Below are 125,582 nucleotides of genomic sequence, written 5' to 3'. Positions count from 1 at the left end.
TTCCAAAGTACCTAGCTCAGGTGGTGGTGTTTAGCACCCCTCGATAGTACAAAATTAAAATATTTTTTTTAGTAACTTATTATTTCTAGTCGTTCTCTTTGATTACGTATATCCGGGTGTGTAATACAGTTTTATTTTATTTCCAGTTATTGTTTATTCAGAACACAAGTACACATTAACATTGTTTTCTCAATTATTTTGATAGTCACAAACCACATAAAGTTAGAGCCGCTTTCAGTGAACGCCTGGTTTAATTATGGTTCATTTCTAACTACCTATATGTCGTAAGATAAAATTTATTACCAATTTCGATAAGAATTCACAATTAAATTTAGGTTCTCCCTTAGAGTACTTCTAGCTTAATATACTTCGCTTCCAACATCAAAAGTTAAAGTTAATTTTATTTAAAATAAACTTTGTTAATATTGTAGTATATTCTTGGGTTTTCACCGTGTCTCCTTCTTCCTTCTTTACTCGACGTTTCGATTATCTAAGAGCAAACGTTGTTCAGAGTAATCTGTCAATCATTACGACCGGAGATACTGGCTCGAATATTAGATTTTGCTGATAGTGCCGGAAGCCATGACGTTTTTAATCGTAATCCATGGATTTCAATGGCCTCCTTTACCAATCGTGCGAAATATCCTTTATTCCGACCCAATATCTTGGTCTCGAAGTCAAATTTGTGCCCTAATCGGATTCCTTTTGACTTTCTTAGAGCAACGTTTACATTCACATACATACACTACATTTCATCATAAAACATATCTCTTGATAATGGCCTCTGCAACGAGCCCGAAACGTCGAGTAAAGAAGGAAGAAGGAGACACGGTGAAAACCCAAGAATATACTACGATAAAAAACAACCGTGAAAGCCTCAAACATTTGTTAATATTGTCAATTAAATTTAGGGTCCCACTTGGAGTACCTCTGGTTTAGTATTATTTCGCTTCTAACTTCAAAGGGTAAAGTTAATTTTATTTAAAACTAGCTGACCCGGCGAACTTTGTACCGCCTCAGAATCAAGAAATCTTGTGTTAACTTATTAGCTGAATTAAATTCAGTTTTTTATTAAGTTAAAATGAATACTTAAAATGAATTAAGTTCAATAAATGTGCAAAAATCAAATCAAAGTGAAAAGTATTTTAATTACATTGAAATGAATGTAATTCACGTGGCAGCAAGGCATTTGCTTTATTGAAACGAATCGAAATGATTCGCGTAGCATTGTTGCACTACATTCTGTTAAACTATTTGCTGGATGGGTTGCACTCGGGTCGAATCCCTTCATTGAAGCGCCTTGTGATATATGACATTTTTCGTTTTGTTGTTAGGTGCGAGAACGAACAACCGCCGACACGTGAACATGCTACGTACAATTGACCGTGAGAGAAACATTCATTTTCTAGATTCAGGCCACAAACACTCAAGGATTGGCCTTGTGATTTGTTGATCGTTATGGCGAATGCAAGACGAATCGGAAATTGAATTCGTTTAAACTCAAATGGCATATCGGATAGGATCATCAGAATTCTCGGAATGAGAACTTCCTCACCTTTGAACATTCCTTTGATTATCGTCGCGTGAATCACATTGACCATGAGTTTTCTCACCACCAAACTCGTTCCATTACATAGTTTTGGTTGGTTCAGATTTCGAAACATGATGACTACCGAGCCAACCTCCAGTTGAAAATTGTGCGGTGGCAAGCCAGGCAGATCCAATGAGTTTAAAAAATCAGTTGGATAGTTGGTTGCTTCGTCTAAGTTTGTTACACAGTCGATAGATTTGAAGGAATGCAGTGGACCAACGATTTGATTTTGAATTGTGAAGTTTAAATGATCCACATCTTTGTTTTTTGCCGCAAGAATTGCTCGTTCACTCAACCAATTGTGATTTTTGTGGATAGCAATGATGTTCGGGAACACTTTGTTGATAAAGTCGTCCTTCGTTGAGACTAAATTGCAAAAATTCAGCGGAAACGAAATCAATCCATTCGATTCATCGACAGGAACACGGCCGTTACCGATAGTCAGCAATTGCTTGGAGAAATCTTCGGCAGATGGATCGTTTAGCAATGCAACTCGTATGTTTGTTGTCAAGCTAAAGTTTCTTCATATAGCGCCACAGAGTCGATGATTTGAGACAAGCGTTTATTTCATCGGCAGCGGTCGATCTTGGAATGACTGGTAGTGTTTGGCGGAAATCGCCAGATAGTAGAATCATTGCGCCTCCAATACATCTTGAGTCATTGCGCAGATCTTTCATAGTTCGATTGAGTGCTTCCAATGCGCGTTTGTGCGCCATTGTGCATTCATCCCAGGTGATGATTTTACTTGCTACCAAAACTTTGGCCATTGCTGAGTGTTTCGCAATGTTGCATGTCAGTTTTTCAGTCGTTTGAAGGTTTAACGGAAATTTCAACGCTGAATGAGCCGTTCGGCATCCTTCTAGCAACGTGGCCACTATCCCAGAAGAAGCAACTGCTACAGCAATTTCCGATCTCGCACGAACAGTGGCCAAAATCAATGACATAAGGAATGTCTTCCCAGTTCCACCGGGTGCATCGAGGGAAAATAAGCCACCATTTCCATCATCAATTGCCTTCATTAACATATCGTACACTTCCTTCTGTTGAAGGTTCAACAGTGGTACATTCGTTCGAACTGATTGGTTCAATGCATCTCGATCATATTCACTTTCACGTTCCAATTCTCGATTGAAAGCGTCGTTCATTCCAAGAAGTGGCGTTGGCATTCTTAACTTGACTAACAAACTGCCGCACATGAGGTAAGACATGTCCTCGATCAAAAGCAAAGCCTGGTTATGTATCTCCTCATTCACCTCGAGATCGGGATTCCTTGAACTGACACGAATTCGATGTCTTCTGACATGTCATCCTTGTACTTGTTTCACAGTTCAGGTGAATTCGATGGGAAGCATGTGGAAATAATGATAGCAAATAATGTGCGTATCTGACTTGCAGATGCAGAAACAATTGCTACAGCGATTGTCATGTTCTAATGAGTATCGTTTTCAAGCAAATTGAGCTATTGACATTGTTGACACAACTGAATACGTGTATTAATTAAGGCGCTAAGTACCAAAAACATAAAAACTGACATTTTTATAGAAAAATGTTCTACATACCAACGCAAATAACTTCAACTATAGTCTAAGTGCCTCAAGCAAGTCAAAAAAATACAGCAAAATAATTAAACCTGTCGACGTTGTAAGTCCGTTGGCGTGTTTTATTTATAGTGGTGTAAGTAGCACTGCAGTGGTCAACGGTATTCAATATAAAATAGCTGACGATGGTGTGTTGACACTTTCGAGTTCTTAATACCTAAAATTATAGAAGCTGCCGTGATTGCTTCACACTGTAAAACTACATTTTTCAAAAGGTCTGCTTCATGAAATTTTACTGCAATGACTCGGTATTTTGTAACTACAGGCAATACTACTTTTTGGTACTTAGAGCCTTATTTAATACACGTATTCAACTGTTGACCATTATGCATCTTGCACATACTTATTATAACTAAACATTTAAACTTATACCTAACAGATTAAGCGTTGGACTATCACGCCGTGGGTCTCAGGTTTGAATCCTGGGTCTGGCAAATACACATATTGTTTTTCAATCTGTGTGTGAGTCAGGGTATGGACCAAATAGGTTGAGCAAGTGGCTGAAATCCATTTCTCGTAAAAAAAAAACAAAATCTGTTGATACAAACCTCTACTCTGTGGAGGCCCATATGATCCTATTAGGATCGGACATGGTCGAAAAAAAAATAGGTACATTTTTTATACAATTTAAGTGACACAAAATAAAAAAAAAACTAATATCATTCCTTCACCTATCACACTATTGCTTTCCCGTTTCATTCCTGTTTCATGTTCCCAGTCTCAAGAACACAAAACATGGGCTCATCATGAAACAGGAAACAAAACAAAACCCCGCTAAATAACCAAGTGATACGATCATAGGTATTCCGCTCCGCTAATAGACTTAGGAGGTCAAGAGTCGCCTTTTAGGCCTACAAAGCCTTATTTCCGACTTCCCATTTAAGACGGGAAGTCCATGGGTATGTCACTACCTACTTGGTGTGATAAATGGCGGATAAAAACAAATCCAGACATAAACTCTGCAGTACCTAAGTAATTTTCACAAAAAGATCCGACCGATACAAGCATAAAGTCGAAAGCACCAGTATGCACGGCACTAATTTTCCTTGGACTCATACAGTCAAAAATATCTTCTTAAGTCTGACTTTAGATGAACATCTAACATTTAGCTAACATCAAAAAGCTCCAAGCTCAAGTCACTAACGCCAGACTTGGCCCTATGATATTTATATAGAAAAATAAGCTCGCCCTCAAAAGCAAACTTCTCTATATTGCGACTATCTACTCATCCCATTATGACATAATATGCTGCCCCCGTCTGGGGGTATGCTATCTAATCCTAAAAAACATTAAAAAAGGTACAGACTATACAAAACAAATCTCTAGAACTATAACAGAATTATGTCCCATGGTTGTATTGTATACAATAAATACAATACCACACTTTCATGATGACTTAGTACGTAGATACCATTTTATTATCACGCCTTGGAACTTTCTAAAAAAATCTACAGGCCCATGACAGCAAACATCCCAAACCAGTCGATCAAAGATTCTAAACAATTACGAACCAGCGAATTTCGGGACCACTAGCAATATTGCTCTCAAGTCTTCTTATTCTATATCCCCCCCCCCCCCACAGTAGGAGACAAAAAAGAGAGGCTAGGTTATAGTACCCTATCCATCTGCACAGATATAAAAAATATATATTTTGCAGAGGACTCTTATCAGAATCGAACGAGAAACCACTGTATACCTGCCTACGTAGCCCATATTTTCTTTGTTTTTTACTTCAAACCCACGACGAAGGGCCAGCTCTTCGCTAATAAGTATACAAACCCAAGTAAAAAGGCCGTTAGCCTTGGTGCCTAATATTATACCTAGGTGTATACCTACTTTCCCGCAGGAAAGAAGGTAGAACCACAGAAAGTTACCATAGACAATTCAGTTGGTACTGTTGGTAGAAGCCAGTAGAAGTTTAGGAAACATACACATAAAAAAACTTCCATCGATCACGTCGCCTGCCATTTGCAATATTTTTAGTCAATCTACCTAGGGCAGTTTGAGCTACTATCAAGGTAAGTTTGGCATTTAAACATTGAAAACAATCGTGTTTTACTCTCCAGATTTTTTTTTTCAATGAATTGTCCTATTTTATGGACATCTATATATTAGTACATGTCCGTTATCAGAAGTTTTATTACGTAATTTATATTTTGAAGAGCCATATTATCGTGTATTTACGGATATGTTATCTGCTAAATCGGAGCTACATTATATGACAGCATTTGAGGATATCGCCATCACGAGAAACTTATATGTTGAAAGCAATTGTTACACCGAGAAGTTCTCTTCCTTGTAGGTGTCTCCGTACCTACATTCTGCGACATCAGCAGGTTTTTGTGGGGCAGTGACGACCGTCTGCCCTGGAAATGGCGGCTCAAGGCGGCGCCTGGGACGGAGGACCTCCTGGCGCAGAGATCGATTACGCGCCTCCACCCTCCGCCGGCGAACAAAAAGTGTCGCCCGTGCCGCCTCCTCCGGGCCGGTGGCCTCCCCCTATGACCTTCCCTCCTCCGCGGCCGTACCCCGCACTCTCTAACATCGGACCCCCAGCACCACACCCTCCCCTCGCATTCTCCAACATTCTACCCGGAGCCCCGATTCCACCCCCCGCTTTCTCCAACATTGGACCTGTAGTGCCGCATATTCCCCCCGGATTCTCTAACATTCGACCCGCTGCCCCCCATCCTCCGCTCGCATTCTCTAACATTCAACCCGCCGTACCTTATCTTCCTCGGTTTCAAACTGACTGCAATCTCAATCGGGCTCGTCAGGGTTCTGACTTTTCATCAGCACCACAGCATAACAGTTTCAACAGACAAAACCAAGGAAGAGAAAATCTAGATGACAAATATGGTTCCAATAAACCGAGGAGATATAATAGAGACGATAACCACGTACGCCGAAGATCTCGATCTAGAGAATTCAGAAGAACGCACGGTGACTCGACCCACACTCAAGGTCACAGAACGTCACGACGTTCGCGAAGCAGATCTACATCGAGGGAGAAAAAACTCAATCGTTTCAAAAGATCACACAGCTCATCGAGTGGTAAATCTTCTTCGTCGGGTAGCGACAAGCGCCGGAGATCTTCATCTTCTTCCAGCTGTAAATCTGGTCCGCGCAGAAGTCGTCGCTCGTCTGACAGAACGCCTCGCAAACCGCAAACAAGCAAAATGGACAATTACAAGAATTTCACTAGATCCGAAGAGTCATCCTCTGTAAAGAGTAACGACAGAAAAAATATAAATTCGAGAAATAAATCCCCGAATCGTTCACAATCCCGGGAACGTAATGCAAATCAATCGAGGCAGATATCGGGTCGACACCGTCCCAAAAGCAGGTCTCGTTCGAGAGAGAGACACGGCAGACGATACGATTCCAAAGATCTGAGCGGGAAATCTAATACTAGGAGTAATGATGACGGCGATAAAAAGACATCCGATAGAAGAAGTTCCTCTCCGGAAGCGAATCTGAGATTGAAAGACAGCAGAGCGAGCGGAAGAAAGAGATATCCGACAGACGACTCTGAAAGAGACAGCAATAAGAAAGATCAGCGATCGCGGCGAGATGAAACAAACTCGACCGCCGGTTCCAATAATAAAAAAACACAGGACACCAAGGCGCAAACTCCCGTGCCCGCCCCATTTAAGAATGATGGCAGTTTCCTGGAGATATTCAAAAAAATGCAAGAGACCCAAACGTCTCAGGAAAGCACTTCGTCGACTGCTCCTACTGAAATGCTCGAACCTAAAAAAGCAGCGTTGCCGTTTATCGGTAAACGTCGAGGCGGCAGAGTACTAAAGACTGGCATGGTTAAAAAAGCTAAAACTATTGAAGAACATCGAGTCGACGACGGACCGAAAGACGCTTGGTCGCTGTACTTGCAAGAAGTTAAGAAATACAGAGAGACGTCGTGTGAAGAAGAAGGAAAAACAAGACCTCTCGTGAAATAACTATACGTACTACATATTCCCAGTTAAAATTATTAAAGAACAATGCATAATATATTATTAAGGTGTACAATATAGTTAATTATACGTATAGAGTAGGGACAAAGGCTACCTCTATTAGATGGTAACTAACAACATATTATTTCATTTGTGTGGTCTTATCAATGTGTCAGTCACTCCATTAAGAATTCTTTCTTTTTTTCACAGCAAAATGTCTGTGGCCGTGAATACCGCCAAGGACTTCAAGACTGCGCCTTTTGATCCTCGCTTTCCAAACCAGAACCAAACACGGTTAGTGTTGGCATTATGTTTTTCATAATATCATTTCATTTATTTTACCCATTACTAGAACGATGATAATTATTATATAGTCGAACTTGGTTATTATGAGGAATTGAACCGACCGAATTTGCTCGTTATAAGCGTTACTCGTTATATCAGAGAATAGGTATTTTTAATTGAGCGGTCACATAACACAAAAAGTCGCAATTCAAACAAAAATACACACAATTACAATTTTTCCCCGAAAAAAGCATGGCATTCATAACTACAAAAGAACGCTGGTAGGTACCCACTGATTTCAGCTAGGATTTTTTACATGAAATTTCAACCATATGTGTGGATACTTTTTCAATATTGTTAGGTATTTATATTATTAATGAAGTAGGTACTTAAGACACTTAACTAGCGTGACAAACGTAATCCGATCCCGGCGGCATCGGTCTACAGTCGGATTTTATTGCTTAGGGTCGAAAATGTTTTTAAACGATCGACACATTAACAATTATAAGAAAATTTGTGCTCAGTATATCCGATAAGTAGCTCGTTATAAAAGTGAATAAATATATGGAGAAAATCATTAACTAAAGTCAACGAATGTTCCGTGATCGTAATAACCGAGTTCGACTGTATTTGAATCATATCCTGAAACATCGGTTTAACTGCATTTTCATTCAATCTGATTAACATACTTTGTGTATCCCTTCAGATGACTCAGTAGATTAACTTATCTCTACAGAATATGGATTTCCAGGTGTCATTACAAACATTGTCATAGTTATTAATTGTTCTACCTACATCAAAGGTTGAACAGACAGTAGAATCTAGCAAAGAGAATGAAGTGTCGAATCGGGTGGACCATTGATCGAGGGGCGCCGTTTCAGTCGATCAGTTTAATGAAAATATCCTGAATATAGTTATTAATTTAAAGTAAACAAAATTTCACATAATGTGCTGTTTTGAAGATTTTTTTCGGCTGTAGTGATTCGTTGATTTATGGAAACAAACCTTAAATGAAAGGACATCCATTATAATATAACCTAAATTACCAATTATTTTAGTGAGTTTTAACCCCATAATGGAGCGGTGCAAATGGCTGACAACTAACCTCGTAAAAAAGTATATTTATATAGCCTGTACTCTTCATATACATGGCAGATAAAATAGTAATTTACATACGTTTTATAAAGGCTAAAGAAAATATCCGTGTATGACTGTATGGTGTGAATATGTTGATAAGTCTAAAAACATCAATTCTCAGGGCAGCTATTTGTACGTTTGGCTTTCTGTGGTAAAACAGGAATGTTTTTAAATGTTAGTTTGTTGGGAATTTTAAAACATCCAAAAACTGAGAATGTATGTTTTATAGACATATCAACATATTCATGCCATACACGGAAATTATCTTTAGCATTTATTTGAACAGTAAATTTTTTTTGTTAATTTTACGATATTTATGTTGGCAGCTGGTTTGAACTATAAACTTGGAAACGACCCAAAGATGGCCTCATCTTAAAAAGTGAACGTTGATAATCAATCACATCAGAAAGAATGAGCATATTGTGCTCTGTTTCGTTCTCTGTACACTATTGTGGCATATTTAAGTTTTAAACGAGGTTTAAGAGATATATTAAACGAGTCATCTCTGAACTATTTTACATTTTTTTCTACTTGCTCCATGAGGCTTAAGACTCGGTTCAGACACGGCGGATGTAAACCGCGTGGAGTCAATTTGGACTGGTTTCTATATCCGCTAGTCAACTGCAAAAAATGGATCCTGCGCAGAATCCGAAAGCTAGTACAATCCAATCCGCCGTGTCTGAACCGAGCCTAAGTCATAATCTTTGTCACATAGATGTTTGTTTTTATCATCAATGTGTTATTATTTGCAGGTACTGCTACCAAAGCTTTCTGGACTTCCACCGTTGCCAGAAAGTGAAGGGAACGAGTTACGAGCCATGCCAGTATTTCCACCGCACTTTCAAATCAATGTGCCCCGATGACTGGACAGAGAAGTGGACTGAGCAAATCGAGGCAGGCACTTTCCCCGGAAAAATTTAAACATCCGTTGTAATTTGCAGCACTAGATAATGTCGCCTGGCTCACAGATGTAGCCGACGCAATTTATTATTATAATAGTTTAATAATATTATGTTACACTTAATTTATTTTCCAAAATAATTTAACTCTACGTGTAATTTTCTCTTGAAGCTGTTATAAATTATGATTAAATACACTTGAACTTTAGTCCTATTTGTATGAGTACAAATGCTAGTTTTTTTCTATGTAAAAGGAATTTTTATCTACTTACACCTGAACAGAAAATTTCATTCCTCGAAAACTATCCTTAAATATGATTTCTGTATGTCAAAATTTGCCGCTGTCTTGCTATTCGCCTAATTTCTGTATTAAAAAATAACAATATATTGTTTTTTTTTTTTTATTGTATATCGAATTTTTAGAATAATTTTTCAATTCCATAATAACACACTTCGATCTCACTATAATAAATATTTATTTAGAATACGACAAGCTTAACTTGGTGCTTGTTATTTAAATATTGCCAGGATTGTAGGATATTATTCTCCACTTCCTTGTGATAAAATACAGAATAACGTTGGCCATTCTTTCCATTGAAGTGGGATATTTTTAATTATATGGCAACATTGAAATATCAAATGATTTATCCCGTTGTCGACTTTAAATATGGTCCGAATAAGCCCCTTTTGTCATTTTTCTTTGTCGCAGTACGACTATTTATAATCTTCCTACCATCACTTTTCAAAATTTTGTATTATTAACATAGTAGGGGGAGAACGAATAAAGAAGCGTGAGAGAGGATTTTAGTACACTAAGCTGCCACACATCAAGATAAACTTTGTTATTATGCCGAGTGTGTAATTCCCAATTGCCCTCATTTTTTGATCGATTCCGCTGAATTAAATAAATTCTACAAATTTGTTTAGAGTTACCATTATCAACTCAAAGTCATTAATTATAGAAAAAATCATCAAATATACTATCTTACTGGATCTCCTTGATTGCTAGAGTGCAAGCAATAACAGACTACATTATTGAGATTTGATTGTTTCCATACAAAACAATACAACTGAAGGGATGCTCAATGAGATAAACCAATGTAAGTAGTCAACAATGGCAACCGTAACAACAATCACGTTAACCTTAATTCCTGTATATATTCATGGCAAAGTGGTTTCACTTCAATAATGCAGTAGTCTCTAATTTTTTTTAATAAGACAATAATGAAATTAACGTGATTGCAGCTTATCCACTCTTAGCTGGCGTTGCACATCTACACCCGTCTCGTCTGCAACGTATCGAATATGTCAATGTGACATCGTTATTCACAACACACGTTGCCAAATGGAACTCTGCACATTGGTGTAATGAGTCATTTTAGTTTGAAATAATATGGAGTCATCCCTTAACATGCAGCGCAAATATAATCTTGAAATGTTGCATTTCGTCATTCATTTTGGCTTTCCGTGTGATGTCATTATCTTCGCACGGCCTTGCCTATACTCACATAATAGTTGCATGTGCACTCAGTTTTGATTTATGACTATTATCTCAATCGGCAATGTGTTTTAAGTTGAATGAATGGTTAACAAATACTTCTTATAAAAATTCTCTTGGAAAACTTTTCAGGAATTGGCCATACAAGCCTGTTGTTTTACAATACGTTTTGAAAATGCTGAAATTGTTAATAATAAATGTTTTGGACAGGATGGTCAAACTCAACAATTCAGTGATTATCGTTATCAAAGCTGACCTAATCATTTTGTAGTTGGTGACTTCTGTTTGAAACATATGTACAAACATTGCTGTGCTAAATGAAATCTTTCGACCATGTCCGATACTGATAGGATCATATGGGCCTCCACAGAGATAGTTTGTATTGACAGATTTTGTTTTTACGAGAAATGGAGGTCAGCCACTTGCTCAACCGATTAGGTCCATACTCTGACTTATACACAAATTGAAAAAACTATTTGTACTTGTCAGACCCAGGATTCGAACCTGGGACCCACGACGCAATAGGTCAACGCTTAAGCTGCGCGGCCATCGTGGGTGTCAATGAAATCTACAGTATTATTTACAAAATACAATAGGCGCTCGGTAATCCGGCATTACAATAAGGCAATATTTTGACGCAAACTTTTTATATTTCGTCTGATGTGGCTTACAAGTCTCAAGAATATTTGATAACCGAATAAAAAAAAAATACAGGTATTTGGCTTAAATTTATAACCATTTAGTGCCAACACCACGCGTTTGGAGTAGATATAATTAACGTGTTATTTAAATGTGGTAATTAAAAGGTCAGCAGTGATTGTGTTAAACGTTTGCTGAGTGTCTCAAAACCTTACGATTTTTGTATTTCACTTAATATTGTTTACTCCTGGCAGTTATTACTGTACTAGTGCTTCATTCATGCAGCCACTAAATTTATAATATAGAAAATAAAATCAATTAGCTTAGCAACTGGGATAAATTATTTGAACAGGTCAGATTAAAATCAGTTTTGTAATAAATACTATAAAAAGTTTCTGCATAGACTCAGTGCAATGTCATAAGAGAACTTTGATAATTTGTGTAGTGTTTTATTCAGTTTATTAATACAGCTATTATTGTTAAAACACAGAAAATACAATATGCGACATTTTTAAAAATATAAGGGTAACACATAAAACTATGGTACATAACACAGATTTGTGAGGTATGCCATACATACTTGTCTTGTATTACCAGTCTTACGCTAGCTTTAGAATGAAACAAATCACATTAACTCATCAATTACACTGCTTCACTTCTTGGCGAACGATATCTTCATGGCGTGCGATGGAGTTATTTTGAAGCCTTGGAGGGCTTCTTTGGCCGCAGCTGATTGCACCTCGTTGGCAAACTCGACGAACGCAATATCATGTCTGTTTGGAACCAATCGCACTTCTTTGAAGCCAGGGAATCTATAAGAAAGTGAAATGTAGGGTTAGAATTTATTTATCGCTTTTAATATTATGTTGAAATTGAAATGTTTCACAGATTAATTAATTTATTGTAATCAAATCTAGTATAAATTAGCATTAGCGTATTAACAAATGCGTTACTTGGAACTTTTGAACAAAATTATGATTCATAGAGACAATAAGTAATCAAATTTTAAAAAGCTAGCTTGGTTATTGATAAACTTATGCTTATCATAATGGTTATTCAAGTGAAAATGAAGATTCTAACGGTTACATGTAAATTGTACGTACAACATTTTACCGTGGCACAGTTCGCCGTGAGTTTTCTCGTCGGAAAGAGATGACCGTATACCATACGGTTTCAAATTTTATTAGATCCAATATGAACAATAATTCAATTTTCATAGCTTATTTTTGGCAAAATTCATGAATTCAAGATTTAAAACCTAACCTAACCTATCAAATAATCCAGTATATCAGCTATTGTTTGCTGCTGGCTTTCTGTAAAGTGTAAACCGACATGAACCGTTTTTATTTAGACATGAAATTTATGTCAGTACATACTATACGACCCAAAGAGATTGGACAGTCTTTAATATACAGCCATATATTTCCGATACAACATTTCACGGTGAAGTGTGATACGGCGAACTGCATACGTACAAGTTTCCGGACATGGATTCAAACACCTCACTTGATCACCATTAACATCAATTATTAAATCTAATATTTTTTTAAAGACAATATAAATTATTACTTGACTCACTGATCCTTGCTCTGGATCAATGGTGTGAATTTACCAGACATGGAATAACAACCGACGACTCTAAAGATGATGCTCCGTTATTATACCACTGTGAGTTTATGTGCCGTTGAAATGCTGCCTTATATTGGAGAAACTTATACTTACTGGTTGAAAAGCATAGAGAGCATCATTTCTGAGGTTTCATCCGGGAGGTTTGTGAGGAACAAAATTTGGTTGGGCGGTTGCTCTGCAGGGGTTCCACCTAAATGAGGCAACAGAGGCGGTGCCGTTACTCCGATTGGTAAGTTATTCAATGAGGGAGCAATATTGTTCTGACGATTCTCTTTAGCCTTTTTCTTCTTGGCACCGCCGTCTTCCGGCACGCTTTTCGGTATCTTTTGGCGCTTCGGTCTTTCTTGGAAGGTGCCTTTCATTTTTGAGATGACATCGCTGTCTGATTTGCAATATTGTATATGCTGCAAAGTAAACAAACTGGTCAATGATATGTAGGTAGTTTTAAAAACTAAAATATTACAAACTTGACTATGATACGATTTCTATACTCTTGCGTCATCTCAGTGGCCATCTGAGAAACCCTCACGTCTCACGTAATATTGTTGCAGATTATTGAGTCAGAATTCGTTCGATTTATGGGTGCTTACTTCTCAAACCGCCACTTTTGGAGACAGTTCTTTTGAGATATATAGAATCGAGCAGAAAATATCAATATTTTTCAACAGTAAAATCCATGAACTATGTAAGTTTTATCAATATTGGTCCAGTAATTAGACAGACACTACAATTAACTGCTCATCTACGATGTTCAGCTTATGCTCCTGTCAATGTGCACGTTGGTATTACAGTACTCCATATCGTCAAAAAAATATTTGAAAAACGGTCTGTAATTCACTATTAATTTTTAATGTAGAAATCTCAATAAAGACAATTACATACAATTTACAACAGAACCAAGCGCAGCAATGGCAGTGGGCAGTTTTTTTCATACACAATCTTACTCCAGTATAATATACTAACACAACCACGTGTGCGCATCGCCTCACTTTTTGCAGTGAGCTTTGTGCTACAGGTTTTCCTTTTGTTTCTGGGTTACAGTGATTGTGTAATGTTCTAAATCTGAATTGGCAATGGATAAATTCTGGAGACCTCCATTGTTTCATTTGGTTCAAATTGAATCGTGATCACTATTGGTAATGAAATATATTTCGGTACAAGTCGGTTATGGGGAAGCCAGCGGCAAACACATTTTAAAAATAGCCGATATACTGGATTATATTTGTTAGGTTGGATTATGAAATTCATGACTTTTCCCAAAATCGTCTAAGACAATTAGTGAGGTTCCCGCCTGGCTTCCCCATAACCGCCTTGTACCCAAATTTATATTATTGTTTAACATTGCAGCAACTAGTGTGGTATAATAATATGTTCATTGTGATTTATTCATTTAGAAATGTAAATTACGGGTACCTAGCCTTTTCAAAGTTTTTCGATCATACAGAGTACTGTATCTTTTCCCACGTCGGTTCTTATACCTTAGGTACCTTGCACACATCATTGTGTGCAATTACTTGCTTTATAACTTTCAATGCTCAGTAATCTGAGGCAATCATATAGAAAAATATATTTTACTAACCATTGGCTTGTCGTAGAAAGGAAACCCTTGCATACTTCTCAATGCAATGGTGGCGCTGGCAATTTCTTTGAATATCACAAAAGCTTGGCCACGCATTTTAAAGGTTTTAAGAGCAACTATGTCTAATATTTGACCAAATTGTGAAAATATTGCATACAGGGACTTCTTCAATTCTTCCTTCTTGATTTTTTCATTGAGATTGTTTATGTAAATAGTGTGATTAGGTCGAATATCCATTTCTGAAAAAGATTAAGAATTCTGCTTACATTACACAAGTACAATAGAAACAAACCAATAATAATATAAAAAACTACACTTTACTTCAAGTTTTGAAAGTAGACAAACTCTCCATATAACCTCAATAGTAATAGCCAGTTATATTATGTAAAGGGTGACAAATAAATCGCCAATTGATTAGGATTAGACGATGGCATATCAAATACAATTATGTGTGATGGAACATGCGTGTGGGTCGAACCTTATTAATAATTGGAAGCATGTCCTTAAAAAATACGACATGGCACCCCTCGTACCCAATGACAATAATGTGATTGCTCGTACCGGTAAACGACAGAGTTGACGACACGTAAACGCCTAGTTCTACTTGGCCCACATTCTGATAATTTTAACAGAAATTTAAATCACGTATATCATGCAAATACTTACTTTGGTTATGTTTTAATTCTGTCAATTTATATTATAATAAGACAAAATGACAATAATCAAGAAAGATGCCAAAGCTTCAATTCCGCCAAACACCTAACGCATAGACAATAGGCATTTAGTATATTAGTCTATTGATATCAGTGTTGCCATATTTTGAAAGTGGAATTATAGTACAGAGCCTCCAAAATTATAGTATTTGGGGATAAAATATAGTACGCGTTGTCATCTGTTGAAAATGAAAATTTTCCCAATTTTTCATAGTCGGCTTGTTTTTTTTAGGAGATATATTTCGCCGCGGGCCGCAGATTTCAAATTTCCACTCGATTGCGAAATGGCAAATGCGAAATTATAGTACTTTTATATTAAATTATAGTACGATATTCAAAAGTATAGTATTTTGAGCGTACTATACCTATTTCATATCGTACATAGTACGCGGACCAAAATTATAGTACAAATACTATAATTACAGTACGGTTGGCAACACTGATTGACATTGTCTACACATTATCTATATTCGGGCCCATAGAGTAGAGCATGGTTTCCCAAACTATGGGTCGCGACCCACCAGTGGGTCGCGAGCGAATATTGAGTGGGCCCTCGCCACTGTATACATGAATTAAAAAAAATAGGAAGTGATAAATTTGATATTTCATTCGCTATTTATAATTCCTAAAAATTGAAATAAACTTAAGTTACGAAATTCTGGCTCTCAGTTGCTGATAATTACCCTTGCCTGTTCGATGAAGCTATGAGAGTCTTCTTCCTCTTTACTACCTCATATCTATGTGAGGTCGGATTTTTGGCTATGGTTAACATTGAAACTAAATACCGAAATAAATTGGATATATCAAACTCACTGCGATTAAAAGTAACTAAAGTTGAAGTTGATGCTAAAACTTTAATGAAGAAAAATAAGAAACAAATACATCTTTCACATTGAAATAACTTTGTAAAAAAAACCTTGCAGGTGTAGGTATTTAAGTAATATTTTTATTTTATTTAACTTGTGTTTCTTATTTCAACAGTCTTTCATTCATATTGGTAAAACTAATAATTTTTTTTTTATTTCAATTAGAACAAATGTGTCGCTGAGTTTCAAAACCCGCTATAACACCTTTTTGAAATAATTGAGATATATATATCAGTGGATTCGTTATTAAAATCTCTACATGAAAATTTTATTGTCTCTTTCAAAGTCCGCTACAATTGACTGTCATTTATGAAAGAAAATCAATGTGTCAATCAATTCACGCTATAACACTATGTGTTACATTCAAAATCCCCTATAACACAACTGACCAATAAGAAGCGAGAATCAGATGAAATGCAGCATGGCCGCCAGTACATTTATGTTGTAAGTTGCGGTAGGAGTGCTGTTTTGTTGATTTGTTATTCTTACGATTTATAGTCTTAAAATGTGTGACGAACTTATAAATATGGTTAAATCTCCAATTAATAAAGCTAGGAAGAGGTTGAGCCAACCAAAATCTTGGAAAGTCAACGAAATACGCCGTAAACGGTAAGTTAAATTAGACATAAATGTGTTAAAAATGCATGGGTCATCATCTGAATTTCCAGTGGCGTGTAACTCAATTATGAACTGGTTAAAACTGTTCTTTTCTGTAATATATTTTTATAATTTATAATAATAAGTTTATTTTTTGTATAAAACTCTATAAAAACCTTTTGATGGTTAAACGTTATCACCTTATCACTTATCACATATTCAGCAGTGGCAGTGTTATGTTATTTAGAATATTTTCAGTATGATTTTGTGAAAAAAACAGTTCGTTTGTCAAGCACGCCACTGTTTTAAAGAAAATATTTAGCTCTACAGTATTTATTATTCAAATGGTTGTTCTGATATAAAATTTGATACTTTTCATAACATGTGAGCACCAAACCCCATAAAACCGATTTATTGGTCAGGCACTAATGCGCGACGATAAACCATGTAAATTATTATATTTTGGAGCATTTTTCAATGGCGCCATTCACAAACCGCACTTGTATGTTATCAATGTGTAGGTACTGTGAAATGTTTTATAATTTATTACATATAATAACTTAGTAACGTCTTATAAGTATAACAAATACCTTTAGCATTCAAGTTCAAATGGTGATGCTCTGGCTCAGTGTGGTGACAGATTATTTGACTCACTTATTTACATGTATTACTCAAGTAAAATATCAAATAAATGAATGAAACATGTTTGCAGTCAAATTATGAGAGTACCGCGTCACTCATATTTTTTAAAACCAATGTACCTATATATTTTATTTTATATTATTTTTGTGAGAACGATAAAGTATGCTATACATACAGTGTTTTTATGTAAATTGCATTGTATTTTTAATTGAATTATTTTTACTGAACAATGAAAAATTGTAACATTTTTAATAATTTTTAATGATTCTCAGGTTCGAATCCTGGGTCTGACAAGTACACATATTGTTTTTCAATTTGTGTGTGAGTCAGGGTATGGACCTAATAGGTTGAGCAAGTGGCTGACATCCATTTCTCGTAAAAAACAAAATCTGTCAATATAAACCTCTACTCTGTCGACATGGTCGAAAAAAAAAAAATTTAATTACCTATGTCTTTATATTAAAATTTTCCTTAAATTTTTGTTTATGTAATATAGGAACAAAATGACAAACAATGTTTTTTTTTCATTTTAAACTGCTATTTTAGAATATGTACCTACTTATAATACTAATTTTAAATGAATAAAACGTTTATTAAATAAAAATATATAGGTAACTCTTTTTCATCGTACCACGCGCCACCAATGGAAGATTCCGACTTTAAGTTGTCAAAAGTTTCCCTAACAAAATACGCTATAACCTTCAATGGGTATTTCAAAAACCGCTATAACACTATGTTACTTACAAAATCCGCTATAACCAAACATTTAAGTCTTTTATTTCATCAGTGGACTAGAATACAATATAAATAGTGATGCAAAATATTTCCAAAAATGATCTATCATTGGGCAAAAAAAGAAAAACATCGATAATCCCTTTATCCATAAACTGAGAAGTTTTTATTGATTTTCTCAACAAAATGAAAAGGTGTTATAGGGGGTTTTGAAACTCAGCGACACAAATAAGACAGCATTAAGTTGTTCCATGACTCGCCACTAGGGAATCTGAGCATTACCAATATTTATGCCCTCTTTTCTCTAAGACAGCTAAGAGGTGGGTCCCAAGATTGGAAATTTTTGTTAGATGGGTCGGAGCCCAGTCAACTTTGGGAACCACTGGAGTAGAGAATTCCATAGTCCAATATCTCGGGCCGTTCGGAACACAAATTTTAAGTACTCAATAGTGGATCGTGTACTTTATAGCAAAATTGTCTACGACTCACTGAGGCGATTGTCATTGTCCATAGATATATTATTAGTCTATGGATTTATAAACGACAACTTCATTGCATTACTTCGATCATTCGATATTAAAATTTAGAATTCTGAATAAGCCCAAACGGAACATGGCGTATACAATATATTCCGCTGCCGATGTAGCTGATTATTTGACTAAAAAGCAAACATCTGACAGAGAATTAGCTGCAGATTGGGCGCAATTAGAAGAACTTTATAATAAAAAGTAAATTTGTCATTTATCTATGTTTACATATTCACCATATCGTACAGAAAATATGACAGGTCTTAGTTTATTGCAATTAATATTTTTTATATGTTTCAGACTATGGCACCAGCTGACGCTAAAGGTTGATACATTTGTGAAAAATCCTCAACTACAGCAAGGAGATAACTTGATTCAATTATACAGTAGCTTTATTGCTACATTTGAAAACAAGTAAGCCGCAACTTAACCTATTTTTGCCGATCATGATAATGCACATTCCTTTGATACGTTTAGTAGGATAACAGCGTTTGCTTGTCGTGGACTGACTATTTTATGTTATTGAGTATTAGATTCATACACATGCTTTAGTTCAAAGAATATATTCAATGGATCCCAGAAACAACTTAAATTCATTTTTATATTCAGTAAGATGTCCTTTTTGTGTGTCAAATTGTAAATATTTCTTGACAATTGCTATTCTGATATTATTGTCAAACAATAGTCATAGACAATCAAATTATTTGTGCAATGACAAACTACCATCATGAGATTAAACGCTTAATGTAGTTATTACTTTACCTTTTTAGAATAAACCCATTGGCGCTTGTGGAGATAGTTGCAATTATTATTAAACAATATTCAGATAAGAAGGAAGCGGTCACCTTCTTGGAAAAGATTGAAACAAAAGTCAAAAATAATGGCGAAGCTTTTGCACTGTGCAAGGTAATCATATTATATCTTTCATATTTGACTATACTATAATTGAGTAAGTATCCGCAATAGACGATCTAACCTAACCTAATCTTAGTGTATGATAATGATGCATTGGAATGTATTAAAATATCGATCTTTACGTTAACAATTATTGGATCGAAAAGCATCTGCGCTGACAGAAAAATGTATTTAATATAATTGTGAACATGGGATAAACTGTTTCCACAAAAAAAAAAAGGTAAATGATCATGCAGTTATCTGCGGCACTATAATCGTGTCTGCGTATGAAGTCATGAATCGAGGTTACAAAACCTGCACCTGGAATATTTAAAAACCCCAGAGCCCACAAGATGAGATGTGGTGGATTAGGGGGCAAATCCGGTTCCCATCAATTTGAATATTCGCAAATTGATTCTTCGTGGGTGGTTTGTATATGGAAATGTTAAAATCAATATGCTGCCTATCTTCTTTTTGAGATACCTTATACTACTTTAATACTAACATGGGCAGTGCGACAGCATCTGATTTTTGTGTGCTTTGTGCAATGCCTCTCACCAATTCCACCTAGCCATTAGTTTTTTATTCTTTACGATTAAACACTACTTAAATGAGCAACCAAAGCAAATGCATCAATATTCAGTACTGCTAACATACAGAATACAAAATTTTCTATATTAACACACTGCTTCATCTTTATTTGTTCAAACTCTTTGATAGTACATGACTTATAGTTTCAACTGTTTCCGTACTCTAATGTGTTGTTTTCCAATAGGTATTGCAAGGACAAATTTACTTAGAAGAACTGCAAGACTTGGAGAATACTAAAAAGATCATTGAAGAATTGGAGAACTCTTTAGAAGACGCTGATGGAGTGACATCGGTCCATGGCAGATACTACCAGCTTGCATCGCAGTATTATCGGTAAAGAATATATGATAATATCTGAAAGTAATATTGTCCATATGAAATTCTGTTGAGGCTATACCTCAGTTGAGGCATGGTCTAAAAAGATAAAGTAAATGGGTAACGTTTTTAGTCATCTTTACACGATTTAAGAATTAATACCCCCGTCGGCATCACGAAACAAATTGACGTATTGACACCTCGATGTTCGCTCTCAGACTGCCAGCGAGCTCAAAATTTCGTCGCGCCTATAGTGGAAAATTATTTACCGTTTCACTGAGTGTCGCCTTAATGTTACACAGTGGATTTTTTTGTTTTTGACTCAATTTTTTAAGGATAATGAATAGTCAATGCTAATACTTGTTATAGATAGGCTTTCTTCAGTTGTCTCCGTTAGCTGGCGAAGGATGGAGGTAGCCTGTTAAGATCCGACATAAATAGTGAACACTTAGCTTTGTCAGAAATGCATATTTGTTTTTATTGAACTAAGACTACAAATTGGAGATAGTGTTCATTAAAAATTAGGTAAATGTGCCGCAGAGGTGGCCATGAGATTTTACAACTTTCTTTTTAGACCAAACCAAACCTAACCTAACCTAATCTAAGCTACCCCAACCTAATATTACCTCATATCGTCAGTGTTTTGTAAAAAGGGCGAATTAACCAAAATGCTATTTTACAGGAGGAGGATTTTTAACATTTGACATTTATTTGTTTATTATTAGCTGTGGATGATTATAAATATCTAACAAGTTTATAATAAAGCTTAGAAAGAATATTGTCATTATAATATAATTTAATTTAACATTATAATTTGTAATTTTAATTAATTTTATTTTAGTCGATTATCGTTTTTTAACCCGGCCGGCGCCGATGTCACACACCTTGTACAAATCGGCCAAATTCGCAATGCGCATGTGTATAAATCGATGCCACCGCGTCCATATTTATCATACGGGACTGATTTTTTCACGTAAATTTGGCCTGATTTGTCCTTCTCCTGCCACCTATGACATATTTTAAAAGCATTGGTTCTAAATATAAAATAATCACCAAAGTTTCGAACCAATTCGTACGGCCAAGTTTTGCTGGTTGACAGAAATCAGTTTGAACTGCGCGCCGCGACTGCGCAGTATACGACAGACTTTCAACCGAGCGGGCCATTGCGCGGGATTGTATTTATCGCATACAAGTTGAATATTTACCGCAATCGTTGATAAATACTTTTTTTGCTGTCTGGTGTACTTATCACATTAAAACTGGCATGATTAACTATTGAACGTATGATTTTATTTTACCGCGATTTTTAAAATACTTTTTGTACTGTCTACCGTGTCCCATTTTAGTGAATGTGAAAATTAATACTGATATCAATAACTATTGTGTGTGAGTTTAATGGTTTCTGTGATTTGGCGTTCCCTAATACTGTAGTTAAACATTTTAAAAACATTTCATAGTTTTATAGTGCGTAAATATGGAGGAAGAAAATGTGCGTACTAATGAGGAATTGGACTCAGATTATGATATGTCGGAAGAGGAATTGGAACAGCATGAGACTGATCATGACGTCGACGATACGGACTCTGACGAGCCAATTGAATTTTTGCGGTCGTGGAGAACTGGCCCGTATATTCCAATAGTTCACGAATTCAATGATTGTCGATCTGGCGTGACATCGAACGACTTGAACGAATCCTCTCCCGAATGTCTTTTCTTTGAACATTTTTTGAATAAAAATATAATGTCGGAAATAGTGAACCAAACGAATACATTTTTTAACCATTCGTACAGTGCGGGAGACCTTGGACCGAAATCGCGATCACACAATTGGACAGACACGTCAGTGCCGGAGTTGTATACATTTTTTGCCGTATCAATGCTGATGACTCGAAATAAGCACACGTCGATAGAGGAACATTGGAGTACCGATCCTTACCTGCATGCAGACATTTTTGGGAAAATAATGGCTAGAAATCGATACCAACTTATTTTACAAATGCTTCATTTTTCTGATCCTAGTGTGACCGCCTCAAATGATAGACTAGCTAAAATTAGATTACTGTTAGAACACACAAGAACAATTTTTAGGGAAACGATGATACCGTATCAGAATCTTTGCATAGATGAGAGCATAATCGTGTTTAAGGGTAGATTAATTTTTAAACAATTCATTCCTTCCAAAAGACATCGATTTGGAATAAAAATGTTTGTGATGTGTGACGTAATGACAGGATATATTATTGACTTTATAATTTATTGTGGGGAAGGGACTGACATACAAGACAATGAAAATCTCGGTATTTCCGGTGCGGTAGTGACAACGCTAATGAAAGACTACATCGGGAAAGGTCACACCTTATGGTGTGATAACTGGTATTCGAGTCCGGCGCTTTTTAAATACCTTCACTCTCACAAAACGAATGCTTGCGGTACAGTGAGAAAAAATCGTAAAGATATGCCAGAGTTCAGCAAACTGAAAAAGGGAGATACCGAGTCTAAGTACAATAGTCCACTTTTGGCTCTGAAATGGCACGATAGGAGGGATGTTCACATGCTATCCACCCTCCACGATGCATCATTTGGACCAACGGGAAAAGTGAACTATAGAACTGGCGAAAACATCGAAAAACCGAAATGTGTTATAGATTATAACAAAAATATGGGTACGGTAGATAAGTCCGACATGATGCTTAGCAACTTGTCGTGTATGAGAAAGTCGATCAAGTGGTATAAAAAGGTCGCATTCCACATGATCGACTTATATTTATTAAATGCTTTTTATTTATATAAATTTATTAAATGTGACAAAAAAACATTGGGCGATTTTCAACTCTGTGTAATAAAACAATTAGTGAACAAATATTGTGTGAGAATTTCAAATGCACCCCTGCCCAAGCCGACAGCGTCAACTAGCGATAATCCCGTACGATTATTGCCCAAAAGTGCAACGGGACATTTGCCAGAATACATTTTACCGACACAAAATACCGATAAGCCTAGAAGGAGATGTTTCGTATGCGGGAATTCTAAAAAAAATCCGAAAAAAACAAAACTCTCTCGCTATATGTGCCCAACGTGTGATGTTGCGTTATGTCTGTCACCTTGCTTTAAAATATATCACACGTCAAAAGAATTTTAAAATAGGTTTATTATTGTATTTGTTTTTTTTTTAATATGTGAGTTCGTGTTAATTTATCAATAATATTCAATAAGTTAAGTGTTTGTGTAGTTTAAATATATTAAAAGGGTCCCCTTTATATTTGTTTACGACTCAACCCGAAGACATTAATATGTGATTTATCGATATGCACTTGAAAATTAGTAACACTTCAATTCGTGGGAACGTAATGCACAAGTGTCGAAATAGTACACACCGCGCAGAGCTCTAACTATTGGCTACAAAATGGCGTCTTACGGTGAGTTCTTTCAAATTTGGATAGCATTCGTTTGTTCGAGTGTTTCTGATATTATAACTGATTTATTACGGTTTTTTAGTGTGTCGAAATTATTTTAATGGTTTTGGGTTCTCGACTGGAGCTGTGACATATTTTTTATTGCTTTTTTTAGTATAGAACAAAGACGATAATGAAATTCATGCGTAGTTATGGTGCGTCATACGATTTTTGAGGCAGGTGCCGGGTTAAGTACTTTCCTATGGAGATACAAATTCGCCCTTTTTACAAAACACCGACGATATAATCTTAGTTTGTGATAATGGTGCATCAAAATGTATGAAAATTTCAAATTTTCAATTAACGATTATTAGATTGAAAAGCCGATGCGCCGACAGAAAAAGGGGCTCAATTTACCGAGAGTACACCGCAGAGAAACGTCAGATTTTTTTATTCAATACTTGAAAGCATCTAAGCGACACTTTTTGAGCATAGACAATCATTGAAAAATTGTTATTATATGGCTAAATCGCTATTATAAGCGTAGACAATAAGTACAAATATAAAAATCTTTTACAATGAATAAAATTCAAACATTTTCAATTACCTAATAAAATTCGCCGTTTTCAAAAATCAGTATAGCATATTAGAGTTCGCCAATGCATTTCATAAAATTTAAATAATTATAAAGTAACCTTTGACACAAAGACACTCGTGCTTAAACCTTCATATAAAAACGCTCTAAATAGGTAGGTAAGTATGCGAAAATAATGAACATTTTTCAAAATAACGTTATAGATAACAATATTTTTTATATAAAATTTTGCCGTAATTCCGACTCAAATTTAATCAATAAAATAAGAAATACGAATGAAAATGGCTTGAATGGCTTTTATTTACTCTTTGATTAGTGATTGTTTTTATAAGATAATAATATTTATCTATAGTCAGTATTCCGTATTTATTTTGTATTCATGTAATTAAATGTATAATAAATGAAACAGGCTCCAGTTTATGAGCCCCACGAAAACATTTAGTTTCCACAAACAAATGGCCCGGTCAAATAGCCTCGATAAAACGGCTCACGCTGATTGAAATTAAACGTCACTGGTTTTCATTAAAATGCCACTTTTCCTACTTAAAACTTACCTTTCGGCATAATATACCTATCATAAATATTCATGAAGCGTGTTATCTTTCATATTAAATATACCGAACTAACCTCATATTTTTTTTTAATCTTTTCTCGGTTATGCGTTAATACGGAATACTGACTATGGATATATATTACAATCACTAATCAAAGAGTAAATAAAAGCCATCCAAGCCATTTTCACTCCTATTTCTTATTAAATTTTATTGATCAAATTTGAGTCGGAATTTTCTGAAATTATAACAATGACGTTTAGTTAACACGGCTCAATTTTATATATGAAATATTGTTATCTATAACGTTATTTTGAAAAATGTTCCTTATTTTCGCATACCTACCTACCTATTTAGAACGTTTTTATACGAAGGTTTAAGGCTCGCACAAACCAACGCGAATATTCACCAAGTACCCCGTCAAAATATCCCGAAAAAAGCACCCGCCATCGGTACGGAAGGTCCGGTCAAAAGAGTCTCAAAAAAAGCCAATGCCGCTGTAATGCTCCCTACTTACCTGTTGTTAATGAACAAACGTAACATTTATTCACGCAGGGGATCAAAAGATACAATGAAAGCCATCAATTTGTCATATATTTGGCTATTTTTTGAGACTCTTTTGACCGGACCTTCCATATCGATGCGGGTGCTTTTTTCGGGTTATTTTGACGGGGTAAATGCGAATGGATGGCAGTGTCGGAGACAAATTGTATCAATGATAATATAAAATTATTGATATATTATTTGAATGCTCGATACCGAAATTGTAAGATAACTTAATTCCCTTCCGAAATCTGAACGTCGCGTGCTCTTTCCCGTAAGCCAATACGAGCTTGATTGGCGAATATTCGCTGTGAATAATTCGCTTTGGTGTGTGCACGAATGTCTTAGGTTACTTTAAAATTATTTAAATTTTATGAAATGCATTGGCGAACTCTATTATGCTATACTGATTTTTGAAAACGGCGAATTTTATTAATTTAAAATGTTTGAATTTTATACTTACATTGTAAATGATTTTTATATTTGTACTTATTGTCTACGCTTATAATAGCATTTTCCCCATATAATAGCGGTTTTTTCCATGATTGCTATGCTCAAAAAATGTCGCTTAGATGCTTTCAAGTATTGACCAAAGAAATCTGACGTTTATCCAGGGTGTACGGTCGTAATATAGAGCCGAAAAAGGTATTTATTATGATTGTCTACATGGAATAAACTGTTTTCGTAAAAAAAAAAATGTAAAAGCTCATGGCCATCTCTGCGGCACAATTACCAAAAATTAAATTAAACACTGCTTAAACTAAGCCATAATAGATGAATAATCAATAAATATTCGTCTATCTATAAAATATCTAAAATTATGCCATTAAATCATAGGTAATTTTATATATTTTATGGATAGAAGAATATTTATGGTTTAGGCAGGAGTAACATGAATTTTAAAAAACTAACTAATGTCATCTGTCTTTGAAAATCGATGTCTCCGCCGAATCTTAGGGGTACATTGGTATGACCGTGTTACAAACACCTGAGTTCGTGAGCAGACACAGCAGCCTTCGGTAATTGAGGTAAACACGAAGAGACATTTTACGTGGCTGAGACATGTGTTCCGGATGCTGCCAAAGAGTGCGACACTTCGTAGCCTTGTGGCACAGTCTCGAGGGTTCCGTCCCTCCTTCACCCTGCAGTGGTGCTACAAAAGCGATCTACGCGCTGCAGGTCTGGGATGGCGGGGGGCGCAAGAGTTGGCAATGGATCGAGGGAAGTGGCGCGAACTTGTGCTTGCCCTATGCTCCAATGCTGGGTTGTGACAAGGTGAAAGAAAAAGATGAGAACTAATGTCATCTGCATTTGTACTCAATAAGTATGACTGACAAAGTTTATTGTGCACTATTTATATCGAATCTTAACAGCCTACCTCCACCCTTCGTCACTGATAGGTATAGCATGTAACATATTTATGTTATCATTCCATGTCATGATAACTAAGCCGTTTAGTGGATACATGTTTACATCTAAAATTTAATTTATGTACCTACAATAATTTTTTTTAGATCATTGTTGAATGAATGAAAAATATACATAAAAACAATTTAAGTCTATTCCAAAATTTTATGCTAGAAACCGACAAGTTTAACGTGAGGCTCCGCTGCATAGCTGCTGTGTTGCCGCGGAGCCTCACGTTAAACTTGCCGGTCTCTACAATAAGATAACGATAAGCAGTTATCACTATATATCTTATCTACTGAATATATTATTTGAAATTTGGACCCGCAGTAATGTCAACTTATTTAGTGTACCAGAGACAGCTGTTGCATTACCTGTTTGGATTTCAATGCAATGTCGCTGCTTCAGATACTTACTCGAATAAGACTGAGAAAGCAAAAAATATAATTGGGTGTTAGGTTCCTGTGTTTTTTAATATAACGTGGATAAGTGGATTTATGAATGTTAATATTTGAATATATTACAGACTCCAAGGGGAGCATGCCCTATACTACCGAGCGGCGCTACGACAGCTGGGCTGTGCCGGAGAGGACTCTGCCCCTCCTGAACAACGGGCTCAACACGCCTTCTTTTTGGGGTTAGCTGCACTCTTGGCTGATGATATTTACAATCTCGGAGAATTGGTATTTAAAAATTTATATACCTATAATTTCTACTTATTAAATTGTTTTTCAGTTTTGATTTTTTTTAAATTCTGGATTAACTTTGTCTAACTTAACTGACAATGGCCGAGCGGTAACGTGTCGGATCCATGTCTCGGGTTCGAATTCCAGGTTTGGATAATTCACATGTTTTTCAATGTGTATTTAGACCCAGAGTATGGACCTAATAGGTTGAAAAAGTGGCTAGCACATTACTCGTAAAAACAAATATCTGTCTCATCACTCTGTGTAGGTCCATAGGGAGAGGGCGACAGTGACAAAAAGAGGGATGTTAACACTGTCAGTGATAACGGACAATATACAAGAATTTAACCATGCCTACTTTTTGCACACGGTAATAAATGGTATCTACACCATTTACATGTTCTGTGGCGTCTTTAAATAAATAATTGATGAAATCATCCCAGATCAAGAGTAATTGAATAATTATTTTTTTGTTACAGCTGTCTCACCCGATTGTTGAGAGTCTGGCTCGAACGGAAAACGCCTGGCTGGTAGAGGTGGTTCGGGCTGTAAACAGGGGCGATGTGGAAGCTTTCGAACGGCTACGTCCTAGTTGGTCGGCAGTTGCCGATCTCGTTGCTCATGAAGCCAGCCTCCGCAGAAAAATCTCATTGCTCTGCTTGATGGAGGTGCGTATCAAACTTGTTTCATTAATTTTGTGAATCTCAGAATATGCAGTAGAATTACTATAGTAGTGAAAGTTTAAAACATCCTCCAGACGTTCCGATTTGTTGGCCCAAAATCTATGTAATATATTTTAGTCTATGGTCAGCATGACCAAATCATCCACTGTTGCCTCCAGGCAGTGGAAGGGTAAACATACATTACAACCTACACACACTAACGGAAAATGACCTGACAGTGCTACAGATAATACGATTTGCCACATCTAGAATATGTCTGAATTGCTGTAATGAATCGTTGTAAACTCCTTTCATTGCCTCAGCCCCAGAGATGTGTGTATCTACCAGTGTTGCCAACCGTACTATAATTATAGTACAATACTATAATTTTGATTCTGCAAAAAATGTAAAATACTATAATAAATCGCCGAATATGCCAAAATACTATAATTTTAAAGGATTCGAGCCGAAAAATGTTCCTGTACTATATTTTTTACAGAAATATTATAATTTTTATGCCTTTGTACTATAATCAACATAGAAAAATGTGGCAACACTGGTATCTACCTACATTTTCCAACTACATAGCTCGTCTAAAATTTCATTTCATTCTATTAAAAGTAACCTCTTATGTAGTTGCTTTTTTTCCATCCATAGCTAGGCATGGGTTATTTACGAAAGTAGTTCACTTCTGAGGTAACAGCTGCAAGAAAAAGTTTATTGTTGTACCAGTCACCATGCACATAATAAACTAACTTGATCATTTTCAGATGGGTTTCGAGAAGCTCCCATGGGAACGCAAATTGACGTTTGCCGAGATCGCCTCTAAGACAAAACTCTCCGAAGAAGAAGTGGAATTGCTCGTAATGAAGGCCCTTGCGCAAAAACTTATCAAAGGAGCAATAGACCAGGTAAAAATAATTCATTACATGCTTATGTAATGTTATCAACCAAATTATTTGATGAATAGTCACAGTAAAACCCTTAAAATATTTGATATCTAAAATAACATGGCTAACGACCGATGGTGCTCATGTACAATTTTGTGAACAATCAATCTATCTATATATCTTGAAGAATGAGAAATAGCTTCTTTGTAAGGTACAATGTATTCATCATGGCTTACTGTTTTCTTTATGTGTAGGTTTCCCGAGAGGTACGCATCCAATGGGTGAGACCGCGCGCTCTGGAACGGGAGTCTGTCAAGGAATTAGCCGTGGCTATGGATGCGTGGGCAGAGAGCGTCCGGCAGACTGGTCTTCTCCTGCAGAACTGGGGCAAAGAGATCATCGCCATCGATGGCATGCCCAAACTCGGATGATACACTTGAACGTCCACAATATTATTAACATAATAATTAATTTCTTTACAGTCTCTTCTTCCACTGTCGACTGTTATAAGACAGGGAAATTGATATTGGAATTTTACCATTGTGTACAACTCTAATTGCGAATGTATTAATTTATTAAAATATAATACAATACACTTTCAAGCATTTCTACTATTAAAAGTAACTTGCGATTAATTTAAAACAATTAAAGTGCATAACATGGAAATGCATTTTGTGTTATGGTTCAATACCCTTGTTCAAACTCAAATGAAAATTAAACACATTAGCTTAGGATATTGATGGTAGGACTTAAATTTGCATATTCATTGTTTTCATACACAGAAACAATTGGAAGATATAGTATCTGATTTTTTATTCCAGTTAATATGAAATTGTGTTAATTTGTTGCTGTTTATTTCTAAATATATTGATATCATTATATTAGTGTGTGGAGTAATGGTTATTTTACTCTCAAATTTGCGTTTATTTTAATGGTAAGTATGAAAATAAAAAAACTTTTCTATAAAAAAATGTTTTTCTTTTTATCGACACGTACGCAGTAGAAAAATAGTTAGAACTTGTAGCTGGGATGTCATCTTGGAAGAAATGGTTTGACACTCGCAAGTAATGCCTCAAATACATTATAGTCACTATATGCAGTCACAGTAAGTTGCCGCTACGAGAAAAAAGTGTGTAACGTCATTTTTCTTGGTATTTAAAATGTTATCAGACCGATGCTCCCATCCCATAGCACACTTTTAACCTTCAATTAAATAAACATTGTCAGTTAGTAAAATCTGTCGAAATCGCCAGAACAATGAGGTCACCTCACGCATATCGCGGTACGTGATGTACCGCACTAGTCATTGAACATTTTTTCTATTTTCTGCAGGCCTACACATTTTCGACTCATGTCAAAATCGCGTGTTCTTTGTTTTTAGTGGTTTTTCTATTAAATTATTATTTATGTCTGATGTTTACGTCTATTATCTATGGTCTGCTGATTGGGTTCTGTTCAAAATATTATCTATGGATGCGATATCGCAAGTAATTTTAACATGTGCACACGTAGAAACTGTGAAAATTAATTGAAATAAAATTACTATAAATAGTTCAAAATATGTACTAAAAAAATTTGAGTTAGCACTTTCCATAATTGAATATTTATAGATAGTGATCTTTCGAAATATTCTGCAGAATGACGAAACCACAGACAAAATTTGTCTCCGTGCCAGCATGTTACATGATCATAATGTAATCGCAGCATAAGACTATTTTTAAGCCCATCCCCCACAACGAATAAATATTGGTATGGTATCGCAAGAAAGTATCAATACTATAGATCCACCAGTATAAGTTATTTGCTGAGTGAGGGCGCCACATGCTAATATTTGACATATTATTGTCACTCAATAGTTGATCAACTAATACTGTGATGAGTAGGGCCCGGATTTATATGCTAGTGCATGTTTTGTTAGGGTGTATGCACAGCTATGAGAGTTGCACAAAAATCTGTTTTGAAAGACACAGAATCCAAAAATAAAATTTTATTATGCATATAAATGCATATTTGAGACGTTAGAGCATATTTGAGACATTAGTGCATATTTCATAAATAAATGCATATTTTAGAGCTTTTGAATGTATAATTTTAGTTTTTTTAAATTATTTTATCGAAATATAACTAAGTTAGGAAGGATGATAGTTTAGATCAGGGGAGGGCAAACTGCGGCCTGCATGTGGCCCGCCGGGTATTTTTTTGCGGCCCGCCATCATTAATTCTACTTCTGATTACGAATAACTTTTTTATATTTTTTTAAAAAATATTGACAATAGATTAAAATTTGAAGAATTTGTTGTTTCGTTATGTATTATCTCAGTATGTCTTCCTTGCGTCTCGTCTCACACTATGTAACCACTATTTTCTATGTTGAACATCGTGACACATTTAAATACTTTTAACTCTGCGTTGCAAGGAAAAAAAATATATGCCCACGATATGGTGAAGAGTTTGAATGGATTTCAATTAAAACTCAAGTTGTTCCTTCGACAAATATCGAATAAGACCGTGGACCACGTTCCAACTTTGAAGTTGCTGAATATACCAGACTATATAAATTTGAAGAATATGGTAAAATTATTAAAGCTCTGAAAACAAAGATTTGGTGACTTCTGAAAAATTGAGACAAGTTTAGCAACAGTACGCGATCCATTTTCAATAGATATTGATAGTGTACTGACAGAGCTATAACTTGAGATTGTTGGTCTGCAGTGTGACACTGATTTAAGAGAATTGCATCGTCGTGAAGATATATCCAAATTTTACAATGCCCTTAATTCAGACAAATTCGAACAACTTAAAGATTATGCAAGGAAAATGTTCGTTGTTTTTGAATCAACCTATATATATGTGAACAAACATTTTCGATCATGAACCTCAATAAAAATTCTTTACGATCAAATATCTCCGATGCCCATTTACAAGCAGTTTTGAAAATATCAACCACAAAATTAACACCTGAATTTGAAAAAATGTACAACACTTTCATTCTTCTCATTAATTTTTTTGTAATGCTTATTTTTCGTGTTAATAAATAGTGTATATCTAAAAATGGTATTTTACTTGCGGCCCGCCGCTCATTTTGAATTCTTGAATTTGGCCCTCCATCCAAAAAGTTTGCCCGCCCCTGGTTTAGATGCACTTGCATTTTTAATGCCATCTCCGAGCTGTGGATTTATCAGTGGAAAAAGTGAAGTCAACTCGGGCACTATTATTTAAAGTTTTCCTAAGTCGACGTTGAGAGGTAATTTTCCGCATATAAACAAAATACTGACAGATACCTATGCGGAAAAATTTAATGCCAGAACATAATATTGAAAAAAATAATGTATTTTTTTTCGGGCAAAAACAGAAAATAATATTTAGGAATAGTTAAGTGTCGTTTTTGTTTTTTAAGTTATGTTTGGTAAACATTGCATTTATTATTCAATTATTTGTAGGTACTTGTGAAAAAACTATCTTGAAAATTGTAATTGATTAACTTTATATTCTTTGTTTGTGTTTTTTGTTCTGATATCGTATTATGTTGAAAAAATATTAACTAGTTATTCGATTTTTTGTCATTAATATTGGGTAAAGTGGGTATTTACAATTTTTTTCCACAAAAAATGTCAATTTTTAACTGCATATTTCTTCAGTTTTAGTGCATATTTTATTGATTTTAAGTGCATACGTGCATGCATATAACCATATTTTTTGTTGCATACAAATCCGGGCCCTAGTGATGAGCTTAGTTCTAAATTCGAACACCTGACAATTTATGATGGTATCTATATCTATAGTAGAGGTGGAAAAACTGGTCGATTTTGAAGACTAAGTATACTTACTACCAGCATTGGCGGCTTAATCCGGAAAAACCTAGCAGGTCAATTTTGAATATATTATTTTAATTTGCCTTTTCGTTGTATACTGAAAAGACGTATTGCAAATTGACTTTTTATACATTATAGAATAAGTGCTAGAAATTGTTATAGGTCGGTACCTACTAACCCTTCAAAAAATGTCCGTTTTTCATAACGCCAACCCATCGTTAACCGAAATTGCACACAACGCGTTATAATTTTTTGTAAATCAGGTCCACTTTTCTTTCTTTGCTTTTTGAAAAATCATCAATCACACGATTATAAAAATTGTCTATTTTTCCCACATATTTTTTTTCAATACTGAGCATTGCAAGAGCGGTCAGTCTATCCTGGCCCTATTGCGTAGAAAGGTTTTTATTCTTTTGAGAGTGGAAAAACATCTTTCACTTTCAACTGTTGTCATTGGTATGACGCAAATAAATTGGAGAACTTTGATCGACTCGGAAAATGTTTCGTTGAAATTATTGCTGAGTAAAAAATGTAGAAGAGAAACTGCACTAATAGCGCCATGCAAATCATCTCGTTGATAAAACACCAATAATTCATTTTTTAACTTGATTATGTTTATTTCTTCTAACAGTTTTACCAAATTTACTTGACGTGTGGGAAAATTATTTTTAAAATCAGTGTAATTTTCTTTATTGAACAAATCGGATATAATGAGATGATCGTTGGATGCAAATCGTGCTTCCATTTCCATTATAATTGTATCACAGACTTCAATTGCTACTGCGTGCGTACTAACTGCTTCACAAAAATGTTATAAATCACCAAAAACTTCTTATATATTATTAAAATAACCAAAGGCATTCGTCAAAACCTGTCAACGAATCCGAACCGCATACACAGTTGCGTCTTGAGACCAATTATCTAGTCAGTGTTATCATTCTGTTTCATTTAATTAGGTGAAAAAATCTTTTGTCTCACACTCGGGCATTGCCGATATTACAGTAATTCACGCACCGTTACAAGCTTCGATCTCGTATTTTGTGTTATATCGATCTCTGTCTTATGTATGAGAAACGAGAGAGAAAATTTTATAAAAATATTCAATTTGGGTCAATTTTCAGACTGCCGGCGAACACAATATTTTTGTTCGGGGAATTATCGCCCAAACAAAAAAAGCCCAATAGACTGGGTTGACACAATATCGCGCGCCCTATAATTTCAAATCCACCGATTATTATTAATATTATTATATATGACATTGCACATATTATTAATATTATTATGTCGATTGTAATGCCGGGTCCACACCGAAAACAAGTCGCGCGACAACTCGTTAAATTTTACGATAAGCATGATAATTATCGTAAAATTTCTTAAGCAATTATGATAATTATCGTAAAATTTAACGAGTTGTCGCGCGACTTGTTGCCGGTGTGGCCGCACTTTTAGGTATTTATTTTGGCAGGTCAATGACCGAATGACCTATAGAGGGAGCCGCCAGTGACTACCAGTATTAAAAAATACTTAGTATCGAAACTTGTTCCAAAATACTTACTAGTATTTGAAATATCGGCTATAATAGAATCGTTAAAAATACATCCGCTTTTCGAAATGTATCATTTTCGAGACAGGTACCGCTGGAACTATGGCACTAGTCATTCCTGTTTCAGTAGAAAATACTGAAGCATTAATAGCACTGGTTTCATTTATCTGTAAAGCATTTTCATTTACAGGTGGAGCTATATTTTGCCTGGCAAATTCAATATGAATAGTTGGGTGCTTGCGCTGTAAAAGTTTCTTCAAATTTGACATTGACTTGTATGAATTTTTTATTTTACAAACATTACAGATGGCATAATATGTAACTATTTCTTTGGAACGATTCCACACGAAACTTAACCTTTTAGTAGCTATTTTTACACAAATTGTTTATTAAGTATAATATAATTATTATCCATTTATACAATCACGCATACAATTTGAATTCAGTTTATGTTTATAAGTTCCAATTATAACACTAAAAAATCGAGAAACTCGACGTGACAAAACCAGATAAACGCGTAGTCAGTTAGCGTTATCAGAACTCCGCTATTCCGGCTTGCGACTGACGTCAACTCGATGTAAATGTCATATTCAACTTAAACTAATTCCGTAGTATTATACTAAACATACGCGAGTCGCGAAGTCCGAGGCGATGATTTCATACATAGCAAGACTAGGAACTAGCTAGCGTACGGCGAGATCTCATACCATGCGTCGAACCCCTGGACTCAATAAAGTCTCATACTCAACTGAAACCAAAACTAAGGCGAACTCAAATAGTATACTATAAAACGAACATGTGACCATTTCTGTCCTTCACTATACCAACTTTACAACAGAGGAGAAAGGGAGAACAATGACAGTTGAGTATAATATCACGGCTAGACATACGTGTATCATGATATCTCGCTCGCGCGCATTTAATATCAATAGCGTTGAAGGTCAACCAGCATTACCGAATGGCGAGTCACGGCGATGATATTATTATCATTGAATGCGTTCGAATTCGAACATCTTATACGTTTCAAGTTTCTTGGGCCACAAATACTTAGTATGGGTAGTTTCATCCGAAACTTAAGTACACAAACTGGTGACAGTATTTCCAACTCACCTCTAATCTATAGTACATACCGCATCAATAGTTTTTTGATATCCCTACTCGGGGTTGGGGTTAGTTGTTGGATCATGAAAATAGGTTGATGGTTAAAAATTATAACATTTATTTTTCCAATAAACTTTTACAAAGATAAGTTTTTTTAACACATTTATAGGTAATATGTAACTATAATAATTTGATAAGATAAGAGAATAATACATTCTAACTATTATCGTATGTACAGAATAATTCAAATAATATTAAAATAATCAAGAGTCAAAAGCAAAATAATGCCAAAAAGTGAATTTTAGAAATGTTTTTAAATCTATGTTTTATGAAAATCTTCATGTCTTCAAATAGGACCAAGGATTAAATGAGTAGGGTACAAGTGACATAATTTTAATTACCGTATTACCCATTTATGCGTGAAACAGGATTGAAACATGTATGCAACAAGGCCGGCCCAGTCAAAATATATTTTAGTACCCCTTAGGGGGATTGTATATGATTATTCATTATGAGAAGGGAAGGGGGTGAAAGCTTTTTCTGTTGTGTGGGTCCAAATTTTATTAAAAAAAATTTGATCGGAAGTTGATCATTAACTGTGAAATAATGTAATGGAAAATTGGTAAGTACTCCAAACTTTGACACACCCCTACACGTCAGTGGTCAGGGGCGGTTACCTGGCTCGCATCACCCGCAGTCCAGCCCTGCATGTACATATCTAACTGGTCAGTATGAAAAGTTGTAAGAATTTTATTCCTAGCATTGGATTATACTCCATGGACTCCTGTGATTAATGCTGTCATTATTTTCATAGATAAGTATATTATAATTTGAATGTGTTGGCCTGATTTTAATAACTGAAACATCAATATTATTTCTTGGAATAGTACTACTGATGTTTGTAAACAATAGTTCATTTACAGAATTTAACTTTGAAGTCATTTCACTTAACTTCATCACCGGATGCACTTATATTCATTCAATATTCAGCACCTAAATTATTAAAGTACGTAATGTACATATCATTTATTAGAAAAAACCCGACTGAATGTTTAATTTTTCAAACCCGCGCAGTAGAAATCCTTTCTAAACTAATAAGTACTCTTTCAATATATATTTACGTACTGCACTCTAATGATCATATTAAATTTAAAAAAACCTATATTACTCCAGCGTTACCAATTTTGGTGGATCTAGAACTTCTAAATATCACATCCCTCCAGGCAATCAATTTGTATGCTCCCTCTAAAAAAAAAACCATTCATAATCTGGCTGGAATTGTTACATACTAGATGTACTTAGTAAATTAAATGCATGAAACATGGAGAAAAAAATGAGTTTACGATTCATTCCAAAGAGAAATAATATGATAAAAAAAATCTCTAGAATACAAACTGTTTTTATATTATGATTTTTTTTTTTGATATGGTTTAGTTATAAAAAACATCTGATACAATGTTAATTTTGGAAAGATTGATAAAATTTTTAATTTAATAGGGCAATTGGACAGTGTCGTGTATTGACGTAAAGAAGGAAACGATGTTGAATTAATAAAGCTATTATTTAATAAATAAAAATATATATTCTTGTCAGATACCATGATATTCTTGAATTAAGTTGTATTGCCTCATTGCGTTCATTCTGAAGAAAGGCAAAGCTCTCATCCTAATTTATTTTGCCAATTGACCAATTGCCAACACAGTAATGGTCCAATAATTATTTAGATTTGTTTTTGTTAGGGTGCATAGGAGAAATGATTGACAAATTTACTATGCAGTCGAAAACCTAACATGTAAGTCCAAATTTGAAATATTTTAGAAAGCAAGAACAAAATAGCACTGATCCGTTTTTGTATTTTTCCTTGTGTTAGCATTTCTGTGATATGCTATAAAGTGTCAATATATGGCTAAGTTTATACTTGAGCATATTGCACTGTGAGTGTAAAACCAAGGCATCTGCAAATTTTTCAATTGTCAATTCAATTTTCAACTGCAAAAGTCGTAAACGTGATAATTAATGTAAAAGTGAAGTAACCGAAAGAACATGCAATATAATGTAAATATAAACCAAATATTATGGTTTTTTTTAGAAACTCTATTTCTCCTAACAAAACGAAGACTTCAAACCCTTATTTATCCAAAATATGTCTTTTGCAGATGCCTTGGTTTTACACCCACGGTGATAATTATTATGTACAAACAAATCTCAACCATGCCTACAAAAAAATGCAATACCTTCCAATGATTGTTCAGGTGTAAACTCAACTTTAACAATCATTGTTGAATTTAGAAAAAATTCAACCATGACAAGACGATTATGTAAAAAAAAAAAATAATTACCTTAGCAATTAGTAATAGTTTAAAATGAAATTACAGTGTATTAAATTCTACAAGTTTTAGAAATCAATTCATTATAATTACGTACTTATTGTAAAATGGAATTCTAAAAAATGATCATAATTTAATATAAATTCTGTGTGCTAAAAGAAAAGGGAGATAAGTCAGATAAAAAGAAAAATGAGTTGAATATGCCAATTTAGAGCTTCCTCACACAACCACAGTTCAGCCACTAGTGGACGCGTTCAACTGCGGTATAATTCTGGGTTTTAATGAACGTTACGCACACTAGGTGCTCGAGTCAACGTGTTCGGTCCACAAGCTATGGCAGACGCCAGTACTCGCTGCTAGTGGTCGACACTACTGGACGAGTGCTTCCCGCACACTAGACAGAAGCGTTGGCAGCTCTCAGTCTACCTGCGAGAGAATGTACTCAGCTAGTAGCCGCCATCGGTGGTTCGACCCAGTCGTTTGTGGCCGCCACTGGTGGCTATGTGTACGGTGGGGCTTAACCATGATGGAATGGAGAAAAAGGATGAGTCAGATTAGTAAATTTCACACAGAAACATAAAAGTCCACATACAAACCCACCCAACATCAAAAGTAAAGTAAAAAAAACAATAGAGTAAAACCCCATTGTCATTAGGTGTGTTTTATAGATGAAAAGAATCAATAATCAATGATATTAACTGTACTTACATGACAATCGCTTAGTTCCTTGGAATAAAAATACTTTATTTAAAAATAGCTCATCTCATTCAGGAAAAAAAAAAGTTTAAATTTCTATAAACCCAAATCAATACGTACACATTATTATCCTATGATTTAAACATTACATTAATAGATGACAGTCTACAGACACATAGTGAAAACAGTTGTAACAGGTTGGTGTGCATTTTGGGACAGAAAATCAGTGGTGGAGTCTAAATTCTACAGGGTCTATTACACATAATACATTTGAGTAGACAGTGAACACACCCTGCTGATAGCTTTGTTCAAAACACCGAGTCTGTGTCTATGTCATTTTGTGAAATGTGAACTGATCCGAATTGCTGTTGTCTATGGAGTATTCCTAGGCATTGAAGTAAGCACTGCATGCTAGCCGCTGATGTTGCCTGCAATTATTAATTCACATTTATTTCTTTATTTAAGACTTAATATACACAAAATTTAAGAATACAAGATTCCATACAAAAACACATATAGTAAGTTATTTTTAATACAGACCAATAATATTATACTATTTATAGATGTCGTTCATTTCTCGCGTTGCAATTTCAATACTTACAGATAGAAATATAAATGAATTTGCACTATTTGTGACAATTACATCATTACAGTGTGACTTTTATATCAAGTTTACTACACCACGGTAATTTCTAGAACTAAAACCCTCCCCCCGCATTTACTTTCCCCGCGCCAATAATTCGATAATAAGTGTGTTCGATATTGTGTCGAGTTTTCTTAAACATTAAAATGCCTAAACCTTTGCGGAAGCAGATGAAGAGCACTATTTCGAATGTAGAAGTATTGTAAGGAGAAACAGAAAAAAAAACTTTTAATTCCTTTCAATATTGCCATAGATAATGTGTCTACTATGGCAAGTCAACGTGCAAAGAGCATGTGACGTAAAAGATTGTTTAGTATCGGGTCTTTGGCACTAGTAACTATTGGTTGACTTCTTACCTTCAATAGCAATAAATCTGGATCAGTGTGTGAAAAAGTTCCCGTAGATGATTCTATTGCCCTAGCTAACGCTGCATCACTGAAATAAGAAAAACAAATAATATATGTATGTGGGAAAATATAAATATTATCAAATGGAATTAAGATGTCTATTTCAAAAAACCAATAAGTCCTAACCAGTGGCGGCTGGCCTTAGAGGTCAAATAGTCAATGACCTCCCAAAAATAAATATCTTACAATCTATATACATTATACAATGTCAATTATCTCCTATATATTATTATCTTACGCCTTTTCCCGTTTTGGCGAGCGATTGTAACGTGACGCACACTAATGTATATGCACATGTATCTAACCACCATAAACACACACGTATCTCAACTCTCGCAGTCATTCGCTGCTCGGTCAGTTTCATGAATGCCGAGATTCATATTTTTTAATAATATTTCTTTCTCTCTCATTTGTCATATGTGAGACAGAAAGAAAGCACAAAACACGCCTTTTTTTTCATATTGTTTTATCGCTTGCATACACAAAATTTTGGTCATTGCTGAAAACGAGATGGCTATACTATTTTCAATATGTAAAATGAAACAGAATGATATAAAACATCTAAACAAATATTTCAAGAGTTTTGTTCTGTGGTACAAGGTCTCATTTAAGCGGTAAACCTTTTTATTCTTATTTGTTATCGCTTATTATTTCAAACTGACCATTGTTGTCTGAAAGTTTCATATGTTATTAATTGTAGTTCAGTTTAAATCCAACCTTTGAGTAAAACCCATCGACTGCATTTTCTGTATTTAAACCATTGTATACAAGTTACCGATTAAAATGTAATCTGCTACCTATATTAATCATAAAGTTACCTTCTAATAAGATCAGTGGAAATATAAAAAGTGTTTATATATAAATTATCCCGCCATTCCATAACACTAGGTATTATAATGGAGTTTTTATTAAATATGTTTGATTGTTTTAATCGTATGTACTTAAATAGTATTAAGTACAACAGTTATTAGGTGTATAAATGTACACACAACGTTTGGTTTTTGACCTAATTTACAAAAAATTATAACGTGTTGGGTGCAATTTCGGTTAACGATGAGTTGACAACGTGAAAAATGGAAACTTTTTTAAGGGTAAGTAACCTACCTATAACAATTTCTAGCACTTCTTCTATAATGTATAAAAAGCTAATTTGCAATACGTCTTTTAAGTATACAACGAAAAGGCAAATTAAAATAATATATTCAAAATTGACCTACTCCGTTTTCAGGCTTAAAGCCGCTAATGGTCCTAACTAAAAGTATGTAGTTACATAATATTCTATCGTGTAATTTCACACAATATATAACCCCTGTATAGTAAGCAGTGAATATTATTGCGCGACGATTGCGAGTATTGACGTGTAATGTAAGAGCTAATAATACAATTCCACGCTCCACTGCAACCGCTTGATGTTGAAAGCCTCCTTCTATAAAGATAGAGCCTAACTGTATGAAATTAGTTTCAAATGACTTTGCATTGCAGGTTCATTTGCAGAGACCTTCACACTACTGCCATGACATTTATTTGACAATTTGCAGGGCTTATAAAAAGACAATCTATCACGATAAGTAGATAAGCAGCCAATGATACTACACTTCGGCAATATTATTCAGTTGAATAATCACGTAAACTTGGTGAAAAACCTTCTATAACTGCACTCGAATAAGTGATCACAATGAATGGTAACTGAGCGATCTTAATATTTGTAGAGTTCATACTTCATGTAATAAATAATTTCAAAAATCATAACAGAAATAAAGTATAACGACTCCTTTTATTTATAGTCCAAATTTTATGATAAGAACCAACCATTTAAGAGCCGCATGCAGAATCTAAGAAATCGTTCCTAAGGATAAGTCGCCGAAAAGGATGACTTAACTATAGACAATCCTGAGTATAGAGTTAAGGAATCCTTGACCATAGACTACTTTTGTTATGAACACGCTCCCTTCCGTATTACGCATGAGTGCAGGACCGTAACAAAAATATCGATATTTTGAAGTATCAATACTTTATGAAAGATACATCGATATTTTGCTATTGATAATTTCTTTCGATAACGATGGATATATAATAAAATTATAAATAATTCTTCGCAAAAAACCATAATTTAACAACGATATTTACAAACATGTCCCCCGAAAGGCGGGGGGCTAACAGGGCTCTAGCCCGGGGGTAAATCAGATAAGTTAGATAAACACACATCACAAATTTTCTCTATTTATTTCAACGATTTTAACAATAGTAGTACGATGCCTTTTTTTATTATTGTATGTCGCGATACTTGACAACTCCGCAATTCAAATAGATATAAATTCTAATGGTTTTAAATTTTGTACTATTCCATTTGAATCGTTTTTTGCGACACAGGTATCGCCTTTCGGCATCTTCGGGCACTATGCACACTCACCAATAGTAAATACAATTGACACACCGACCCGCGTCGTATAAAAACCCATTCACTGCGTCCAACGCAACAGGTGCGTAGCCCATCAGGTGGACATTAGATATAATTAGCATGTTATTTAAATGTGATAATTAAATATTAATTAAATGGTCCGCAGTGAATGGGGACTGCGGACCTTTTAATATAGAGATATATTAAAAAATACACAAAATCACTAAAAATACAGTGAATATCCTTCATTTTACCTCGAACACTGTTTGAATGCTGTATTTCGAAAACGTTGCTTGACACATTTTAAAAAACAGTGACATAAGTTGCAAAAATCTTCATATTACCTAAATACACAAATGTTAGTAGTTTTTTTTAAAGACAACGGTTAACATTTGCTATAAAATAATATATTTTACATCTACCTACCTATTTATTTTTATACCTATAGGATTGTTTTTACTATTTTGACTAAAACACAATAGTGACTTGTAACGTTTTCAAAATACAGTATTCATTTTGAAAACGCTAATATTGAGTGTCACATTGCTTTTAACCTTAAGTAAACTTAAAAATCCTGGCCTGGGGAGTGGGGGCCCGGTTCAGGTTGTGTGGGCCATCCTATCCTTAAAGGACGATACTTTCTTTCGATACGATACCCATTCCATGTATCGATACTTTTTCAATGGATAGACAGGCCTATTCTTTTTTTTTGCTCCCCCTCTCAACTTATGTTCGCCGGATACCGCGCAAGAAACAAGAGTGTTACCATGTTAAAAAAATATCTTGCGGTGCCTGTAGAATCACGTATAATGACTTACAACGGAAACATAAGAGTATTATAATTAAATATTAATATGTATTTATAGTTATTGCATTTATAAAGTGCAGTTGTCATATTCAATTCAATTATAAAATAATAATTACCTAAACTATAGGAAAGAGAATTTTTCAATATGGTATTATTTTCAATAGAAAAAACGACCGAAGCTTTAAGACGAGGTGAACCATAGACAACATGATCTTAGCTAAGGACGATGTTTGTGCATAGTGTTTTGACCTGAGGAAATCTTAGTTAAGACAAATGTTTCTGCATCAGGCTCTAAGCTTGTAACACAAAAACGTTGTATACATATGACAAATATTGAATTGTGGCTATATTGGTATTTAGAAACACATGCCTCAATTGTACAATATTTTGTCATGAAAGCAAATCTTCTTTCGATTATGTCCGATCCTAATAGGATCATATGGGCCTCCACAGAGTAGAGGTTTGTATGGACAGATTTTGTTTTTTTACGAGAAATGGATGTCAGCCACTTGCTCAACCTATTAGGTCCATACCCTGACACAAACAAATTGAAAAACAATATGTGTACTTGCCAGACCCAGGATTCGAACCTGGGTCCCACGGCGTTATAGTCCAACGCTTAAGCCGCGCGGCCACCGTGGGCGTTGGGAAAGCAAATCAGTTATGTATAAAATACACAAAACTTCAAACAAATAGATTGAATACAATTAAAAAACCATATTGTTTTTACCTCAATTCAGTCTTTTGAAGTTGTTCACGTACAGATGTCATGGCGACTTGTACAGCGAGATGCTCTCTAATTGGCAGAGGTGGATACTGCACGCCTATTGCCTATTGTAAAAAAAAATATTCGTAAAAACTTTTTGGGGTGTGTAAGGGATCTATCCCTGAACAAGTGCTATGCTTTGTAGGGAAGATATTTGTATCATTATGATGCCCTATCTTTTCCCATCATGGAAATCAATAATGATATACAATAAAGACTTATTTTAAACATATTGAGAATGGTTATACATAGCACTTTTCAAATTATTCTTTCGTCAACTGATTCTACATTTGAATGGCTCGGGAGTAAATAATGTTAAGTGACAAAATATGCTTGATCTGAGATACAAGTTACTGATTTTTCAATAAAGTTTGGTATCATATTATTTTAACAACCAAATTGGATGAAATAATGATATAAAACACCATCCATCTCTCTATTTACATCAAAAGAAAAATATGACACATTTTTTGGACCTCTATCTCTGTTCGAACACTTGAGAGGTGAGTTAATGTTACTGTCCGACAACAAGATCTAGGCAATAACCGGAAGTCGCTAGTGCGGTTAAAAGTGGGAGGAGCTCGTTAGTTCACAATTTTAACACGTGGACAATTCGTCGCTAGCCGGAAGGCGCTTCAATCGGAGTGCGGTTAAAAATGGGAGGAGCTTATTAGTTCACAGTTTTAACATGTAGCCAACAAGATCCTGTTGGACAGTACCTTAACATTGAACAGTAAAACATAAATTCGTAAAACTTCCTATTAGAGTTTGCAATTGACTCATAATTTTAGAGAAATTTAAATATTTTGTAATCTATATTTGCTATGATAATATTATATTTTATGATTGTTAAATATAAATTATTATCTCAACATCCTATATTATGTTTGATTATATAATATGATTTAAACCTTTGTATGTGACTCAGCGATGGCTCTCAGACCGTCCACCCATTCCTGTCTGGCCCGTGCGTCAGCCGCCCGAAGCTTGAGCATGTCACCGGAAGCGCAGTTTATTGTAAATGTCCGCGAATCTTCATCACTTGGGCATACTACAGCAGCTGCCAAATGAGCCTATCAAGGAAGAAAAAATTAATGTGAACCGGCATACCCTACTGAGTATGGTACAAGAAGCTACGGATTTCGAGTGAGAAAAAATATGGGATAAACTTAAACGTGTGTTAAAGAATAAGATAACTTTTTCAGTCATACTTATTTGTTTTCATTGAACAAAGAATATAATTTGCAGATGGTGCTGGTTAGTCTTTAAAATTCAAGTAAACCCTGCCTAACCAAACCATAATAGTTAAGATAAGCTATTGGCGATCCGACAAAAATAGTGCACAATTTTTCAGTCATACTTATCTGTATTTGTTGAATTAAGAATATACCTATATTACAGATGGTGTTGGCTAATTTTTTTAAAATTCATTAAGCCCCGCCCCGCCTTACCAAACCATAATCGATAACAAATATTCTTCTATCCATATAACATTTAAAAGTATGTATGGTTTAATGGCATAATTTTAGATATTACATAATATATAAACAAACATTTTTTGACTGTCACGTACTATGGTTTGGATTAGGCAGCGTTTAATTGAATTTTAAAAACTAACAAACACTATCTACACATTGTAGTCTTACTGGCGTATGCATATAACAGCTAACTGCATTCAAGCTATTTAATGCAAATTTGCATGCATAAACCTAAACAGACTCGGTTGAATAGTGACGTCACATCTCTGACGTAATACGCGTCATGCCGAGACTAATGTTACCAATTTTTAAATTTTGATTCCCCGATAATTAATTTAAAATATTGAAATTGTGAATTGGTGTAAAAATGTCCAAAAGGTACCATATAAATTTAATAATTATAAATGAATAATTATCATGTACTTTTAATAATTTATTAGTTATGACATCATAATTATTTTATACTTCTAACAATATAAATATTTATTTAGGAATCGAGTGGCCACACTTTTGTCTCGCAGCTAACTTCATTTATGTTATGAGATGACGTGTTATTGACTGCGAGAATTCCGTCCTCCTAATGAACTGAAATGAAATGGATGACATCCTAATGAAATGAAAACGGATCTAATTATTATCATTTATAATTTATACCAGGGCGGGGCAAACTTTTTGGATGGAGGGCCAAATTCAAGAATTAAAAATGAGCGGCGGGCCGCAAGTAAAATACCATTTTTAGATATACACTATTTATTATCACGAAAAATAAACATTACAAAAAATTAATGAGAAGAATGAAACTGATGTACCTTTTTTAACATTTTTTTAAATTCAGATGTTAATTTTGTAGTTGATATTCTCAAAGCTGCTTCTAAATGGGCATCGGAGATATTTGATCGTAAAGAATTTTTATTGAGGTTCATGATCGAAAATGTTTGTTCACATATATAGGTTGATCCAAAAATAACGAACATTTTTCTTTCATAATCTTTAAGTTGGTCGAAATTGTCTGAATTAAGGGCATTGTAAAATTTGGAGATTTCTTCACGACGATGCAATTCTCTTAAATCAGTGTCACACTGCAGATCAATAATCTCAAGTTGTAGCTCTGTCGGCACACTATCAATATCTATTGAAATCGATGTTCAACGTAGAAAATAGTGGTTACATAGTGTGAGACGAGATGCAAGGAAGACGTACTGAGATAATACATTTACGAAACAAGAAATTCTTCAAATTTTAATCTATTGTCAATATTTTTTAAAAAATATATAGAAAAAAGTTATTCGTAATCAGAAGTACAATTAATGATGGCGGGCCGCAAAAAAATACTCGGCGGGCCACATGCGGCCCGCGGGCCCCAGTTTGCCCCCCCCTGATTTATACCAATCAACCTATGACAGTCTTACCAGTGTGTTTGAGATTTTAATCTTGTTTATTTCAGTTCAGGTGATATTTTGAAACAATACAGACTGCTTCCAATTGCATATATAATATCTTAAATAAAGCAGTAACTAGTAGGCTAATATTATTATTTAGTACCTATTTTATCGTAATGTTACGTAAATCCATCTTATCCATGGAAAATACTGCATTTTTTATGACGTCTGTAGTGAGTAATCGAACCACAGGAGCATTGTATCTAGACTATGGATTAAAATTCATGATGTGTTTTTTAAACGGCACAATTACTGTTTTAAGTTCGCAAATGCTCTACCGAATCTACAAAATTGATGGCTTCTCAATTATAATTGTATGTATTACATATAAATAGTATAATGACAATTATAACCAACAAAAAAACTTGTAATGAACTCATTTTTGCCGACTCTTTACGTATGTATATAAGTATGCTCCTGTCATGTGTCAGACTTACGTATATTATCTACACACACATTTTCACAATAATCTATAAAACCTACGAAGGTTTCAAGTCTCCTACTAAACGCTTGTTGTGATGAACTCATTTTAGATGTATATTAAAGTGACACTGACAGCTCGCACAAATCGCCGCCATTTTAAGTTTGGTGCGCATTCCTGTACGCATCTTCGTGACGTATGCATTTTTTATAGTTTTCTTATTTGGCCGATAAACCGCTTACTGCGTTGAATGCGGTTCAAAAGTGTATGAATACGGCTGTTAGTTCAATGAAAACAAATACGTTTGACTGACAAAGTTTAATGTACACTATTTTTCTGATGTTAAAAAAAAAAAAAAAAAAATTCTGATGTTAACAGCCTACTGAGATACCCGGGGTTTCAGCGGCTAACTCAGGTGTACATCGAACCCCGGATTCACAAAAAAGAAGAAGATGAGATATAAACGATTGGAGTGTAAATAAAACACGGTCTTTCGTGCTCGTAACGTGGTCTTCTTATATTTTACATTTTCTTTAAACGTTTACATATTTTGTTTTAACAATAAGTTTCGCAGGTCCGTCCATGTTGGAAAAAGGACGCTCACTAATTTTTTTTTTCTTTTTCAAACTTCGCGTACCCACGCCATTCCACAAAAAGGACTCTCGTGATTGGCCAAATTTTATCGCGTGATGTTTTTTGATTTCACGAATCACGAGGACCACCCTGGCGCAGGCGCGTCGAAATTTGGACGTTGCCGACAAGCGCGGCAAAATTTATTATTTTTGAATCCTTATATTTAGTCTTAAAATTATCTCTTTCATCCATCATCATTTTTACTTTTTAAATTAAATTAAATTTATCTTAATTACACCTCCGCCCAATATGCGATTTTCACACACCGGACGAAGGCCTTTACTTATGAATAAAAAATACTTACGTGGTTGAGCAAGGAATCAGATTAGATGTTTTATGAAGCCGTTTCTAGAGGTCAGGGTTACGTTTCGACTTATAGCTACTAAATGATTATTTTACACCGGGAGAAGCCCGCCTGTAACAGGGGTGTATCACTACCTCCACTCTTCGCCACTGGCCTGTATCATAATGATATGCATTAAAGTTTGTCATTAAACGTAACACGCCATCAATATTTGAGGGCAGTCGACATGCTTTGTTTTACTTTGGATATATGGCGTGACTGTCGTAAAGTAACTTGCTTAAAAACCTTGGTCCATGGTGATGGTTTTCACATTTCCATCTTATTAATCTGTGCTGTGGAGACAATCATAGAAACAAATGCTAGGGTACTACCAAACGAGTAGGGGCAGCGTATCAGCTTATGTTTTTTAATGTGTGTTTGGACCCAAAGTATAGAGTCAATAGGTTGAGCAAGTGACTAATATGATCTTACGATAGAACATGCTGATGTAATGTCATGCAAGTAGATTGAGCTATAACATATGGATTAATATGAACTTTTTGTGTACACTTGACAGCATTGTTTGTGGAACTCTGAACTCTAAGTTACCTCTCCCCGTGGAGCTTGGCCAGAAATAACGGTGTCACCAGGCCCTTCACACAGATAATAGCTAAGAATGCCTGCTTCAGCATCCACCGTGAACCACCTATGCTGCCAACCTTTCACGACATTGGTGTATTTGTAAAGTTGGCCTGACAGCTGTCCATTGATTCCGATGCACGATTTAAGGTTCGCATGGCCCGATAACTCCATCATATCCAACTGTTATCTGAAACATTTAGTTTACATCTGTATAATTAATAATAGACAAAAAAACTATATGGTTGATACAGTTTGTTAGGTATCTGAGTTCAAATCAATATAATTATAAAAAGGTACATAATATAACAATATTATTATTATAAAAAATATTTGACATTTACCTTTCAATCACACATAAACAATTTTGATCATAGATAAGTATTTTGATGATCTTGTTGACGTTTCGTGGAGAGTAGTGTACCCAGTATTAAAAATGAAATTTAATATTTTCCAATTTTGTCATATTATATAAGTCTTATACTTATGTCATTTTGTATCATTCTTAATTTTATTATCAGATATTTTTATAGTATCTATACAAGCCAAAAATAGCTTATTTTCTTTTCGAAAATATTACCATATTTTTCTCATTGAGTGTAGCAACACTGAACGTCAGAAGAAAATTTCGTTTCATTTATTGACATTTCTAGTCCCGATAAAAATAATGGTCTTTGAATTTAGAAATACAAGTTAAAGTGGTCGGGTGGTTTCTGAAAAATCAGGTTAGCGATACGAGTATTCCCTCTATATTATCTGATACCGATTGTAGTCCTAATTTTTTTGTAGACAAAATAATATAGGCATATTTTATTTTGGTAAATGTATCCCTTTTCTTCATCTATTAATATAACAAAGCATTCTGCTTGTTTGTGTTCCTTAGATTTTTGTGCTAGTGTGAATATTATGTGCAATTTATTTTATCCGCAGGATGCCAAAAATACCTTTCAAATCAAAGAAGAAGGACGATGAAGAGATTGTGTCCTTCGAGTCCTTCTGCAATGACAAGTCATCTAAAAGTGCACAAAAGCAAGATTCTCTCACACTCAATGATAACATCAATTACCAGCTACACTACGAAAAGAGAAATCAGTCCGGAGAATCCTCTACGGGACAAGTATCGAAGGGCAGCGATGGAAACGAATCTCAACTGATCGAGACGTCCCTTTCGGGGACGAGCACGAAACACAATGTACAATCCAAAGGAAAATCGCTCAACGAACCGAACAGCCACGGCAAGTTTTATCCTCGCAGCGAAAAATATGCATTTTTAAACCGAATGAAACGGCCGGCTCCGAAGAGACCGGAATCGTCCGATAGCAGCTCAGACAAAGGATTGAAGTATGAAAGATTCTCCGAGAGCCGCTTCTGGTGGTCTAATATGTGTAGCAAACTACCAGGAGTGGGATCTGGAATTCTTGTGCTGATCGTAGTGTGTGTTTTATGCGTGGTCGTTTGGTGGGGTGTATGGGGAATGGTAGGGGGGGCGTGGGGCGAAGAGCATTACCGAAGACTATGGGAGCGTGCTCATCCTCACCACAATCAAAATCATCACACTCATTACTCTCCGAGTGTCATCGTTCACCAACAATTGGAGCGACTCGATCCTATTATTCCTTTTGAGCCCAAATACCACGACCACAATAATCTGAGCACCAAGAATAAAAACGCTTCCGATAATGTTAAATTGAAGAATAAAGTAGATGCGGGCGAACAGAAAAATTCTGGAGTTCTAGAGCCTGTGTCAGAAATGCCGAATGCAGCCTCTCCCGATCAGTGTGCGAATATTAAAGATGAATTCCGTTTCGATTGCTTTCCTGAATCAGGGGCTTCAAAGGAAAATTGTACTCAACGTGGTTGCTGTTGGGTGCCCATGCGGGTGCAGGATAAAGCAAAGTTATTGATGAATCATTATCAGAGAGGTTACGATGCGGATTCTTCCATCAGGCATCCATACTGTTTCTATCCACCGCAGTACGGAAATTATCGATATACAAAAATAACGGAGACAAGGCATGGAATGGTTGCTCATCTCGAGAAACAGTTTCAAAGCTCGTATCCGGACGATGTCAATGAGATTGTAATAAATGTGAAATATCTCTCGGATGATATGTTGGAAATAAAGGTATATGTCATGTCATTGTTTTCTGTCGTGTCAATGATCTTTGCTATTTGTACTTACTGTAGAAGGTACCATTTACATACGTAATATTTTAAGAATTGGTTCACATATCATGCCATAAGAAGCCAACTCTACTTTTTGTCAAAAGCATAGGTAACCAAACGTCGTTGGCGAGTATAGACAATGCTCAAAGTCATTCATTTTAAACTATTAAATTAACAAGTACAAAATGCAGTGAGTCCAGAATATGTGACTGTTAGCTTGTGTGAGTATGAGGCCTCAGTGCCAGCGTTCGGCGCAGCGTTGAGCGTTGTGCGCAACTCAAACGTATAACCTTATAAATGTAAAACCAAAAAAAAAGATTGTCTACGAACATTTTCACACACGGTTATACGTTTGAGTTGCGCAAAACGCTCAACGCTGCGCCGAACGCTGCCACTCAGGACGTACACTAAGGCAGCAGTGAGAGTTCAGAATCCGCCTAAAACTATAAATATTTTTTTTATCAAAATGCATTGTCATTGTCTGTATATGGTCTGTACTAGGGATTCCAATCCTGGGATCCCGAACTATTTTCGATACCTATGAATCCCGGGATTGGTAAACATAATCCCGAAACTTTCGGGATTGATTTTTTTATCAATTGTTATGGAAAATAAAATAAAAACGAAAATATAATAGAAAAAACTCTTTTAATAACAAATAACTACATTAGAATTAAACTGAGTTTTTATGAAGTTTGATTTAATACCCATGTGTAAGTTGCCAATTCATTTTATTTTTTCACATAAATTAATAAAAATGAGAAAGATTGGAAACAAACAATGCTTCGTACTTTCAACGAAGCAATTCCACCATGATCTCATACGTTTTACGGCAGTTTCATATTTGGCTAACTAATTAAATTTATGAAGCAGAAGGCCATGCACCATGATTTGCTTTACAACTTTAAATCTCACTATCCCATTTATTAAGTCTTTACTATCAGAAATAGCAATCTCATATAATATATTATGTAAACACTAAACACAATATTGATTTTACAAAATTTTATAAATGAAAATAGTTTAACATAAATTAAAAATTCCACATAATATCGTCGGTCCATATTAAAAAAGTTGGATATGCAAAATGCTATTTTTCAGTACGAGCAATCAAAGATGTTTCATCAAATATCCTTTGTGACTATTGCTTGCCATAATGAATAAATATACGGGTTATAGAAACTTTTCTAAACGTTTATAAAAACATCCGTCTGCCCGGTGAACATAGCAGCAACTGTCAGATCCGACGCATCTTGCTCACCCACGCCCAGCCAACAATGTCAGTTGGTAAGAACCGACATTTTTATTCGGACACTCTCGGTAGATCCGTCATTTTTAACTTGAATATCTCGAAATTTTTCAAACAAACAAAAACACCTGTGATTGTGGTAGAAATGTTTAAAGTGTTTAAATAACTTTTACGTAATAATCCGAAAATGACAAAATTTCAGATCCGACTTTTTTAATAGGATGCAGGTAACATCTGTAAAGTGAATTTGAGAAGTATAATAAATAAATCAAGAAACATTTAGTTAAGTGGCTAGACGTTTCAGCCATTTACATCTAAGCTGTCTTCTTTTTATAGAAAGTAAACCATTGTGCACTACCAGAAAATGCTATTCTGGAGATTACTTCGGGCATATTATTCAGAATAATGTTTTAATTACTTAAATCTTTAATTATTTTCAACACAATGTTTTTTTTTATTTTAATTGAAATTGTATTTTATTTGTTATCTTTTCATAAATTAATAAAACTGTTCTACTTTCACATTATTATTTATATTACAAGATTATTTACTCCATTAAACCAATGTATTTCCAAGATTGAACGTACACAATATTAACAATAATTAATGTCTTAAATAGTATAAATTGTACTAAATTTTATTTTTGACCGATTTTATCAATGTTATTTGTATATATACATAAATTTAATATTAACTATGGGACAAATGCCAATCACGGGACCAGTCCCGGGATCCCGGGATTGTCAAATTGTAATCCCGAAATCCCAGGATCAAAATTTTGGCTCGGGATTGGATTCCCTAGTCTGTACCTACACATTATAATTTGAGGTGAAATATTGCTATTGTGTGGCCGCTGTCGCATTAAAGTACATTTCCCTTTTAGATATCTGATGCTGACAAGCAGCGGTATGAACCACTTTACCCAGAAATTCCCACAATCGCCGGCTCCACAGATAACTTACAATATAGGGTCGTATTGGAAACGTCAAAGTTGGGATTTAAAATCATCAGAGTTTCAGATGGTACACCTATGTGAGTTATCGCATTTCTATTACTTAGTATTTGTTTTATATTTCATTCCATTATCTTGCAATGCTATTTGTCATTTCCTCTATTTACTGTCTTTTTATCTTTTACTAGAGGTCATTAAATTTACTGACCAGTGTAACTTTGCTTATCATGTATTTACTCATATTATTATTTTGTTGACACACATAAAACATGATTATAATTAATTGTTGACTATTCTAATCTTTCCTTATTTTTCTGGATTTATTGCCTTCATATATTTCATAATAATTCATTGTTTTGAAATTAACACTGCAATATAAATTTCGATTAGATAGAATTGAACGTTATTTATTGCCATGATGAAATATTAAATTATTACCATAATTTAGGTTTTTTTTATAAATTATGTTTTTGTTCTACAGCTTGGACAGCCAAGACCTTGGAGGGTTTATTTATTCTGACAAGTTTCTGCAAATCAGCTTTTTACTTCCGTCCGACAATATTTATGGCTTGGGAGAGCATCAAGGGAGACTATTGGTGCCGTCAGACTGGCAAAGATACACCTTATTCAACTATGACACGGCGCCTGTAGAAAATGTACGTCGGGTAGAAATTAATTGACAATACTTACATCTTCTAAAACGCATTTATGTTACAAATTAATAATGAAAATATCTCTCCTGACCACCTTTTCTTGGTAATTATTGTAGTTGAACAGCCTATTATTCAGAAAAGGTAGAAGATTTGTAGTTCCCTAAATGTCCACTATATTATATCACCCAGTATTATATTATAGTCAATGTAGCGAAGATATTTTTTCAGTACTTAGAAATGAAGAAGTATAGCTTCATAGCGAGTTACTGAAGCTTACAAGACAGACATTTATTAAATATGTATCCATTTAGTGCAGTGATGAGCAACCTTGCTTTTCATGGGAGCCAAATTGGCAAAAACTTTCGGGTCCAAAATTATCGTACAGATACTATCAGTATAAAATGGTTGGCAACAGTAGTATGGGGTTCCCCAAAATACACCCTGAGACTATTGCCCGCCATACAAAAGACAATGTTGAATCTGTGCAATTGGAGATAATGTAACCATAGTTGGAATAACAAACAAACCTTCTCTAATCACAGCACATGTTTTACCTAGTTATAGCAAGTACACACCGCAGTTGATTCCATTTTGAAAATAGTTATTTTTCTAATAATTTTGTTTAAAGGGCCGCAGAAAATCAACCCGAGGGTTGTTCATCGCTGAATTAATATAATTTATTTTATTTTGTAATTTCAGAAAAACTTATATGGCAGCCATCCATTCTACATGGTTATGGAAAAATCTGGCTTAAGCCACGGTGTCTTGTTGTTGAATTCCAATGCAATGGGTAAGAATAGGAAAATTTAAAAATTTTCAATAATAGAAAAAAATATTGTTGAAAGGATTTTTTATTTATTATCATTACAACACTCTTTCAGATGTCATTTTGCAGCCTGCACCTGCGATGACATTCCGGACAATAGGGGGAATTTTCCATTTCTTAGTTATGCTCGGCCCGGAACCCTCCCTGGTCATTTCTCAATATACGTCTCTGATTGGTCGACCTTTCATGCCTCCTTATTGGTCACTGGGATTTCATCTGTGCAAGTAAGCTCATTTATATTTTGCTTTATGAATTTATTTGTTTAAAGAAAGAAATATAATGCTTAATGTAGTTTTACAGGGTAAACACCAAAGTGTAAAGCAATACAACAGTGTTTCACAAACTGACAATATGTTAGTACCCCTTTATAGACATGGGTTGACTTCATTCACCGGCATTCTTTATTTACTGAATGGATTGGATATACGCTTGTAACAAAAACAAGAGAAAAGAAAACTCTTGAAATTGCTTTTCCCTCTACCACCCGCTACGTCTCCATTTCTGTTATGCTGAGTGTCCCTGGGGCAACATCCCAAGACTTTGTTTGGCAGAATGTGCGTGATTCCTATTCTAATTAAATTATTACGGTCAATCTTTGATGAGAAGTTTCTTGCTCGCCGTAATATTATGTAAACTTTTTGAAAGTTAAAATTTTTTGTAAATACCGAGTCGCAATGGCCTACCGGTCCAACTGAAAACTCTGAGTCTGACCGATTTGTACCTCAGGATATACAATACGGAAAGAAGAGTAACGTTAATATACATATATCGTTGAAATATAATATATTCTTATGTAATTTTACAGGTATGACTATGGTAGTCTGAACAAAACGCGTGAAGTTTGGCAAAGAAATAGAAATGCAGGAATTCCATTCGTAAGTGCACAATTTCGTATAAAATATGTACAGTTAAATACGTGTATTAATTAAGGCTCTAAGTACCAAAAAGTAGTATTGCCTGTAGTTACAAAATACCGAGTCATTGCAGTAAAATTTCATGAAGCAGACCTTTTGAAAAATGTGGTTTTACAGTGTGAAGCAAACACGGCAGCTTCTATAATTTTAGGTATTAACCTGATAGCTGCCCGTAACGTAACGTTTACGTCATGCACTGCGGCGATTCAGGTGCCCATACCGTACGAGTTTTGTTTTAGATTTTACCTACTAAACTTGAATGAAAAGAAAGATTTTCGATGTTTTTAGATAGAAATTGACAAAGGACTAAGTGTTGTGACTATTTTTTATTTGTATTTCGGATTCGATTTGCGTATACAAAGTGTTTTATTTACGAGTTTAGTTTTACAAATTTTATTATTCAAAATGGATGAGATCGACGAAGTTGGTGAAATCGATAACCTTATCGAAACAGTTGAATGTGAAGACGATGGAAGTGATGATTCGGATGTCGAACTTGAGGAAACTTTGGAAGTCGATGAAAGTGAAATTATCACACCGGAATCTACTGAAAGACCGACATTTGATTGGAAATCGGATATGTTTGAGCCACGCGCATTTTTCTTCAATGCTAACGTTTCGGGATGCAAAGCTGATAATTTGACTTCGGATGCACTCGAAATGGACTATTTCAAATGTTTCATCGATATTTCTTTTGTTGAAATGTTAGTCCGAGAGACCAACAGACAATTTGTATTTGCCACAAAAAATAACACAGTTTTGAGTGATCGTCTACGGCGATGGGTAGACTGCACAATTGATAATATGTACACATTTTTGGGGCTGTGTATGCTAATGTCAAGGAATTCACGGAATAAAATATCTGAACACTGGTCTATCCACAAATTGTTATTTTCACCATGTTATTCCGAAACCATGTCCAGGAATCGTTTCGAACTGATGCATCGAATGTTGCATTTTTGTGACAATGAAACGCAGGTTCCCGGAGATCGACTATATAAAATTAGACAGGTCCTGAAGGAACTGAAAATTTCTTTCAAGCAGTACATGTGTCCATATCAGAACATATGTATTGATGAGAGTCTTCTCCTTTTCAAAGGCAGACTTTTATTCCGCCAATTCATCAGGACGAAGGCTAGTCGTTTCGGAATAAAAATTTTTGTAATGGCTGATTGCAAAACTGGTTTTGTCTTAGATGTAATCATTTATACCGGAAAACAAACTGAAATTGAGAAAAATAATTACATCGGTAAATCGGGCAACGTGGTGGTAACGATGCTTGGACCATACTTGGAACTAGGGCATACATTGTACATTGACAACTGGTACAGCAGCCCAACGTTATTCAAGTATCTTTATGATCACCGGACGAATGCCTGTGGAACCGTAAGGAGAAACAGAATTGGGATGCCCAAATTTACTAAGAAATTGAAAAAAGGGGAAACCGATACATTCCATACTGACGAAATTATGGCTTTGGCGTGGAAGGATAAAAAGGATGTTACAATGTTGTCCACAATTCACAACAATACTTTCAAACCTACTGGAAAAGTAGACTATAAGACTAAAATTCCGATTTCCAAGCCGGAATGCATTGTTGATTACAATAAAAACATGGGTGCTGTGGATCGTGGTGATATGATAATTTCTTCTGTAAATTCGACAAGAAAAACTGTCAAATGGTAAAAAAAACTTTTTTTCCATTTGATAGATTTATCTCTGCTGAATGCCCATGTATTGTTCCAACAAAAAACTGGAAAAAAACAACCGCTGGGTGAATTTCAATTGAAAGTCATCGGACAACTGATCGAAAAACATAAGTTAGAACCAAAAACTCTTTTGAAGCGAAAAGCACCCTTACCCTCTAGGCTAACAGAAAGACATTTTTTGGGTAAAATACCACCTACTAACAATAAAATTAATGCGGCAAGAAGATGTTACGTATGTGCCAATACAAAAAATCAGAAAAGACGGAAAGAAACTAGGTATTTGTGCAAGCAGTGCGACATTGCTCTGTGTTTTGAACCGTGCTTCGAAATTTTCCATACACAAGAAAGTTTTTAGTGATTTTAATGTGTTTAGTTTACTTCTTAGTGCTATAAGTATTTATGGTGACATTTTACAAAAATACTATAAAATTTATTTTTCAAAATACTTATATTAAAAAAAAAAAAAAAATTCAACTAATTCTTGTAAGTGCAGTGTTGTGACAACCCTACCATACCTGAAAATTTTCAGACATTTTCACGAAATTGTGTATGAAAAACTTTTTCGCCGAACTTCAATTGAGGTCTCATATATGTAAGTGCATTATATTAAACTTTTCACTATTCTTTTAATTTTTTTATAATATAATTAATTCCTGGGCCCTGGGGAGTATACCTAGTACTTTCAGCTGGGCTGTTAAAAGGTTAAGAACTCGCAAGTGTCAACACACCATCGTCAGCCATTTTATATTGAATGCCGTTGACTACTGCAGTGCTACTTACACCATTATAAATAAAACACGCCAACGGACTTAACAACGTCGACAGGTTTAATTATTTTGCTGTATTTTTTTGACTTGCTTGAGGCACTTAGACTATAGTTGAAGTTATTGGCGTTGGTATGTAGAACATTTTTCTATAAAAATGTCAGTTTTTATTTTTTTGGTACTTAGCGCCTTAATTAATACACGTATTCAGTTGTAAATAATATAATTATGTGTTAATATTGTCATAAACAACAATACAGTCGAACTTAGTTATTACGATCACGGAAATCGCGATATCTCGGATGTAATGAGGAAACATTTGTTGACATTTTAGTTTATGATTTTCTCCATACGTTTATTCAATTTTATAACGAGCTACTTCTCGGGTATACCGAGCAAAACTGTTAATGTGTCGATCCTTTAAAAACAATATTTTCGACCCTAAGCAATAAAATCTGACCGGGCAGTTAACTAGACTGATGCCGCCGGGATCGGATTACGCTTATGACACTAGTTAAGTGTCTAAGTATGTACCTAATTGGTGTGAAATTCCATGTAAAAAATCCAAGCTTTGTGAAGTCAGTAGGTACCTACTAGTGCCGGCGGCGCAGTACTTCATTACAATAAACAACTTCTTTTGAACTTTTTGAATGCCATGCTTGTTTCGGGTATTTTTACGATGGTTTTCAGATTTGTTATGTTCTATGCTTAAATAGAACGTGGCGCGAAAAATGTTATATAACGACATAACGAGTAATGCTTATAACGAGCAAATTCAGTCGGTCCCATCTTCTTCGTAATGACCAAGTTCAACTGTATTTAATAGATGTAGCAGTATTTTTAGTCCTTAAGCACGCGGGCTTACTTTTTGTCGCGCCTTTTCTATATACGGTCAAGTAATTTCCCCTACCTTGTTCGCCCACCGAAGTGACAATGTAAAGCATCATTTTACTAGAAGAAACTATCGCAATAATCTGAAGATACGATAGTATAATAAAATTATGTGCAGTCTAATGCGATTGGGAAGACACGATTTTTATATCACCTCACAAATACTCAGTCGCTGGAACATAGGTTAGAGCGTTTGTCTCTTGAACAGCTGTTGACACAGGTTTGAGTATCACCGCTGGGTCGATGGTGTTTTGACTGTGGTAAAAATGGTAATTTTTCAAACACTAAAATCATTTTACTTACCATAATAGACAGTTAGTAGAACAGTATGTCACCAAAAATATTATAATAGAATAAATCGTCTCTGTTCTGGCAGAACACACTAACTGGAGAATACTAGTTTTGAGTAATTTGACTTTGAAGTTGTTAAAATGTTTGAGATGGTCTATCATGTGAGTTTATTAAGTAATCGTAAAAAGGACTTTAAAATAAAGACTGTTTATTTATTAAGAAGGTTTCCAAACGGTAAAGTTTGAAATATGGAACATTTTGGTATAACTAACTCAATATGTAATTTTTCGAATTAGTGTCTTCTGCCAGAACAGTGACGAAATGTTAATCGATGTATTTTTACAGGACGTGCAATGGAATGATTTGGACTACATGAACAATTCAAACATCTTCACTTATGATAAAAATTTGTACAGGGATCTTCCGAAATTTGTGAAAGAAATCCATGACTCTGGAATGCATTATATCCCGTTGATTGGTAAGTCATCAATCTATTGTACTTTTACTCTTAGGAATACACCCCTATCGTAAATTGTGCAAATGGTATTTGACTTGTCAATAGTATTTTCATTTGACGGTTTATAAGAAGCAAATAAAAATGCAAATTGCTTAAATGGGTACACCTTCAACACAGCTTTACTACGATTGATTTAAAATAACAATGCAAGATTTATTAAATGAGTGAAGTATCTTTTTTTAAACGTTAAACCATATTGATACAATAATGTATTTAAACAAAGATCAAATTAATAAGTTCATTGAATACATTGTACACGTAGTTGTGATTGAAATTAAAAGTGGTTAATAAAATTATAAGTCCATCTTTAGAATACAGTTTCAACTGTCTTTATGAGTTTCTATTCATTACGCAAGACTCTTATTATGTTCCTCTTCTGTCTATTCAGTCCAATTTAAATTATTGTATTATTAGCAGTATTATAATTTTTTTAATTAGAAACAAGTGTTTTTTCAATATAACACTATGAAAATACCATATTAGCATGAGATTCAATAGTTTTGGGTCCGAATGGTAAAATTGACGATGTAAGTACAGTTAACAATAGCAACCAATAATCACATTGGTCCTGCCTAATTCTTGCTCACATCTGTGCATGTTCTGGGTTATATTGTTCCACTATAGAATAGGTTGTGAGTCCCAATGAGTAGTGTAGCAGTCAAAGTGAAACAATCATAGAAACACCCACTTTGACAAAATCAAATAGATGTATTCTGATCTCACCAGGATCAAACCTGGAGCCCCCGTATTACGAGGGCTGCTTCATGTTTTAAGACATTCATGTCTCAGTAATCTGAGTAGAAGAAGATACTACATATTATTATGTAGTCACAAAAGACAAATATGTAGTGCCTATTCACCCTCGGTATTTACAGGGATGTCACATTCTAATATTGTTTCAGATCCTGGCGTAAGTGCATCAGAGGTATCGGGTACTTATCCACCTTTTGATAAAGGCTTAGAAATGAATGTATTTATCCAAAACAGTTCTGGGCAGCCATTTGTTGGAAAGGTGAGAATAAAAATATTACTACTACTACTCTTTTTCTTATAATGTGAATTATATGTATTCAGTTTTGAATAAAAAAATCAACAATTTACTAATGAGGAGAGCCGGATATATTCTGGAATTAGAACTACTTGTCAGTGTGGACGGTTGTGGGTAAATGACTAGTTATCAAAGCTCGTTTTTTCCCACCTGTATCGTGAACCTTGTGGGTCCAATCCTAATATTTACTGTCAGGGGAATTTTTTGTCCACACAATGGTAAAATTTTTGTTTCAGTATTTATAAGTGAAAAGCAAAGTAAAAGTTGTCATTCTAATGCAGGTAACCTCAGGTAAAGTGATTATAATTACATAATATGTATTTATATATGTTTTAATTGTCATAGGTCTGGAACAAAGCATCAACGGTATGGCCTGACTTCACTCATCCAAACACCACAGCTTATTGGGAAAATATGTTAACTACACTTCATAAGAGTATTCCATTTGATGGTCTATGGATTGTGAGTGACTCCTTGACTCATGAATTTGTAATAACACCTGCATGAATAATAGCAACGATAGATTCAGTCATCGCCTCATTGACTAACATCCTTGAGGCTGTTTTATAGCAAAATCCTGCAATGTCACGCTTGCATAGTGCGTTATCTTTATCGTCACAATAAATTGACGTTTCATATTTAAAGCTTAAAATACAATATAGAATCTTTATTATAATTTTGTATTATTTTGAAGACAAGTGTTATATTGTTCTTATGTCTTATGTTATGCTTGCTGGAATATACCTACATTTTTTAAATCATTCTTTGAAGATTTGATCATAATGGAATTCAGATACATAATCAAAAATTTGGATAATCGAGGTTTGACCGTGCAGTAAAACCCTGTTAATACGAACATGGTTAATTCTGAATTTGCCATGGATCGAAAATTCATAAAATCTATTTATACTTATTCAGTATGATTTTGAAATATATTTTTTATTTCATAATTTGAATTTGTTTTCGATTTTCTGTTCTGTTGATTTCGAATTAACGGAGCTTCAGTGTACTTTATAATGATGAGTAGATTGTCTTTGACTATTGCAGATTGCATTATCGTCACATGATTTGCATATTTTTATTGCAGTCTCTTTAACCAAACTCTTTATTCTTGCTATTATGTATAGATTTTTATCTTTTGGATGTGACTTTGTACAGGGCACCTACATTAATATATTATTATCCAATTACAATGTGATGATTGAATATTTCAGGACATGAATGAACCGTCTAACTTTCTCTCGGGGCCCCTAAATGGACAGTGTAGTTCGGAATCACTCCCCTATTTACCTGGCATCGGTGGAAGTTCAGGATTAAGATCGGGGACATTATGTATGGATGCCAAGCAGTATGCAGGAGAGCATTACAATCTGCATAATTTGTACTCATTGACGGAAGCCATCACAACAAATTAGTAAGGAATAAGCTTTATTATTCATTATTAAAGTTTAAACAATAATGGTATCGAACATATATAATTTAGAAAAACACTTTCTGAGAGAATATATTATAACCAATAGAAAAAATCTTTTTTGAAAAAAGTAAGCCACCCCGGCCGGGAATCGATCCCTGCATCTCCACGGGTTTACGCCCCATCCGTCACATTTAACCAATATGCTACGGCATGACATACTAATTGCGACAAATTTTAACTATTGGTAATTTTTTTCTCTCAGAAAGTGTTTTTCTAAATTATATATGTTCAATAATCAGAATGGTATATTCTTAAATCTGTGATTTTGTGTGAATTGTTTGTTGAATAAAAGAAATAGTTAATTATAAATTATTAGCAAGTTCAAGTAGTTACATCTAAAAAATATTGGAGAAATTCCACGACGTCGGTTAATAATCGAAGTAATAGTAAATAGTTACCTACTTTGATTTAAGCAAATTTTAATTGATTGAACTGTACTGGAATCTTCATACAGATCGTAGAACTCATTGCATCTTCTTCTTCTTCAATTGTTTCTGTTTCTGATTGGCCTATCGATACGATGAAGAGGTTTTCTGTTCTTGACATGACTAAAAATGTTCACGGTTCGTTCATTTCGCAGAGTTAAAGTCTAGTCTAGGCATTGTTTAAAATCAAATTAGCAAATTTATAATATTACATTTGTTTTTTTTAGTGCCCTCACTGAACTTCTTGGTACGAGACCATTTATAATATCACGTTCCAGTTTCCCGGGTCTTGGCAAATATGCTGGTCATTGGAGTGGCGACATCTTCAGTGAATGGTACGACATGAAGATGTCAATACCACGTAAGCACTGCTTTTTTTAAATTAGTATAATATGTACTTTGAATATATTATTTCCTGTTCTTTAAATGAAAAATATTTTAATGTTTATATTTTTATGTTGTTTATAGAAATGCTGAGTTTTAGTTTGTATGGTGTTCCAATGATGGGCTCAGATATTTGTGGATTTAACGGCAACACGACTGTCGAACTGTGTCGCCGTTGGATGGAGCTGGGAGCATTTTATCCATTTTCGAGAAATCATAATTCAGACAAATCAACCGTTAGTATTTTGCATTTATAATTTCTGATACATTGTGTATGTATATTTATTATTACATTACAAGTTGTCTATGTTTCAACTGGTGATTCTATCAGTATTCTATCGAGGACAATGCCACAGTTATAATCCATAATGAATATCTACATTATTGTGATGTTTTATCTTAATTATGCTCATGAGAAACCAGTGTCGCAAAGATAATAAGTCAGGGCAAATGGTAAAACTGGTTTCAGTACAAATCCATTCAAGATCTGGGAATTCTGTTTTTATTTTGATCCAGATGAAGGCAGGTGAGATATCAATTTAGTTGCCAAATTATTTAGTTTATCTTTCAAGCGAACTGATATCTTAAATGAATTTTGAATTCAGCCACTCTCCTTCTGTGATCGTCATCCATTGGGTAATAATAATTAAACTGTTCTGTTAAATTTGTCAAATGACGACTGATTACATTATGCAGATATTACATCAAACATCTCATCTGTGAATAGTATCAACCATATTACAGTAAAACCTTGTTAATAAGAACACGGATAATTCAAAATTCCCCGTAATTCGAAATTTTCAATAAAAAATGTCCCTTGAACATTATTTTCATAATATAAAACTATACCTTTAATTCGAATTTCATAATTTGAAATGATTTTAGAGTTCTGGCATACAAAAATATTCAATAAATCGTAATAAAGTACACTATTTCATGAGCCAGTCATTGAAAATTGTGACAGATTTTTCTTAAAACATCATAAATTACTTATTTTAAGAAGATAATATAAATAACCCTGACATTTTATGACCCACTAACACACACGGAATCGGAAATTTCGTAGGCACATCTATGATCGTAAATGAAATTAATGAAAATCAAAAAAAAAAATTTAAAATTTTAAAATTTTCTCCCATACATTTCATATTTCGTAATTCGAATTTTTTATCGATTTTCGGTCCAGTGGAATTCGTATTAATGAGGTTTTACTGTATAGTGAATCATTTTTGACAAAGATTGTAAGTCATTGTCTGCGTTACCAGTTACTGCTGGACCATAGACCAGCATTTGAGTAGCACTACACCAGTATAGTATTTATAACAATCATTCTCCTCTCGTCGTCAATGCTGAAGGGCATGGTTCTCAGTATACTTTATAGATAACTTTGACCTTTATGAGAATCTCAATTATTTCGACAATTTGAAAATTGCCCATATAAATATTATTTTTTATTCTGTTTTACAGGAGCAAGATCCGGTAATACTAGGGCCGATGGTAGTCGATGCGAGCTTGAAGGCTTTGACTATTCGGTACACATTGCTGCCATACTTGTATACTTTATTTTGGAGAGCGCATACCAATGGGGAAACTGTTGCAAGACCAGTATTTTTTGAGTAAGAAAATAAATCATATTATTAAATTTGCATTACGTTAAATAGATATATCACGTAGGAAACAATTTATAATATGGGAAAGAAATTTAGGCATCGTCTAAAACTTAACATCAGTTATTGTATAACTGACATTGTTCGTAAATATGATAAGTAAGCAACACATGAATAATGGTTTGGAAACCAAAACTGTACATTTCTACAATATTTGAGTTATTTATTGACAGGTCTTTCGAGTTGTAAACCAGCGCCATCTTAAGATACAAAGCCTGAGCATATCTTTTTGTACAAGCATATCTCTCAAACGAGCGGTTCCATTCTGGAGCTACATACAATCCCATGTGGGTCTTGGTTTCTATCCAAGTCTGTCCGAAGTCGCTTCCTTCCAGTTTTGGACCCCCAAGGTCTTTAAAGTCAACTTGACACTATTTGTTTATCTTACACATACTAAAAATGCATGCAAATTATTCATTACATAGGTCTTTTTTTATTTGGTGTTTGCATAGATAATCGGAAGTTGATAGTATTTACGTGTCCAAAACGAGTGAACATGTAATTATTTTATTTACTAGATTTCTGTTTACAATACGTACTGATTTAACGGTTGTCACTTTTGTTATTATTTCGCTAGAGCTACCTGTTAGGTTTGGTTTTACCAAAATGATCTACTTACAGTGATTTTAAACATTTTTTGAATAATTTTTAGATTTCCCCGTGACAATTTAACGTATTCCTTGGACCAGCAATTCCTGTGGGGGGCTCATCTGATGATAGCTCCGATACTGGATCCGGGGGCATCGTCTGTGAAGACGTACCTGCCCAAAGCACTGTGGTACAAGTACAGCTCGCTCAGTCTGCTGGGCTGGTCAGGGTGGGGCACCCTTAACGAAGGGGAGACGGTGCTGGTGCGGGGTGGGGCCATCCTGCCATTGCAGTCGCCTGACGCCAAACCCGGAGAAGTCATCAACACAATGCAGGCTAGGAGTAAGCCCCTGCAGCTGATGGTCGCTCTGGATTCCGTGAAGAGCGCCAAAGGCTCCCTCTTCTGGGATGATGGCCAAAGTTTAAGTAAGTATTATCCAACGGCGTTGGAGAAAGCCCAATTGCTGGCCATAGACGTACAGTTTGAGTAACAGGTTGAACATGCCAGTTTATTCGTAATGGCGGCTATACAGTTATCTTTGGCAAATAATCTGCTGCGACGTATACGGACAGTTTTCGACCTGCCAGATGTTTGCCAGGTTCAAACTGCCAGTGACCCCGAACTCCCGTGTTTTTGTAAAACTGTTGGGTGACACTAGATGTCGGAGACGTTAAGTAGAATATACAGCGCAATACAGCTGCGGCTGGTGTTGCTTGTTATAAAATACAAATTAATTTATTATTAATAATGTAATAATATGTACGCGGAGATCGCAAATATTATATTTTATTTATTTTTACGAGGGTAAAACAAAATTATAATTATTTATGTAAGCATAATATTATTTTATACAATCTAATATATAAAAATCAATATTTGTTTGTTTGTTCGTATTTTATGCGCTGCCATACCGTTCATCCGATTGCGATAAAACTTTGTCAACTTATTGCTTGCATTTGCGCGAAGATTATAGGCTATATCTTATATATAAAAATGAATGTCTGTCTGTCTGTTTGTTTCTCTGTCCCGTATAAGTTCCTATACCATTCATCCGATTGCGATGAAACTTTGGTGAGTTGTTGTGTGCACACCTGCGAAGATTTTTGAATTAGAAAAATCATCATTTTCTTCTTCTTCTTCATTATATCTTGTTTTATTCGTATGGTTCCTATACTATTCATCTGATTGCGACGAAACTTTCGTCAGTTTTTGTGCGCATACTCCCAAAGGTTTCTGAATTAGAAAAACCATCTTCTTCTTCTTCATTATATCTTCTTTTATTCGTATGGTTTCTATACCATTCATCCTATTGCAATGAAACCTTCGTCAGTTGTTGTGGTAACACCCGCAAAGGTTTCTGAATTAGTACAACCATCTTCTTCTTCATTCTATCTTCTTTTATTTGTATGGTTCATATACCATTCATCCGATTGCAATGAAACTTTCGTCAGTTGTTATGCCCACACCCGCGAAGGTTTCTGAATTAGTACAACCATTTTCTTCTTCTTCTTCTATTCGTATGCGTTCCTATACCATTCGTCCGATTGCAATGAAATTTTGATCAAGTTTTGTGCTCACGCCCGCAAAGGTTTCGGAATTGATACAACCATTTTCTTCTTATTTTTCTTCTATTCTATCTTCTTCTATTCGTATGCGTTCTTATACCATACATCCGATTGCGATGAAATTTTGACCAGTCATAAACTGGCGTTTTTGTTTCTAGAGTCATTCGTTTCGTGCGCCGATCTAAGTGTGTAAAAAATTCTACACAAAACGCCATTACAGGAACATTTGGCCACCGTTTAAGTAGTATACAATGACCTCATTGTAATCCTGTGCAAACTGAAAATCTGTTTGGACGCAATCGCTTTGCGCTCATGAACGGAGTATTGTTCATAATACTGCTACATGTTCTACTTCGCGAAGTGAGTGATACACGTATGGAAAAAATGAAAAGTTGAGCGATGTCTTCAAAAATGCAGGCAGTGCGTAGCACTTGCATGGTACTAGAGGAGCCGTCGCTGTTCCTATACCATTCATCCGATTGCAATGAAATTTTGATCAAGTGTTGTGCTCACGTCCGCAAAAGTTTCGGAATTGATACAACCATTTTCTTCTTCTTTTTCTTCCATTCGTATGCGTTCTTATACCATACATCCGATTGGGATGAAATTTTGACCAGTTGTTGTGCGCACGCCCGCGAAGGTTTCTGAATTAGTACAACCATCTTCTTTTTCTTTTCGTATGCGTTCCTATACCATTCATCCGATTGCGATGAAACTTTTGTCAGTTGTCGTGCGCACACCTGCGAAGGTTTCTAAATTAGTATTATATAAAATACTAGTAAAAAGTTTTTTGTTTGTTTGTTCCATCCAATTTTGAATTTTCTGCTACATATTAATACTATTAAGAGGGGACATGCTCATCGTAGGTCAAAATGGAGCTTTTGTTCTATTTTCAAAGCATGATCCTGGACATACCTTTAATGTTGTAGATAATCTATTTATATAGTTTTGAAGCCTTATTATCCTTTATATTTATTTTAAACATTTGATGACTGCATAAAGTATTTTTATTACATAAAATAGTATTCTTTTAAACCTCTCGCTCTAATGTTTTAGAATATAGTCATATTTCAGTACATAAATGTGCAGTGGTGTTAAGATTTCTTGCATTTATTAATTTTTAAACACATTTATAAAACCATCAGTATAATTTATATCGAAAATATTATAGTAAAATATTTACGATAAAAAATCATATTGATAATCTCTGTGATCCCAAATTTGACAAAAATTAGGCATTTATTTTATTATTCAAAAAATGGGCAAGATTAATACATTTGAAGATAATTCTAAAGATACTGATTATAAGCTATGTCTTTGACCATTCAAGTGTGATAAACATCCTACGAATAATGATTGCTTTATAATAATTATTGACCTAAGAATAAGGTAGTGTTTTTTTGAAATACGCCATTTCTTTTGGCATTCCCCAGTGGTTAAACTACAACATACGGCCGTAGCCATAAATTGACAAACTATAATTGAAGTAGGGAGTAAAATGATGTTAACGTGCGTGTTTGAACATGTACCTAACCGAATTTTTTTTTTTTAAACGGATGTTTATCACACTTGAATGGTCAAAGACATAGCTTATAATTAGTATCTTTAGCATTATCTTCAAATGTGTTAATCTTGCCCATTTTTTGAATAATAAAATGCCTAATTCTTGTCAAATTTGGGATCACAGAGATTATCAATATAATTTTTTATTGTAAATATTTCACTATAATAATGTCAATATAAATTATACTGATGGTTTTATAAATGCGTTTAAAAATTAATAAACGCAAAAAATCTTAACACCACTGCACATTTATGTACTGAAATATGACTATATTCTAAAACATTAGAGCGAGAGGTTTAAAAGAATACTATTTTATGTAATAAAAATACTTTATGCAGTCATCAAATGTTTAAAATAAATATAACGGATAATAAGGCTTCAAAATTATATAAATAGATTATCTCCAACGTTTAAGGTATGTCCAGGATCATGCTTTGAAAATAGAAAAAAAGCTCAATTTTGACCCACGCTGAGCACGTCCGCCCTTAATAACGTTTGCATATGATTTTAATTTAGTGTTCTTTTGTTTGACCTTTACTCCTATTAGAATTACTTTCATATTGCCATATTGTATTACACAGATATTTTAATATTAAAAAGATAATTACTTATTACTATTTTTTAAATATCTAAGATAAATGTATCCACGAAGCGATCCTGTACGAAGCCGGGTACTTCAGCTTATATAATATAAATGTTAAAATTTTAGAGAGCATTATAAATATTAAGTTATTGTGAAAATATAGACTAATAACTGAGTATTCAAATTTTATTTATTGTATGTAGTGAATATTACAAATAATTTAAGACGTTCACAACATAAATTAGTATATCTAATTGTGAATGACAATGTTGGTAAATCTAAATAAAATTTATGTATATTTTTTAATAATATCATAATAATTAATTATTATACTGATGATTGATGTAAATATAATTTTGTGGCATGTTTAAATTTATTGTATATAAAATCAATATATAAATATTACCGTATTCTAAAAATATGACCAAATAGATAAATACTGACTCATATGTCCATTAAATGGAATAATTTCTTCAAAAGAAAAGATTATAGATCATATTTTATATTTACACGAATGTGTATAATATTGTTTCGGTGAATCGATAAAATACACAATCCACTAGCGAAATCATGATTTATTTTACCAACATTGGTGTGTATTTTATGTCAATTTGTTTCTAATAAAAACAATTATAATCATAAAAATTCAAAGTAAAATTATTCGTGTATCAATATCGTTCAAGTATACCCTACTTAAAACTAATTTAAACACTACCCCTGTGTATTATCTCCGCGAACTTAACCTCCATAGTTTTTGACACTTGCTCTGCCACAGACAATAACTGTACGTATATGGGCACATCTGTTGACAGTTCGACAGATTTAAACGGGGTAGTTTGAGCTGATCTGTGGTGTGCCCACTAACGTAAAGTTATTGAACAGTTATTGTCTGTGCCATGTTCAACCTGCTACTCAAACTGTACGTATATGGCCACCTTATCCTATGATGATGGATCCGTGAAAGTGAATCTGAAAAAGGACTTGTGGAATAATGGTTAAATTAGCCACAAGCTAAATCAATAAATGTCTGAGAATTAGTTACATTTTTGTGTTTTAAAAAAAATTTCCCATGGTACACCAAAATAGGCGGTAGAAAAAGTGAATGAAAGTATCGGCCACGGTCAAGCTCGAACCACCAACCTTTCGATTCAGGCAGTGACATCCCTAGATAAAATGCCGCCCTATTTTTTAACCATCCTTTCATGACTCCAATATCTTACTTTTAATCATTAATACACTATTTTAATAGTCTCAACTAGAGGTGAGTTGGAAATACTGTCACAAGTTTGTGTACTTAAGTTTCGGATGAAACTACCCATACTAAGTATTTGTTGCCCAATAAACTTGTTTCAAGAAACTTGAAACGTATTAGATGTTCGAATTCGAACGCATTCGATAATATCTGCGCCGTGACTCGCTATTCCGTTTTGCTGGTTGACTTTGAACGCTATTGATATTAAATGTGCGCGAGCGAGATATCATGATACACGTATGTCTAGCCGTGATATTATACTCAACTGTCATTGTTCTCCCTTTCTCCTCTGTTGTAAAGTTGGTATAGTGAAGGACAGAAATGTTCACGTGTTCGTTTTATAGGATACTTTTGAGTTCGCCTTAGGGTTTTAGTTTTAAGAGTTTTTGGTTTCAGTTGAGTATGAAACTTTATCAAGTCCAGGAGTTCGACGCATGGTCTGAGATCTAGCTAGTTCGTAGTCTTGCTACGTATGAAATCATCCCCTCGGCGTCGCGACTCGCGTATGTTTAGTATGCGACTGGTTTTAGTTTTAGTTTCAGTTGAGTTGACGTCAGTCGCAAGCCGGAATAACGGAGTTCTGATAACGCTAACTGACTACGCGTTTATCTGATTTTGTCACGTCGAGTTTCTCGATTTTTAGTGTTATAATTGGAACTTATAAACATAAACTGAATTCAAATTGTATGCGTGATTGTATAAATGGATAATAATTATATTATACTTAATAAACAATTATTGTAAAAATGGCTACTAAAAAGTTAAGTTTCGTGTGGCATCGTTCCAAAGAAATAGTTACAAATTATGCCATCTGTAATGTTTGTAAAATAAAAAATTCATACAAGTCAATGTCAAATTTGAAGAAACTTTTACAGCGCAAGCACCCAACTATTCATATATTGAATTTGCCAGGCAAAATATAGCTCCACCTGTAAATGAAAATGCTTTACAGATAAATGAAACCAGTGCTTTTAATGCTTCAGTATTTTCTACTGAAACAAGAGTGACTGGTGCCATAGTTCCAGCTGTACCTGTCTCGAAAATGGGACTTTTCGAAAAGCGGATGTATTTTTAACGATTCTATTATAGCCGATATTTCAAATACTAGTAAGTATTTTGGAACAAGTTTCGATACTAAGTATTTTTTAATACTGGTAGTAAGTATACTTAGTCTTCAAAATCGACCAGTTTTCCCACCTCTAGTCTCAACACTCAACCACTAAAATAAAAAAAAATTTCCTGGCCCTTTTTGTTCCGCAGTCAGTAACTATATCATCCAAATCTAATGTAAATGCAATCTTTGCTTCAAAAGACAATATTGCGAGTTCACGGTTCACGGACAAAATACACCTGATAACTTCCAAAACTTACAAGTGACGGTAAAAATATTTAGATAAATTTTAAATTAGGTATCTAAGTATGTACCTACCTATAATTCAAATGTAATTCATAAATCTGCATGTCATTTTTGGTCACCGAGGACGTGACGTCAAGGTAAATGGAAGTAAACTAGACATCGTGAACCCAACAAAAAAAATACAGTCCTGTTAAACCTTCTATGTTAATTTATACATTTTGTTTCCACCCAGTGAGCTGTTTTTTTTAATGTAAAGATATTTCCGTTATTATTAAGTTTAGGTAGCTATTTCTATATATATCTAATGATTCTCCTTAATTTGCCGCCCTTCGAGTAACTACCGCCCCCAAGCGACGCTCAATCTGCCTACCCCCACGGGACGTCACTGGATTCAGGCTAGCGTGCTCACGTTATGGTTCATGGAAATATAAATTTATTTATCAATTTTTATACATTGGAAGTTTTCAATATTCTCATTTTAATTAAGATACTATTTGCTTATGAGCTGAGATTATAGAAATATGCTTTTATCAAAATCAAGATTACCATGTGTGACTTACTGTTAGTGTACGGCCTGAGTGGACAGGGTTCGGCGGGGTATGAGCGGCGTGCGCAACTCAATTGTATACGTAAATGTACAACCTAAAAAAGACATTGTCTACGAACATTTCACAGACGGTTATACGTTTGAGTTGAGCACGCCGCTCACGCTCCACCGAACGCTGTCCACTTAGGCCGTACACTAAAGAAGGTTCATTTCTACCACAAATGTCGTACATACACTGATTTGTTTTGTTTTTTTTTCCAGATACATTCGAAGAGAGCAAATACACGCTGGTGTATTTCACCGCATATATTGACATGTTAAAAAGTGAAGTGGTGTGGTGGGGATACGGTGTGCCGTCTATTAATAAAATACTCATATTAGGCCAAATAAACTCCGTCAGCAATGTATTTTTGAACAAAAAATCTGTTCATTTCACCTACGACAGTTCGACACACCTTTTAACTATCGATAAACTAAACCTATCTCTAAACGATGCTTTCACCTTGCTGTGGAAGTAAGTGATTAACGATATTAAGTGACTGATAAGAGACAATTTATATCAGTGTCAAAGATTTGATGCAATTCGGGAGGTTTGTTACTATATTAAGTCAAAATCGATTGAAAAGATATTATATTTTGTACAACTGAAATGTCCGAAAGCTATTCACTTATGACATTATAACAATCAATAATTTGATATACAGTGTTGATTCTCGATTTACTAGGGTAACCGAGTTGCAGATTATCTGTGATGAGAAAGAGAAAAAATCTTACAATCACCACATACATATAAAGTAAATTATGTAATATAGCGGGAAAAATACTTTTTATGTATATAAATTTTGTGTATTGTAGCTATACAGTGAAACCCCAATTCTATGGTTTTCAAGGGACCCTAAAAAAATGATAAATGCGGGATATATAATTTTTTTATTAGACCTTTTTATTGCACATATGTACATTATTACATTATATATTACATATACATTGCACATTCATTTTTTAAAAAAGTCCTTAATACTAAGCTTCTTTGTAGTTTGGCACTTCAGTTTTAATAAAGACCCCTCAAAGTCGCATAGTTTGCCAACAACTGATTCGTCTATATCTTTGGAATAGAAAAATGATTTTAATTTTTCGACGGACAATAACGCTTCTGTGAATGTCAGAACAGGTTCATTATTGCGTTCTTCACTGCTGTCATTAGTTGCATCACATAATGATTTGATTGTTCTACGATACTCTTGATACTCAATTCTACGAAAGCGAAATGAAAAATATTCAACAATAACGGTCAATCGGGATAATATTTGTGACGGGACCATAATATTTAGACGATAGATCGAGGAAAACGATAAATCGGGAAACGGTTAATGTGCGATTATTTAACATTGTTCTTATGGGTGTTTGGCGGGACTTTCAAAAATGAACGATCCATGCGGGAAAACGATTTATGCGAGAACGGTAGATCGGGGTTCCACTGTATTCAGAAGTGCTAAGTGATCCACTATTATTATCATATTTTAACAAAAATAATGATTCATTTTGTGTAGGCACAATAATACACAAACACATGCTGTGAAATTGAGTAATACCCCTTACACGTGCATGAATTTACTGCTGACATTACGTATTATCGCGGCCATAACAAGAAAATGCACGTGTAAACATGTATTATCATGCAAGTTGCAAGATTGCATGCATGAATCAAAAAAGTTCGGAAGCTCCTGAATTTTCACGCGCCAGTGGGGTTTTGTTTGATATATGTGCCTGCGCAGTAGAACGATAGTGGCGAACCTGCCGGTAAAAAACGAACTGAGGTTAACCGATTTTCACAACCTGTCAAATAGTACTATAAAATGACAACATCGCGTCTCGCTTACTCTTGAAGAATGAGATTGGCGAGACAATCAGCACTTTTACGTGTAAACAGGTATTATCGCGATAGTTTAAAATACACACTATTGCTGCAAATAAATCCATGCACGGGTACAAGCGTTATAAGAGTATTATGACAATTGCATAGTTTTGAATAATTCCATTAAAGTTTTGGATTACTCAGGGAATAGATTTGGTGTCTGAAACATTCTTTGATGCGTAAGTATATTGAAAAACATATTTTTTATAAAATTGTGGCTGTTTTCATTTGAAGAGGAATTTTTACAGTTTGTTTTATATCATTAAATATTTTTGGCGCTACAATTGGTAGAAAGATGTAGAAATGTACATGTATTGGACTCGACAAAATAAATGTAAGCCCAGTCGCACATTGAAAATCGTCTCGACTGGAAACTGAGCGTAACATGCAACTTTCTTATGTGCGTATAGGCAAGGTCGTGCGAGGACAGTGACGTCACACGCCAAGCCAAAATGAATGACAAAGTGCGACATTTCAAGATTATACCTGTGCTGCATGTCGGGTCAAAATAGTTGCATGTGTCTCCAGCTGTTTTTTTCAAACTAAAATATTGCATTCCACCAATGTCAGAGCTCCATTTGGTAATGTGTGTTTTGTGAATAACGATTATGTCATATCTACATATTCGACACGTTGCAGACAAGACGAGTTTAGATGTGCGAGCTTTTTAAATCACTTAAAAATACCGTTATGAATGACAATATGTAGCCACATTTTTATCAATATATTTGGCAAAGGAGCTTCATAGACCCAATAGATTTATTTTATCTACTCCGAGAAGTCGAGAGTCAACTGAAGGGAGAAGAGAAAATTGATTATCCTTACGTGTTATCGGTATTTTTACAATTATTAGATTAAAAAAAATGTCCAAGCTTATCATCTAAAATGACGTGTTTGGGAGCAATTCTTCATATATTATAATATATGTACGCTGGGTCATCTCTCCCACGGTAAGATAATATTACTACATTGTCTTGCATCTCATTTTTTGATTTGACTTCTAATTAAGTATTAAAATTCATGCGAAATCTCAAAAACAATTTGGCCATTGAACTGATGACAATATGTCATCGTAAGTGTTAAATAAAATTCTGTTATAAGCAAACCAGGACCACTCGCAGTCAATCAGGAATTAATGGATATCCGTAATTTCAAATTGATAGTCATGTATTCTAAGGGTTAAAGCCCATTGCTTAAATGGCATAATATGTATTATGTTGTTGTTTTTTCTCTATTCATTAGTTTTTAGATGTATTTACCTTTATTATTGATATATTATGTAATGCTGAAGTTTTTTTTGGTTTCATGCTTGCTTATGGATTAACGATGATATTAGTGTGTATGTATGAATAGTTATTAAAGAAAACTGATTATTTTATAGAAAAATGCCATATAATTACTATTAATGCTAATCAGATATACCCAATTTGATGTGGTTTTGGTGAAATGTAAATGAAAAATTTATTTAGCAGTTCTTTGAAAATCCCATTTGTTAATGTCTATAATTTTCTATAAGGGAAAATTGTGCAATATTTTCATGTAATCATTTAAAGAAGGGAGGTTTCTACGTATGGTTTTTACTCAGTTTGAAATAAATATTTGAGATTTCATAATTACACCGTCTTGATGTTACCATGGATTATATTGTGGGGGTGTTACTGCCAAAAGTTGGTAAGTCTCCAAATCATGTTATGGAGTAATTGCAATTTGAAGTTTGACACGCCCTCTAAAATCAGGCATAATGCTAATTTCTTTGTGCTTTATGTGCATGTTCTATAAATATATTGGATTACCTTAATTTTTTTTTCTGGCATTCATATTTATAATATAGACGCATAATCCGTTGTTAACTCTAAATACCTAAATTATCGACTTACTAACTTTTGGCAGGAACCCGATATGGACTTATTTTATTTATCTATGTTATATTGTAAGATTCAATTAAAAAAATACACTAAAAATTCGTATATTACCCGTTCGAAACTAAGCATTTCTTCAGTAGATAGTTATTGCATTTCAATCGTAAAATCATAGGCTATTTTAGAAATTCACGAAGTTACCAGTAGCCGCACGTCGAGCACTAAATATAATGAATGATTGTCGTAAAATTTGAGCATCAGCACCCAAGATCTAAAGACTTTTGTGATCTCATTAAATGTATAGGTAACGAAAAAATAATTTATGTATGAGTGTATTCATGTCACCTCGGTTAATTTTTGTTCTATTGTTTGAGTTAATTAATAAATTAATGTTATCAATGAAATAAGTTACTGTGATTTACTATGGTCTTTCGAGTTATATCGAATATGTAATATAATTAAGTTAATGAAATAAAGAAAACATTGAAAAATAGTTTGTAGTGTTTTTATTTTCATTGTTATCACAATCGTTATTAGTATTTGTGATGCAAAATATACTTAATATAATAAATTGTGTACACATATACCTACATAAATAGAAAAAAACAATTGAAAGGCAAGCATACTTTGGTACATTTTGTATCTTATTCTAAAAACGTTTTAAGTGTAACAGAATAATAGTAAAATTATTCATGACTAATTTTTGTTCGGCGGTTGGATTCATTATAGATAAGATACAATTTAAACATGATTTCAACCGATCCGACCCCGGCGGGGACATCGAGTCAACATTTGGGTAGTACAAATTTAAATTTGAAAGATACGGTACAAAGGAAAAAAAATATTAATTAGTAATAACCGGGATATTATTTTTACTCAAAATAAGAGTAATGAAAGAGTATTATTAGCACATGACAAGATAGTCGACAGTTTTATACCTAAATTACATGAGCTGTCTCGACGACTTTCGACAGTCATGAATCTTTTCATAAAGTCATAAAACCATTTATATTTTATCCTGATCCAACTTCATTGGCATGAAGATGAGAGCTTTCGAGTCTGACTGTCAGTTTAATGTTTGCTTTTATAATCATTAGTAGTCTTGATGTTATTCATTAGTTTGTTTTTTTCGACTGTCTGATCCTATTAAATTCATAAATTCATATGGGCCTCCACAGAGTGGAGATTTGAATTAACAGATTTTGTTTTTACGGGAAATGGATGTCAGCCACTTGCTCAACCTATTAGGTACATACTCTGACTCATACACAAATTGAAAAACAATATGTGTAGGTACTTGTCGGATCCAGGATTCGAACTTGGGACCGACGACGATTAAGCCGCAGGGGACATTTAGGAGACAATAATAACATGCTAATAATACAACCCCACGGTGGCCGCGCGGCATAAGCGTTGGACTATAAAACCGTGGGTCCCAGGTTCGAATCCTGGGTCTGGCAAGTACACATATTGTTTTTCAATTTGTGTGTGTCAGGGTATGGACCTAATAGGTTGAGCAAGTGGCTGACATCCATTTCTCGTAAAAAAAAACAAAATCTGTCAATACAAACCTCTACTCTGTGGATGTCCATATGATCGTATCAGGATCGGACGTGGTCGGAAAAATATTACAATCAGTAACTGTCACTTGAAATATAAAAACATGAAGGAAAACTGTTTAGTATAGTCACCAAGCTGACCAACAGACATTTTTTGGTTTGACAAGCGTCGTGATGACGAATTGGTATTTGAATTGTTGAGTGTAATTGTAATTTAAGATTGACAATTACTCATGACGATTGGCGTGGAATCAGCTCATATAATTAATGTATTAGTGGTTGAAATCGACCATTACAATTTTTACTTGTAAAACTTAACAAAAAAAAAAACTGGATGAAGAAAATAATTGAAATACATACTGGAATATATCAATCTTCGATTACTTCTTAAATAATAATTTTTTTGACAAATAAAAGTATACATTCACTAAGTAGAAACGATTTGTTCAGTTCTCAAATATTACGGTCAAATTTGAGTGAATGAAACAATAGGTATTGAATGTGTAGCGCCCCATTCTCAGTGTCTCTAATTGCTTTATCAGAAACCATTACACATGATTTCTATCGGAAATATAGAATTATAATAATATGTAAAACATAAATAGTTCTATTTCCATACTCATCCAATTTTTTTTTAAGGCAAATTATGAGGCAGTTAATTATTGGGTTTGTAAGGTTTTGCGTCTATTCTAAACTATCCTAAACGACAATTTTTCAAAATACGTTTTTTTACATCAATCGACTCTCTATGCTATGACATTTCCAAAAATTCTGTATAAACCTAAATGCATTGGATTACATTGAATTTAAGAAACAAAATTATTTTTATGCCACTTAAAGCCGCGTTGACACGGCCCAAGTAAACTTGGACCGAGTGCCATCCAAGCGCACTCGTATGGGACATCTTCATACTAATTATTCCTATCCAAGCTAACTTGGATCAGTAGGACACGGTCCGAGTAGCATGAAGCTGTCGCTTGGATGGCACTCGGTCTAAGTGTAATTGGATCGTACTTGGACCGTGTCAACGCACTTTTAAGTATCCTAAGTGACACTATTTGCCGATGTATTGAATTTTTCATAAATTTGAAGTTGGAAAAAATTCTACAAAATTAATTGTAATTTGAAACACAAAAAATGTTTTTTTAATATTTCGATATTATTGAACTAAAATCGAATTAAGTATAGTTTCATAATTTCTAAATTTCGCTTTTCTGCACATTTTACGGTTTGGCGTTTAGGATAGTTTAGAATTGAATAGACGGATAGACATATTGTAGATTTGGAAAAATGTCAACAGATTTTTGGTACTGTAATTTATTATAGATAAACTACAGTAAATTATTACTTTATATTAAAGGCATGCTTGATTTCAAGTCGTGCGTTGTACATGATTTAATTATTTCAATACAAGTCTAATTAATATTAAAGTTTGATTCAGACTATTATGCTCTGAATGCCAAGATTCACTAATACCACCTGCTTAATTTGTAAGCCTTCTAAAGCTTTAAAATATGACATAATATTACTTATGTCACTTCCAACATTTTACAATATAACCAACTGTGCTTTTTTATTTTCACTAAAAAAAGTACTTATTCAAAATATGATGCATAAGTTAAGATCACGATTATAAAAAAGATTTTAAAGGTTTCCAAATTAGGCTCATGGCAAAATTATGCTTAATAGGTGGTTGAAATCTTTGCAGTATACAATAAATAAGAATAAATCGAATTACTAAGAAAGATTATGCAGTCCGAGACTATGGCTGCTTTACCTACAGAATTGCATAAGATAATCTTTCTCAGATTCATTTGAAATTAAACTTCCACCGAGCACCCTCAGTCGATAGTATCATTTAGATTAGATATGTCAGACATATTTTATAATATACAAATTAAATATTTTTGTACTCGTACTAATTTATTAATTGGCGTTCACCGCTGACCAAATAAATACGTAAATAAAAATATTGACGCCGAAGGTCAGTTTTCTTCAGATAAAATTTTAAAGCTTAACAATAAGTAATAGGAAAAAAAATCTTTTTGACTGGGGATCATATACGCACTATGTTAAAACTTACCGAATAAGAACGCTAAAATGATTTGTACAAAAAGGTTTGTATAATTTCTTTGGTTAAAACGATTTCTAAAGGGAATCTACATTGTATTATTACATACAATTAGTATTTAGCGATATCGTGCGACATCATAGAGTTAGTATTAGGTGGGATTTATACTATCTTTGGTTTTCATCTTTGCCAGCAGAGGAACCTCGAATTGCAGACCGACTGTACGAGCCGAGTGCCCGCAATTTCTGGTCCAGTCCGCTTCATGATGATTGTCATCCGGCGATTGTACCAAAATGGTCATATCATACAATACTTCGCACTTCGAAGCGCGTAATTGGCTATCTTATAAAATATGCAATATAAGAAATCTAAATATTGAAAACGTGAATAATATATTATTAAATCTTTTAAACTTATACATAGAGTACATAACATCTCGAGGCGGGAAATGCGAACAAACACTATGGCACGTGATTACAAAAAGTACAAATTGCTTTTTATCACTAACAGAACTTCGTCGTCTCTATGATGAACTGACTTATTCTATATTTGAAACGTCAGAGATATGTTTAAAAATTTTATAAACATCGTAAGTATTTTTTTTTAATTGAATATGTAATTTTTATTAAAGGATTTCAGAATATAGTGTATTATCATTTTCAAAATTACAGGCACATCTCTATTAACAAAAAAATTCATGAGAACATGTGTAGTTATTTGTGTTTCGTTTTATATCACAAAGATTACGTTCGGGTAATTTTTTTTCCAAACGCAAAGCAACATGTGCGAATTCGGTGCAACAACTTTCTGTTAGCAAAGGTTTGAAACCCAGCGATCACATAAGAGATCTATCCAGTCAATAAATGCATTCTACATTAAAAATATTTGAATGAGCGGGAATTTTAGAATTACATGTTAATTTATTGGCATTATTGTTTCAATCTCATTTAAATCTTTTTACTACCATACAATTAGGTACCTATTTTTAAAGTTGTTTAAAGTCCAATAATTTTTTTTTTATAAATTATGTAGAGAGAGTCAGTTCACCCCCGAGGTGACAATTTGGAGAAGTAACGTTTGCACTTGTTTCTTACACTACGGATGAATTAAAATAAATAGTTATCGTTACAACTAATCGACGTTCAGACGATTTCTATAATGGCAATTGACAAATGATTGCTGGAAATGAATGGCACCACAGGACCGCCGGTCGACCCGTCGAGTCGGCATCGGGAAACATTTAGCTGGTGAGCTCTTCCAGGAGTTCCTCGGTGGAGCGCTGCTCCGTGCGGAATTTGTCCATGAAGTGCGGCGGGACAGTCCAGTCCAGCAGCATCTGCACGTTTTTCTTGAGTCTCTCTGCAGGACTGTGTGAGTCGTCCCGGCATGGGGTGTTTCCCGAAGACTCCAACGACTCGATCAGAATGTCGTCTATGAGCCTCTTGTTGAATCCTGAAATTTCCACACTATTATAAAGGCCACCGTGATGCATATCGTGTCACCCCTTCACCTTATTTACAATTTTAATGATGGTATATTACCAAGGAACATTCATACTGTCCGTTCGCTTGTGCAATTCGGATGAAAGTATTTCAACGCAAACTGCATACTGCGACTAATATTTATATTTAATTAATCTACCGACACCTCGCAATACTACATGTATGAAGAGATTAGTAATAATAATTTATCCATCCTCACCGCCAATATTATAGATAAGAACGGACAGTATCAATTTACACATGTAGTCTCTTTTGACCGCATGCAGATAAACATGAATAACGGTCCACCAGGCCATCTCCCGTTTTGACGAGATATTAAAACTGCCACCGGATACTTCCCAAACGTCTTCTCGAGTGACACGATGACGACGAACCGCGGAGGGTTGCCCGGACTCCAACAAAGCGAGCTCACAAAACAAAAGGCACACTCAACACGGACGGAGGGGAGAGCTATACCAACCTAGTTCCTCGAGTCTTTTGTTACTGGAGATCTTTTTGAGCAGGACGGCCAACAGGAGGCGCATCTTGGTGAGCGCCATAGGCGGGTCAACAGGACGGTGGGCGGCAGCCACCCGGCGGGACAGCCTCTCTTCGGCCGACAGCTCCGCCTCGTCTCCCCCCGGGGCGATGCCACCCCCGCACTCGGCCGCGTGTTGCTCCAGCTCGGTCTTGACTCGGAAGGAGGCGCCGCAGGCCCCATGCAGGTAAACGCGCCCCTCCCCGTGCACCCCCTGCATGTGCTTCTTGAGATGCGGCAACTGGGCGAAGGCGGATGAGCACATGTGGCATACGAAGGGCTTTTCACCTGTGTGGCGTCGTGTGTGTAACTTGAGGGCGGTGGAGTGGGCGAAGGCCAACCAGCACACGCGGCATCTGTAGGGGCGAGCGCCTGAGTGGGTGCGCTGGTGCACTGTCAGCTGGGAGCGCTGGGCGAAGCGGCTTCCGCACTCGGCACAGCCGTGCGGGCGTGCCGCTTCGTGAGTGCGCAGATGCTCCTGCAGGTGTCCCTTCAACGATTTCTGGCACACGGGACAGCGGAAAGGTTTCTCGCCATTATGAAAGCACGCCAGGTGCTTCTTGATGGCGTCTGGCCGAATAAAGCTCTTCCCGCAGAGGTAGCAGGTGTGGTCACGCACGTCAAAGTGCCCCTTGACGTGCAGGCGCAGTTTCGCTGCGCAGGTGAAAGTGGCAGGGCAGCGCTCGCATGCAAAGCCACGCTCCCCAGAGTGCGTGCGCGAGTGCTGACGCACCTGGCCGAGGCGAGCGAACCGCATGGGGCAGAGACGGCACGCGTACGGCTTGTGGCCCGTATGTACGCGCATGTGCAGGCGCAGCCGTTCCTTGATGAGGAAGGCCTTACCGCAGTGGTCGCACACGTACACGCACGGGTTGTCGATCACATTTGAGTGATACGAGGTGACGTGATTCTTGAGGTTGCCAGCCTGCCGGAAGGCTTTGGCGCAGTGCGGGCAGGGGTGGGGTTTAAGACCTGCATGGATCAGCCCATGTTTCCTCAGGTCGTTCTTCCCGAGGAAGGCTTTACCACAGGTCTCGCACTTGTGGGGTCTCGGCTTGAGGGACGAACCTCCAGTAGCCTCTTCTGGGTGGCTCCCTCCATTCTCCTCTTTGATCGCCAGTGGGATCACAGATCCCAGAGTGCCTTTATCCTTGCGAATAGATTCCCTCTTTGCCCCTTTTGTTTCGAGGCTGTCTGAACTTTTTATTTTTTTCAGTTTCGCAGGCGGCGATTTCTTAATAGTCTTACTATTTAAAGAAACCTTACCCTTTAGAGAATGGTTCACCGGTTTTTTTCTGGAAATTTTATCTTTGGCTTTGTAACTATTTCTGGGGCCAGCTTCATATTTGGCTTTAGCTTCCCGCTGAGGTCTCAGTTTGTCCCTCATGTTTGTCATGTTGCACGGTGCAGAAACTACAGGCAGTCTGCGAGCGTGCCGTTGACCGATGCGAGAATGACATTCGTGAGAGTCTACATCTACCGATTGCCGGATTCGACGCAATAACAAGTGTAACAATAAAAAATGAACTGGGTAATTGGCAAATTTTTGACTAGATGCGTTAGATAAATAATACAATTAGATTAGCTACATGGTAAGACAGTCCACCCCCGATTACGGCATGAGAGTAAAATAATTGTTCAAAGTGCTTTAACAATGAATGTATACAAGAGCGTGTCCTTAAACCACCACCGAAATGTGTAAATTGAATAATAATTAAAGAATGTCAGAGAGTAAAATTGTTAGTAAGGTAAGGAGTCCAGTGTGCGAAACGAGTCACCGTGGAAGGCTAGCATTACTCAATTTTCCATCTTGAAAGATTTGTCTCCGACAAAGCGGCGAATTTCTGAAACATACATGCGTTTTATTGAACCCACAACCATATTGACATCAGTATATTACATATTCTGTGATATTTTGTACAACTTATAAAAAAAAACATCATAGTAAGTTATCAAAGCTACACAGGGTTTATTGACATCTGTGTTGAAGGAATAAAAATAAAGGAATAATAAATGATTATCGATATTTTGGTAGACATATTGTAACCTTACGGAGAATTTTTGTGTAACGACATACCATATCTGGATAATATATCAAATCTGAGTGCATTTAGATTAATATGATTGCGCAAATTGAGTAACGCCACTATGAACAATGCATCTGACAGCAATCGAAGGTTGCGGGCCAGTGTTGCCAAGTCAAAATTTAAAATTTCATTAGATTTTGGCAAAAAATTCAGTAGATTACATAAAATATCAGTAGATTTTGAAAAATGTGTTTATTAGATATGATTTAAAACTAATAAGAATAACAATAACTAATAATATTAATTTATTGTAAACAATGATGATATTAATGGGTAAAATGGCGCTCTTGGGTAGAGTTACAATGCTTTTTATGTCAATTTAAAAGTGTATAACATCAAAAAAGGTCATGCGTAAATCATTTCAAGTTTATTATTAAAAGAATCATCAGTTAATTTACAATTATGGAGAAACACAAATATCAGTAGATTTCTTGAATTTCGAAAAAAAATCAAAAATTCAGTATATTGGCAAAAAATATCAGTTGATCTACTGAAATTTCAGTAGACATGGCAACACTGTTGCGGGCGTTGCGGCCATATTCAGATCAGTGTTGCCATATTTTGAAAGTGGAATTATAGTACAGTGCCTCCAAAATTATAGTATTTCGGCAAAAAATATAGTACGCGTTGGCGACCAATAATTTTCTGCATTTTCAAAAAATTAAACGTGGGGTATTTACCGTCTCGTTTTTTTAGACAAATTTTCCGCCGGAGGGTTATTAACGTCTTGTTTTTTTTAGACAAAATATCCATGAAGGGTAATTAACATCATCTCGTTTTTTTAGACAAATTTCATTGCATCTAATGCGGTCCACACACCAAAGCGAATATTCGCCAATCAAGCTCGTATTGGCTTACGGGAAAGAGCACGCTTGCGCGACCGCCTTGCGTCTTGAGTGCGAATTTGCAGCGAATAATCGTTGTGATTTTCGGGAACGCTGTCGACAGCGAATTATTTGCGACGTACAGATTTCCGAAGGGAATTTAATTATTCTCTTACAAAATTCAATATGGAGCGCTGTGATTGTTTGACGTTTCAGTATCGAGCATTAAAATATATCAATAATTTTATATTATTCGAATTTGACTTTGAAGTCCATGAGATAGGGTTTGCTCTTTCTTCTTCGCGTGAGGTTATATTCTACTAATTTATTTTCCTTTTTCTTGTCGTTGGTCATTCCTCCGTTTTTATTTACTAATCATACCCGCGCGTCAATTTTTTATGTATGGAGTTTGGGATCCCTTTGTCTTCTTCATTAAGGATTTGACTTTCTTATTGTTTACATGTTACGTCTGACAGTTCATTCTAACTATCAAAAAAATTATCTTGGACGAACGTTAAGTGATAGTTAAGTGAACGTTAAGTGATCAGTGATTATGGCGCAACATCTGAATGACCGTGAGGAGGATATTCTAAAAGCAATGGACACCAAACGGCGAAGCAGAACTGCTACAGGAGGAAAAGTTCAACGTACGAGCGTCGATTAAGATGCTGATGTTTGAGGTATCTTCGTTACGTACCTTATTTCAGCAGGGGGACCGGCAAGGAGTGACACAACGCCCAAAAAATAATTCTTGGCGGCCCCTACGGTCGTAGAGTTAGGTCTAAATGACAAGTTGCGTCGGTGCGACCACTCGTCATCAGCTAACCATCTGACGGAGAGGACCATCGCGGCCCTCCAGAATGCGATGTTTTCCCAACGGGACAGCTTCTGAAAGGGTATGCAAGGGTAAGTGGATTGGGCAACCAATCCTCAAAACATCATAACAGCGATGAGCCTGTACCAAAAAATCGAAGAGGGTTTTAGGGACAACGCATAATAAAATTTGCGAGAACATGACTCAGATCCTTACCGGAAGGATACCTTCACTCGGGAGGCACTATCAAGGATTCCTCCGAGCCGAGAGTCCCGGAAGGCCCTCGAACTCATATTATGGCCGGGGTACTCCCAAGGGGCGACATCCTGTGGGAAGGGAGTTCTCCATCGGAGGTACGGGCTCCACCAGGGATCCATACTCTAAGCAAAGGTGACCGCATCTGGACGACCAACAACATTGGGGGCCGCCTAAGAGACTTTCAGGGAGTCTGGATGGCGTAACCCCAACATTGGTAAAAATAATAGCCGTAGCCCGCATGCCTTTTGTGCGGATACCACCATTGGTAAGTCCTTCTTTACTTTTACGGAAAGAATTTCGAACGCAACAATCAGCAGAGGTCACTCTCGAGATATAGGACTTAAAGAACTCAGGGGTTCTGGAAGAAGCGGGTCAAACCCCCAGTTTTTCTCTCAACCCTGTTTCTGATCAAGAAAGAAGACGGGCCTTATGCCCTGTTTTCAACCGAAAGCGTTTGAATGCTTTCCTACAGCCAAAGCCATTCAAACTAATTCACCATTACGAGGTTCCAGCCGTCTTACAAACAGAAGACTGGCTAGTAATAATAGATCTAAGCCAGGCGTACCTCCAGGTACCAATGGTTTCTCAACATCGTCGATTCGTTCGACTAGCCTACCAAGGGGAGCTCCTACAATTCACGTGTCTCTCGTTCGTGCTGCCAACCGCTCCGATTATGTTGGCATCCCTGACCAATTGGGTCGCCGAACACCTACGAAAGAATGGCTGAGAATATTCACTTACCTAGACGACTTCTTAGTAGCCAACCAATCCGAGAAACAGTCTCGGTTCAGGTGGAATACAGGATAACCTTCCTACAGTCTTTAGGGTGGTTAATAAATATTAAAAGATCCTGTCTGAACCCAAGCCAACAATGAGGGTCCCTGGACATCACGTAGGACACACACAACAAGCGGAGGTTTCTGTCGCCGGAGAAGTGTGTAGCACTCCGTCACCATCTGCTAATGCAGGTACAAAAAGGCAGTTAGTCCCTCAGGCAGGCACATGTTCAATCCCTTCTGGGGCGACTTAACTTCGCATCCTACTTCCACGAGGAAGGTTACATTGCCAACGGCTACAAAGCTCCAGTCATCAATATTGTCGAGGTCCCATTCTCACCAATAGATGACAATCCCACCACAGCAGTGGCGCACCCAGGGGGGGGCAAGGGGCCCTGGCACCCCCCAAAAATGAAAATTATCAGAATGATTTTAAATATTGAAATTGAAAGCCAATAAACTATACCTTTGGGCTTAGATAAATAAAAACACAGCAAAAAATGATTTGTAATAATTCTCCAGCACCCTTTTTAGAAAAATTTCTTAGATTTTAATTTCTAACACAAAAATTTCGAAACACTAATGTCAGGTTTTTTTGGAAACCCAATCCCTAATGGAACTGTCGAAAAATTCTCGGTGTCCACCCGAATTCCGGAGTGGTGTAGGTCTGGGGAGGGCTGACAGGGCTCTAGTCTGGGAGCCCGGGCTGTGGGGGGCCCAGCGTGTCGGGTTGACCAGATAAATGAGATAAACACACATCATAAATTAGCTTTAATAGTAAAAAAAAGTCGCCTGCGGCGCTATTATACTTCATATTCATGAACATTTTCAATTATTTATATAATCGTGCAATATATTTTTTGATTATTATGTTCACAAAGCCCACTTGAATGTTATCAATTAAGTATCATTGTTATAATTTATTGAACAAAAGTTATTTTAATAATAATAATAATAAGTAAGTACTAAATTTAATTGAAATACAGCTCTAGGTACTGAGAGTACCTAAATATTTTACTAAAAGTTTTTCGGTTACCTAGAATTTTACCTAGGTTTACAAAATATTTCTACGAGCTCTTCCCAGCTTGTGCGGTTTATATTTCTATTAGAATAATCAGAAGATTCCATGTCCCATAATAGCCTTCCTTTTTTCCACTTCATTAATAAATAATTTTGTATCGAAGTATTCACGCTCCATTTTGAAAAAAATAATGTCTATTTTAAAACTAGCCGACAAATCTCTTGCGCGCGCGTTGGCGATCGCGATGTTCGACAATGTTACTGGGCGCAATAATTGGCAGCCTAGTACCTCGACTCGGGCACAACACGCGCGACGTCGAGAGTCTGGCGTATGCCCGGCGAGAGTCGTCACGCGCGAGCGCTTGTGGACAGCAGCATTGGGTTACATATACCTGGAAAACGCGCGATTTGTCACTCGCGCCTAAAAACGCGCCATGTGGACAGGCCCTTAATGCAGAAAATTCCGTTTCGCAAAAATATTATGATGTTACGAAATGGTAGCAGTTCCTACTTGCACTGCTTTTCTTGACAAAGTATTATATGATTATTCTTCAGTTCGATTCAACGAAAATTTAACAAAGGTTTTTGTTTCCATATAGCCATTTTTATTAGTCAGGAAGTACACTACATATGATTATAAAATAAAATTCTACGTGTGAATTATCATCAATCGCACACACCACGTCATAATCACATCAAATTGTATCACACAGACACACAGGTATATTATAAAATGTTAATAACTTGTGGTGTGTGTTTATCTCACTTAACTGGTCGATCCGCAACACCGAGCCCCCAGGCTGGAGATCTGTCAGCCCCCTTCTTGTGGGGGCCATGCACAATTTAGTACTTATAGAAATGAGGTATAATAAAATTAGTCTCCATATCGTCATACAGGTTTGCAAACAACCAAACTTTTATAAGACTGTTTTTTATGTAGTTTATAACTAGCTGCCATTTTATAAATTATGCACTTGCAAACTGCAAACATGTGGCTACATTATTGTGTTAAACTTTTCACGTCTCCCTTTGCAACAGTCCGCGCCACCCAGTTTGGAAATCACTGTTAAGTAATTAACGTCACCTTTTTTTAGACATGGGGATTATTTTTTTGCTTCTCACGGATTATTTTGGCGTTGTTTTTCTTCTATTGGCAACTTTTTTCCGATTTCTTAAAATTATGGTATTTTGGGCGTACTATACCTTTTTTATACCGTACATAGTACGCAGACGAAATTTATAGTACAAATACTATAATTATAGTACGGTTGGCAACACTGATTCCGATTCGCTTGTTCAAGTAAAATATTAACCCATGGTTTGATGAAAGACAACATTATTTTAATTGACTAGTTAAAATCAGAAATATAATAATATTAACCAGAATTTTCCCATTTAACATTTGGAATTATAATTTGTTTAGGTATATAAAAATTCTTTCGATAACTGCAAACAATATTTTTTTCATTTGAGAGAGATAGGCAACAGGAATACTTGAACTTTAGACGTAAATAGGTACCTACCTACCTACACAGTGGCGTACAGTCCTATAAAGTTATCTAAAGAACGGTCAAAAATGGAACTACGAACTACCATATGCCATATTGGAAACGTCATTCGAATGTCAGATTCTGTCCAGTTGTGAGTCTTGATTGAGTAGTTTTCGACTATGGCTCCCCCATCCATTCTTTAGATAAGTTTTGTATGTCTGTATCTACCTCATCAGTCATCACAATAGCATGCAAAGCATTCAGGCTCAATCGGACAAGGGGCCCTAAATTTCAGTCCGACAGTTATTAATTATTTTTCTAATTTATAATATTAGGCAAGCAAGTAGATTATAATACGATGAGGTTCCTCCCGATGAATTTGAAAACGACGTTCACGTAATTTGTTTAAGGAAATAAAAATAGGGTTGGTTAATGCTTCCCTTTCAAAATCTCAATAAAATCATTTTATAGGTATTTCAACTGAATATACACGCTTTATTGTACTGTGAAGACACAATTCTTTGGGTAGGTATATTATGATGCGATCGACCAAAATCCATCGGGTGATCGACGCGTTGGACATGCCTGTTCTGGAGACTTCTTTCTATATTTCGAAATATAAGTAGGTGCCAACAATTTAGTGTACCTATACGCTATAGAATAATATAGATAGAAGTCAGTTGCATTGGTCCAGTAGTTTTTGAGTTATAACAAGAAACGCATACTGACAGCCAGTCATTCTGGCTTGAGAACAGTGGCGTCCCGTGGGGGTAAGCAGGCAATGCGTTGCTTAGGGGCGGTGAATTAAGGGATGAATACTATCAATTTTTTTTGAAGCAATGGGAATTTTCCATTAAGCGGACGATGCGGTCATTTCGTTAGAGAGTATCGACATCTTAGTTTAAAGAAATCACTAAGATGCATCCAAACTTCGTCAGTGCCACATACCTCCACGTGCCTAAAACATCGCAGCTTGAGAGTAGGAGTCGTAGAAATGTTCCAATCCTCAGTAGGTAGATGATATGTAGGTACCTACCTGCTTAATTTTTTTCCTAGATTTTTGTTGCATTTCTCAGTTGAAGATAGTAAAATATGTAGGTACCTAGCAATTTTGCATACAATTTGAGTCTAAAAATGAAAAGGGTTAGCATTCCATGTCTGCATGAGGGCAATACTTTCTCTAGGGATGTCACTGCTTGAGAATACACGCAGAAGAAGAAGAATGGTAAATTAATAAATTCTGGAAGGTCGCCACGCTCTCTGGAGTTTGTTGAACGTAATTTAATGAAAAGCGCCACGGGAGAGAAAGGCACAGAGAATAATTATGAACAAAAATAAATGAATTTAATCATTATATAATATTATATAGGTATAATACGAAAAACAAAGCCAAAACAATATGGACAAACAAAACTACGTGAAGAGATTTTCACGTACGCAATAAGACGCCGCATTTTTTTAATTAACTGGCCTTTGTGGTGAGCTGGTCGGACGGCCCGATGGGCCTAACAGTTGATTGGATTTACATGAGCATCTCTTCCCTCCCGAAGCACATTCCCAAATAATGTGATTTGCATGTTAGTTTTCCGCCACGTTCCAAAAACTTCTGTACTACTGTTCTGTACTTATTATTTGAATACCGTTGAGTAGAAGGGTGCTATGTGCCAAAAAATCAAGAGTGTGGGAAATTAAGAAAAACATTTATTTGTTAAAAACATTTACTTATTATTTTTTTTCTGTAAACTTACAATGCAGCTCCGACATTTCGCTTCATAATATGTTACAATACTTAAAAAAGCAATATAATAATAATATATATGAAAAATGAAATTAAAAATGGTGTAGGTACAATACGGGGCACTGCCATTTGTTGATCGGTCATAAAATGTTTTCTATACTTCTGGAGCCATAGCCCTTTTGCAAATTAGCGCATGATAGTGCTTGGCACCCATTCCACGTAAAATATGTTTTTTTGTATTTTTGGTACTTTGCACCTTTCTACTCAACGATATTCATTTGTAGAAATCACCAATATTTTGCACTGTCTATAAAATAACACGTTTACTAGATATGTAGGTACTGCATATACCGAGTCTCGCAGTCAACACCAATTGGGTTTGTTTTTTTCCAATTGGTGATTCTAATCGGATGTAATTGGAATCAAATAAGACCTGCGTCAACGCACGTCTACTGGAATGCCGTGTGTCTGCGACCTAAGGTTGCTATTTTGTCTATTATAGGGTACGCAGACAATGCGAAAATTTCGTGTGTGTACAATTGCCATACAAAACAATCGCTTTCGTCAGAACGTCATGCATAGCTGCTAAGAATGCAAGCCAGTAATTTGATTAGCAACATACCTACATCATTTGAAAAAAAAGTGGCTGTTTTTAGCCTCTCCTATTGCATCCATATTTCAATTTTATGTAATTGATTTTTTATCAGCGAACCACGGTGTGATGAAAAAAGATTGCACTGGTATTTTTGCGTAGGTATACCTACAGTCTGTGAATGGAAATGGTGCAACAATAAACTCTTTTTTCTATTGTTTGTGTTTTAACAATGGCGAAAGTTAGATGGGATAATGAGTGCACACAAACACAAACGGTGTCCACACGAGCGACGGTAGATATTCCATTAATAATAATTCATACTAAACCATAAAAATAATGCAGAGTTTAAATCGTTCTTTTTAATCTTCTTGAATAGCTAGCGGAGCTGAATATTGAAAGCCAGACAGCAACATATTTTGATGAATGATAATCTGTTAGCTGATAATAAAATAGCGGAAAATGTGACAAGTAAATAAATACATGGTACGTGGCAGTGGCGCACCCAGGATTTAATATTAGGGGGGGGGGCAAGGAGGAGAATGTAAATTAGTCCCATAGGCTCTTTTTCTTCTTCACAGCTTAATTTCTCGTTTATCTGTCTTTTGTCTATTGCACTCGGTGTACCTATACCATGGTCCCTACATCCTGAAACGGGCCCTCAGGCTAGGATATTTGGCGGGCCCCCTACCTACCGCTAACTGCTACTGAAACACTACATTAAGGGGGGACATGCTCGTCGAAGGTCAAAATAGAGTTTTTATTGTATTTTCAAACCATGATCCTGGACACTCCTTAAACGTTGTAGATAATCTATTTATATAATTTTGAAGCCTTATTATCCTTTATAGTTATTTTAAACATTTGATGACTGCATAAAGTATTTTTGTTACATAAAAAAGTATTCTTTTAAACCTCTCGCTCTAATGTTTTAGAATATAGTCATATTTCGGTACATAACTGTGCAGTGGTGTTAAGATTTTTTACATTTATTAATTTTTAAACGCATTTATAAAACCATTAGCATAATTTATTACGAGATAATTTTTGTAAAATATTCACGATAAAAAATTATATTGATAATCTCTGTGATCTCAAATTTGACAAGAATTAGGCATTTTATTATTCAAAAAATCGGCAAGATTAACACATTTGAAGATGATTCTAAAGATATTTATTATAAGCTATGTCTTTGACCATTTAAGTGTGATAAACATCTTATAAATAATGATTGCTTTATAATAATTATTGACCTAAGAATCAGGTAGTGTTTTTTTGAAATACGCCATTTCTTTTGTCATTCCCCAGTGGTTAAGCTACAACATACGGCCGTAGCCATAAATTGACAAACTATAATTGAAGTAGGGAGTAAAATGATATTAACGCGCGTGTTTGAACATGTACCGTTTAAAAAAAAATAAAAAAAAATTCGGTTGGATACATGTTCAAACACGCGCGTTAACATAATTTTATTCCCTACTTTAATTATAGTTTGTCAATTTATGGCTACGGCCGTATGTTGTAGCTTAACCACTGGGGAATGACAAAAGAAATGGCGTATTTTAAAAAAACACTACCTTATTCTTAGGTCAATAATTATTATAAAGCAATCATTATTCATAAAATGTTTATCACACTTGAATGGTCAAAGACATAGCTTATAATGAGTATCTTTAGAATCATCTTCAAATGTGTTAATCTTGCCGATTTTTTGAATAATAAAATGCCTAATTCTTGTCAAATTTGGGATCACAGAGATTATCAATATAATTTTTTATCGTGAATATTTTACAAAAATTATCTCGAAATAAATTATGCTAATGGTTTTATTAATGCGTTTAAAAATTAATAAATGTAAAAAATCTTAACACCACTGCACAGTTATGTACCGAAATATGACTATATTCTAAAACATTAGAGCGAGAGGTTTAAAAGAATACTATTTTATGTAACAAAAATACTTTATGCAGTCATCAAATGTTTAAAATAACTATAAAGGATAATAAGGCTTCAAAACTATATAAATAGATTATCTACAACGTTTAAGGAGTGTCCAGTATCATGGTTTGAAAATACAATAAAAACTCAATTTTGACCTTCGACGAGCATGTCCCCATTGTGTTTTAGATCAAATTAAGGGTACTTATACAGTGAATTATTGGCGATTTTTAATACATCTACTTTAATAATGGAGCTGTCGAGTATCGATACGTAATAATCAAAAAATATATTGCACAATTATATTAGTACTTAATTGAAAATGTTCATGCCCATGAAGTGTAATAGCGCCGCAGGCGACTTTTTTACTATTAAAGCTAATTTATGATATGTGTTTATCTCACTTATCTGGTCAACCCGAAACGTCGGGCCCCCCACAGCCCGAGCCCCAGGCTAGAGCCCTGTCAGCCCTCCCCAGCCATGACCTACACCACTCCGGAATTCGGGTGGACTTTGACAGTTCCCTTAGGTATTGGGTTTCTAAAAAAACCTGACATAAGTGTTTCGAAATTTTTGTGTTAGAAATTAAAATCTAAGAAATTTTTCTAAAAAAGGTGCTGGAGAATTATTACAAATCATTTTTTTGCCGTGTTTTTATTTGTCTAAGCTCAAAGGTATAGTTTATTGGATTTCAATGTCAATGTTTAAAATCATTCTGATAATTTTCATGTTTAGGGGTGCCAGGGCTCCTTGCCCCCTCTCCCCCCTGGCTGCGCCACTGGTGTACACCACTCCGGAATTCTGGTGAACACCGAGAATTTTTTGATATTTCCATTAGATATTGAGTTTCAAAAAAACCCGACATTGGTTTTTCGAAATGTTTGTGTTGAAAGACGGTGCTGGAGAATTTCAAATCATTTTTTTCCGTGTTGTTATTTGTCTAATCTATTGGCTTTCAATTTCAATGTTTTGGGGGGGGGGCAAGGCCCCGTGCCCCCCCCCCTGGGTGCGCCACTGGTACGTGGTATAGGTTGAAATGGAACCAGAATTCAGAGAACCTCTTAATCGTCTTGGAACCGAACCCGGAACTGAAACTTAAAACAAATTAGGAGTTACATTGTAATAATATGATTCTGATTACAATAATTCTATTATTATTCATACCTATAAGAAGAACTACAATACAACTAATTACAATGCATATTTATTTATTAGCACGAATGAACATTCTTCTTCGGCCATATCCACCCCTTAGGCTTAGATGAAGCATATATACACCACGAGGCGCCTCCAAGAATCCCTGTCGCTCGCCAGTCTTCTTGCTTCGTTCCAGGTTAAGCCAGCATCCCGTAGCTCCGCAGTATACACTATATAGATAATATTTAGCGGCTTTCCAGGACACCGGAATCCGATTGGCTTGTAGAACAGCAAGCCAGGGTGATATTCTCTTCTGGCATCCGCAGCACGTGGCCGAGCCAGGTCCAACGTCGCCTCTCCACTCTCAGTGTGATGAGAGGCTGCTTGGTGCGTTCACACCGCACACCCAGTATCCGTCGCAAACATCAGTCTGTTTTCGAAGCTCAGTACCTATACGGTTGCTCTGAGCCTTCGTAAGGTGTCATGATTCGCTACCGCAAAGCAGCACCGCCAGAATGCAAGTTTCGAATAGGGGGGGTTTGGTTTTGACCGAGTACAATCGTGAGTCCCAGACACTCCGCATCGAGTTGAATGTTGCTCCAACCATTTCCATTCGGATAGCGCGCTCTCTCTACAAAATGCCATCTACCGTAATGTGTACCTACCCCCAGATATTTGAAGCTGTCGACGCTCTTGATGTTTTGCCCCTCGCTAATCAGAGGATAGGTATATACATTACAAGATACAATTATTAGTCCAAGGCGGTGAAAACATAATTGTTTTATCGGATTTGTCACAATATTTTTCACTCACTACCCTATCAAAAATAGTTGTTATTGATTACGGAATAACTCTTGCTAACGTACTCTATTGTCTGTGGGTCTATTCTATACACAAGACGGTTATCAGCGGCTATCGACGGTATTTTATTGAATTTAAGTATTGAGGTATCATAATTATTACAATAAGTTAGCCGTATAAACTATCTATCTCTCACTCTAAAAATTAACACAGCCAAGAGAGAGGCTGTTAAAACATAGCACTTTTTGACCGTTTAGAGACGGTTAACTTATTGTAACAATTAACCGCCTCGATACATAAATATGATAAACTACCGCCGATAGCCTCATTGTGTATTGAATATACACACTGAGCACGCTGACAGTGGCACGTTTACTGATTTTGACGTCCTCTACGATAAAAAGTCACCAATTTCGTAACCATGACAATATTTACTATATAATAGGTAGGTATGTAATAATATATACAATTGCAACCATAATTTGTTGTTTCTTAGCAATGCATAATCTGCCTACTGTCACATAAAGTCGCTGATTTAAACATTGTTGAATGATAGTTGAGCGCTTGTTGTGTGAATTCTATATCGATATTATTAAAAGCATATACCTATACCTAATTATAAATTTGTGAGAAATACGCTATATCTTTATAGATTTTGGTATAATTTAATAGTTTTATGGACGGTTTAAACTGTTTAGAGGCCTCTTTTTAATTTTTCCGACGAATCCGTTGCATCATTTGCGTCAAATAAAATCGCCGCTGCACGTTGATGAATATGATATTGTAAATAATTATAGTGCCGTTGACGCCCACGGTGGCCGCGCGGCATAAGCGTTGGACTATAAAGCCGTGGGTACCAGGTTCGAATCCTCGGTCTGGCAAGTACACATATTGTTTTTCAATTTGTGTGTGTCAGAGTATGGACCTAATAGGTTGAGCAAGTGGCTAACATCCATTTCTCATAAAAAAACAAAATCTGTCAATGCAAACTTCCACTCTGTGGAGGCCCATATGATCCTATCAGGATGGGACATGGTCGAAAAAAAAATCATTAAGCTTTTTTTACTTAGCAACATCGATTAAGAATATACTTATAGAAAAATACAATAGGTAGGTACTTCAATATTATTATAAATAATCAAGCTACTGTTAAATAAAGTAGATATTTCTTTAGATTTTTTGTGCCGTCTATGTTTGGCTAAAATATATCCACTATGTATTTATTTTTATTTCTAAATTCCAAGCTTTCGGAAGGAAATCCACAGAAAGACTTGCGAGCGATATGAGTTATCGACTGGAAATAGAGAACGGATGACCGGGAATCGTGATGAAGATATATGCTTGAGGCAGCCAAGCCCCGAGGTCCACCTCGGGAAGACGATGAAAATCTTAATACCTTTATAACGTGATTTCATTATCTATTGACTTTGGATAATATAATTATTATGTAGGTATATAAATGATGTTTTCATTTTATGTTAAATGAAGTTCTCAATAATATCCTATTGTTGGTATTTTTATATATTGGCAAAATATTTATTTATCTTTTTCTTACATTCAAAGAATGCATTAACTTGTGTGGAAAACGAAATATGGAAAACATTGTATCATGCCTAAAGTGTTTTGTAAACTAATCTTCTCTGTTACTTTAGCAACTCATAGCGAGTTGTCAATGAACATGATTAATTTATATTTATATGAATATGTAGGTAGGTACATCCCTTTTACAACATTCATATCTTTAAGTCATTAGCACGTATATGTACGTACAATAATTGAGGGACCGAAGATTAAAGTACAAGCGACATAGGTATAAGTAAAAACATTGTTATGTTCAGTTCACATCACTGCATACCTATCTATAATAATTAATCTGCGTGAGGAAAGGTTGACACGTCGTGTAGGTGACTGTACGAAAAGTTATAAACACACATAATTTAAAATTAGTCTCAGGAAAAGTGTGTGGAAAACAATAACCTTGAAGCCGATTTACTAAACTTGGTCACGGTTAAACCTCTGGTCATAAATTTATTATTGTTCGACAAATCGTCAAAAATCCCGACGAAGGGGTTTTTGAAACTCTTTTTGATCATTCAGCACGTAACATAACATTGACTAAACGGTTATATGTAAATTGTACGTGTACCATTTCACCGTAGCACAATTCGCGTAAGATTTCTTATCGGAAAGAGATGAAAAAAATACGCGTTGTTCTGTATTTCTAATTTCATTACATACTTATTTTCCCTTGTATTTCGGTAGTTTTTATTACGTATTGTGAGTGTTTTAGGTACAAGTCGGCAGGAAGCCAGGCGGGAACCGTGCCAATTTTCATAGCCGACATTGGCAAAATTCGAGAATTCAAGAATGAAAACCTAACCTAACCTAACAAATAATCCAGTATATCGGCTATTTTCAAAATTTGTTTGCCGCTGGCTTCCTGTAAACCGACATGAACCGTGTTTTATCTAGACATGAATTTTATCTCAGTACTATACAACCCAAAGAGGTTGGATGGTCGTTAATATACGACCATGTATTTCAGATACGGCGAACTGCATACGTACAATTTTCCGGACACGTGACTAAACATATTATGCAGCCATTCTAGACTATAATACATAATATGTTACGATTTATAGTTTTTTCAGGAAAATTTGAGATTGATTTTTTAGTTTCATAAGACTTCTTGAGAATCTTCATCTCTCTTCTTTTTTAATATTGTTTTAATATTGAATCGAGGTCTTTTTAGGTCTTAGCGATGGTGCCCATAGAACGCGTCGAGCGGGCGAAGTCGGCGTATGAAGTGTTTATTCATAGCCATAATCACACGTCTCTCGCCGCGCATTACCCTTCACCTATGTAATAAGCGGCCCAAGCAGCACAAAATAATTATTATTACAGCGCCTCTCATAACAAAGCAATATAAATATTATATTATTTTGGGGCTTGAAATCATTCTTCTCAAATTGAAAATCATCAAAAATACAACGTAATCAAATACGCCAGCGCCCACTGGACTTGACGATGCCTTGCGCCCCGCCTGCCGCATGAGTCACAGTTTTTCGCTTCTCGGCGATACGATTTAATGAAAATACAAAGAAGTCCATTCATTGAACACGGCTACCAAAATTACGCTGCTCGAGGCGTCGTCGATCGACGGGCGAAAAGCAATTATTTAATAACAGGGAAGTCATTGTTTAATTTTATTGCGTGTCCAGTTTATCGCTGGTTGAATAATGTCGTCGTAAATATTAATTACAAGCCCCGAAATAATATAATATTTTTATTGCTTTGTTATGAGAGGCGCTGTAATAATAATTATTTTGTGCTGCTTGGGCCGCTTATTACATAGGTGAAGGGTAATGCGCGGCGAGAGATGTGTGATTATGGTTATGAATAAACACTTCATACGCCGACTTCGCCCACTCGACGCGTTCTATGGGCACCATCGCTTACGCGAAACAAGCAGTTAAGAGGTAGAACACGTCGTAAAAGCGCGTTACGCATAATTTCAGCAGGTTTAAATCTGTATTAAATATTACGAACTTAATATAACCATAGATAATAATGACTTTGACCTAAACAAAAGCATACAGGAAAAGCGAATTGGGGACATGAATAACTAACTGGACTATCCAAGTTAATAGTGTATACATACGTTCATTAGTGAATTACGCTTAGGTACAAAAATGTCTATGTACGTCACTTATTTTTACAATACCTCAACTTGAAAGTAAAAAACTATTTTTTTTTATTGCAGATACTTAATTATAATAGAATGAATAAAACGATGCACCAAGCACTGTGAAATACCTAAAATAGGATGGTGAAAATACAGGGCCGCCGCGGATGTTTTCCGAGAAAATGTCCACCAAATATAGATTTTTGAGTAGGCACATATTTGAGCTAGAAATAGATTAACTGTAACAACAATAATTCGTATTAAATTAATTAAAAAACTATGCCAATTTCATGGATTCCGTTCCAGCGAGAGTTGAGCGCTCAAAAGAAAGAGGGGATGCCCAATTTAAAAAATATCGATGAATAAGACATTCTAGTGCTAGTTTCCCCAAAGGGAATTCCAGTGTTTCTGTTTCAGATCAAGGTCAGCAGTTTTTTTGCCGTTTCGAATTCGCTTTAACATTTTTAACAGTAAGTAACAATTTCTCTAATTTTCAAAATATTGATAATTTCTCGACATAGGAGAATTCTGCAAATTTATTTCACAAATTCATTATCATTTTTCTATACCACAACCTTCCAAACTTCACACACAAATTATATGAAATTTATTAGAGCAGTGTCCATTTTTATGCTTAATTTTCATATTTATGGAAGGTTTTCTTCAACACCGTCGGGTTTTTCACACTTTCACTTTTTTATTTATTATGTATATATATTTTTGTATATAATGTTGTATAAATGCACCAAATGGTCGAATTTATATACCCACATATACCGACATAATATTATACATAAATACCAGTGGCGAATGGTGAATGTAGTCTTTTAAGATCTGACATAAATAATGCACACTAAACTTTGTCAGTCAAATTCGTTTTCATTGAACTAAGTACAGTGGTCGGCAAACTCATTAGTCAACAGAGCCAAATATCAACAGTACAACGATTGAGATTTCTTTTGAGAGTTAAATTTCTTGAACTTAAATTATATTATGTAGGTACACTGTTTATTTACTTGATAAACTTTAGTTAAAGTTTTACGTCTTAATTGAACTAAAGGTAGGTACACTGAATAAAACGTGATATCATACGTAATAATGATCTTATGTATTGATAAAAATTAAATAATAAGTATGGTATCCATAAAATTAAATGTGAATAATGGCTTCCTAGGCTTTCCAGGCTAACTTGGAAAGTTTGGGCAAGTCAGGTTTGTGTGTTGTTATTTTTAATTTTAATCACGATTCCAGGTTCTTATCAATAAGACGACTTCTCAATGTACTCTTGATTTCCTCTCTTCGAAATCTGTTTACTAACCACAAAACTTTCAATATTAACATTGTTGGAAGATCGTATTCAGTAAATAAATACAGAACTTGATTTTTCTTGACTCTTCTAAAGCTCCTCAACTGCTTTCTTCCTTGCATCACCGATATAATATTTAGTGCTAAATGACGCGACAGGGCGTATTTAATTGTAAAGTATGTCTCCAAATTTGACATCTAGTTATGCGCCAATTTTTGCTGACAAATAATACAGGTCAGTAGGCCATTTACGTTTTGAATAAGCGCGAAAGTCTCGGTCCATTCAAATTTAAATCCACGGTTTTCGTCTTCCGTTTTTCTTTGCTTCTTCTTTATAGCCATATCAAATAGGGCAGAGGGCATTTGTGGGAGAGCCGCAGTCAAGGGGCCAAAGAGCCGCATGTGGCTCGCGAGCCATGGTTTGCCGACCACTGAACTAAGACAACAATATCTAAATAGTGTTTATTCTTATTACACTGCCTAATCCAAACCATAGTTGATAATAATTAAAAAATATTGTTATATCTGAAAATATCTAAAATTATGTCTTTAAACCACACATCATTTTAGATATTTTATAGATGGAAGAATATTTTTTTCTATGGTTGAGTATGGTTTAGTTGAGGCAGAGGGGTTAGAGAATTAAAAAAACTAACCCACAACATTTATAATAAGTATTCTTTATTCAACGAATACAAAATATAAGTATGACTGAAAAAGTGTGCACTATTTTTATCGAATCGTCCATAACTTACCTAAACTATTTTAGGCAGTGTTTAATTGAATTTTAAAAACTAACCATCACAATCTGCAAATTGTATTCTTAGTTCGATGAAAACAGATAAGTATGACTGACAAAACTTTAGTGTGTATTATTTACGTCGAAATCAGCCTACCTTAGCCCCACACCATTGATATTAAAATATAATATAAGTATGTAAGAATATAGTAATACGTATTTATTAGTTTGCTCGTATATAGTACCTGTCTTATGTTTACTTTTTGCAGCGCTCGAAATGGAAAATTTTACGAACCGGAGCGCTCGATAATTTTATGAAAATATTAACGTTGTTATCTAATTGTATCTATATGTATTTTATAAAAATAAGTCTGTTAGATTTTTTATTATATGACATATCTAGCTCAGGCGGTCAAATTAATATTTCCACGAGACGGAGCGATAACTTTGGAGATTTTATGAACCGGAACGGCGCTCCGGTGCGTTCCAGTCCATTTAGAGCCCTGACTTTTTGATAATCTATTTTTATTTGTTCTTGTTTACTCAATCATGGCCCCCACAAGGAGGGGGGGGTGGTTGACAGAGGTCTAGGCTGGGAGCACGGCGTGGTGGGTGGAAATTTAAAGGTATTAAAATATGCGCCTTTGCGATGGAATTTGACGATATCATAATATCATGATTAATATAATTAAATGATAATTCACGCGTAGAATTTTATTTATAGTCATTTTTTATGTGTTTTCTGACTAATAAAATGGCTATTTATCAAAAATGGCGAAGGGTCGCATGTTACTTGGTTACCACAAAGGGGTCACTATCAGTGCTTTACAATATTATGCCGAGCGCCAACGACTGAATAATTCAAGTGGATTTACTTTGAAATACAAAAAATCGCTAAAAATACACGGAATGCCCTTAATTTTACCTTGCGGAATCCCTTCAACGGAATTCTATTTAGGGATACTCATAATAATATAATATCTATTGTTGTTTATTATAATAAACATTGTTCAAAGGTAGGTTACTTTCAGGAGCCATTGGTAACATTCAATGTTTAATTTTACAGATTCGTATACCTACTTTTTACAACGTTTTTATTAGCTAGTATTCCGGTGGTTGTTTGTCCAGCACAAATCTTGCAATCGATTTTTAACTAACTTCCCGACTAGCTAGACATTTGAAACTTTTAGAATATATCAGAACACGATGCCAATGCATTCTTTTAATACTTTACCCATCTTTAACCCTTTACTGCATAGTGTCGCAAATTTGCGACATTTCAAACTATTTCGATATAGCCAATGCCATCTGTGTAAATTATCAAATAATATCCTTTTTCGATGCCTAGAAAACTGTTTTACCATAAACATCCTACTTTACCGATTTTGTTTCGATATTTCAAGAAATAAAGCATTTCTGCATTATAGTCTCTGCATTTCTGCTTTGACAGTTGACGAATTCGTATGTACGCAAAAATCCGCATTTGTAAATAAATAAAAAAAAAAATACAGAAGATTCGTGTGTACATTAGTTTTTTATAATTGTTTTCATTTGGTTTTGTATTTTGACATACTGAAATGTAAGATTTCCAAATGTCGTAAATCTGCGACACCACGCAGTAACATACAAAATTTAATGAAATTTTCGAAAAATATTTTTTTTATTATTTTTCCTTCATTCACGAGGCATTTTGACACCAAGAAAAAATAAAAATTTTCAAAAAAAAAAAATCATGCAGTAAAGGGTTAAGCAGAGTTGAATTCATTTTCAGTTAATTCTGTTTTGTATGGAAAGTTATTTCAGAAAAATCCGTAAAAAGTAAAAGACTATTATTGGTTGCTAAGGCGGTGGTCCTAGCAACTAAATTATTAATATAATATACGCGCGTCACTATGGAAATCAAAATGAAATGTCAAAATGACATTTCAGTATTCTATATTAATTGTTTGTTTGTTTGTTTTTTATTTACTTCATATCAAGTACAAGTTTGAGCATATTGAGCATAATAATTCAACAGAAAATTTAAAAACGTTGTAGGTATATAAATAGTTCTTTTTATTTTGTAATTATTAAATCTTATAAGGTCTTAGCCTAGAGCAGTTCGACACTGTGTACAATCTACATGTATGACACTGCTTCGCGCTCTGAATAATTTTGCCAACGAAAAGAATCGCATCGTTTTATTCTTTAGCTGGCAGGCAAGTACCAAATAAAAACGTTTTCTTCTGCTTTACTTGCTTTCGTGCTGTCAAAGAGGACGGAAGTGCTCGAAGAAAGTTGATAAACAAAGCCAGTGTTGTTTAGAAAAATCAGTTGCTCGAGTTTTGACACAGCTGACGCACGGATCGAGTGATTTTCTAAATAATTAATTAATTGTTATGTTCTTTTGAATTTTTTTTGATCTCAATGTGAATGTTTTTATATAACACTTAAAAATGACACGGATAATGTGGATGCTGTTCATTCTCACGATGGGAACCAGTAAAGCAGAAGATAACATCAACCGCACTGATGATAAAGGTAAATAAATACTTTCATTTGAATAATTTTCTATTTCGGGTGCGTTGTTATTATTTTGGTGATGTTAGGCGATCATCCGTGACAAAAATACTGTCTGTTGGGAAGAATAATTGTGTTTAGAATTCTTGAACCTTTCTAATTAACCCATTCCACTGCGGACCTTTTAATTAACATCTAATTACCACATTTGAATAACATGCTAATTATATCTAATGGCCACTTGATGGGCAACGCACCAGTTGCGTTGGACGCAGCGAATGGGTATGAAGTGCGTATTTTTTTATAATTTCGTATAGACGTATCATAATATTATAGATATCGCCAGTGACGTCCCATAGGGATAGGCAGGTCATGTGTTGCATATTATATAAGGGAACGGATACAAATATGTATTACAACTTTTGAGAGCAGTGGCGGTTTTTCGTGAAGCAGACGATACTCTCACGTCATCAGGATTTATCAACATCTTAAGTTTGATGAAAAATTAATGGTAATAAAAATTCTGACAACACAACCTATTGTTGTAGATATTGTAATACACATTGTAGTGGCGGTTTATCGCACTAGAAACATTTTTATAAGAGTGTCTCCAAATCCGTCAACGCCGCAGACCTCCACGTACCTAAAGCCACCACTGTTTGATAGTACGTGTTGTTGAAATACTTAAATTATCAGTAGATTGTGTATTTGTCTGTTAAATAATAATAAAATAGGCAATTAGGTACCCACCTAACAAAATTTGTAGACAATTTGATACAAAAATAATTACAAGATAAAAAGAACTTTTTATATACTTACAACGTTTTTAAATTTTCTGTTGAATCATATAAACTTGAATTGACTAGCTTAAATGATCAAAAAAAAATTTATTTGATATAAATAATACTGAAATGTCATTTTGACACTCATATTGATTTCCATAGTAATATACACGTATATATTAATAATTAAGTTGCTAGGACCCCAGACCCTAGCAACCAATAATAGTGGATTGGATTACGGATTTCTTCCGAAATAACTTTTCATACAAAACAGAATTAACTGAAAATAAAGTATTAAAAAATGCATTTGCATCGTGTTCTGATATGTTCTAAAAGTTTCAAATGTCTAGCTAGTCGGGAAGTTAGTTGAAAATCGATTGCAAGATTTGTACCGGACAAATAAGAATACGACCTAATAAAAACGTTGTAAAAAATGAAAGTGGGCTGCATTTTAACTCTGCTTAAGGGCGGCACTTTGCCTACGGACGTGAAAATTAAACAATCTTTGAAAATTAAATTATTCCAGTTACAAAATGTCAAAGAATCATTTGAAACCAGGACATGAACCGAATACTCAACATGGCGCCTACTGTCCAAGGTTTTCGTGTTTCCGTTAAACTATTGTCGTAAGATAAATCTAACACATGAATTAAATTTACGCTTCTACTCAAGGAATTAACTTCAGATGTCTCTTCCTATGAGTCATGTCATTCCTTGTCGTAAGTAAGTGGTTCGAATTTAAGTTTTACTTGCATGATCGTAATGATACGTTTGTTCATCTTGCTTGATTAGTACTTCCGAGTTCCGCCTATTAGATACCATAATATCAGCAAATGCAAAAAATGATGACATAGATTCAGACGCGCGCACGCAAAAAATATTTGAGGGCAATCCAGATTATAAGTTAATTAAATTTGGATCAAATAAAACATTGGTAACACTGGTTATCAGCATCAATCTATCCACTGTTGGATGAAGACCTGATCTCAATCTTATCGGTATTGTGACGCGAGTCATAATGTCGACTATATTGCCCTTCCAAGGAAGAAGGCAGTAACTCGCAAAATTTGTGAAATTGAGTTATGAATGCCATCCGTTGGGTAATTTTGAAAGCTATATAATATTCTGTTCACTTTAAAATCAGAATTATCACTAAAATACCGTTAAAATCCTTAGTGAAAAAATGGACATCTGCTAAAATAATACAAATTTCTTAGCAAAAAGCTAGTAATTGCACCTATCTATTGCAGTTACTGCTTGTTTATTATTACTTTATTTGTATTTTAACGTCCTACTAATAAAAATTATCACCGTTTTTTATTAATTCACAGTACTAAAGTTGGAAAAAAACCACATTGTCATTTATCCCGAAAGTGTGTGAGAATCAGTTACTGCCTTCTTCCTTAGAAGGGCAGTATAGAGGGAAATACATATTACATAATACAATAATTACTGAAGGCCGGTTCGGATTTAATTAGTCGAGTAATTTAGTCGAGTTTAGAAACTAAACGTGTACGAACAGATAAATTTAGTCCAGGTTGCAGGTTCGATTCCTGCCGGGTGTCTTACTTTTTACAAAAAAGATTTTTTCTATTGGTTATAGGTAATATATTTTCTCAGAAGTGTTTTCAAAATTATGTATGTTCAATAATCTTATATGTTTAAACTAGATTTCAAAACTAAGAATATATCGTGTTTCATTTCGGAAATTTTATTTGTTACCTTGGAATGTGTATAGATATAGCAAGGCTGTGACTTTACAATGACAGATCATAGTTCATAGACAGTTCCATAATTAATATCTTTGTAGCTACCATTTTCGAGCGTCACCACGCGTTGAAATCTTTTTTGAAAATATTCGTAGACGCTAGGAAAAACAATAAAATTGTTGTAGACGTTAATCGTTATTTTTTCGCTACGACACTTCATACTATACACCTTGCTTAGGTTACTTATAATATGTAGATAGTATGTATGATTACATACAATATTGTCATGTGTGTAGCGTATATATTGGTGTCACCATGTATTTGAGAGATATTAAGACCAGTTAGGTTGAAGCACAAATAAATATTGCATTAAGATTCATAGATTCATATTATGTGATTTTGTTTTTTTAAGATTATATAACAGGTAGGATATTCTTGCAATTATATGCATCTACATTAAAACAAAACAAAGTTATTCACAGAACAACACAATTTATTATGTTTGTTAATTAATCTTATTTAGTAATTTATTCATATTTTTATAACAATTATAACACACCAATTTCAGTTTCTCCGTACGAAATAATTGATTGACTAACTTGCGACATGTGAAACCACCAAGAAAAAACCTTAAATTAAGTTAATTCATTTACAAAACTTACACTATTTAAAAATAGTTAAAACTTCTCATCGCAATTCCAATATAAGCGCCGTCGATGGACGCGCGGGGCTGGATGTCATCCTCAGTGGGTCGCGGATTCTAAATTTATAGGTTGCTTTTTCAATCTAGAGCAGGGGTAGTCAACCTGGCCCCTACCGCCTACTAGCGGGCGTTCCAGCCTTCATGGTGGGCGATAGGGGTTTTAAAAACATTTTCATTATGTTTTCATAAAATTCCCAGTGAAAATTTAAATTTCAGAAAATATTCTAGGTACCTATTTGCTATACTATTTATTTATATGTTTTCTCAAAATGAGACGCCTCCTATTGAATAAAGATCTAAACATGGAACCGAGACGTGTGGTATTGATTCAATGTTATCTTATTCCTGGTCGTACCCTCATGGCGGAGGATCATGACCACCTTTGAATTTTGTTATCCTTTGAGCGACTTTTTTTTTGAGCGACGAGCTTTCCATCCCTCTCGATCTCTCGCTTCTCTCGGGGCAGAATCAACACTCTTCCTCTGCTTTGCCTTCTCTAAAAGCCACCCAAAACCACCAGTCTCTCCAGGTTGGCCGGTCCACGCCGGATAATATGTCTAAAAAACTGCAGAATGCGTCTCAGACATATTGTCGTGACAATGTTATAATAATATACTCTCAATTATTTTGTATGACATGTAAATATGGACGTTAAATAAAGAAATATTACGGAAAATTGAGGCCTTCAAGATGTGGTTGTATAGACGAATGATTCTCAAAATTGACCGGAAGCATTAAAAGTAGAAGGATAATAACACTAACAACATAACACTATTTTTCACTGTAAATAACTTGACGAAAAGACATGGTATTAAAATAATAATAAACACAACACTGTGTCCAGTAATATTTTATTTTATGTCCATACTTATTTCCACAATTGTTATAATATATTATAAACAAGGCCATGTTTGGTTTCGGCTTAGAATATTATACCCCGTTTACACGTGCAAGGATTTACTGTTGACAGTAAGTATTATTGCGGCCATAACGAGAAAATGTATGGGTAAACATGTATTATCCTGCAGTTGCAAGCTTGGATGCATGAATCAAAAAGTTTGGAAGCTTCTGAATTTTCATGCAACAGTAGGAATTTTTTCGATCTGCGCCTGCGCAGTAGAACGATAGTGGCGAACCTGCCGGCAAAAAAAAAACGAAATATACTCATTTTGAGGTTAACTTCTTTTCACTACCTGTCTAATAGTACCATAAAATGACAACATCGCGTCTCTGAAGAATGAGATTGGAGAGACAGTCAGTACTTTTACGTGTAAACAGTTATTGTCACGATAGTTTAAAATACGCACTATTACTGCCAGTAAATCCATGCACGTGTACAGGCGCTATTTTGTGAAGTTGTATATACCAACGGAAATGTTGTAGACATGTTTATTACTAATTGAAAATTTCTATTAGGACCAAATCGGTCTTGCTTATTATATAATAATTATTGTAGAAATAAGTACGTTAACTATAATAATTATAACCAAGCATATTATTATCCATATTACTGTGTTTGTATTTCTAATACTGATAACACTAGAAGACAGACATATTATAGTTTTTTTTTCTGTGATAGATATTTTAAACAAATATATTTGTATAACAATAACCGGTGTCTAAAATTTTCGCACGAACTCTTTTAGAAAATTTCCATCAGTCATAAGTAGTGAAATAATCGTAATAATGATTACCTTCACTGTTGTGCGCCCAATTGTTTCAGTAGTACAAAGATGAATAGGTTTGCCACGGAAAATTAATCAAAAACTAATGCTTAATTCGCGGTTAAAATACTATAAACGGCTTACTCACGATGGTTAATGGTTCGCGGGAACAATGTCACAAAATTCGCGATGTACCGTGTTGTTATAATTGTATCTAGTTTAGTGGGTATTTATTTACCTATTGAAAAAAGCAATTATTACCTATGTATTAACTCTATAGTACCACGCACCTATTATTGTTCGACATAACTAATTGTTGCCATAGTTTTGAATTTGAAAAAAATACAGTTTAAAGCCATTAAGGGGGGACATGCTCGTCGAAGGTCAAAATTGAGTTTTTATTGTATTTTCAAACCATGATCCTGGACACTCCTTAATTGTTGTAGATAATCTATTTATATAATTTTGAAGCCTTATTATCCTTTATAGTTATTTTAAACATTTGATGACTGCATAAAGTATTTTTGTTACATAAAATAGTATTCTTTTAAACCTCTCGCTCTAATGTTTTAGAATATAGTCATATTTCGGTACATAACTGTGCAGTGGTGTTAAGATTTTTTACATTTATTAATTTTTAAACGCATTTATAAAACCATTGGTATAATTTATTACGAGATAATTTTTGTAAAATATTCACGATAAAAAATTATATTGATAATCTCTGTGATCCCAAATTTGACAAGAATTAGGCATTTTATTATTCAAAAAATCGGCAAGATTAACACATTTGAAGATGATTCTAAAGATACTTATTATAAGCTATGTCTTTGACCATTCAAGTGTGATAAACATCTTATGAATAATGATTGCTTTATAATAATTATTGACCTAAGAATAAGGTAGTGTTTTTTTGAAATACGCCATTTCTTTTGGCATTCCCCAGTGGTTAAGCTACAACACACGGCCGTAGCCATAAATTGACAAACTATAATTAAAGTAGGGAGTAAAATTATGTTAACGCGCGTGTTTGAACATGTACCTAACCGAATTTTTTTTATTTTTTTTTAAACGGTACATGTTCAAACACGCGCGTCAATATCATTTTACTCCCTACTTCAATTATAGTTTGTCAATTTATGGCTACGGCCGTATGTTGTAGCTTAACCACTGGGGAATGACAAAAGAAATGGCGTATTTCAAAAAAACACTACCTTATTCTTAGGTCAATAATTATTATAAAGCAATCATTATTCATAAGATGTTTATCACACTTGAATGGTCAAAGACATAGCTTATAATAAGTATCTTTAGAATCATCTTCAAATGTGTTAATCTTGCCGATTTTTTTAATAATAAAATGCCTAATTCTTGTCAAATTTGGGATCACAGAGATTATCAATATAATTTTTTATCGTGAATATTTTACAAAAATTATCTCATAATAAATTATGCTAATGGTTTTATAAATGCGTTTAAAAATGAATAAATGTAAAAAATCTTAACACCACTGCACAGTTATGTACCGAAATATGACTATATTCTAAAACATTAGAGCGAGAGGTTTAAAAGAATACTATTTTATGTAACAAAAATACTTTATGCAGTCATCAAATGTTTAAAATAACTATAAAGGATAATAAGGCTTCAAAATTATATAAATAGATTATCTACAACGTTTAAGGAGTGTCCAGGATCATGGTTTGAAAATACGATAAAAACTCAATTTTGACCTACGACGAGCACGTGGGCCGTTAAGTTTCACGATGTCCTAAATCGTATCGCAAGTAATAATTAAAATATAGTACGTAAAGTCTGCGTGATTTTTTTTCTCTAGCCACTCTGCGAATAACATTTATTGTCCTCTCCAGAATTGCACGTGAGAGCTTTTTTAACTTCTTTGAACTACCATTTAATATTTTCCTTTCAGAATCATAACTTCTCGGTCTCAAGTTCTTCATTGTCACGTAATTATGTCCACCGAAATTTGTAAATTCGTCTATCCAGCGGGTTTTAGGGCGTCTCTATGGACGTTTAGTGCCCCTTGGGTACCACTGTATGACGGCATTTTTGTGGCGGTTGTCCAACTCTTCCGGTACATATTCATTTCATCTGCTTAGCGACGTCTATCACATCGCGTACTCTTGTCTGCTTCCTTATCCTTGTCTTCTTTTGTGATATTTCCGCATTATGCCCAAACATGCACCATTCCATGCCACGTTGAGCTACACGTATTTTTTTGTTTCTCGTACATTAAGAGTCCACGTTTCACACGACTACGTGAGCGTTGGGAGCACAGATTGGTTGAACACTTTACGCTTAAGACACAATGGGTGGTCACTTTTGAAGATATTATTCATACGCTAATTGGCTTAATGCTCAATGCCACACTGGAAATTAGATCTCAAACCACAAAGCATCATGTTTGCTATAAATAAATGCATATCCAATACAAAATAACTTGAGTAACCTTTTTTTCTAGCTTCACTTTCATATATTACTCACCATTATATCTTCAACATCTTTTATATTAGGTATTAATAAGAAATCTGCCATAGCCCATAATATAATTATAATTATATTTATTTGTATAGTTACATTTTGTATACCTACCTATTTATAATGAATAAAATTCATTTCGGTATATTGTAGCGATTTGTTAAAAAAAGATTTTGGATTAAATTGAATTTTAGAAATGCATAAATCTTTATAAAACAACTACAAGGTAGTGAAATAGTGATATATTTTTTAACATTCCGTGAAGATTCACTGATAAACCAAAATAAACAGATTGCATTGTCGGTATTTGGAGTTATAGTCAAGTGAAAGGAAAGTAATACCGGATTATGCAAAAGTAATACGGTTGGTAGTTATTTTTATTCGCATACATTTTGGCAATAGTCTTGTAATAGGTAATAATTAGTTAGCGAAAGTGATGTGGGGAAATTTAATTAGATGGTGTGATTATTATTTAAAGACAGCAACATTATTTTGTCATTGTGAATTATTTTTAAGAAAGAAACCAAATAGATAAATTATTATGTACAAGCATTAGTTTTGGTTTAGCCGCCTTCGTTCCAAATGAGAAAAGCTTCTCCTCTTAATCGTTAATGATTTTAAATCATTACAAGATACAAAGAACTTTTTATATACCACGTTTTTAAATTTTCTGTTGAATCATATAAACTTGACTTAAACGATCAAAAAAAATTGTACTTGATAGAAATACTGAATAAATATAGAATACTGAAATGTCATTTTGACATTTCATATTGATTTCCATAGTAACGCACGTATATATTAATAATTTAGTTGCTAGGACCCCAGACCCCTAGCAACCAATAATAGTGTTTTACTTTTTACGGATTTCTTCCGAAATAACTTTTCATACAAAACAGAATTAACTGAAAATGAATTCAATTTTACGATGGCTAAAAGTATTAAAATAATGCATTGGCATCGTGTTCTGGTATATTCTAAAAGTTTCAAATGTCTAGCTAGTCGGGAAGTTAGTTAAAAGTCGATTGCAAGATTGGTACTGGATAAACAACCACCGGACAAACAAGAATACGACCTAATAAAAACGTTGTAATAATAATAAAATACGACATACGAGTACCTACGATGGAAATCCAAATTCAACAGATTAAAATGTATTACCACGATATTATAAGTGGATGCTCCTGCGATTTACGAGTGATACCGTATTCATTCGCTTCAAGCCGTTTATCAGCCAGTACTATATCGGCTATGTCCAAAATTTTGTTTGACGCTGGCTTCCTGTAAACCGGCAAGAACCGTGTTTTATTAAATTTAGACATGACTTTTATCTCAGTAGATAAAGATGTTAAGACGGTCTTTAATGTACGACCATATAGGTATTTCCGATAAAACATTTCACGGTGAAGTGTCATACGGCGAACTGCATACATACAAATTTCCGGACACGAGAAATATTAACTTGACCGTTTGAGGTAGATATGCAATATAATAAAAAATCTAACACACTTATTTTAAAATACAAATACAATAATAAAATTATGATAACATTTTCGTAAAATTATCGAGCGCTCCGGTTCGTAAAATATTCCATTTCAAGCGTTGTACGGTGATAGTACAAGAAACGTTTGCTTTTAATGTCCAAAAGGTACCTGTAACACGGCGCAAACGACATAAACGGACACCAATTGTCCTAATTTTAGAGCGTTGGAGCGGAGCTCGGAGCAATAGGGTTTTACCCGGAGCTGGAGCACCGAAAATGTGTAGTGCTCCACTGCTCCTGTTCTTTTTATTATTAAATTTTCGTTCTAAAATCCAAGAAAAATAGTATACGTTGATAATTTGCAACACTAGAATTATTTGAAATACTGCTGAGTGATAAATAACCTCAATTTTTTTGACAGAAGAGGCAAATAATGAGAGACGATTTGATGTCAGTTAATTATGAAAATTACGACTATTTTCAACTACCTTTTTTTAAACACTTGTATACATATAATACTATTTACCCGGAGCAGAGCTGGAGCAAGTATTAGGTCCCGGAGCGGAACAACTCAAAAAAGAGTCCGCTCCGACCCTCAGCTAATTATTATTAGTGTGACGGATCGCAGCAACTCGTATGTGAGAGTCCCACTCGTGGTTATAGCACTGCATCTGCATGTTAGGTGTTCGTTGCTAGAATTAAAGCGCGGAATATCTGGACATGGGGAATGTACCAGGGGAAGTGCAAGGGTCTGCGGTAGAACCAACGAGGCACATTTAGTAGGTGGCAGGCGAAGATTGAAAGTCAGTGATACCAGATAGCTATGGACTGTAGTTCTGTAGGGAGTAGCATCTGATCGATATCGGTATGGTCAAAATATTGAAGCTCGATTCGATATGAATAAAAAGGATTTCAAGTTATACACATTTATATTTTTATAAAAATCGATGTTTTTTAAAGTTAATATAAAAAATATTAAAACTATGAATTAGTCATGAATTTCTTAAGTACAGCATAGAAAACTTAATAAATTTTAATAATAATTATGACCATAAAATATAATATGTAAAAAAAGACATTTTCTTACAATAATTGTAAGATTATCTTTGACTTACTGAAATATTTTTATTGTTTTGAGATACTTACATATTTATTAATTGATACAGTTGAAATTGTAAATTATCAAAAAAATGTCTCAAATTGCAAACTTCGTATTTTTTCGCTAGGTGCCTCTAGTATGTGCAGTAATCAAAATCTTGTCTATTAGTATTGAATAAAAAAATATTAAATTAAATATTTGCAAATAATTAATGTTTTAGTATTATCATTTTTATATTGATATAAAGCTGCTCGTCTTTAGCAGGATTTCGGTTCCTTTGATAGTGTAGTTAGTAACTCAGAAATCATAGACGGATCGATAGCCCAAGGACTCACCCGGAAAGTGAAATATGTGAGTTGGCTTCCTCCTTAGTCAATTTATTTTAGGATTGATTCTAATATGTATGTTTCTGAGGTTTTCAAAATTATTATATTACAGAATATATTTCTAACAATGGAAATATTCCCCTCCCATTCCGTTTGCTGTGCATGCCGGGTTACGTTTATACCTATCATGATTTTATACTATCAACTGGTAAAGATAGCATGTTTCCCAATATGAAAAAATGTTGGGTTTTATTGTTTTACCAGTTGTGTTAAAACATCTTTCAATTTTCAGAGTCACGATTCCTGTCTCTATTCGCAGTTACGCCAGCTGAGAGACCTTATGTTGGTGAAAGGCCTCATGTTGCTCAAAGGCCGCAGAGTTTTGGCGCTCGCTGCGCTACAAGACTGGAATCAGCATTGGATCAGATAAAGCGACGCCAGATGTTAAAAGCCAGGGATATGGAAGTTCCCGTATGTAAATTAGCATGGTCTTAAAGTGAAAGTAGTTTAGTATCTGCATCAACAATGAGTTTAATTAAAATAATATATAACAAAATAATAAGCGAAAAATATATTTTCCATAAATAATTTATTGTCAATTGGTTAGCCAAGTATGTTTCAAATAACTAGTTGTAATTTTTAATACAGCCAATCCACTAGTATTTTAATGTCATAACATAGCAGCTCAATTTAAAGCGTCAGTGCATAAACCGAGAGCAGTTGTCAGAACGAAGGACAAGCTTAGAATGACGTATTTTTGACATGTGTTTAAGTTTATCCCATATTCTTACACACTCCAGATCGGTTGCCTGTTACTCCGCACCCGTTAGGTATTTCAGTTCCTATTAATTCTGTGTTCAATGGTACCATACATACGCTATGATGGTTAGCTATCCTCAAGTATTTTGTTGAATAGAGATTTCAGAAACCTTTTTATTTCTACATAGTAGACACGGTATTACTTGTTTCATACATTTCTGACATAGGATTCTTGGACAATAGATTCATAAATTCAACTTGTTACCATTGCAATACAATTTATAAATGTCACATTGTTATTTTAATATATACAGGTGAAAGAATAATTATTCAATAATTGTTGCGATGTTTAAAAAATCAGTTGAAAAAAATCTGCATGTTTGTTTAAAATCGGATTTTAGTACATTAGTACATCTTTATAGATGGTTTTATATTTATCATTAAAATATAGTTTAATAAGTTCTTTCAAAGTTTACAAAAAGATTTTTGATGTTTTATATTTAATTAGAAAAGCATCAATTTTTTCTAAAAAATGTGTACTAATTAATATTGAAATCGTTTTTCTTTTTATTAAATTTACCTTCAGTATGGTCACAATTTTTGAAAGGTATTTGTGGAATATTGGAAAAAAAAGTGTGCACCCTCAGAGTAGGTAATAATATAAAAAGAGTGGGTGTTACTCGGCAAAATGAAGCCGTGTTTCTTGCGTATAACGCACAGTAGAACCTCAATTGTATTGTTATAAACTGTTATTAACAAAAAAACAATAAATTTCAGCAACACATACTCGCAGTTTGAATGAAAATATTTACCGGTGATGTGTATAAAAAATATTTAATTCAGACGTAGAAATTCTATTTTACTATAACTCATATTGCGGGGATATAAGCGCGCCGAATGCTTTCTCACTAGAACTTATGGTCTGTTTGTTCAGACCTTGTGTGCACCACAAAATATTCCATAACTTTGGGTGAAGTGTGATTTACATGGTTCTTAACTATTTAAATGTAAAGTTTTTCACATACAACTCATCATAGGCCCAGTTACTTACTCCGAAACAATATAAGACCCTTCCACGGGACATATGCTGTGATTAAAAGCAAGTATCATGTAAAAATCATCATGGTAAATGAAATGAGGGTAGATATTGCAATTGTTAGGTAGGTACGTTCTAGATATGCGTCATTCATTTACAACTGACTGGAAACACATGAGAACGTCAGAGGCTGCCCATAAATCACTCATACAATATTTTCTCTTGACTTCATGGCTGGGAAGCTACATTTCTATCCATTCAGCATTCCTCATGAACGTTCTAAAGCCAGAAATGAGTTAGGCAGATGCAATCGTGGGTCAGGAGATGGGGAATATTTAAATTAATAAAGCCTGAGCATAACTTTTTGCACAAGCAACGAGTGGTCCACTTTTCAGCTGTCAAAATCAGATCCCAGATTGCTTGACATATTGATTCGCCCTTTCTCGTTTCAAATTGAATTATAAAAAAATCTCAAATCAAATATATTGTGTTATCAATAAATAATATACATTCCTGTTATTCATCAGCTGTCAAAGTCAGACTAGTCCTTCACACAAAAACTGGTGGTAATATCGATTTCCAAAAAAATATGTCGCATTGATCTATGCATTACATTTGTAGAAGGTGTGGTATTATTTATCGTGTAACTTATCTATTCAAATCAAACCATTCCCTGTATGAAAACGACAAACGTGTCAGTATGAGCACTCTATAGAATAATGTCAGGCAATGACAATTCATACATAAACAACAACAGGAGGGGCGGAAAAAGTAGGACCAGTCGTTGTGAATGTATCGGCTTTCTACTTGAGTCGGCAATGACCTAACTCATTTCTCATGACTAGACTAAGTTCTGAGATTGAGCGGTGTGGAAAAATCCATATGCACCAAGGTTATCACTTTAGCACTTTTCCGTTATTTTCATTCTTCCAAATTAGCACGGAAGGTATTCTTTACACTAAACGATTAGCGGCGGCTATCTCTAATTCGTAAAATTTAGGTTAGTGGACATGTCGGTCAAATTCAGATATTGTTCGTACTGCCGAACCCAAGCGGATAAAGCCGAACCACCATCTAGTCGGTAATGAGCCGAACACAAGAATTTTGTATTGACACGACAGACATTTCAACATAACATTAGTCATGTCTTGTGATTGCAGCAAAACAGTTGGATCTCGCGTCTCAATTTGTAAAATTGACACACTGTCTCGTTCACGAGGGGCTGTTAAAAGTTATCATTTTTTGACAGTTCAGACGGTTAACTTTTTAACATAGGTAATTAACCGCCAGAATACATAAAGTTATAAATGTGATATATTTATCACAATTAGCTCTTTTTTGACATATTCAGTATAGTTCTTCTACTATGACAAATGTTAAAAATAAGATAAGATCCTTAGACTATAGATACATCTAGACGCCACCCGTTGCATTGCTAAATGAAGCCGCGTGCCTTGCGTTTGGTTTGTGAGCGAGCGAACGCATTCGTCTACAAATGTTCGAGACCATAGACCATTTCGCTAGTGCTCGCACTAGACGCTCAGAATTATTTAGTATTTTTAAGCGGTCAAAATGCAACCATTATATAAAGATATCCATAATTTAAGTTATTTTAAAGAAACATTAGGTCACTGATATTAAAATATATAATAAAATACAAATAAATTTTCACGAACATGTATCAACTTACTTATGAAACGTAATACCATCTTCTTGTTTATCAGTACGGCTACCACATTTTAAGACAACACACAGAACCATCTTTTCTACTTAATTAACCAAAAATATTTACCACTGACTTTATGTTTAACACAAAAAATATCAATTTTAGCAACACGAGCTCGCAAGTTATCGACGCTATGTGAAGCGTTTCGCCCCGATTTGATGGCGATACTTTTGGAAACTGGCTTGTAGCTAGTAGACCTTTTATCTTACTCTAGCGCGTGTCGCAGAGATTGTAAGGGTGCCGAATACTTTCTCACTCGCACTCATGCATCGTTTTTGTTCAGGCCTTGATAAGATCTATTATTATCTATTTATGATATTTCCTAAGACTCTTAACTTATCTTATCAGCCTTGCGAGTAATGTTTGGTAACTGCAAACAACAGTAGGTAGGTAATATACTCAATTCCACATCAAATTACTAATTCACTTTATGTAGATATTTGGAGAAAATGAAATTATTACTTCATTAAAACGGCTCTATTATTTTTTAACATAATGAAAATTGACTTAAATATCTCATTTCTTAATCACCTTTTATAATAAACAATAGAAATATTATTCACACAATTAAACATCAACCTATTTGGATTACAGCATTCTAGAGTAATAAATTAGGTTGTTCAATCATATTAGAGTATTACAGAATCTATGAAATATTACATTATGCGTATAAGAATATTATTTCTGTTTTCAAAGTAACTATTAGCGAGACTATATCATATTCTTATGACACGTTTTGTCAATGCTTATGAAGCCAACATAATGTAAGAGATGACAGATGAAATTGTTACTACATTAGGAACAATAGATTAACCAAAAAATTTGGTGAAGCAGCGTTCACAGAGTAAACTCCGTTTTAGATGATACATATTATCATCTCTGTGGGTTTATTCTATACACGAGGCAGTTATCGACGGTAATTTATCATATTTATGTATTCAGGCGGTTAATTGTTACAATAAGTTAACCGTCTAAACTGTCAAAAAGTGATATGTTCTAACAGCCCCTCTCTTGGCTGTGTTAACTTTTAGAGCGAGATAGATAGTTTTGACGGCTAAATTATTGTAACAATTATAATACTTTAATACATAAATATGATTAATACTTTGGACGCGGAAGACGCACACGGTGCGTAATGACCAGGCGGCCGATCGATGTAATTAACGTGCATTTTAAAGGGGGCAATTATAATCTCATTATCTCTTCAGCAGCGAAAGCGTTAACTACCGTCAATAGCCGCCTTGTGTATAGAATAAACCCTCAGATGTGACTATATTGAAATTATATAGGAGGCAAAAAAAACTACTCTATAAGCAAACGTGAAGATAGACTTAATTTTTTTCTGTAAGACAGTGATTATCTTGATTTCTCTGAATAATAAGTAATCATAAGCTTCTCCAGCGCCTTACGAAATGGACTGCGAAGGCTTATGTTAACGCAATATATGGTTTCCTCTTCTAATTCTGCATCTGCTCCAAATTGAAGGTGGCGTGTCTTGTGATCAGTGAAATTTTCTTTAAGATTTGAAGAATATTTTAGAGATAACTCATTTTTGCCCATATTGTGGACTGACTGCTTTCTACATAACTACATAGAACTTATGTGCAAAAATTATATTGATGTCATTATCATTTTCAAATGTTACCGATTCTATATATAATATTAATGATTTTTTTTAATATACTTACAGGTTCAAATGATTGACTTGGACGGTTACAGTTTACAACAGCACTTGCGCAGTGTCCCCATGAATATGTACGTAACTCGAATGAGGGTACGACTTCCGCAGAATCAAAACTGGGTGAGGATTGAGCGCTGCCATTTCGATCCGAGAAACGTATCATTGGAGACAAGACTACTCTTCAACGACTTGACGATAAGCGGGAGTGTTAACTTATTTGACGGACAAAATGATTTAGAGAAATCAGATAACTACGAAAGGGATACATTTTATGAAAGAAGAGACTTTGAAGGACATATACGATACGGAAGAGAAACGCCAGACGATGATCGAGATGCCAACACTTACAGAGATCGTAATAGTTATTATGACAGGAATAGAAGAGATTGTAATATGATATTAAGGTTACGCAAGGCAGGCATCGGATTCTTTACGCAACCGTTGAATCAATCTCCAGGAAGATTCAACGTTAAAACTGACTCTGAATTTATTGAACCGGGATTTATAAGTGTATACGCATACGGGTGTGAAGGTTATATTTCCAAAAAAAGGTTTGATCACGACAGAAATTATAACGATGATACTGATTACAAAAACAGATTGGATAAAAGATATAAAAGACAGATAGATTTGTTCCGATTTGACCCATATGATGAACAAGATAAGTCAATGTATTCTGGAAGGTCAACGCAAAGACGAAGACATGAAGGTAGTCATAGAGTCGAAAAGAGTAAACTCTTTGGCCCGGACGATCGCTTGGAAGAGTTCGATGATATATCAAGAGAAATGGAAGATATTTTTACCAAAGGTATTAGATCCTTGTTGACAACGTACATGCAAAAAGAGTTACAGCCTGCCATTAAGGAGACTCTTATGAGAAATCTTGGATATACTATTTCGTATGGATAATTTTTGTATTTCATGTTTTGTTGAAACATTGCCCTAAAAAATGAAATGAGAATAGTTGACACACAAATTATTTATAAATAAATTGAAATTAGTACGAAGTGATGATTTTACAAGCACCTTGTACAGTTATATAAATAAGTATCCATGAATTAACTACACGATTATTTATTCCACTTTATGGGCCGCAAGTCTGTAACTACAAGGATTTTTTCAGTAGTGTTATCATGCTACAGAAATAAATATATTAACAACCATTACCATTATTTGAAAACGGTACTGTGACATGACAAATTTCAATTTCACCATAAATGATATCGTAATATATTTTTGGAGTTATTTAAAAACATATTGAACAATACTAAGCTAATAAAACTGAAATATATATTTTTAAAATGCTTGGATCAATATTAGTATATGTAGGGCTGTCAAAAAGTGTCTTCTGATATTATACTGGTATGGATACTTTATTTCGATACAATTCGATACGACGGCCTTGCCCTACTTACAATAAACAATTTCATAGGCAAGCAGTGAACATCAAAATGAATATGGCCAGTTATAAACAGAAGATTTAAATATAATAAAATGCATTATCTGAAAAAAAGTTAAATATTATAGAGGGACCAATAACTATAAAAGGTAAATACATCCCGATGGATTTTGGTGCACATTGGAGGACGGAGCTATACAGCATTGAAAGTGATGTAGTCCATTTTACATGTCACATTGTTATTTAAAGCGGATGAATCACCATCAAGAATAAATGAATATACTCGTGTCTTATATAAAAAAAATTAATATAGAAGTTATCAGAGTTTGTTTATCTGTTAATGTAAATATGGCATAATTTATTATGGTAGCATGTAATAAGTACGGAACTTAACACCTGTCCATTCCAAATGGTTACGGTTTTATGGCGCTGTATGCAGTTGTTAAGCCTTTAGTGGGGATCGGGGGTGAAAAAATACACCTAAAATTGCGCGGGGAAACGTAGTTTACCACTAACACGTAGTATTAGTGGTAGGGATATGCCTTTTTTGTTATTTATCCCTCTGTAGTGATGCTTAGTTTTATCCAATAAATAATGTGATGTGATGAATATTATTACATAACCTTCATTTAAAATGTACCTGAAAATAATAAAGATGAATAAATAATAATATATCAAAATAGTATTACATAAACTACCGATAGTGAATAACAAAAATTTATTTCAACAATAGAAATAAACAGTCTGTTGTAAATATAATTAACAATAAAAACATAATATGTGAAGATTTGATGTTGAAAATTACTATAACTAAATAATGTAATACATTATTAATAAATATTCCTAAACTATAATGTTTATTTTATTTATGTAAATTGAAATATTTTAATAGGATCCACGCAGCTGGAGTATTATTCGACATTAAATAATACTAAAAAATCTATCACTATAAACTCTAACTACTAGAACTCATTTCGACACCTCTTACGTATATGGTCGGAACTGCATAATAGCACTTTTCAGTAGTATGATTTTTATAAATTTTAATGATACCATAACGTTGATTTTTAATGCTGGAATCGTATTTTTTTAGTTGATTGATATAAATATATTGATTGAATTTTTGTTTCTTAAAAATATTTAATAAAAGGCAATCAAGTCAATATAGCCAAAAACGCAGTGCCAACCTTGTATGTAGGCGTCGATTTGTTCAAAATGCATATCAATTCTTATAAACAATAAATTGTATAATATCACGATTAGCGCATTTTCTGGTACAATTATTAGACATTTTTCTAGGTGGTTGATAGTCAAACCGCTGTTATAAGATATCCACAGAATTCACTGTATTTATTAACATACCCCTTAATGTGAGTTTTATCTATTTAGATGAACAAATGAATTATTATTCTTCAAAAAACATACTACATTGATATGTTTTATGGGATTTAAAATGAATTTGTAGGTCTTATAACGTGGTGTAATTGATTTGTAACGTTAGTTATGGTAAATTCTGAATGCATTGCAAATTTCTTCAAAGAATGTAAAATGTAAAGCAGAAACTACCATGGCTTTGATGAGACTGGGAAGAAGTCCTTTGTACAAAGCTGTGAATCCTTCATATTTAATTGTATTTGTAATACAATTAATAAAGCTTTTACATTCAAACTGTCTTCCAAAACTCTTTCGATTATGTTGGAAGCCTTGAATTTGCATTCGCTTTTTTGCTAAGTCAAACGGATATATGAATAGTTTTGCTAATAATCCAGCTATCGAGCCGGCATATAAACTAACACTTATAGGAGTCTTTGAATTGTTGTTTACGTTTGGTTTTTGGAATACCTCAGTCAAAATTTTATAAAACATAAATTGAGCACCAGAATGTGGTGCTATTTGTGCGATAGTAGGAAATAATCCTTTGAAAAGTGATAATTTTCCTTCAGTAGTATACATTTGATAGAATGTATGCCATACGCCTTTGTAAACCCTTTGGTTCTTTTCTTCTGCAATTAGCCGTGTCCTGATTGTATCAAACGGGAATGAAGCAATCGTTGCTAGGCTTCCTGCTATTGATCCACAAGTAAAATTAACCACAGGAGCGTAGGAACTAGAAATATATGGTTGATTTTGCAAACATTTTCTTGTAAGGAACTCATAACACCAAAATTGCACTAAACCATAGGATATTGATAGGTACTGCGCAGGAATATGGCCACTCCATAAGGCTATCAGACTTTCTTCTTTGAGAATCAAACGGCTCGCTTGTAACACTGAAGAATATTTAGATCCCTTCGCAATAGGCTCTACTTGCAATTGGAAACGAATCTTGATAACATCCAGAGGTTGAGATATGCATCTGGTAATAGCTCCTGAAGCGCCACCAGCTACCATATATTGCCATTGCGGAAGACTTGATTTATCTTTATTGTATCCAACCATCACTCTAAAAAAACCAAACAATGATACATTAAGAGTAAAGCCTCATCGGTTTCAATTCTGAATGCTGTATACAAACTAAAACATATACTATGCACAACTGGTTAATTATATATAGTACTTAAATGCAACAACAGTGATCATGTTGTATGTCAATTTGTATTCACTTTTAACTTACCTTAACCAGATCAGAAAACCAAATAATGTATTTGAAAGTTTGAAGGAAATATGGTAATATTGTTGTATTTAGAATCTTTAATGAGTATTTTTGCACAAAATACATTGTTATAATGTATTTTCACCTTTCAGCATATTTTATACTGCTTACATTCATTCGGTTTGTTGACAATAAAATTTTGACATTCCGATCTGACAGTTGTGAACTTCCGATTTTGTGAAGGTCAAAGACAAAAAATAAAAATAGTCATAGAGTATGTAGTCATATAAAATCAGTGATACACAAACCGGAAATTACCAGAAACGATATCAGCCAATATTATTAAAATTCAAAATAATATAATAATACCTATTATGTATTATGAAACCAACAACCCAGTACCTGGGTAATTTAATAATATTTATGATATTTTAAAAATATACTTGGTTATACAATACATAATATTACTAACAATTAGTAGATTAAGACGTATTGAAATAATAAAATAATTTATTGTCGCTGTATTATAATATACCAATGCTTTCATAACTGATAGACGCAGTGTCCTAGGGGAATAGTTTTTTTAGGGAGCAATCATTTCAACCGACCATTATAGAAAAAAATGAACTCTCTAAATCTTGCAAATTGTGATAAAAATAATATTGTCAAACAATTTTCTTATCATTTTTTGATATTATGTACCTACCCTAGCTATTTATAACAAAATTTAACTTTTGTCGAAATTTTACTTGGTACCTATAATATTTACAAAGCTGTGATTACGCAATAATAATAGTAGATATTTTAAAGTTTTGGATTATTGCTTATGGGTACTCAGTTTCTCCCCTTTTTACCTTTAAATTTACCTAGTATGATGTTTTAATAAATAATTACTTGTATGAACAAAGTGGGTAGAGACTATTGGTCGCCAAAACTATTTTTTCGGGAAGCCTTGGTTTCATTTTTTTCGGTTTTTGGCGGTCGTACATACAATGGAAAATTTTGAGAAGCTGTAGACACCTGCCTTTTTTCTATTATTATTATTCCAAATATTGGATTGTGCTGATTACTGTAACAAAATTAGGTGTGACCGAACTATAGAAAGGTACTATAATTCGTTTCTTTCCGTCACAAAACGTTATGTTCAGCTCGAAGTTAGAACACAACCCTTTCTTTTTGGCTTTTGGGGGAACTTAAATAACTCTCCTTCCAGAAGTTGGCCACTATAATGGGTGTTTCCAACATTCCGTCTTGAATGCTGCCAGCAATACGGTTATTGTGTTAGACCAAACTTTGACAATATACTTATGTTATATTTTTTTTAAATAATTAGCAATATGTAACTGCCTAGCTCCTAGGTAAATAGTCAAAACGACGTTATATTGAAGCAAAGACACTAAAATTGAAATTCAATTCCGGAATACTTAAAAATGTGAATCATGTTTTATTACTTTCATCATGTTTTATAATATCCACTTCTGCATATTGATCAGTGGCGAAACTTCAAATACGTCCTCCCTCTCCAAAAATATTATGCCCACCCCCATATCACCGAAAAACAAATTTCTAAATAGTTTTATTGTTTTTAAAAATATTATTAAATTTTATCTAACAAAAATTATTTCACATATTTTACAATACCTTACAATCTTACACCATGCAGTTCCGCCAATGACAAAAATTATAGATTATAGATCCTTCAAAATCGCATTCCCTGGATGTAATTTGTAAATTGTACAATATTATTATGTTATTTAAAAAAACAGGCAGCACAGCAGGCGAAAAAGAAAGATGTCAAAAATGTTATTAATATTTTTCCTTTCTTCATAATATGTCGCTTAGCCACCAATTAGTAATATCTTACAATACCTATAGCCATTGAAGATATCAGAAAACGGCTCCAGCGGTTCTATTCTATACACAAGGTGACTATCGACCGCTAAATTATTACATATTTGTATTAAGGTATTATAATTGTTACAATAAGTTAGCTGTCTAAACAGTCAAAAATGTCTATCTCGCTCTAAATTTTATCACAGTCAAGAGAGGTGCTGTTAAAATATAGCACTTATTGCAACAATTACAACCAACTTATTGTAATTGTTACACGAAGTGCTAATACTTTGATACAATCCTTCTCTAAGTTTGATATTATTAATTATTTATCACTTTAACCGTCGATAAGTATAGAATAGACCCACAGGAATACTAAACCCAAATATCATGGGATAGTACCTACAACATTATTATTAATCAGAATTTATTTTACATTAAGATCGCTTAAAAACTTTTAAAGAAACAACCCAAATTCTTAATATTTTTTGTAGAAATATTGTTGTACGACATGCCAAGTTTATTTTTAAACTTTAGTAAAAAGTGTAAATATGTATAACGGTTTTCATAATAATTCTCGAATCGGGACGCTATTTTTAATTTTTCTACAAGATGGAACGGTAGTCTCGAATATTTTTGCAAACCGGAGCTGTACCCCGCTGCGTTCCGGTCCATTTTGAACACTGGACTAGAGGAGTTAGGACTATTTATGTATTGTCGTATTGTATTTTTCTTATTTTCATTGAATCATAGATAACAGAATGGGTGTCGCTAATTCTCGTGGTTGCGAATATCTACCAATAAAATTCAGCTGGTTTCTTTCAAATCAATAATGGGTGTCACCTATTAACGTACCTACCTACTCACAATAATTAAATGAAGTAGATAAGATTTCGTCGAAGCCCCGAACGTAAACGGATTTTCAGGCTCTATAAATAAAAAGGGCTTGGCGCCATATTATTTCCTTGGCAT

General features: G+C 34.7%; 9 protein-coding genes across 13 annotated transcripts; 5 read left to right on the top strand and 4 right to left on the bottom strand.

Annotated features, from left to right (window-relative positions):
• The first annotated feature begins 5,116 nt into the window (after positions 1–5,116).
• Positions 5,117–9,850, top strand: COX6B (Cytochrome c oxidase subunit 6B). The gene is made up of 3 exons (XM_085959959.1): positions 5,117–5,207; positions 7,353–7,436; positions 9,317–9,850. The coding sequence occupies exons 2-3, from the start codon at positions 7,357–7,359 to the stop codon at positions 9,483–9,485; spliced, it is 249 nt and encodes an 82-aa protein (XP_085816085.1). The 5' UTR covers positions 5,117–5,207; positions 7,353–7,356; the 3' UTR covers positions 9,486–9,850.
• Positions 5,357–7,280, top strand: LOC147063251 (uncharacterized). The gene has a single exon (XM_085959956.1). The coding sequence runs from the start codon at positions 5,562–5,564 to the stop codon at positions 7,146–7,148; it is 1,587 nt and encodes a 528-aa protein (XP_085816082.1). The 5' UTR covers positions 5,357–5,561; the 3' UTR covers positions 7,149–7,280.
• Positions 9,851–9,869: 19 nt separating the features above from the next.
• On the bottom strand, positions 9,870–15,576 carry snf (U1 small nuclear ribonucleoprotein A snf). 2 transcript variants are annotated; one of them, XM_085959958.1, is made up of 4 exons: positions 15,475–15,576; positions 14,809–15,066; positions 13,323–13,633; positions 9,870–12,412 (listed from the first exon to the last, which is right to left on the bottom strand). In XM_085959958.1, exons 2-4 carry the CDS (start codon positions 15,043–15,045, stop codon positions 12,253–12,255), a joined length of 708 nt encoding a protein of 235 aa, XP_085816084.1. In that variant the 5' UTR covers positions 15,046–15,066; positions 15,475–15,576; the 3' UTR covers positions 9,870–12,252. The 2 variants fall into 2 exon arrangements, with proteins under 2 accessions (XP_085816084.1, XP_085816083.1); XM_085959957.1 differs by having other exon boundaries at positions 14,809–15,047.
• A 3,305-nt stretch (positions 15,577–18,881) lies between these two features.
• On the top strand, positions 18,882–30,376 carry Rpn9 (regulatory particle non-ATPase 9). The gene is made up of 8 exons (XM_085959770.1): positions 18,882–19,086; positions 19,186–19,299; positions 19,656–19,791; positions 20,555–20,703; positions 27,700–27,856; positions 28,339–28,527; positions 29,292–29,432; positions 29,666–30,376. Exons 1-8 carry the CDS (start codon positions 18,971–18,973, stop codon positions 29,840–29,842), a joined length of 1,179 nt encoding a protein of 392 aa, XP_085815896.1. The 5' UTR covers positions 18,882–18,970; the 3' UTR covers positions 29,843–30,376.
• Positions 30,377–35,963: 5,587 nt separating this feature from the next.
• Positions 35,964–49,188, bottom strand: LOC147063247 (oxysterol-binding protein-related protein 11). Its single transcript, XM_085959774.1, has 7 exons — positions 49,150–49,188; positions 48,776–48,995; positions 44,824–44,985; positions 43,877–43,977; positions 39,890–39,968; positions 38,087–39,318; positions 35,964–37,822 (listed from the first exon to the last, which is right to left on the bottom strand). Exons 2-6 carry the CDS (start codon positions 48,980–48,982, stop codon positions 39,199–39,201), a joined length of 669 nt encoding a protein of 222 aa, XP_085815900.1. The 5' UTR covers positions 48,983–48,995; positions 49,150–49,188; the 3' UTR covers positions 35,964–37,822; positions 38,087–39,198.
• A 224-nt stretch (positions 49,189–49,412) lies between these two features.
• On the top strand, positions 49,413–73,994 carry LOC147063246 (lysosomal alpha-glucosidase-like). Its single transcript, XM_085959513.1, has 16 exons — positions 49,413–49,530; positions 49,736–50,930; positions 53,104–53,252; positions 53,654–53,828; positions 54,525–54,615; positions 54,707–54,875; positions 55,457–55,526; positions 59,566–59,698; positions 60,640–60,749; positions 61,131–61,247; positions 62,000–62,199; positions 62,912–63,045; positions 63,153–63,304; positions 64,536–64,684; positions 65,388–65,749; positions 72,454–73,994. Exons 2-16 carry the CDS (start codon positions 49,737–49,739, stop codon positions 72,708–72,710), a joined length of 3,462 nt encoding a protein of 1,153 aa, XP_085815639.1. The 5' UTR covers positions 49,413–49,530; position 49,736; the 3' UTR covers positions 72,711–73,994.
• A 5,578-nt stretch (positions 73,995–79,572) lies between these two features.
• Positions 79,573–83,805, bottom strand: LOC147063245 (uncharacterized). Of its 2 annotated transcripts, XM_085959515.1 has the most exons (3): positions 83,693–83,805; positions 81,559–83,459; positions 79,573–81,048 (listed from the first exon to the last, which is right to left on the bottom strand). In XM_085959515.1, the coding sequence occupies exons 2-3, from the start codon at positions 83,009–83,011 to the stop codon at positions 80,837–80,839; spliced, it is 1,665 nt and encodes a 554-aa protein (XP_085815641.1). In that variant the 5' UTR covers positions 83,012–83,459; positions 83,693–83,805; the 3' UTR covers positions 79,573–80,836. The 2 variants fall into 2 exon arrangements, with proteins under 2 accessions (XP_085815641.1, XP_085815640.1); XM_085959514.1 differs by having other exon boundaries at positions 80,707–81,048; positions 81,559–83,788.
• A 30,204-nt stretch (positions 83,806–114,009) lies between these two features.
• LOC147063244 (uncharacterized) lies at positions 114,010–119,815 on the top strand. Of its 2 annotated transcripts, XM_085959776.1 has the most exons (3): positions 114,010–114,048; positions 118,341–118,349; positions 118,795–119,815. In XM_085959776.1, the coding sequence occupies exons 1-3, from the start codon at positions 114,025–114,027 to the stop codon at positions 119,692–119,694; spliced, it is 933 nt and encodes a 310-aa protein (XP_085815902.1). In that variant the 5' UTR covers positions 114,010–114,024; the 3' UTR covers positions 119,695–119,815. The 2 variants fall into 2 exon arrangements, with proteins under 2 accessions (XP_085815902.1, XP_085815901.1); XM_085959775.1 differs by lacking the exon at positions 118,341–118,349 and having other exon boundaries at positions 114,010–114,054.
• Positions 119,816–121,533: 1,718 nt separating this feature from the next.
• Positions 121,534–122,975, bottom strand: LOC147063243 (mitochondrial thiamine pyrophosphate carrier-like). Of its 2 annotated transcripts, none has more exons than XM_085959771.1 (2): positions 122,923–122,975; positions 121,534–122,627 (listed from the first exon to the last, which is right to left on the bottom strand). In XM_085959771.1, the coding sequence occupies exons 1-2, from the start codon at positions 122,952–122,954 to the stop codon at positions 121,682–121,684; spliced, it is 978 nt and encodes a 325-aa protein (XP_085815897.1). In that variant the 5' UTR covers positions 122,955–122,975; the 3' UTR covers positions 121,534–121,681. The 2 variants fall into 2 exon arrangements, with proteins under 2 accessions (XP_085815897.1, XP_085815898.1); XM_085959772.1 differs by having other exon boundaries at positions 122,799–122,937.
• Positions 122,976–125,582: the final 2,607 nt, after the last annotated feature.

This window comes from Rhyacophila brunnea, unplaced genomic scaffold (genome assembly GCF_057557595.1).
Source record: "Rhyacophila brunnea isolate RB1 unplaced genomic scaffold, BYU_Rbru_1.0 scaffold_9, whole genome shotgun sequence".
Lineage (NCBI taxonomy): Eukaryota > Metazoa > Arthropoda > Insecta > Trichoptera > Rhyacophilidae > Rhyacophila > Rhyacophila brunnea.
Note: the sequence above shows the minus strand (reverse complement) of the source record. Positions and strands in the feature narration are given on the sequence as shown.

Bases quoted from the DNA above. Each gene is read 5' to 3' on its own strand.
- LOC147063251 (XM_085959956.1), top strand. From the start codon at position 5,562: ATGGCGGCTCAAGGCGGCGCCTGGGACGGAGGACCTCCTGGCGCAGAG.
- COX6B (XM_085959959.1), top strand. From the start codon at position 7,357: ATGTCTGTGGCCGTGAATACCGCCAAGGACTTCAAGACTGCGCCTTTT. The intron at 7,437-9,316 runs GTTAGTGTTGGC...TATTATTTGCAG, and splicing joins CCAAACCAGAACCAAACACG to GTACTGCTACCAAAGCTTTC.
- snf (XM_085959958.1), bottom strand. From the start codon at position 15,045: ATGGATATTCGACCTAATCACACTATTTACATAAACAATCTCAATGAA. The intron at 13,634-14,808 runs GTTAGTAAAATA...TTTACTTTGCAG, and splicing joins CTTTCTACGACAAGCCAATG to CATATACAATATTGCAAATC. The intron at 12,413-13,322 runs GTAAGTATAAGT...ACTTTCTTATAG, and splicing joins CTCTCTATGCTTTTCAACCA to ATTCCCTGGCTTCAAAGAAG.
- Rpn9 (XM_085959770.1), top strand. From the start codon at position 18,971: ATGGCGTATACAATATATTCCGCTGCCGATGTAGCTGATTATTTGACT. The intron at 19,792-20,554 runs GTAATCATATTA...GTTTTCCAATAG, and splicing joins AAGCTTTTGCACTGTGCAAG to GTATTGCAAGGACAAATTTA. The intron at 29,433-29,665 runs GTAAAAATAATT...CTTTATGTGTAG, and splicing joins TCAAAGGAGCAATAGACCAG to GTTTCCCGAGAGGTACGCAT.
- LOC147063247 (XM_085959774.1), bottom strand. From the start codon at position 48,982: ATGATGGAGTTATCGGGCCATGCGAACCTTAAATCGTGCATCGGAATC. The intron at 44,986-48,775 runs GTAACTTAGAGT...CTTCCTTGATAG, and splicing joins GCCAAGCTCCACGGGGAGAG to GCTCATTTGGCAGCTGCTGT. The intron at 39,969-43,876 runs GTAAAAACAATA...TTCTTATTTCAG, and splicing joins CTTCAAAAGACTGAATTGAG to TGATGCAGCGTTAGCTAGGG.
- LOC147063246 (XM_085959513.1), top strand. From the start codon at position 49,737: ATGCCAAAAATACCTTTCAAATCAAAGAAGAAGGACGATGAAGAGATT. The intron at 50,931-53,103 runs GTATATGTCATG...TTTCCCTTTTAG, and splicing joins ATGATATGTTGGAAATAAAG to ATATCTGATGCTGACAAGCA. The intron at 63,305-64,535 runs GTTAGTATTTTG...TCTGTTTTACAG, and splicing joins ATAATTCAGACAAATCAACC to GAGCAAGATCCGGTAATACT.
- LOC147063245 (XM_085959515.1), bottom strand. From the start codon at position 83,011: ATGACAAACATGAGGGACAAACTGAGACCTCAGCGGGAAGCTAAAGCC. The intron at 81,049-81,558 runs GTTGGTATAGCT...TGGAAATTTCAG, and splicing joins CAAAAGACTCGAGGAACTAG to GATTCAACAAGAGGCTCATA.
- LOC147063244 (XM_085959776.1), top strand. From the start codon at position 114,025: ATGTTAAAAGCCAGGGATATGGAA.
- LOC147063243 (XM_085959771.1), bottom strand. From the start codon at position 122,954: ATGAATGTAAGCAGTATAAAATATGCTGAAAG. The intron at 122,628-122,922 runs GTGAAAATACAT...TGGTTTTTTTAG, and splicing joins AGTATAAAATATGCTGAAAG to AGTGATGGTTGGATACAATA.